Source organism: Doryrhamphus excisus, chromosome 21 (genome assembly GCF_030265055.1).
Source record: "Doryrhamphus excisus isolate RoL2022-K1 chromosome 21, RoL_Dexc_1.0, whole genome shotgun sequence".
Taxonomy (NCBI): domain Eukaryota; kingdom Metazoa; phylum Chordata; class Actinopteri; order Syngnathiformes; family Syngnathidae; genus Doryrhamphus; species Doryrhamphus excisus.
In genome coordinates, this window is record NC_080486.1 from 1,364,942 (window position 1) to 1,496,301 (window position 131,360).

At 42.5% G+C, this 131,360-nt stretch overlaps 2 protein-coding genes and 2 long non-coding RNA genes across 13 annotated transcripts; all 4 read left to right on the plus strand.

The window, feature by feature from the left end:
* The first annotated feature begins 29,323 nt into the window (after window positions 1–29,323).
* prmt6 (protein arginine methyltransferase 6) lies at window positions 29,324–31,374 on the plus strand. Its single transcript, XM_058060851.1, has one exon. It carries the CDS (start codon window positions 29,437–29,439, stop codon window positions 30,493–30,495), a length of 1,059 nt encoding a protein of 352 aa, XP_057916834.1. The 5' UTR covers window positions 29,324–29,436; the 3' UTR covers window positions 30,496–31,374.
* A 2,099-nt stretch (window positions 31,375–33,473) lies between these two features.
* ntng1a (netrin g1a) lies at window positions 33,474–108,349 on the plus strand. 8 transcript variants are annotated; one of them, XM_058059926.1, is made up of 10 exons: window positions 33,474–33,515; window positions 33,595–33,681; window positions 34,706–34,810; window positions 41,713–42,328; window positions 67,300–67,943; window positions 82,628–82,800; window positions 92,782–92,808; window positions 99,780–99,947; window positions 102,741–102,875; window positions 106,795–108,349. In XM_058059926.1, the coding sequence occupies exons 4-10, from the start codon at window positions 42,080–42,082 to the stop codon at window positions 107,028–107,030; spliced, it is 1,632 nt and encodes a 543-aa protein (XP_057915909.1). In that variant the 5' UTR covers window positions 33,474–33,515; window positions 33,595–33,681; window positions 34,706–34,810; window positions 41,713–42,079; the 3' UTR covers window positions 107,031–108,349. The 8 variants fall into 8 exon arrangements, with proteins under 8 accessions (XP_057915909.1, XP_057915911.1, XP_057915908.1 ...); XM_058059928.1 differs by lacking the exons at window positions 33,474–33,515; window positions 33,595–33,681; window positions 34,706–34,810; window positions 99,780–99,947; window positions 102,741–102,875 and adding exons at window positions 35,392–35,938; window positions 96,345–96,389; window positions 98,061–98,108; XM_058059925.1 differs by lacking the exons at window positions 33,474–33,515; window positions 33,595–33,681; window positions 34,706–34,810 and adding an exon at window positions 35,392–35,938.
* A 2,022-nt stretch (window positions 108,350–110,371) lies between these two features.
* Window positions 110,372–113,985, plus strand: LOC131108917 (uncharacterized). Of its 2 annotated transcripts, XR_009120565.1 has the most exons (4): window positions 110,372–110,712; window positions 110,926–111,226; window positions 112,280–112,378; window positions 113,922–113,985. It is a non-coding gene; the product is annotated as an uncharacterized LOC131108917 (long non-coding RNA). The 2 variants fall into 2 exon arrangements; XR_009120564.1 differs by lacking the exon at window positions 113,922–113,985 and having other exon boundaries at window positions 112,280–112,404.
* Window positions 113,986–119,062: 5,077 nt separating this feature from the next.
* LOC131108974 (uncharacterized) lies at window positions 119,063–120,109 on the plus strand. Of its 2 annotated transcripts, XR_009120609.1 has the most exons (3): window positions 119,063–119,129; window positions 119,225–119,396; window positions 119,958–120,109. It is a non-coding gene; the product is annotated as an uncharacterized LOC131108974 (long non-coding RNA). The 2 variants fall into 2 exon arrangements; XR_009120608.1 differs by lacking the exon at window positions 119,063–119,129 and having other exon boundaries at window positions 119,140–119,396.
* The last annotated feature ends 11,251 nt before the right edge of the window (window positions 120,110–131,360 follow it).

The following is a 131,360-nucleotide window of genomic DNA, read 5'->3' on the forward strand; positions in this document are numbered from 1 at the left end:
AACTACTGTACAAGCTCAAGTCAAGTTAACATCTGCTCAAATTCTCCAATTTCATTCCTACTTTTTGGGGGTCCCAAGACCATCAGTCAACAATAGTGGCTCACAAGCTACCTGTTGGAGACCCCCGATGTACGACAACACACTCTTGGACTCTTTCAGAACTTCCAGAACTTCACAGGGATTTGATTCCCCATAAACAGCGCACGGTGGCTGATGTTCCGTTACCTCCGGGGTCCACTGACATCCAACCAAGCGCTTCCTTTGAGGGGATGAAGAAGCTGTTTTTAATGGTCCCCGGAGACCAGCAGTATATTTACCATAATCCCGAGCCTGAGGGAGCATCAACTTCTAATCACCTCCATCTTCCCTCCCTAATGCAGATAGAGATCTGCGGCCATTATAAAGCTCATAAAGAACCGAGCTTTAAGATGATTGGGGCTCTGGATGGGAACCTGCTTTGTGTGTGTGGAGGTGCCGTTTATTCTTGGATTGATCATTCAATCGTGGGGACCCAAGCGGCATTTTTAGGTGTCCAAAGTACTGCCCGAGGGCCAAACGGGCAGCCAAAAAGGGAAATATTGCAGTATTTTTTTTGCATTTTACTCGCACTCGTGGCGTATTTCATTCATCAGACCGTCGTTATGTCATTTTCTTCTGCTCGGCCGTGACTAAATCCACACTTTTTATGATGAACCGCTTGGTTACACTTTCGCTGTTTCGCTGCCACGCTCAATTAGTGTGGCCTGGCGTATCTCCATCAGCGCATATCTCCATCAGGACGTGTCATTAGGTTGGCTGGCATAATTAATAAAGCACATCATCATCTCCAATATGTTTTGGAAAAGTCTTGACTCTGTTCCACACAGGGCGGGTCACTTACCAAATGAAGTATCCTGCATGAATAATAATAATAATAATAATTGGGTTATGCTCAGGTTGTACAAGAGCGAGAACATAGTGGTGTCACTTCCTGGGGGCGGGGGGTTTGTTGGTCCACCATATTGGCAGATTAAGCAAATTAATCCCTTCTTTATGTTTAATCCCTTTCCTTATCATAAGATTATGAAAATCCACCCCCCCCACCCCCCTCCCAGAAATGCAATTGCACCCGGAATATAACTCCTGGCTTGAAGAGGAAAAGAGGACAAAAAAGTAGAGACGGCCTTCAGTGGTTGAAGTCGTCTTTGTTTTTGGAATTCTGGTAGGAATTCCTGGATGCGGTGATCCTGGATCCATGTGCCGTTCTTGATGGGGGGGGGGGGGGGGGTAAGGGTGTATATCTGATCAGACATCACTGCTGCTCACATAACACTTGGTTTGCATGGAACTAAATTGGAATCCGCAATTTCTTTGGCGCCCCCAGCTGGTGGAAAATGGAATTTAAAAAAATAATATTATGCCTTTATTCCCATAACATTTTGACTCCTCCCCATCTTATTCTAACTTTTCCCCCAACCCGATGTTACCAAAATGACATTTTAATAGTTGTAATATTACGGTTTTTAAAAATTAAGTCATATTTTAACTCTGCTTAAGTGACATATTTGCTTATTATATTACGAGTTTATTTTTATTTTTAGAATATGACTTTTTCTTAATATTTTCACTTTATTTTGGTAAAATGACAGTTTTCTAAACATCTTGTAAATTTTACTCTTGTAATATAATTTTTTCCATGACAATTTTCCCCCCAAAATAATTTATTTTTATTTTTTATTTTTTATTTTTTATTTTTTATTTTTTATTTTTTATTTTTTATTTTTTATTTTTTATTTTTTTTAACTTTATTTAGTTTTTCCGTAATATTAGCACTTGAAAAATGTTTTTTTTCAATATTATTATAGAAAGTATAGTAGAGTTATACAATAGTTATTTTTGTCATTATTAAGACGTTATCTAAATTACATTTTTCCCATGAAATTACAACTTTGACTATTTTGATTTTATTCTTGTGAAATTACTGCTGATCTTTTTTTCATTTTGCTGCTGTTTTTTTTTTGTGTGTAATGAGCCAATAAAAAAAAAGCAACCACATGTTGTGGCAATTGGCCCCCCGACCGCACTTTGAAGACCCCTGCTGCAGCAGCATTGACTTGACCAAAGCGTAACGGATGTCAACTCCTCGGCTAGCGTTTTGTCTCGGGTTGAACCCGACACTAATGAAGCATTAGTCGTGCGTTACGGAGGCCAAGCTAGCTGCTATTGGTAGCGTGGGGCGGCGGCATGGAAATCCGGCATCATTAGCACATTAGTGGACATTTCAAATGTCACTTAGCCACAAAGGAGACAATGAGCCCAGGGAAACAGCCTTTATGCAAAAGACAGCCTTTATTTAGCTTCCGACGCACCACGGGTCATTATTAACCTTCTTCAGATGTGCACGCTCACTTTTATCTTTACATTACCAATATATGCACGGGAGGGGGAGTGGGGGGGGGGGGGGGTCTCCAGTTTTCTTGTGCTCCTTTGGAGCAGGGGACGGATTGTGTTAGACGCCGTCTTGTCAATATCTCTCCACAAACAGCTGATCAAATACCTGCTTGTCCCCGTGCATGCTGGGGGATTAGGCCACATCATACGTGACCCCCCCCACCGACAGTCGGAAGGGTTCCCCTCGCATCCTGACGGTAGCTGTGCACGTGTCTTTTAAGATTTCATCCGGACAAACTGAAATCCGGAATATCTGAAAATACCTTGTAGGTATTCCGATGCCATGACCCCAATCATCCTTTATTCCCGTTTGGATGCGTCCCGACTTTAAGATCGGGTCCCGATTTGTGGATGCAACCTTTTCAGGATCCCGTCCTTACAACCAAACGATCAAATTTGGCGAGCGATACCCTCCAGCTTGAGGGTATTGTTCTAGAAGACCTCTTTGTCAGGGCAGATCAAATATCAGTGTCAAATAGGCGGGATTAATGTGGATTTGATGTAAAGGACTGGGTTTGATACCGGTTTGATACCGGTTTGATACCTTTAAGCCGCTCCGTCAAAAACATTCACTGGCTATCAATCACCGGTTGAGTCTCAAGTCGCCAAACTGGGAGCTTTTGTGTCTTAGTACATGGATTTTCACTTGCATAGCACTTAGCAGGAGGGCAGAGGATCGAACCAGCAACCTTCAGCTTGGGAGACAACCACTCAAACATCAGAGCCTCGCCACCCCCAACAGTGTCCCCGGAAAAAACCCACGCATGCACGCATGCGCAAAAAACACACATGAACATGCAAACTCCACACAGGGATGGCCGAGGGTGGGATTGAACTCGGGTTTTCTAGCTGTGAGCCCTGCACGAGCCCTGCTCATTTTCTACCGCTTTTCCTCACGAGGGTCGCCGGGGGTGCCGGAGCCTATCCTAACTGTCTTTGGGCGAGAGGCGGGGTACACCCTGGACTGGTGGCCAGCCAATCACAGGGCACATATAGACAAACAACCATTCACACTCACATTCATACCTATGGACAATTTGGAGTGGCTAATTAACCTAGCATGTTTTTGGAATGTGGGAGGAACCCGGAAAAAACCCACGCATGCAAACTCAGAACATGCAAACTCCACACAGGGATGGCCGAGGGTGGGATTGAACTCGGGTTTTCTAGCTGTGAGCCCTGCACGCTAACCACTCGACCACTGTGCAGCCCCTAATTATGACATTCATTCATTCATTTTCTACCGCTTTTCCTCACGAGGGTCGCGGGGGGTGCTGGAGCCTATCCCAGCTGTCTTCGGGCGAGAGGCGGGGTACACCCTGGACTGGTGGCCATCCAATCACAGGGCACATATAGACAAACAACCATTCACACTCACATTCATACCTATGGACAATTTGGAGTCGCTAATTAACCTAGCATGTTTTTGGAATGTGGGAGGAAACCGGAGTACCCGGAAAAAACCCACGCATGCAAACTCCACACAGGTTTGGCCGAGGGTGGGATTGAACTCGGGTTTTCTAGCTGTGAGCTCTGCACGCTAACCACTCGTCCACCGTGCAGCCCCTAATTATGACATCATATTGCTAAATCCAATAACATTGAAACTAGCTCTGCTAACCCATAATTGGAAAAAATAAACCTTCCAATTTTTTACTGTACTGTGCAGGAGAGCAAATCAAGTGCTCCTTTCTTGACGTTCTTCTTCAACCTTTCAACATTTTAATTTCAACTAATTTAGTCAGGTGAGGTGTGTACAAATATCAGACTGCTTTAGATCCTTGTCAGCGTCCATGTTGTTGTCCTTTTCCTCATTCCTAACGGCTGTGGACTTTGGACACTCATGTTGGAACCGTGTGTTCGATGCCGATGCAAGTGAGCAAGCTATATTTCTGGTCCATTTTGTGCCGTGTTTCTAAACCTTTTGCTCAATGCGTATTTGCTTCCTCCACGCTGCCGCATATTGTCTGCCAATCCCTCTCCGCTCTGAATCCACATGCTTCATTTCTGGTGACCTTCAGGGGATTCTTGGCATACGTAATGCCGACATGCGCCCGTGTTTACCAGGGATGGCGGTGCATGCTGAGATGTTTGCATTACATTCTTGCTATCTATAAGAGAACCGAGCGACGCTCTTGTCGTCACGGCGTAGCAGCGAGCCGTGGCCGAAGGGACTCCGAGTGGACGCCGCCCATGCGTTATGTCACGCTTACAGCAGTCATTTAGCGTAATGATGCGTTGGTTTCACAGTCAAGACGCCGCAACTCTTGGAGTCTGAGTGGGTTTTGCAAAATGCGGTTGCATAAAACTGTCATCAGGTTCTTTCATGTCCCACCCGAGAGGGGAGTCGTATGAAAATGAAATTCTCACAATGAGACACCTCGCCATAAATAACGCTCAAACAGGGCTTTTAAACACAGAGTGTTATTTCCTCTTGACAATGCGGACTGCGAAACAATCAGTTCACTAAATATACTTTCCACGGAAGCCTCTTTGCATTAAAACAGCAGGCTCGCATGAATACCAATCAACCCGGAATGATCTTGGAGTGCAGGAATGAAAACTCCACAGGGAGATGAAATATCAGCCGGCAAGCTGTAATAACTGCAGAATCCTGAGGATGAAAGATTATTAGGCATAAAGATGACTCCACCCTGAGACACGGACGTGCACAGCGTGAGCTACACGAAGGCGTCAAGCGTGTTTGTCGCTACAAGATGAAACACGGAAAACGAATCCGGTCCCGGCGTGTTTACTACTGTATATTTAGTAACGATTGTAATCATAGAGCTGCCAATACAACAAATATTTGGACTCTAGTGTAGCCTTGACCAGCGAGGTCCAAACATTACAACTTTTTACAGCAGTAAAAATAGAAGAAAATTAAGCAAAAGTCCAAATAAAATAATAAAAATATTAAATTTTTCAATATTTTTCAAGTTGGCAGGGGCACTACTCATAAAATAGCTCCAAGGTTGTCAGGTCTGTCATCAGCACTTAAATTGATGACGCCGTCACGGGCCTTTTTAATGTAAGAAGTACAACCTTTCCAAGGCAGTAATGAGCAGTCATTTCCCAACGTTATAAAAGGAGCGGAAAGATGATTCCCGTGGGGGGGGCCAGCTTTAGTGCTTTGGAATGACCCATCCTAGGTGTTCCATGATGGTGGTGGTTAACGTCTTTCAGGAGTTTACCTCACAGTCACATGAAATGTGCAAAAAGTTTTCCGACGGTCAATTAATAATACGTGAAAACTTTGTGGATCTGCTTCTGACTTGGCGGGAACTGTTTGAGGGAGGCCATTTTTCCAGATTGATGAAGACGAGGTGGGATGAGTTTTATTGGGAGGAACTCAAGCACCTTTTGGAATTAATTAGCGTGTAGAGCTCCGCCCACTTTGACAACATCTGAACTATGAATTAGATTCGAAGAAAAGGGACCCTGAAATATAAAATAAAATAAAACATAATATGAAAACCAGGAAAGTGATGTTGAAAAGGGTAAAAGTAAAATAAAGTAAAGTAAAAAAAAATAAATAAAAACACTAAAAAGATGGAATCTGTAAAGTGGCATTGAAAAACACATAATGCGGTAACATAAAATATTCAAATAAGCTGGTATTTATTTATATTTTACGTGTTATTTGTAATTTATTTTAATTATTTTTAATGTATTTGTATTTTATTTGATTTGTCTATTGGTTTTGTGTCAATCACGGCTTTTGTAAAATATGTTTAATGACTTACCGCCCTTTTATGGTTGAATACCACCTGAAAGATGACACAATCGCCACCACAGGAAGTACTATACGAAACAGGAAGTTAAACAACAACAAAAGGAACGTTCCCAATGCTAACGTGTAAGTTTGTATTGCTCTATAATGTCTACTCTATTGGGTAATGGGAGTGTAAAGGTGACTATAGGGATGCTATTTCATGTCCAGAGGGCTCTAGTAATGTTAAGCTGTGGTAAAAAAAAAAATTAACGCTCAAACTATGAAGTCCATTTATAAATAAGAAATCCTACTTTGTGGAATTTTGTTCATCAAGCGTGATAAACGAGGGATGGGCGTATATTTTTTCAGGGTTCTGGTTCCGGCCCGGTGCTTAGAAAACATCAGTAAACAGAGCGTGGAGAAGGAAGATATGCATCCTTACACACACGCACGCACGAGCACAAACAATTGTGTTGGCTCTCCACACTTCCACAGAGGGGAAACATTTCCTCATCAAAGTCACACCTCTTTCCACTTCTGTCAAGCAAACCCAGTGGGATGCTGCAGGAGAACACGGTTGGCTCTCAAGTCAAAGCCCAAGCCGCCTTTCCTGGCTTTCACAATAAAATAAAAAGTATTCACAATGTCCGGGCAGCGGCGTTCCCAGTTTTGTGAGGTCTAAACAAAGACGATATGGAAATGAGAGTTCGAAAGTCAAGCTGGCTGTACCGCCGGGAGTGTCGTTTTAATACGGAATGCCATTTTAGCCCTTTTTACTTTGCTCCCCGATGAGCCCATTAGCGTGTTTTGTGATGGCGTTGGATGGACGAGCATAAAGCACCTTTTTGTCCACACCTTTTAAATCCCGACCGCGCCCTCCCTATTGAAGTTCAACAAGCACGCCGGGGAACGGGAACCTTTTTTTTCAATATCATAAACCCAAGGGGTTGATATGAGAATGTTTCCTCAATCTACTTACTGATCTGTTCTTACCCGGGCCGGCAAATTCAATCAGAATGCTCCCCTTAAGCCCTCTGATTGTGCCGACAAAAGTTGACGCTCTCCCAGCTTGTAAGCTGCCTATCAGATAATAAGCGGCACCGGGACGCCGGCCAGAGTGCAACAATGGAGGCGTTCTGGTGTTGTCACCTGACGTCCAGCATGTCTTGGCCTGCCCTGTCTTAGTGCTCTCTCCTGGGAAATCTCCCAGGAGCAGCTGTCCTTATCAATGTGCCAGCTCGCCGCTCGCCGCCTACCTGGCTCGCATTCTCCGTGACAGCGACACAGAGGCGGCGCTAATCTGTCAAGACTTTAACGAAATTAAATCGCCAACCTGGCCATCGGGAGGGAGGCAATGGGGAAAGATTTGTAGCTCCGTGTGACGTGGTCGCCGAGGTATTAATATGCTTTGCATCCACAGAACCGGCAAACTTGGTTCTCTTGAAGGGTCGGTATTAGAGATGCGCTTTTTTTTTATAATCGATACAGATAACTTTTTGGGAGAAAATTAGGGTTTGACCAAGTGGACCTGTTCATTTTTCCTCATCGAATATCATGATGTTACTTCACAATCTGGAACACATTACTACTACCATGCTACTACTGTCAGGGGAACCAGAGTATAGAACACATTACTACTACCATGCTACTACATTCAGGGGAACCAGAGTATGCAACACAATACTACTGTCAGGGGAACCAGAGTATAGAACACATTACTACTACCATGCTACTACTGCCAGGAGAACCAGAGTATAGAACATATTACTACTACCATGCTACTACTCTCAGGGGAACCAGAGTATGCAACACAATACTACTACCATGCTACTACTGTCAGGGGAACCAGAGTATGCAACACAATACTACTGTCAGGGGAACCAGAGTATAGAACACATTACTACTACCATGCTACTACTGTCAGGGGAACCAGAGTATAGAACATATTACTAGTACCATGCTACTACTCTAAGGAGAACCAGAATATGCAACACAATACTACTACCATGCTACTACTCTCAGGAGAACCAGAATATGCAACACAATACTACTGCCATGCTACTACTGTCAGGGGAACCAGAGTATAGAACACATTACTACTACCATGCTACTACTGTCAGGAGAACCAGAATATGCAACACAATACTACTGTCAGGGGAACCAGAGTATAGAACACATTACTACTACCATGCTACTACTGTCAGGAGAACCAGAGTATAGAACACATTACTACTACCATGCTACTACTGTCAGGGGAACCAGAGTATAGAACACATTACTACTACCATGCTACTACTGTCAGGAGAACCAGAGTATGGAACACATTAGTACTACCATGCTACTACATTCATGGAAACCTGAGTATAGAACACATTACTACTACCATGATACTACATTCAGGGGAACCAGAGTACAGAACACATTACTACAACCATGCTACTACTCTCAGGAGAACCAAAGTATGCAACACAATACTACAACCATGCTACTACTGTCAGGGGAACCAGAGTATGCAACACAAGACTACTGTCAGGGGAACCAGAGAATAGAACACATTACTACTACCATGCTACTACTCTCAGGAGAACCAGAATATGCAACACAATAGTACTACCATGCTACTACTGTCAGGGGAACCAGAGTATAGAACACATTACTACTACCATGCTACTACTGTCAGGAGAACCAGAATATGCAACACAATACTACTACCATGCTACTACTGTCAGGGGAACCAGAGTATGCAACACAATGCTACTGCCATGCTACTACTGTCAGGGGAACCAGAGTATGCAACACAATACTACTGTCAGGGGAACCAGAGAATAGAACACATTACTACTACCATGCTACTACTCTCAGGAGAACCAGAATATGCAACACAATAGTACTACCATGCTACTACTGTCAGGAGAACCAGAGTATGGAACACATTAGTACTACCATGCTACTACATTCATGGAAACCTGAGTATAGAACACATTACTACTACCATGATACTACATTCAGGGGAACCAGAGTACAGAACACATTACTACAACCATGCTACTACTCTCAGGAGAACCAAAGTATGCAACACAATACTACAACCATGCTACTACTGTCAGGGGAACCAGAGTATGCAACACAAGACTACTGTCAGGGGAACCAGAGAATAGAACACATTACTACTACCATGCTACTACTCTCAGGAGAACCAGAATATGCAACACAATAGTACTACCATGCTACTACTGTCAGGGGAACCAGAGTATAGAACACATTACTACTACCATGCTACTACTGTCAGGAGAACCAGAATATGCAACACAATACTACTACCATGCTACTACTGTCAGGGGAACCAGAGTATGCAACACAATACTACTGCCATGCTACTACTGTCAGGGGAACCAGAGTATGCAACACAATGCTACTGCCATGCTACTACTGTCAGGGGAACCAGAGTATGCAACACAATACTACTGTCAGGGGAACCAGAGAATAGAACACATTACTACTACCATGCTACTACTCTCAGGAGAACCAGAATATGCAACACAATAGTACTACCATGCTACTACTGTCAGGGGAACCAGAGTATAGAGCACATTACTACTACTATACTACTACTGTCAGGAGAACCAGAGTATGGAACACATTACTACTACCATGCTACTACATTCAGGGGAACCAGAGTATAGAAGACATTACTACTACCATGCTACTACTGTCAGGAGAACTGGAAGACAGAACAAGGTGTACTGTATTCAAGCACACGCTCCGAGCAGCCGGTGTGCCACTTTTCTGTTTTATCCTTATTTTTAAATCTGTATCATGTGTATCATTAGTTTTTTAGAAGGCACTAATAACTTATTATTCATATTATTTCAAGTACTATGATGCTGATGTGTTTTTTTTGTGTACTCGATGTTTCTTCCCTCTCGTTTGGCACAGCGTCCTTCCTCTTCATGTTTGTTTACAAGCCAGCTGAGGGAACGTTAACATCACAGCAGCGTTTCTTATGGCCGAGCAGTTAGCACGACATCGGCTCAACAAAGCCGACTCCCAAGCAGCTCTGAGATGAACCACCAGAAGTGCTTCTGCCGAATGACACCGTGTTCCGACACGCTAACGCTTCTCCATCGCTGAGGCGCTCGTGCCTGCTTCGGAATCCTTTAGTTCCGCTCCTGGGCTGTTGTTAAACCTCCTACGGTGTCGTCAACAGCATGAGTGCTTCATGGTCAAATTCCGTTATTACATATAAATCCAAAGGCCCTTTGGAGAGCTGGAGGGGGGGGGGGGGGGATGGGTGTCTGGCACACTCTGACGGATAAATAAGCAAGGCAGTGAAATCTGAGACGGGGTGGTTTGAATTTGAAATTATTTAGTATATCTTTATTCTTAAATTACAAACGGGTCCGTAACATTGGTCTGTATGACTGTGTGTTTTTTTATGGTACAATTTGAATATCATTCAAATATTCATCCAAAACCATTCAGGACTTGAATGGAAGTTATTCTGAAGACAAATAAAACGCTTGCAAAACGTAAACTTTACGTTAGACTTTAACACTTTATGCTAACAACAAAGTTGTAATTCAACCAGAATAAATTAGTAATATTATTAGTGAAAAAAGCATAGATATGAATCCTATTTATGTTTGGACATGTTTTCCACCAGTCCATATGAAGTGCACACGGGCCGAGAGGCTAAGTACATACTTAAGTACATACGGTACATACTACAGTACATACTACGGTGTATTAATAGTAGCCATTCTAGTAATACACCCATCTAGGTACTTATTCAGACATACAACACCTCCATATTTCTTCATCAAACTACACCATGTATTTGTGTGGTTGATGTCCCCCCCCCTGCCCCCCCCCTCCCCACCAGGAAAATATTCTGTATACTTTGGTTCCATGGGGCCACTGGACCCTTCAGGTCCGGAGCCTCTTAGTCTGGACACACAGACAGAAGGCCAAAGTGCTCCTCTTTAACACACACACTTTCTTTTCCATAATGTCAGTCCCAGCCCCCCCCAAACCCCGGCCCCCCCCCCCGGAGGATCACAACAAGCAACACACACAACCAGAACAACCTGATACGGCCTCACAGTAGCATTCAAAAACTATTGATTTTCAACTTTTCATAAGAGCTAAGCACATTAAAGTAATACGAAGCCTGCTCATCTCTGCACTGTGATGAATGGCTGGGGGGGTGGAGTGGTGTGGGGGGGGGGGGGGACTCCTTAATCACTTGTATTCTTTATTCTTCGCTGGGCTTGAAAGGCAACCATCTGAAGATGTGTTTCTTTAATGCGCCACATGTAGCCGTTTAATGCCGATGAATAAACACTTATTCATAAACACCATCTGTTTTTTTTTTTTTTTGTTTGTTTTTTTGTCCCCCCCCCAGAAGAGGACGGCCTGACTTGGAGACTCCTTTCTCTTGGTAAAGATTTGTGATCAAATAGTCTTATTTTCAGTATTCCTAAGGATGTCCTCCGTTTAATTGGGGTGTTTACTGTTTAACGTCTTTAAGCTAAGCACTTAGAGTTTTTATATACAGCTTAGCAGCTCCCTGTTATTTTAGGGGTGTCCAAACTTTGTCACAGACGGCCGCGCAGTCAAAAATAAAAATAAAGGCGAGTGGTATCCCGCACGATTGCGGCGGCATCGCAGCGGGACGTGAAATAAAGCAGCGTGGCTTGTTCTATGGCTTGCATCAGATGACTTAATCAGGCCATAAAGAAGGCCTCACTTACAGAGGCTGCGTTGCCCCCCCGCCCCCCAACCCCCCCCCCCCAACCCCCATGCTCCGCATTTCATCAGCCCTAGGGAAGGGTGAAATATGCTCCTTCCGAAGGTAATGTGCCCTATCTCTGTCTAAGAAGTGACAAATTTATGGCCCCCCCATCGACTATTTACAATCCGTCCGTGGCGTGATGATGTGGCCTGGTGTTCTTTAAGCTGCTGCGGTGGTACGGCCCAGTTGGTGACGCCCCAACCCCGGGGCACGAATACAAAGGGATTAGTTTCCCTTTGTAACACACAATTGTACAAGAAAAAAAAATTATGAAAAATAATAACACTGGACTCCATCATCGGTGAGGAACCCAGGAAGTACCCAGTATCTATATAGCGGTTGCCACGCCCCTCTAGAAGGTGAAAGTTACGTTTGTGTAGAAGTCAAAAGTTAAGTTTGTGTGAGTGAGTGCACCTCTTTGCCCTCTACTTTTCCAGCAGTTATCTGTGACTGTTGTGCAACTCTAGTTGTGCTATGTGAGTGTGTGTGCTGAAGCAATCTAAAAGTATAATAATATGGTAATGGTAATGGTAATGGTAATGGTTTTATTTCATTTGAACATACATCAGATTACATCCCATAATCAGTTCCCAGTTCCACATGTCCAAAAGGAGTAGGAATTTAAATCCTACCCCTCCATGTGGTACTTTTACAATCAGTAACTGTTACATTTGTTCACTTCCTGCTTTCCATAATACAGTTTAAGGGTGTTTTTTTTATTTTTTTAAATTTTTAAATTTTGTAATTTTTTGTCCCGTACCGAAGTACTCGGTGATATGACCATACAATGACATAATGGGTACCATAGTAACTGTCCATACAGTGATATATATAGCACATCATGACTGGTTCAAGTATTACGTCATCTTCCAAGGACTCGGAAGCAGTGAACACACAAACACACGATCATTCCGATTGTTAACAAACTTTAACATTGACTGAAGTTTGCGCCGTCCAATTAGTTTTTGGAGTTTTGTATTCCGGCTTCTAATTTTGCAGCAACTTCAGCTCAAGCAGACGAAGGGTAATTTCTGGTTTACAAATAGAATGACATTCAACCAATCAGCCGCTGAGCATTTAATGACCCTCATTAGGGTTGCATTCTTAACTACTACTTTGGAATTGTAGTAAAATATTCATTTGCTAATCTGTCTGAGGCAGATACAACTATAATCAATAAAATCTCATTTGTACTTGATAAATAATAAATTACCTCCGTGGACCGCAGAGAAAAGCCAACATTTCATCACCTAATGATCACGTCACATGAGACAAACTTACTAGATAATTTTAAGAGAAGCAATTATAATATTTAGAGACTAATTTGACGTGATTGAAAGAGGATACTTGAAATGGTTTTATCAAACCTCGCCCATCGGGCAGTACGAATACCCCAATGTTTGGATTCCCTTTAGTAACTCAAGCCATCGTTTGTGTAGAGACGTTAGTAGTGGCGGAAAAATCGAGTCACTGACTCTCGTGAATCGGGTACTCGAGTCACATGAGTGCACGAGTAGAAACGCATGCATCTCAAGACGTTGCACCACTGAAGTTTGCTGAGTACTCGTGAGTTAGTCAGTGGTACTCGGGTCTTTGTCCAGTACCTGTGAGTCAGTGAAATTTCAGTCCTCACTAAGCACTCCTGAGTCAGTGAGACTCGAGTCTTCGTCGAGTACCTGAGAGTCAATGAAACTCAAGTCTTTATCCGTCACCCGTGAGTCAGTGAAACTTAAATCTTCATCAACCCTTGAGCAAGTCTTTAATGTTCCAATCGTCTTTCATTTCTGCCCATCAGATTTTCTTGTCACATGTCAAATACTTTCTACAAATCTGCCATTCAGGCACCTCCATGCTCCATAGAAAATGTCTCCTCTGATCCCCCCTCGTCGACTTCAGTGCTGGTTTTGATTGCCGAGATGGGCTTTATTGAAACGTCATGGCGAGAACTGACTTGTTGAAGGCTCTTCAAGGTTCTGTCCTTTTCCTTTCGGTTTCCTTTTCTTGTCCTTGATGACTTGAAGAAACTGAGATCAACCAACAGAAGAACCAACAAAGATAGTCAAATATTGGTAACTTGGTATTTACGTGCTAAAGTGGTCAAATTCCACTTTTCCAACTATATGTCACCTTTTAATATTGAGTTTTTTGTTTTGAATTTGGTATCAGGTTATTGTCGACTGTCTGAATCAAACGTTTGTGAGTTGTGTATTTGCGTTCTTTGTAATGGAGAAAAATATTTGTACATTTCCTGGATGTTTTTGAAAACAAGTATTCCGCATGAGAACACTTAATTTCTTAGTTGATTAATCTGTAGCTTGTTGTTTAATTAATTGAGTAATCTGTCGATGGACAAGACTGCATAAACACTGCGTGTTTCAGAGGCTGAAATTGGGATTTACATCTGTTAAATAAAAAAAAAGATAATCGTATACCAAAATGGTTGTCGATTAATTATTGCAACTCTAACATAAATTCCTACAAATGTTAAAAATGTTTTGTTAAGAATAAGAATAAATATTCAGGGGACGACTAAAGGGTGCAGCCCAACCTCTTATTGATGAATTTATTGATGAAGCCGTGTGTCTCAATACTTTCTCCAAGTTGTTCTCAGTTCATTTACTGCAAAGTACTCCTCAGTGAAGACGGGTTCTAGTGTTGCCAGATAAGAGTGGGGGTGAAAGACGATCCCGTTGTCGCCTAGCCTCACTTCATTCAGACGGAGGACTTGATCAATCCTTTGGCTCTGTATGGACTGGGACTGGTGTTTGGAGGCGTCACTGCATTCGTTTGTGTCGACTACCCTTCAGCCGCCCCCTGCTCCGATCACACCACCGAGACCTTTCAAGGAAGAGTTACGGTAGATGGAAGAGTTGGGTTTTCCCGATGCGGCCGCTTCATTGCTCTCTTTGGATATTTGTGGAATGGCTCCTCTTTTATTTCACACGCTTCCGTTGTGCTAGTTTACTTTTTGTCACATTCGGCGTAGCTGAGATATGCCGCCGCCGGATCTCCAGCCTCAGTTTGTCGATCGTTGAGTGAACAAGCATGAAGATGACATCATTATACGCTGAAATATGAGCCCAGCTTGGCATCTATCGCTTCTCTGGTCTTCATGGCTGGAGTTTGCATATTCATCAGTGGTGTAATCTCCTCGACGTGGACCCGAGTGAGTCGAGGGGATAACCTGAAGAGTTCATCTGCTCCTGTGTTTATCCGGGCCACGGCGTGGGGAGGTGGGAGTTAGGGTGCAGGACGGGCGAGCGAGAGCTGAACTGGGTGTGTGCATACATGATTTATGTGGTTTACACTCCGGGGGGTGGGGGGGTGACCTTATGGAGATTCGAAGCTCTCACCCTAAAAGTGAAGTTGTTTGATTCCTGTAGGAAAGATGACACAATGCACAAAACGATCATCATAATAATGACTCACTTTCATTTTATTTTTGACAAGGACAGTACAATAGTTCATAAAAGGTGAAATGTTTGACAAGTCAATCCTAAATCAATATGGCGCACTTGACCCTTTTGGCATCTTAATGCCTGTAATTACACGTATCCAACGACACAAAACATGGGCTGACCTCTCAACCTGCTGGTTTGCTATCGATCTGACAAGTAGTCCCCGGTGTATTCAGGTACCCGTGTTATTTAGGCAACCTCAGTTCGTAGCATTTAACGTCCTGCACGGGCTGTCCTGGTTTTTAGTGACTAAATTTGCATTGTGTTTCATCAAGCCATTAGTAACCTTACTTCGGTGCTTACTTGGGATGTAATATCATTTTAAAATCCCCTGAAATGCGCCGAATAGGGCCCCTTTAAAGGAATTATGGAAATAATATTGTGTTTTTGTTGTTGATTTTGTTTAAGATGGCTGAAGTGATTACAGTTACAATCAATACAACCTGAACAAGACAGCTTCTGGAGAAATTGTTGACTATTCATGCTAAAATGTTGAATAGAGACAATGAAGGGCAGACTCACATGCCCAGACACCCAAGACCATTTGAATCAGGTGATAAGTATGTGGAGGACCGGTTTCTCAGACCAGAAGCCACCAGCTGCAAGCACATAATCAAAGCAAGTCGGTATGACTAATGTGTAATAATAATTACCATATTTTCCGGAGTATAAGTCACACTTTTTTTCATAGGTTGGCTGTTCCTGCGACTTATGTATGTTTTTTTCTACCTAATTATGCATTTTTGGCATTATGCAACTTATACTCCGGAGCGATTTATAGTCCAGAAAATACATTAGTCAATATAATATACAATATACCAAGCCATGTTACATTACTTCAACAGAAAACAATATCCACAGTACCTAATATTCAGTCTTAGTTACGCCTTTGTGTGTTTTATGGCACTTTTACGCCCATGGCTCCGTCTAACTTGTGATGACTACATCCGATGACATGGAGGGAATCTAATTTGATGTCAAATCATGCGTCTGAGACCTTTTCACTTTTCTAAATGGTCTCTCATGCCTAATTTATAAGGCAGCCTCCCGCTGGCAGCACCTGCTCTGATCCTCTCACGGCGTCGACATAAGGAGACGCGCACATAATCAGCCTTGCTATTATTCTGCAGCATGACACCGATGGCATGTAAACATGTGCACGGTATATATTCACAGTCACATCGACATCCACCGCTTTTAAGCACGTTATTGTCACACTGAATGGTGATGCAGACTTGTTGCTGTGTCAATGGGGGGGGGGGGGGTCATGGTTTTGTGTGTTTTCTTTCCACTAATACAATAGGACTTCATAACTTTAGTAGTACTTTCCGGACTGAACATCGAGGTCGTATTCCAATTTATTCTGAAGGTCTACTCTACATAGTCGTTTTATTTCAATACTTATCAACAGACATACAGAAACAGCCAGTTATTTTTTATGCATCCACCAAAGAGTCCGCAGTTCCATGCAAACCGCACACGGAGATGCAACAGTTTGCTTGTAGCAGCCGGTTCTGGTGGACAAACGTGTCTTGTTTAACGGCTTGCTGCTTGTCATGAACTCCACTGAAGAAATAGCATTGTTTTTTTACATTGTCATTTTCTATTATTGTATATATCTGTAATATTTGATAGCACATGCTAACTGGATTTAATACAGTACATGAACTATGTGTCCTAATGAAAATTACGTTGTTATTTTGACTGATATATTAAGGAATTATGTATAATTATATTTATTGCCATGTTGAATATAATTATATCAACGACTTTGATTACCGAGGTCGATCATTTTGACTTAGTTGATCTTGATAATCTTTTCAATCGTCTTCTCTTAAGCAAACGTTCCAATGAAACGACTGTACAGTAATTATTTCGTACTTTTGATCATCCTGTATTCCGTCCCTTCGCCTCTTCAGCCATGGGACAAGGAGTCATTTCATTGGCTAGGGTTTGCCAGATCGGCTAACACCATCTTCAGGTAACTTTGATACAGAATTCAAATTATTAAGGAAACTTTCCAGCGTTCGTTTTTGTACATGCCAAATATCAAATGTCTTGTGCACTCCGATTCATGAGAATCCGGCCTCGTTAAAGCATGACGTGGAGGCACTCGGCTGTCTGAAATATTTGCTAACATGAGAAGAGCGAGAAGAAGCGAAAACACAAAGACTTTGAGAGTAAATATACTCAAATATATCAGCTTTCAAACCAAACAGTTCCATCTATCTTTGGCTAGCAAAGATTAGCCAAATATGTGGGAGAAATGCGCTGACAAAGACGACAGGGTCGACAGTTCAGTTTGTCAGCAGCATCATCCATAAAGCACGATGTCCGTCCTCTCATACCTCAAAGAAGACATGCATTCATTCCTTACTTGCTAAATGATTATGTCACACGAACAGCGAGGCTACCGGGAGGCAGAGCCTCGGTATGAAATTTTATCAATTTCCAAATACTTTCTTGAAGACATATCAAAGCGCCCGGCATTCGGCAGCCAGGAGGTTAAAGGCCCACCGTGGGCTACGAGCAAATCATAATGGTCTACGCTCCCTGGCTGAGACCTGCAGCCTGGGAGTACTTTAATAAGCTGCTGGCTGACAGACAGAGGCGGCGAGGAAGTGAGGCGCTCTCTTTGGCAACGACACCTTGCTCTCCCTGACGTACGAGTGTGTGTGTGTGTGAGCCCAAGTTATAAAAAGAGGTTCAAAAACATCTTGGCTGAGGTGATATCATAAGATTTAAAATGAGATTGCCAAGGTGCACGCCTGCAACGGGTGAGACTGGGGGGAGTACGCGTTGCTCTGCACTATATTATACTACGATCTACAAAAATATGAATGCAATATGTTTTTTTTGGCTCAAAATTTTCTATTTCACTTAAATATTGCTCACAAATCCTGTATGTCCAAATCTGTATTAGTGAGCGCATCTCCTTGTCCATATCATTATTGCACAAGTGTGTCTTGGCTTGGCTGGCCACAATAAAAGGGCACTCAATATGCAGTTTTATTGCCTAGCGCAGGGGTGGGCAAACTACGGCCCGGGGGCCACATCCGGCCCGCCAAGTGTTTCACTATGGCCCGCCTGTTTTTTCCAAAGTATTTCATTTAAACTCAACACATAACCTGGCATCGTGGCTTGTGCCAACTTTTTGATGGTAGCTGCTTTATCAATTTCGTTATTTGATGTGGTCTGTTGTTTACAAAATACTCCTGGAAAAAGGAGCACAAGCACAATAATAGTAATAATAATAATAATAATAATAATAATAATAATAATAATAATAATAATAATAATAATAATAATAATAATAATAATAATAATAATAATAATAATAATGTTGTCAATAATGATAATAATACTACTATTATATTAATATTGTTGTTAATAATATTATTATTATTAACAAAATAATAATAATAATATAATAACATTACTATAACTAATAATAATAATAATTCTAATAAAAATAACAATAATAATAATAATAATAATACATTTATAACACACTTTACATCAAATAAATGATTTCAAAGTGCACATATAGCAGACTGCATGACACTTTTACATGTAAAATATGTGTAAAAATATAGGTGTAAAAATGGACTGTTACGTGTAAAATACTACATAATCCCCCCCCCCCCGTCAATTTTGTTAAATTAATGCGGCCCGCGAGTCAAAACGTTTGCCCACCCCTGGCCTAGCGCAATGTAGAGGGAGCGTACGCCAGGCGTGCCGCCTGCCGGAACGTCTACTAGAGCTTGGCCTCCTGGACTGAAGCTTATTGGAAGCGTCGACCACAGACAAAGTTGAGCCCTTATTTGTCAGTGTTTCCGTAACTATGTTTCTTTCTGCAAGATGGGGTAGTTAACCCCACGCCTAACCCCCCCAATCCGGCCTCCTCTGCCTGCTGAGGGTATAAAGCCCTCGCCAATAAAGCCTTCAGAGTCATGGAGGCACACAAACAACAAGGTAGCGACACAGGAGAGCTGCCAGCTTTTCACCAAAGCTGTTGCCTGTGAATTGAATGTTCTCGACCCTAAGCCGTTTTTCATGGAATGTGGCGTACATTCGACCACGACATCGTGCAGGACAACTGCTGCAACAGTCAGTTTGCATCACCAAATTAACTCCAGGAAGCTGGTACCGATGGTTCAACTTGTACCGATGGCAATTGGAACCAATTAACCGCAATGAACGAGGGATGACTGTTATATGTAGAGAAACTTAGCCATTGAAGACCGAGAACCTGATCAACTAGACGCCAAGGAGGCATATCGTGGTCAGACCGGATAATGTCTAACTGGTTTTCTGACCTCCCGGACCCCCTCCAATACATTAAAACTGCACATTTTGGAGTGGCCTTTTGTTGTGTCCAGCCACTGCCACACCTTTGCAATAATCGCTGAGTCTAATCAACATCCTGTGAGCTGGACGGATCACTAACAGAGAATTAGGCAGATTTGTCAACAACATTTCCGAGCGAAACAGGTCTCGAAGTTTGGCATCTGAGTTCAACTCATGAAAGTGAATTTTTGTTGCTCGTATTTGATGTGGAATACAATCTGATTACTTTTCGAATTGGAAATATCAATTAAAATGAAACGGTCACGCCGTGTGTTCAATATTTAATAACTAGTGCATTTGAAGTTGCGGCACCTTGCTGGTTTGCCTCGGGCTAAACCAGTCCCATCACGGGGGTGAATGAAATGCTAACTCTACATTCAAGTCACACGGGGAAAGTCATTAGAGTCCGAGCCATAAGAATGAAGGAAAAGTACTAAATGTGCCTCCACTGACATTTAGAGAAAGGAGATAAATACATTTGCGGGTATATCTACAGTAATATTCTCTTCAGCGATCCCAATGAATATCAACAACTGCTTTTATTTATAAATGTCTGCACTGAAATGCGTTTGGCGCTTCTTATTACAGTGTCAGTGTCTTGCTAAAGGCCATCATCTTCAAAGGGAATTGCATTTATTGCTTTTTTTAAACTTTCATGGTAAGCCTACTAATATTTTGGCGGTGTCCTGAGACTTCCTGTCATTCCGCCGTGACCTAATACTCTGCAAAGCATCAGCATGAATAATTCTAAAGCCGAGGTCCTACGACCATGCTAAAAATGGATCCCCCGTCCCCGATGAGAGGATCAACTGTTGCCACGGCGGCCGGTGGAGGAAGGTATAAACACCCCCCCGTTAAAAGATTATTCTTATCAGTCATCTGTGCATTGACTGAGCCAGCCCTCCGCCATGTAAAAGAACGCCAGCACCTGTCCGGAGATTAGAGCTCTATCGCGGCGCATTTCCATTGCGGTGCAATAAAAAGTAATACACCCGGCTTTCAGTCACAGGTTAATACACTGGCTGAGAGAATAAGGAATTGGCAGTTAAAAAGCAGGCGAGATATGCCAGCTGTATTCATGCGGGGGTGTCCTCTTTGGTGGGAGAAGGCGGGGAATGTTGGCTAAACCGCATGGAACATTTGTGAAATGATCCGACAGGATCCTGAGACTGGGATTTAGATTGAAGCGATTCTTCGAGACAAATAGCTTAAGGTCAAAAACATCTTTAGCTTAGTCTGACGTAGTCATACCCCCGTCTGGACGTGATCACGTTGCTTCGTAGGTGGTCCTCACCCAATTTTAGGGTGCCTTCCATGCTTCCAAACCTCCATCTCTGAACCATAAGAGTTGCGCTGGACCTCGAGTTGACATTGTTTACTTTTAGCTTAACGCTTAGGCTTGCACTCTTGCACTTTTGGTCACGACGCAAAGCTCATGACTATCGATTCCAAGATATTTGGTACCCCACGTTCCATAAATACCTGTAACGGATTGAGGTTAGCCACGGGAAAGTTGGGAAAACGCAATGTCAACAAACACAAAAAACATGGAGAGTGCTGTCCAGCGTGAGTGGAGGACAATGGGACAATGGCCTTTATCTGGACCTCCAACTTTGGAAGACCAGTTTCTGTTCCAGGGTCCAGATACATAAGACCTTGTTAGCACAGCCTTTTTGCTTCCTCTTCTGGAAAGCTCTGCTACGTGTCCTTCTAGATGTTCTAAGTGAGGCTCAGTGGCGCAGTTCCAATTCCCTGGATCTGCATTTCAGGAGCAGCCACTCCATTCTAGATCTTCTTGTGGAGTTCGCTTGCTACAAAGCCATCCCCGTGCTGACGCGGCTTTACATCAAATCGACGCTCAAAGGCAAACCCAACGTTTCCATTTCCATCTAGCTTGGTCTTCGCTCTCCCGTGAAGTCGGCTTGACTTTTGATGAAGCGACTCGGCGGATACTGATAGCGATGTAATAATTTAGAGCGATAACAAGCAGCGGTTCAAGTCAGACAGCACTTTTTATGAGTGTGTTCTTATTAAACTGCTCCACATACTCACTGACGACTGATGCTTACCCCTTCTGATGGCGGAGAGATAGTCGTCACCCTGCTTTTTATGGCTCCACTTGTTGCATATGAAAAATCTTTGCTATTTCAGATGACCTCCAAAAGCCATCAACAACAAGCCTTTTCCAGCTGCAATACATTTTTCTGCCATCCTATTGGGATTCATCCGTTTGTGCATACAGTAGTAAACCTGCGTGACATATGGGAATCTCTTTACAGCTCACTTCGCATTTCATCTCAGGGTTGCAAAGATAAACCAGAAGCCTCCGCTTGCTCTGTCGGCTCCGACTGCTGAGGCAAAGGGACAGGAAATCATTAACATCAAAACAATCTTGATGAAGGTCGGTCAAATCAGGGGAATTCAATTAGTCACCTTGAGGAAAAGCAGACGCGGAATAACCAGCGTATGGACGGTCAACATGGCGTAGCTCGGTCCTTTGCCTAATTTGATCTGTCACATTTTCCAATTAGGATACAAAAAGGGATCATTTTGCACTGATAAAACGCCTTTTTTTTCCTAACGCATATCTTTAACAGAGAAAGAGGCAGAGAAAACGTTTTGGTTTGAGGGTTGGGATTGTTTCCACTTAATTTACATGCAATCTCATCTAGCAGGAATGTGTTCCCATTGTTGGCGCCGCAGAGGAGCTATCGGGTCTTTTCAGCGAAAGCGTTGGTGGATATGACACACAAAGACCGTATTCATAGAGTCGTCAAACCAAGTGAAGCCCCGCAGGAGGTAGCATTATTTTTTTTTATATCGATTTCTGGTAAAATAACCTTCTAGTGTATTTACACAAAGATGTCGCTGATATAAAAGCCCATTTCACACAATTGGACACAATGTTGTCAGAAATGTACTCTATTGTCCTTTTAACTGTGGGTGTCGCCACCCCCACAGAAAGGCGTGTCCTCTCATCCCTCGCCATGTCACGCTTTGAATTTTGCAAGTTGACTTTATCACAGTTTTTTTAAATCTATCAATTAATATATCAGTGCTGTTTTGACTGTGACCTGTTATTCTTTTTAAAAAATGCATATTTAAGAAGGTTTTCTGTATTTTTTTTTAAACAATTCCAATCCTAAAAATATCTAAAAATAACTAAAATACAAATTAAGGCGTTCAGAAGACGCATTCAAAGAAGCAATATTCTACACTGGTCACTCGGTGTCATTAATGTTACTCTGAGATGTGAGACACACAAGCACCAGACTTTTGTGTCAGGTCGGAATCATCTCACAACAGGCACAATAATTCCTAACAACCGTTTAAACCCAGACGTCACTTCCTGTGTGCTGTCTGTAATTTACGTTTGTGTCAGGACACAAGTCGCCCTCCAGGGGACGCAATACCCTTACTGGTAAAGCTCAACTCAACTGCCTGTGTTCTTACTAAGCTTGGTCTAAAACAGAAGAAAAAGAAGTGATTTGGATCTACAGCGTTGGTCGGATAAGGGACCCTACTTCCCTGTACGCCATGTTGGCGGGCATCACGTGGCGGCACACTGTCCGGTCTGCCCTCGCACTTTCATCCAGGCAATCTAGCAAACTCCTAACTGACTCTCCGGGGACCAAGAATGAGCCGGTCTAACTAAATATCCAGTACAGCGGCCCAAAGTAGCCATTTAAGACCGCCGTGTAATGTCCCTTCTGGCACTTCCTGCCCGTCCAATTAGAGGTCCGAGCCGAGGTACTCAAGCTGAGCGCCGCTTTGGATAGATGATGTCATTGTTTGGGGATGAAGATAAAGCTGGCCGGCTCCGCATGGATCCCCAAGTGAAACTTTTAGAAAGCGGGGCGTAAAGGAGAGAAAGTACTAGCGTGTCATTTTCTTCCAAAATAACGACGCAGGGCTCCGTGTTTATGCGCCACAAATTATGTACCATCGCTTTCTTTATATGTAAAAAAAACGGTCAACTGTGACGTTTATGCTGCCTGTGGACATTGTTTGCCCGTGGGCTGGCGTTGTTCCGCTTGCAGGTTCGCACGAGGACAGCACCCAAGGCGAGGATGTATGTTTTACTGGAAGCCATTTTTGTCTAACAATAGAAACGTCTTCTCACTTTTCTGGACGCACACTTCCTGTTAGGACTGCAGCAGATACTGTACGTGTCTCCGCCTCTAAGACGTTACGTATGTATTTAAAAAAGAAACGCACCTCAGTCATGTAGGCCTATTTTACCTCCATTTTGCTGTTTTTTCTAAATTAGTTTTGATTAAATTAGCTTAAATAATAATGTATTTTGCTTAAAAAACAAACAAAGGTGTATCCGGTGGTAATTAAGTGAAGTTCCTCGGTGTAATCCACGGCGCTGCGGAGTGCCAAGCCAGATCGTCGGCAAGCCAGAACGTAATGAGGGAAGAGTTGAAAAGAAAAGCGCCATGGCGGCTGTCATGGCTCACAGGCTACGGCAGCATTCCATTAAGCTGTTAAGCAGCTCATTAGCTTGTTTTTATTCCCTTTATATTCTCCCTCACATTCCAATAAATCACATTAGGATATTAAGCTGTCAGGAATCGCATGTTAGGACACCGCTTTGAAGCTTGTTAAAAATAACATATACGCCGTGGCTCCCCTGCGCCATGATGTGAAATATTCAAGTGCCACGTTATCCGCGCCGAGGCAGCTCGCCGATACTGGAACAAAACAAGCACTTTTGCCTCATAAAACCTGGCTCTCTTGTTTCTATTTCGGGTTCCTCACATCAGATAATGTGGCATAAAATCCTTCGTCTGCGCACTCGAGCACTTTCATTTCATATTTTCATTCCAACTGGTTGAGGTTGTGGACAGATCGATGCGTGCAATTAGACACGCGAGGCCCGCCGATTGAGCTAATGTGCTTGGATGGATTTTCTCGTTTATGTATTTGGAGGTAACCAATACTGTACTGCGTAATCTGGAGATCGACTTTGGGGTCACCATCTTCCCGATAAGAAGAGCGAGACGGCTAGACACGACCGCAACATCCTTCCCTCCACGCGTCCGTCTATGCGTTGTCTGTCCCGCATATCCTCTGTTGGGTCACTGCCCCACCATGATCATGCCAGATGCCATAGTATGCTGCTAACGTTTTAAAGCCCATCAATAGACTTTATTCTAATTTTCCAAAAATTCCGATTTTCTCAAAATTTTGACTTAAAGAAAGTAACCTTTCCAAAAATGACAACTTTATTGTTCATGTTATTTTGCTCATATTTTATTTTTCTCCAAAAATTATGTCTTGTCGTTAGATTCCGTTTCCGACCGCTCGTTATTCAAGTTAAAGCAATCCGTCAGTGCTGCCGACGTGTCTGTTAATATCCATACGAGTGTTTCCGTGTGAACGTGTCCGGGCCTGCCCGCTCTGATAAATGTCGCCCGGCCACACACTAACGACCAGCACAGGTTCTCTCTTCGCCTGTCTTCTACCTTCAGGGTGAGATGCACAGCACCTTAACACAAACTGAATGCTGCCTTCTGTCCCTTTGAGACGGCATCGATTTTTTTTTTTTACTTAACAGCATCCAAGGTCAGCGGCAAGAACGAGCCGGGAGCGTCTTATCGCCTCAAAAATACCACACCTGCCTGTCATGTCTGCGTGTTGAAAGGGAAATAAACACTAATCATTTTGACTCATTGGGCGCTTGCATAATGCCCCACAACGGTCAAAAATTGTGCTGAAATTCCAGATTTCTATTGCCTCATAACCTTGTAAATGTGCTACCTAGCAAAGAACTTAAGAGTACAAATGATGGCAACATAGACGGGCGATGGAGTTGTTTCCATGTGTTAGCTACGTAGCTACTAGGATGCTAACAAGGACGACAAGATGCATCCTATATTGTACGCTCACCGGGAAATGGACACAAACCAAGGTGAAATTTTGGAATAAATTTTGGACATAACGGAAAAAACATACTAACTAGGGCGCTAACTGAGTTTACACTCTGCTTATGTTTTCCTAATTTTAACTACTTTTATTTTTACATGCAAAAAAAAACTAATCTAATTTGAGCGTATTTTATCTTACTATCTTGACATTGCATGAAATTAAAAACTGCAATATATGCTAACCGGGAAATATACGCAAACTGATACAAAGTTTCGGTGTATTTTTTCCGCTAACCAAAAACCATGCTAACGGAGGCTAGCCACAATTCCACTGGGTTTGGTTAACTACTTTTAGCTAACTGCTACAAGCATTTCGTTTAGCGCATTCTGTCTTCCCATGACGTTGTAAAAAAAACCTGGCTTGGGTAATGTGATCTAATTGCGATGTCATGTAACAGATACCGGGGGTGGATGAGGGAAGTGAGTCTACAGGGAAGGGGGGGGTGTGGGGGGTGTAATTAATGAATTGATTTCCCAGGATGTGGATTGACAGGCCAAGGTCCTGCTACGGGATTGGCCGGTGCGACAGACGGGTGGAAAGGCTGAGCGTGCGGAGCGCTGGTGACCGTGCAAATAAGACGGAATGAAAAAGCCCCCCGGCAAGAAATTTAGTTGCAGGCTTTTGTTATAAGTTTTCTGCTGATAAGCACTGGCACACACGGCGAGTCCGTGCAGGGAGATGCCAAAGAAATAATATAACTGGAGTCCAGACGGATCCAAGTGTGGGTCAATGAGACGGTCAATGTGTGTTAGGACGTAGCGGATATCAACAAAAACACTAAAAAATCAGCAAAAATTTGAAAAAAAGCAGTAATTTTACACCAATAAATATAAGTATTCAAAGAAAAAACACATCTAACAAGATTAACATAGTAAATGAAGAATATTAATGTAATTTTAGTAGCATGGAGTTGAAAAATGAGGGTTTTATTATGAGTTGTATTTTTAAAATATATGTACATCTTATACATCTTTTCTTTTTTCGCTCTGTGGCCCTAAAGTTTGGGCACCCGTGGCCTGTCCGATTCCTTGATTGATGAAACAAGGCTGAGATTCAGGTGTGATCATGTGATCCACTGTGTGCGCTTCCAGGATGATGCTGTGCTGGTATTGGGTGTTTGTTGCAGTATCTGACAGGCCGGTGCTGCTAATGCTGCACGGGCGGCTCCCGTGGGGGCTTGCAAGCTGACCAAGAGAAAGAACAGCTGCTGATGGCTTCGTGCAAAGCCACACAGTGCTTCTTTGGTGCTCAAAGCCCCCCCTTTTTCTCTTTCCGTGCAGTATTTCACTTATTGCATTTTAGCCACATTACCCCTGGATCTGGAGCACAATTAGGACGCTTGTATGCAGATATGATGACCTTACCTCAATTAAAGGTAGATGAACTCTACCTGGAGATTCTTCCCGACCTCACATGGAGTCCGAGTAACTAAAAGACAGGATTTGGATGGTCAGTATCTGCAGGGGAAAGCCTGAGAATGAGGCCACTCCAAATTGTCCATAGGTATGGATGTGAGTGGGAATGTTTTTTTTATATAAGTGCCCTGTGATTGGCTGGCCACCAGTCCAGGGTGTCCTTGTCTCTTGCCCGAAGTCAGCTGGGATAGGCTCCGGGGACCCCTAAGGAAGTTTCAGGAAGTTAAGTCCCATAGTTTTAGTTTTAAATAAGGAATCCTACTCTGAGCTAACTCACTCACCACAGTCAGGACTAGAACTGGTTAACCGTGATAAGTGAGGGATTTCTGTCGGATGTATTCTCCACATTGTAAAATATTTGATGTGGGGAGAAATACACACACTGTAACCTTGGTTTCTAATATCTGGCGTATAGGAGACGGATCATTGTTGTGCCTGCGTGCACAAACACACACACTTTGTGTAAAGATAAAGGTAAACAAGGCCGGCCAGCCCAGCGGGATCTGGATGCTCGGCCGTGTTTGCTTTTTTGGCAGCCATTCCACTTGACGCTCGAGAGGAGGTGAGGACAACATGGCCGACGGCTTCTAGTGTCTGTGCGCGTCGTGTCCAGCAGCGATGCCTCCGAGCTTCCTGCCAAGTACATACCATCACAATGTGTCCGCGTTTGCCACTCCAGTCATCCATCCATCCCTGCTTTGCACATTGTCCAATTCCGCTCCTGGCGATACATCAGTGAGGGATTTATCTCATTCCGTCTTCAGATGATGATGGCGGGATGTGTCACGTTTGAGTCGACATGAATAGAAGGCTAAATTGAAGCTTAGATTACAAAGAGTGTTTGTTTGGAGATAATGCTCACTCTCTCGTCATGGCGGCTATTGGCGTTCATGCAAAGTATTCTACCTGCTATTATTTCTATTTTTGAACAGACTGGTAATGTCAGTTGTATGTGTGGGCTGTAAAAAAAAAAAAGCAAAACAAGCACCCTACAACAATTTGCCTTGTTTTGCTCCTCAGACCACTGCTTCTTCTTTCATGTGTTTCCATCATTATAACATGGGATACAGCTCCTGCTTGTTTGTCCAGTTTATCCACTCTTGGCAAACATGTCTGAAGCACAGCCGAGTGAAGTCCCACAGGGCCGTCAGGGGGAAGAGTTCTGCCTGCCAAAACTTTGGGGAAATCTCAGAAGTACTGTGTAGTGTAGCTTGTTAAAAGATATGGACGGCATGGATGTCTAAATGCCGCACGGTGGCTTCATTGTTAGGCTAATTGGAGGATATTCATTTGCGGAAAAAACACGCATTTGCACACAAGGTAGTACCAAGAAGAATAAGAAAAAGTAAATAAAGGTAAATACAATCATCCCTTGTCAAGTGGCTCTGGGCCTGACCATGACATGTGAATTTCCACAAAATAGTATTCCTATTATATATTAGGATCATATAATCCTATTAAAATTAAATATTATATTATTATTTATATATGTAATATAATATATTTATATTATTAATATATAAAATAAAATCCTATGTCATAGAATTCCTCTTTATTCATTATGAGAGCCCTGGAGGCAAGAATTAACACCCCTATAGTCACATTTACACTCCTATTACTCAAAATTGTAGACATAATAACAGAAAATAAGACTTTTCTAGACAGGACTTTCTGGTGTCTCATCAATGGAACCGTGGCTTTTTAGAATACATCTCATATCTTTATATGCGTCTTTTAAATGCTGTATATTTGTATTGGTCATTTAGCCATTTTTATGATTAAAAATGCTTAATTTATGCAAAGAATACATCAAATCTGCTTCAAATCAAATGAGTGCCTTTTGACTAATACTCGGCTGTAGCCAACCACTTCATAATTCACTGATTTATTTTGAAAAAACGTGAATTCGAACCGCAATGTTGTGGGGGACGACACTACGTTATGTATGAATAATATGTGTGTGTCAATATACAATGCTGTTTTTATTATAATATTATTTAAAAAATATTTAACATATATTTCTATTTTTAACATTAATAATTGTGTTTTAAATAAATATCCGTATATACTTACTTTGATTGTAAGTTTGTTGGTAAATGGTTGTTGAGTGATCCTGATCCACTCGGTCCAAAACTTTGACTCTACGTTGTTTTGGTACGCTCAAAAATCACGTTGCGCACTACTTATTTTGGGCTGTGAACACAACACGTGACTGCAACGTCATATCTGCATGTTCATGGGAGTTGTAGACTCACTGCGCTTAGCCTCGTGCGCTGTTAACAGAAGAAAACTACAAATCCCACAGATTGCCAATGCGGAAGTAACTCAGACGGTAAAAAGATGTCTCAAACGGTGAAGAAACGAAAATGCGATAAAACCCGACAGGACGACCTTTATTTTGACAGCTATTCAGATGTGACAATTCACGAAGAAATGATAGCGGACCACGTCCGGACCAACACGTACAGACTGGCCATTCTGCAGAACAGCGAGTCCATTCGAGGTAAGGTTGTACTGGACGTGGGTGCAGGAACCGGCGTTCTGAGCATGTTCTGCGTTCAAGCCGGCGCCAACAAAGTGTACGCCGTCGAAGCGTGTTCCATTGCCGAACAAGCTGTGAAAATTATCAAACACAACGACATGGACGACAAAATCCAAGTCGTCCGAGGCACTGTCGAGACTGTTGAGTTACCGGAAATGGTGGATGTGATTGTGAGCGAGTGGATGGGCTATGCTCTCCTGCATGAGTCCATGCTCAACTCGGTCCTGTACGCCCGCGACAAGTGGTTGAAAAAGCCCGGCGGGGTGATCCTGCCCAACAAAGCCGACCTCTACATCACGCCCATCAGCGAGCCAATGGTGGAGGACCGCCTGTACTTCTGGTACACTCTCAAAGACAAGTATGGCGTCGACATGTCCTGTATGAGCGACTTTGCCAGAAAATGCATCAAGAACTCGGACATCTCTGTCAGCCCGGTGACCGCCGAGGACGTGCTCTCCCACCCAGCCCGCTTCGCCGAGCTGGACCTGTACACGACCACGGTGGAGCAGATGCGGTCCGTCAAGGGTCACTTCCGGTGCGAGTCTTTCGGCTCTGCGGCAGTGAACGCTTTCTGCGTTTTCTTCACCGTCTCCTTCCCCTGCCCGGACAAAGCGCAAGCGCTCGTTCTGTCCACGTCCCCCTTCAAGCCGGAAACCCACTGGAAGCAAGCGGTTCTGTACCTGGACCAGCCCGTGGACGTGATGCAAGACACCGTGGTCAGCGGTGAGGTGGACATGTACCCCTCGGAGGAAAGCGACAGACATATATGCATTCGTCTGGACTACACCATCGGAAAACAGAAAACACAGACCAAGACTTTTTCTATACCAGACTGGACCGCTGAGACACTGTCGTAGTTTGCTGTCCTTGAACTGTCCTTGATTGCACTTCCCGATGTTTCAAAGGTCATTCACAGATGGCAGTACATTTTATTTGGTGACCTCACGCACAAATCTGGTAAAAACGTTACTTACGTAATAGAAATAGGATGGGAATAAAGTGTTTGACTGATTTGTTTACTCCTTATTTGCATAACGAGACAAGTTGGTCAACATAACCCAAAGTGGCTGCTAAGAGTGAACTTCCTTTTGCTCAACATCACCATCCCGACCAAAACAATGCGTCTTTTATTTTCCAAATGACTCAACTTTCTTGCCAAATCAATATGAAGCAATCACAAATTAGTCCTCCTGTCATTTATTTTACTATAACCCAAAAAAAGTTACCATATGTGTTTCTGTCATTGCAAACTACTGCAAACTACTTCAACTTTTCCAGGCTCCCAAAGGATGGAGTCTTACTTGCTCATTTTTGTTGCTCAGGAAAAAGATACAAAACTTCTTGAAAAGTCTTCATTTCCATAGAATGTTGTTATTTCAGTAAAGACGCAAGCTAAGGTCAGGAATTTCAGTGTTGACGGCTCGGAAGTGGTTTTGTCCTTGAGTTGTCAGCCTGCTGTGCGGCACGTTTGTGTTTACTATACCGTCTGAGACATGCAGATTGTTTTCAAGGTTTCTCGTTGATGAAACGGCAACGTGTCCAACAACAATTATGCCGTTGATCAAAGTCCTGCATCTCCACTTTAGGCCAATTTGGACTTTTAAAATATTCCTGTAAGGGTTTATTACATTAACTTTGCATTTTTGGATGTCATTTATTACTCAATTACATTGCTGGAATTTATCTCGGCAAAGTCAATATTATGATATTGATGAGTGATATTTGATAGTCCAGTCGTTGTTAAAAGTCCAATTTTCAGTGTCTTCATTTATTGTTCCAAAAGTTTGATTTAGTTGGGTGTCATAACAAATGATAACAATAACAACCAACAAAAACCTTAACAATAATGAAAATTTGTCATAAATATAATTTTATAATACTAATTGTATTTGTTTATTCTAGTATTTGTTGAATTGTGTCAACAAATGCTAGAATGGAACGGATGTCACTTTTCCAATGAATGGATTCCGACTTCCGCCATTTGTGGAAAAACGGCTAACAAATGATTGAACATGTTTTTTCCAGCAGCTTGTTTCTCGATCCCCCGCTGAAACCTGCCTGGCGGTGCGGTGTCTAATCACGGCCACTCATTCATCCTGGTATGCTAATGACAGCACGCACAGAAGCCAATGGGATTCAATTCCCGCCGTCGGTTACAGTAAGCGATATTTCTGTCAGCACATCCTGAGCTCACAAATGAAGACGGCGATATTGACAAAAGCTAATTTGGCACAGCAGCCTCCGAAGTGGTGGGCTTCATTTCTCCGGGGGGCGGGGGAGACAATTTGTCATCATTACCATTAGCCGCCGGAACTGAGCGTGCCACCGCATGGGCCTTTGTTTTTTTTTTTGTTTTATTTTGACTGGCCATCTCAGCCAACATAGGTGATGTCTTTTACGAGGCACCTGCTTTTAAAGCGCCCAGACATGCCACGGACGGATGCACTCTGTGCACCACGGACCCCCACGGAATCCACAATCAGTTCTCCTACAATCTACCAAACACTGTGAGCCCCCTCCTCCCGGTCTGCCCTCTAATCCTTTTTCAATCATGCACTTTTTGGATTATGCCTCCATGTAATTCTTTTCAGGTATTGTTTTAGAAGTTAATATGATATTTCAATTTAGGGGAGCTGGTGCATGGGCTTAGAAACACCGGGCGGGATTGGATAAGCAGCGGAGGTCTGCTCGCAGCAGATTGGAGCCGAGGTTGATAAGCGTAGAGACTGGCCCCGTTTGCTACTTTGGCTCCTCCGTGGAAGGGCGAGGGACTTTCACCAAGGGCCCGGTGGGGTTACCAGTTTGGCGTCACCTACAGCAGCGCCCCCCCACCTGGGCATCCATTTTCTATACTGCTTATCCTCATTAGGGTCAAAGGGGTATTCTTACGTCTACATCTAGCTAGGGCATTTATTGGAATGTGTTGGCTTTAATTTTGTCATTAAGGGGTGATGGCGGATTCCGCGGCCAAACCAGTTAAAAACCACCGACTGACACCAACAAGATTGGTTCCATAGACATGCATGTCTTGATCCACGTTGATATTGGCAGCTTTAATGAATTCAAATGTAAAGAACACCCTTGAACGGTCCGTGGAATACCCACAACCGCAGTTTGCATATCAGACTGCTTTTTTAGGCTGTACTTAAATGGCTCTTTGTTAGTTTGCCACCATGCTCCTCTCTCTTGTCACACAGTGAATTAGAAAAAAGAGGTTCATCATGACAGGCGAGCTGCCCTTGGGCTAAGAGACGACGAGCGAGCGGGCGAGAGAGAGAGAGAGAGCGCTGCATGGAGAGCTGTCTCCACAGTTCCACCCTTGACGAGTCCAACAATGATGAACTAACCGCCATCATGCTTGTGTGCTTTACAGCTGCCATCCATGGCGGGGATTAATTGCCGTCACGTTTTGCAGACTATTCTCCTCTGGATGTTCCGTATTTTACACACTGGAACCGCTCACAAAGGTGCAAAAGTCAACATCTGGCATCAGTTTACCTCCGAGGCCTTTTGATGGCACCTTTCTTCTGTGCTTTGCTTGCTCAGACTCCCATTGTTTCTGCTGATTTGTATGACACTTCATTTCAACTTTTTAATTGCGTTTAAATGCTGGTGATGGCGGCGGCAAACTGCAGTGTTGCAAATTATTGTTTTGCCTATGTTCAGCGTTTTATTGCATAAAAATGGCTAACGCTCTCGCCCCAAAACAGCTGGGATAGGCTCCAGCACCCCCACGACCCTCATGAGGATAAGCAGTAGAAAATGAATATATATGTATATTGGGTAGTATGAGTGTAAAGGCGGCTATAGGGGTGCTATTTCATGTCTAGATGGCTCTAATGAAGACAGTGATTCGACCCAAGGCCGTTTGAATCAGGTGATAAGCATGTGGAGGATTTGTTTTACAGACAAGGTGCCTCTAATCTCGACTAATAAAGTGTATTTTTTTTTTTTAGGTTTTCGACCACCCACAGACTGGTACCGGGTTTGGCACAATGATTGGGGGCACCTGCTACGGAGGACCTCTGGGCAGTGTTTTTGCGGTAAGTCTTTCCAAACCGCATTTGGAACAAGAGTTCTCATATGGTTTCAACTTGGGACCCCCGTTTTTCTTATGGTCATTAAGTTGCGACCCTCTTAAATGTTTAATGACACTGTAATGTCGGGCGAGACACACAAGCACCAGACTTTTAATGCAGGTTTTGAGGATCACACAAGCACCATAATCCCTAAGACGTCTACTGTTATGATGCTGAATTCGAATATTAAATATAAAGTTCACAAACCAATAAGTCAAGGACAAAAAGCCAAAGAATATGAATCACGTTCAAGTGATTGTATTTATACGACGGCATATGTTGTTGTATTAAATTTAGTGACATTGTTTACCAATAAATTTGATGATACAAATCATCAAAAAAGTGGGAAAATGTCCAAAAAAAAGTATGTGTATGGGTGATACCGACTGTATTTCCTGGGTATGGGCTCGACACAAACATTTGTAGGCGTTGTATATTCAGGGTCGTCTTATATTTACACCCTACTTTCCTTGACTTTTCTACATAAAACAGGTGTCTGTTTTTTTACCTCTTATTTTTCCACATTATTTTCCCACATTTGACAGACTTTTTGTGCCTTCTTCAAACTTCCCCACACACCCGGGCTCCTTAAGATGCTGTATTTGATTTGGCTTTGCATATGGTACAGGCTGATATTGCAGGGAGGGGGGGAAAGTGTCACATATTCCTTGTTTTATCCAAACGTGTGACACGCCGATGCTGAGACATCTTTGATGAATAAAACAAGTGCAGTTCAAGGTGGTGGCTCCCAGCAGCTGCTGTCTGCAAAGAAATAAACTTGAGCTGTCAGAGGCTCACAATGTCTGTGCAGCCACTCTGCTCTCTCTCTCCCCCCCTCCCCAACCACCCAACCCCCCCCTCCTCACACACTTGGACTCTTTGCATCTATCAGGCTCTGCGTTTTTGCAAACTTTTCAACAATTGCACAGCGTGTGGGACCCTGAAATATCTTTTATTTGCGTCCCGTGTGGCCGCCGCTTCTCCGTAGGTGACACCCACCGGCGGCACCGGGCTGAGATGTCCCGTCTTAGAGCGGATGGAGGAGGCTGCAACAGGCGACATGGCCGGCTCTCTCCGGGGCTCTGAGACCAAGGTGAGAGGCTTCGAGCTCATTTCCCCCCCACCCAGTTATTCATCCGTTGGGTGGGTGCTGATCAACTTTCTGTATAGGGGTGGAACAAAACAAAGAAAATACAAAAAATGTGCATATAAAAACACATTATGGTGATATTTTTTGAAAATTTTCTTGCATTATTTGCAAGTTTCGGCACCTTTAAGACCACTGGCATTGCACATGTAATGATAAATTAAATTAAAAATATATTTAAATCAGATTTGAGCAATATTTTCTGGTGAAACTTTTTCAGTTTTGCATTATAATGCAGGTTTTATTGATTTATCATCAAAGTACGTTTAAAATGAACCCCACGAAACTCCTTTCCAGCCACGTAGAGCCGAGTAAATGAAGATATTTTGGTATTTAAACGGTGAATTTCGCATCTTAAGTGTTAAATGGATTCATTCTTGGAGGTGATCATGTGACTTGGGCTTCTTCTTTTATTGCACGCCGGGTCCCAAAAGAGGATGCTGTGCGTGCGTGTGGGTGGATGCACGCCTGGGTGGGGAGGGACGGATGGCGAGGTGAAGAAGGGGGTGGCAGCAGAGTGAGGAGACCACCCATAGATAGGTGCGCAAAGCTGCGCGTCTCTGCGATCGCATCCTCCCAATCGGAGCTGCGCCTCTCACATGGGGACGCGCACACGACGGACGTAGTCTGCGAGTGGAGGGACTCCGGACGGATTCCAGTCTTTCTAGCGCGTTGTCCGAGTCCAGGAGGGAAGAGGGCGTCTTTGGGAATATCGGAAGTTTCTCCAGTGCCGCCCGAACGTGTTCCACCCCGACACTTGGACGAGGACTATGATGGACACTTTGGCGCCGGGGCTCCTGTCCAGAAAGGCTCCGGTGTGCGTGACGCACGGCGCTGCACCGGTCATGAGTTTTCCTGTGGCAGGACAATCCTCTTGATCCTCCAGGCAGAGCAATGGTGCGCGCTGCGAGTCCTCTGAGACTGACGTGCGCACTCATCACATTCCGGCTCTTGCAAGAGCGCGTCTTAAAACGCTTCATTCCCCATTCATGATCATTCTGCTGCTGCTCGGAACTTGTTGAGCGAGGGACTTGGACCTTGGAGCACATGTGCGTTAGTTGGACCTCCACATTTGTAAGTGCTTGAACTTTTTGCCTGCGTGCGTGTGTTTTTCTTTTCTTCATGCGTACTTTTCTTAATCTTCCTCATCCTGCTTCAGTTTTCTTATTCTTTTTCTTTCTGTGTCCAAGTGCTCGCTTCACTTTATTTAAAGGCGCCCCCTTGTGGAAGTCGAGGTGGTTTTTGTCATCTATCAAGCCTAATTGCGTTTGTCTCCTGCTGCAGGCCAATTGCTTTGACATTAATTTGTCATTAAATGAGCTGCCTATTACAGTTAGACCTCCCCTGGTGCACTTTTTAGCACATGCCTTGAAGTTCCCTTAAATGAGCCACAATGGGGTGGAAGACGTGTGAGCCTGATGGTATTACCGAAGTCAAACATGGCTTTGTGTTCTTGGATGCTACAGTCATCTTTCAGGTGGATGGATGGACCTCGGCTTTTGGTCAGGGGCATCGAAACCTTTCCCAGCGAGGGCTACGTTGGTAAAAATGAAGGAATGCAACTTGGCCATGTTGATACTTTGTAAAGCAACACATGTTCAGTCGATGTGTGAAGAACTTATATTCATTTCAAGATAATCTTAGCGTTGTGATATCGGTGAAAAAGCTTTGTGCAGCTTTGGTCTTTTTCCCAGTTTTGCTGTTTTCCCCCAAAAATATATTTCAACATTTTAAATAATTCTCATAATATTTTTACTTTGTTATAACTTGTTCATAAACCTAATTTTCCACAATTGACAACTTTATTTTGTTTTCTTTAGAAGATTGATATATAAAAAAAACAATATATATTTTTTTAATATTTCATTTCTATTTTCTAATTGTGAATTTATTTCCATAATAATTTGAATTTATTCTCATAACATTGTCACTTTTTCCACCACCTAAATTTCCAACAAAAGTTATTTTTGTTTTCTCATAAAATAGTCCTTTTTTATATTATGTCATGTTATGTCGCTAAAAAATATATTTTTTTTATAATATTCTATTGTAAAATTGCTGCTTTAGGTTGGATTACCAATACTACTTTTTCCTCTTAATATTTTGACTTTCTTACAAAATTGCTGCTATTTCTATTTTTACTGTTTTTTTGGTTAAATTATATTATTAGAATGTCCAGCGGGCCAATAAAAACAGCTGCGAGCCGTAAATGGCCCCTGAGCCGCACCTTGGGCACCGTCATAAGCCATCACACCCCAGTGGCCAAAAGCTGACTATACTAAGTCTGGAGGTCATAACGGGATGCAGGACTATGGTGTCAGTGTGAAACAATGTATTCATATTCATATTCATACAATGCATGTCTGCCTCCTCATTTGTGCCTTTTCCATGCAGTATTTCCTGCACAAGCGACCTCAGCGAGCATCTTCTTTGCAGCTAAAGTGGACATATTTGAGTATCCAGGCATGTCACTGCGGTTAGAGTAATGTGCATGCGGCCTTTTAGGAAAAAAAAGTGCCTTTAATAATGCATTAGGTGTTCCAGTGTCGCAAAGAGAGCCATGCTTGGTGGCGAGGCGAGGCGAGGAGGGAGGGCGGCTGAGGCGTGATCTTGTTTCGCCCTTTTCATTGGGTGCCTCCACGCCGAAGTAACTGACGCCCGAGGGCTCTCGACTCAAAGTCGGGGGGGCCGCACGGCCGCACTCGGCCTGTCAAAAGTGCTGCTCCTGCACAAACAGGGTGCATGTGTCAGAGTTGCACGCTCAGGGGGGTCGGGGGGGTTTGGGATGAAAAAACACTGATAGAGTATTGTGGCAGATTGAGCGGGTGGGGGCAAGCGAAGCGCATCCTTAGAAGTCACGCATTGATTGCCTTCAAAGGCCGGCTCAGACCTGCCCCGCTAGCTGAGTCGCATCCTGGTTCTGGACCTTGAAACCCAACACAGCACCGACTGACTTCAGTCAGAAGAGTTGTGGCTTTTAATTATTGGCTAATAAGCATCATAAAAATGTCAGGAAATTGTTAAAAAAAAACTAAGATGTGAATTAAAGCCAATGAGGCAATATAACTCATGTTTTTTTTTACATTAGAGCCTTCCAGACATGAAATAACACCCCTATAGTCATCTTTACACCGCTTTTACCCAATATGGTGGACATAATATATATTAGAACTAATAATAGGTCGTATTCAAGCACAAATCTTAGGTGAAAAATGGATTTTGGGTTTTTGTACTTTTCAGTTCTTCAGTTAAGGGGACTGGCTGGAGGAGCTGCCCCCCGCCTCCCCCCGTCTACCGGGTGGACTTCTCCGGCACTTAAACAGCCGTCAGCAGTCCGCCCATTCGCCATCGGCCGACACGATTAAAAGTTGATAAGCCGGCCGGTCGTAGGCGCCGACATTTTCAGAAGCGGAAAGGTGGGATGCATTCCCGCCCAAGGCTGTCATGTTTGCAGGGCCCCACTTTGCATTTCTGAGGACGGCGCCCTTATTGGCAGCTTATTTACAGGCAGGATGAGTTATGTCGTCAGCATACAAAAGGGAAGCTTCCATCCTGATCTATCTTTTATCTACCTCCGACTGTCTGCCCTCGCTCTCTCCGCCCTTCCCTCTCCTGTCTTCTTGTTTCCCTCCTTTTTAACAAAGCACTGGTGGGGAATATGAAACAGGAAGAGGCAGGGAAGATGAAAGTAAAAGAGGCAGGACGGAAGCCGTGTCAGAAATCGCCCTTGAAAGTGCATAAAATGCGTGAAATTAAAAATAAAAAGGTGGGGATACATCCCTGCTATCTGCGCTTACCTTCATCATTCCAGCTTAGTTTGTGCTGAGCTCGTCCTTATTGATTGCTTTGAAATTCTTGGGTGTGACTAATTGGTTTAATTGGAACTATTAGCACGTCCGCCACATCCCCGCTCGCTACCTTTTGGACCTTGGACCACAACTCACCTGACCAATGGAGAGCGTATTCTTCTTAAGTCCCGCCCCCAGGGACTCCTGGCATGACGGGCACCAGCGGATGCTTGCACAGATAAATACTGTACGCATGATCAGCTTCCTCTTGGGCATTCAATTACATTTAGTTCCTCAGTAACTACTCTAAATGTTTGTGCATTAGTCATCAGGTCTTCCTTGGTTCCTCAGTAACCACTCTAAATGTCTGTGCCTTAGTCATCAGTTCTTGGTTCCTCAGTAACTACTCTAAATGTCTGTGCCTTAGTCATGAGTTCTTGGTTCCTCAGTAACTACTCTAAATGTCTGTGCCTTAGTCATCACGTCTTCCTTGGTTCCTCAGTAACTACTCTACATGCATGTGCCTTAGTCACAAGGTCTTCCTTGGTTCCTCAGTAACTACTCTAAATGTCTTTGCCTTAGTCATGAGGTCTTCATTGGTTCCTCAGTAACTACTCTAAATGTATGTGCCATAGTCATGAGGTCTTCCTTGGTTCCTCAGTAAGTACTCTAAATGTCTTTGCCTTAGTCATGAGGTCTCCCTTAGTTCCTGAGTAACTACTCTAAATGCATGGGCCTTTGCCACGAGGTCTTCCTTAGTAACTACTCTAAATGCATGTGCCTTTGCCATGATGTCTTCCTTAGTTCTTCAGTAACTACTCTAAATACGTGTGCCATAGTCATGAGTTCTTCCTTGGTTCATCAGAAACGACTCTAAATGTATGCGCCTTTAGTCATGAGTTCTCCCTTAGTTCCTCAGTAACTACTCTAAATGTCTATGCCTTAGTCATGAGGTCTCCCTTGGTTCCTCAGTAACTACTGTATTTTTGTGTACCTTGCTGTAAAGTGAGCCCATACTGTATGTACTCATCTACAATTGATTCAGGCGTACAGAATGCCATGAGGTCTCCCTTAGTTCCTCAGTAACTACTCTCAATGCATGTCCAGAAATGCCCATTCCCACATATGGATCCCCATGAAAACAAAGGTAGCAGGAGCGACATACAGATCTCCAACTGTGCTTATTCATCCAAGCTCCTCTCCAGCGAGTGTTGCTACATGACTGTAACCTTTCTTCATCCAGAGGTGTCATACACACATTGTCACCCGTGGAGTCCCCTTCCCAGGCAGCTCTTTAGTGTGGGCCTGAACACGGAAACACTGTGCTGCATCTCCTAATGGGAACATGGAGCTCCGTGCCAACAGTTCCCGTCATAATTGGCTGCTTTCTAACCTGCTGACTTCTCGCCCGTGCACGTTTTCTTACGTTTTACATTTAAGGGGTCTCTTACTCGCTTCCCTCCGCCTCTAAAGCATCTTGACAACTTGACTCTTTTTTCCTTTCCAATGATTAGCCTCTTTCACTTAGAAATACAGCAAGCTAGCCTCGTCAGCGCTAACGGTAGATATGGCATATTGCTGCTAACTGTACGGTTCTTTTGGATGGATGGATGGATGGATGGATGCGTTGTTAGTCAAGCTGACTGCGACCAGACCACGAGGATTCCGATTGATCGCTGCGCCAGCTGACTGGTGTGAACGATTAAACCAGGCTACGCCGTCTGACACTCAAGCTGTTAGCTCGCATCTCCATCAATCACCAGCAGTCAGGCTGCTGTTTGGAGGCGGGGAAAAAAACCTCCCCGTGGTCGTACAGTACCGTGGTTCCCATCCCTTAAAGCCTATATATTATGTACTTATGGGTCAGATTTATAAATTACATTTTCAAAAGGTGAATCCACCCTTGACATTTCTTCAAACATGTCATCTTTTTTCTCTTCATATTTTGATTTTATTCTTGTAACATTACTGCTCATTTTACTGCTCAGTAACTACTCTAAATGCATGTGCCTTAGTCATGAGGTCTTCCTTAGTTCCTCAGTAACTACTCTAAATGTGTGTGCCTTAGTCATTAGGTCTTTAGTTCCTCAGTAACTACTCTAAATGCATGTGCCTTAGTCATGAGGTCTTCCTTAGTTCCTCAGTAACTACTCTAAATGTGTGTGCCTTAGTCATTAGGTCTTTAGTTCCTCAGTAACTACTCTAAATGCATGTGCCTTAGTCATGAGGTCTTCCTTAGTTCCTCAGTAACTACTCTAAATGCATGTGCCTTAGTCATGAGGTCTTCCTTAGTAACTACTCTAAATGCATGTGCCTTAGTCATGAGGTCTTCCTTAGTTCCTCAGTAACTACTCTAAATGCATGTGCCTTAGTCATGAGGTCTTCCTTAGTAACTACTCTAAATGCATGTGCCTTAGTCATGAGGTCATCCTTAGTTCCCCAGTAACTACTCTAAATGCACGTGCCTTAGTCATGAGGTCTTCCTTAGTTCCTCAGTAACTACTCTAAATGTCTGTGCCTTAGTCACAAGGTCTTTTAAATTCCTCAGTAACTACTCTAAATGCATGTGCCTTAGTCACAAGGTCTTCCTTAGTTCCTCAGTAACTACTCTAAATGCCTGTGCCTTAGTCATGAGGTCTTCCTTAGTTCCTCAGTAACTACTCTTAATGTCTGTACGTTAGTCATGAGGTCTTCCTTAGTTCCTCAGTAACTACTCTTAATGTCTGTACGTTAGTCATGAGGTCTTCCTTAGTTCCTCAGTAACTACTCTTAATGTCTGTACGTTAGTCATGAGGTCTTCCTTAGTTCCTCAGTAACTACTCTAAATGCATGTGCCATAGTCACGAGGTCTTCCTTAGTTCCTCAGTAACTACTCTAAATGCCTAAATTTGCCCACTTTTGCTGTTGTATTTATACTCTTCTTGTTAAAGTACGTATATATAATGTGCCCTGGGCTTTAAAAAAAACAGCCATGGGCCACAAATGACCCCGGGGGTGCACTTTGGACACCCCCGTCCTGGCGCCGTATTCATCCGCCCTTCTGTGTTTATTTGTCCACAGATTGCCTCACAGGACGAGCACAATGACTGACAGCCAGACAAGCTGAGGAAACCTGTCACACCTTGTCTTATCAACACGTCAAAGGGCTATCTCCCGTTTGCCCCGCTCCCCCCCTTTTTTCCACCATCCTCCCTCCATCTTGTCCTCTCCTCAATGGGCTGCTAACCTTAGAGAGACAGCGCTAGTAGAAAAAGACACCTTTAAAGCAGCTTTCACATCACCTGGAAGGCATGTCTCCCTGCTTCCGTTGAATAAGTTGCTGTCAGTGGAAGAAGAGACGGTTGTTGTTCGCAAGTCTTGATAAGGAGATCCAGATCCCAGGGAGGAGATCCAGATCCCGGGAAGGAGCTGAGATAAAGGAGCAGTCATGCATCTGTATTTGGCGTTGACGCTGCAGGCGTTGTGGACGGGGGTTTGCCAAGCGGCCATGCAGCACTACCCTGCGGCGTGGGGCCACTACGACGTGTGCAAGTCCCAGGTCTACTCGGATGAAGGCCTCACCTGGGACTACATGGCCTGCCAACCGGAGGCGGCTGACATGACCCAGTACCTGAAGGTGACGCTGGATCCGCCCAATATCACCTGCGGAGATCCGCCCGAGACGTACTGCGCCCTGGTGAGTACGCCCGTGCAGTGCAACCATTTTAGTAGCATATTCTAAAAATAGCATTTAAAAAAATAAACTAAACAACAACGTAGAGTGGAAAGATCAGCAGTTTGCAAGAATGTCAAATTTAACCAAAAACTCACATGAGAAAAAATAATAAGTAACATAGAGTAATTGAAATATTAAAGAAAATATTTATTCTAATTTTATGAGAAACTAAATTAAGTTAAATTGGGAAAAATGTATAATTATGGGAATAACATCAAATATTATGGGAATAATGTGATATTACCAAAGAAAACTGATGAATATTCTTAAAGAAGAAAGTTTAAATGATTGGGAAAAAACCCAAAAAACAACATAAATAAAAAATAAAAAAAGAGCAAAGAGTGAAGTTGATGGTAATAAACGTTTTCACCGATACGACAAAGCCAATTTTATCTTTCTTGAAATATATATACAACTACTTAACACATCGAAGTGGCTGAATCGCTTCCCTCCATCTTTCACTATGTGGCCCTCGCTGGAAAAGGTTTGAACCCCCCCTGATGTACGTGTCGCACATGGTATCGATTTGTTCTGTCCTTCGTGAGAAGCGACAGACAATCCCAAAGCCTGTGTTGCATTAATGCGGCTGACGACGACGAGGAGGCCTGTGCCGATTGACGTCATGTTCTGCTGTCGGGAGAGCTGCTCCTCGCCGTGTTGTTGACACTGATTGCTCACACAAAACATAGCATAATGTGACTTTGCCAGGGAAAACAAACACCGCAGCCTCACAGACGATGCAAATGCCCAATTAAAGAAGATACAAACAAACCAAAAAGGGAAATAAAGCAGTGACAGTCAACAGTCACCATTTTTTTACCACGTTCTCTGGGCTGTAATATATTATTAGTAGGCATATTTTTTTAAATAAAGCGTTTTCAAGCATAAAAATGGCTCGATAAAGGGAATACAAATAGAAGCCATCCAAAAGACACATTCAGAATTTGTGATGTGTAGTATTCTACATTGGTCACTAGGTGTCAGTAATTTCAGTCAAATATTGGGTAAGACACGCAAGCATCAGACTTGATTAGTGAAGGTTTGAATGATCTCACAACAACACTAACCCAACGCGGGCTACCGTTGTGGCCCGTCCTATTCGTTCCCGACCTAGCATCGGAACACATTAACAGCAACACACAAGCACACGTCTTATTTTCACTTATTATGTGTATTATATTAAGTAATTGGAGTGTAAAGATTACTATAGGGGTGTTATTTCATGTCAAGAGAGCTCTAATCATTTTGAAAACCACATTGACAGCAACACACCCAAGCATGAATCTGAGTCTCTAAGGGTGAAAAGGGTGTCTGTATAATGTCAAAAGCTATATTTAGGTGGTATTTATAAATATATGTATATTCCATATATTTCTGGAGCGAATTAATAGTCATAATAATAATAATAATGCAAAAGTAAGTTATCTGCAGCAGTAGTTCTCCCGCATACTTGACAAGGCAGTTCGCACTAAGTGTCCAATGAAAGCAACAATTGGTTGATTGGCTTTGAAGGCCTCAGTGGTGCTTCTGCAAATTATCCGGCAATCATGAAAATCACAAACTCCTCTGGAGCTGAAAATAAAAGGATCATATTAGGTCAAGCATTTAATTAGCAAAGCAGCCTGCTCCTTTTTTTGGGGGGGGGGGGGGTGGTCTTGGCTTTGAAGCTCACAGCTGGTCACCCCAGATTGCTAAACGATGAATCGGTTTTCCATCTGTAGTGGAAGTCATCAAACATCTCCAAGAACAGACACTTGCTACAAGAGCGCTTTTAGATGAATAGCGACACCTTCCAGGAAGAAAAGTGGTAACGTGAGAAGTATAAATAGACAGCAGGCATCGGCTGCAAGTCATCTGAGAGGGGAGACCAAGAGGATTAACATTACGGCGACGACGAAAGCAGCCTGAGAATGATGAGGAGAGATTGGAGGAGGAGTGGGCGTCGGGGAGCAAAAGGCTAAGCGTACGGCGACTGAGGAGCTGAGATCTTCTCTTGGACCACATCGGGGACTTGGATCAGTGAATAATGGAACATCGAGCTCGTGTCTTCTATTCATGCTACAAATTATTCAACTGGGCAGCTTAGCTTTTGTCCACACTGAAGTTTTATTGCTCTTTCCAAAGCAACAAAAACAACCTTGAAAAAACAATCCGTCTAAATAAAAACACAAACGCTCGTCTCAAGCAAGGCGGCACTGCAGCACAGTAGTACCTTGTTTATCACAGTTATTTCTTTGGTCGGGGAATATTTCTCTTTATGCCATTTTTAACATTATTAGAGCCCTCTGGACACAAAATAACACCCCTATAGTCTCATCCTTGTGGAAATGAGTTGAAGTAGAATTTATAATGTGCTTTAAAAATGCTACAAATGTGGCTACATAATGATGCATGCTTTGGATGGCGGAAAAATAGGAATAACAAACAAAATGGCAGTGAAATATTAGCGTACATTATTGCATTATTTCATGGAAAACTAAATGTGGGATAATCCCTTGATTATTGTGATTATTTGGTTGTCGGTTAGAGGATAAAAAAGCTGTTTATTGTTCTTTATATGCTTTTTAATGCTATTAGAGCCCTCTAGACCCAAATAGCACCCCTATAGTCACCTTTACACACTCCTATTGCCCAATATAGTGGATGTATTGTGAGAAAGTGTGCTTGTGTGTGTAAATATGTTACGTTGGCATTGACAGGAAGTGACATCGGAAAAGTCGCTTGGGACGATTGTGCCTGTTGTGAGATCCTTGGGGATCACTCGGGATCCTCCGGGAGGAGTTAGGGCGAAGTTGCTTCAGAGAAGGAAGTCTGGGCTTCCCTGCTTAGGTGGCTCCCCCCGCTAGCCAACCTTGGAAGAAGACGGATGGATTATGGGAATCGATACCAGTGTTGGTAATCTTGGTATTGATATTTTGGTATTGATCCTCTCGTGGTGTCCACATTCCAAAAATGATAGATCCAGATGTTGATGTGGACTTGGATCACGGTCAGTTACTTAATGGCAGACTTTTATACATAAAAACTGTGACATTTTCCAGGAAAAGGGCTTTCCAAAATACTTAGTGTGTACTTGGAGCCTCCATCACATTCCCAAAGTATTGCCCGATGCCATCCGTTTACTCCAAGGCTGCCCGAGTGCAGGGAGTTCAGGAGATGGGTGTCATATGGAGGAGTCCATTGTCAACACGGTTTGACCTTCCATCCTCCAAGCGCTCAGCCTCGTCACCTCTGATTGATCCGCGGTGAAACCTTGAGCGTGTCTCCTATTTGCTTGGCTGCAAGCGTGTGATGGGTAAACGAATCGCGGCTGAGCGCCAGTCATGCGCGACCAAAGGCTTCACGGGGGCGCTTCTATTTGTGGATACATAAATGAAACCCAGATTATTATGATTATGATTATTATTATTATCGGCAGGCTGTCAGCTGTCAGATGAACGTTTGTTTACGGGAGTTGACGCCATGCTGTTGATAGGAGCGTCTCAATTAAAAAGGAAGTGGGCGGTTACCACATGTCCTCCAGAAATGACACAAGCGGCGGTCCAACTGTTACGACACAGTCCAATTCCCCTCAATCGGCTGTTCCAGTTACCCCAGGCAGACTCCAAATCAGCACCCGGACAATTACCTGCGATATTCCTTTGCATGGTGGGAGGGATCCTTGCACATTCAGGCCAATTATCATTATGCTGTGTTATCAGAGAATTTCATCTCTGTGGTAATTGATTTTACACGCCAATCAGACGCAGCTGAGAGGATGGCGGGTCTGCGAGACGGCTAGTGAGAGGAGAGGGAGGCGGATGGAGCAGCTGGAGGGCGTGGCGCTTATACGAGTGTGTCTGGTAGAGGCCTTCATCCCTGGGTCATGGATAGATAACACACACACACACACACGGTGACCTTTCAATAGCAATAAGATGCCAATCATTGAACTCTGCCACACAAGTCTGCCATTATGACATCCTGCCCCCCCCACCCCCCACCCCCACTCCCGTGAGACGGCTGGCCTTTAATGGCGCTGACAGGTTGCACAAACCCAAACATTGTGTTGATTCAAACAGCGGAGCGTTCGGTCGAGGAGCCTTGAGCTTAGCCTCGTTATGTCGGAGCTGAAACATTTGCCAAAAGAATATCTTTGTATGGAAACTCGGAGTGTGACAGCGTTTACTATAAAAGTATTCCACCTTTTATTTGGAGTTTTTTTTTTTTGTTTGTTGGATCTGCGCGATCTTCCATCAAGTACTGTCTTCATGCTTCTGATTGGCTGTGAAGCCATCATGTTAGAGTTGTTTTGGCGAGTGCAGAAAGTGTACGTGGTACAAACCGTGTACTACATAGTAGTACGCTTCTATGTGATGCGTTCCTTTAGAGCGGGGTCGGAAGGACTGACGTTTTTGAAAGGGGTCGTTTGTAGTCGGGTTCCTGTGAGGCAGCTGACTTGCTGGAATGGGAAGTCTGCTGATGGGATCGTTTTGCCGGGTATTAGAGAGAGAGACGGTAATACAGTAAACCTCGGATATATCGGACTCGGATATATCGGAAATTCGCTCACAACGGACAGATAAAAAAGAACCAATTTTTCTGTAATGCATTTCCAATAAAAATTCATTGCATATATCGGATTTTTTATAACGGATTTGGCCTATTTCGGACAAAATCTCCAGTCCCGTTCCAATGCATTTCCATGAAATTTCCCTCGCATATATCGGATGGCCGCATCGTGGCGCTCCGATTCGCCGAATCGTGACAGGCCGCTATACGACGTCATTTGCAGCGTTTGCAGCGTTGCCTGCGCGTCCAGGTACATTGGAAACATAGTCAAGGAAGTGCCTTTTTATAACGGATAAAATCCCATTTACGCATATACCGGATATAAATCCCATATATGCGTAAAACGGACATTTTCCGGTATACGCATATAACGGATTTCGCTTATATCGGACAAAACCAGTGGGAACAATTGAATCCGATATATCCGAGGTTTACTGTACTACAAAGTTCATGTACTTTGAGACCATTGAAACCGGACCTTACCAAAGATGGTATCTGCTTTGTATACAAACTGTAAGAAGATTGACAGGTCCAGAATGTAGTCCATCTTTCGACCTACGGGGATCAACGACGGATCAGCGCACCAAAGCTGATGTTCGTTTTCAAACATGGCGGACTTCATCCTGCTCCTTGGTTGCACCGCTTCCTTTTTCTCCGCTTTCCTCGTCACCAAGTGCAAGTGAGACATGCCCTTGTCATCCACGTACTCGCATGGGGTGAAGCAAACTCGACCTTTTCCAACGCTGATCCTGATTAAGGATTTGGGCTGTTTTAACTCCCCCACACCTCACCCCCCCTCACCCTCGCTAATGCAGTGCTCCGCACCGGGCTGACATTTCCTGGAGAAATAAGACTACTGCCTTATGGCGCAATATGTCTCTTTTCATATCCTGAAACCCGTACTTGCTTTCCGAGGACGACGAGTGGGTGAGACGATCTTCACAGGGCGGCCGTGTTTTCATATGTGACATTACGCCTCACGAATCTGTTTATGGTGGCTTTTCTTCATTGGCAACATTGGTAACTACTCAGCCCCCCCCCCCCCCCCGACCGGCTGACGGACATCAAAAGGTTAGATTCCAGAACGGCGGCAGCAATTAAGCAGCCTGGATAAACTAATTACACATCCAATAGAAGTGTTACGCATCAGAGGAGGATGGCGGCTCGGTCCGTTTTATTTGCCTTCTTTCATCTTGGCCCGGCTAAATCAAATGAAACTGTTATTGTGACAGAAAGGGCGGCTTTGCATCACAAGCGAATGAAAAATGTAAATGCGTAGGCCCGGTGTGTACCAAATGTGGTTTGGGGGCCATTTGCGGCACGGGACCCGCGGCACAATCGGAAACTGTAATTTAGAAAACAAGAAAACAAAAAAAATTATAATTAAAAAAAACAGCAGTAATTTTTTTCAAGTGTTAAAATATTTGTAAAATTTTTTAAAAAGGTCAAAAATAAGAATAAAGCTGAGATGCGTTTTTTCTTGATGTACTGTATATATAACATAGCGCCTCAGCTTTAATATCTACATGTGTTGCTTTACAAAATATCAAAGTGGAAAAGGTGCGTCCCTCGCTGGAAAAAGTTTGGACACCCCTAGCATAGGCGCTATTTCTGTCCACTTCAATCACCATGTGACAGACGATCACTAGGATGATAACTTGGTATGTTAATATATGTATATAATATTTATAAGGGAATGATTTCATTAGGCTCATCAACCCTGGTCATGTTTATGACCGTATTTTTCCCTGGATTTATTTTTCCAGGTGGCTCATAATGCAGTTTCTGCATTCCACTAAACAAACTGCAAAAGCAGTATATTTATTTGTATTTTGGAAATGTCCAAAAGTTTTCAGGAGAAAAGTACGGCAAAGTTGTTGCAAAGTTAGCTGACAACATCAGGTGTTGTTTTGTGTTGCTGCGGGTTTGTGTGCGTGTCACTTGTCTGTCTGGGCGCCATCAATGCGCTCCATGTTGCTTCAACCCTTTTACATCGCCACGACGCCATAACAGGGGGCCTCCTTGACTCCAGCTTCCCACAGCCTGCGTCGACTTCTTTTTCAAAAGTTGGGAGGGGAAAAAAAAAAAAAAGCGTCTCATATTTTGACAAAAACAACGGCGAGGCGTGCTGAAGAATGGGGGGAAAAACTTTGTACGTGTTTAGATATGACAATATATTTTTCACTGTCAGCAGGCGACAAGGAATTCTGTGCAAGAAAGGCCAGCGTTTGGATTATCTCCCTTTGCTCAGATGTAGCCTCTGACTCTTTATACTGCTACCATATTTCCATATACTCCATGTACACGTATATATATATATATGTACTGTATGCTCCATTGTCCTCCTTACATGTGGTCCATGAATCTATCTTACAGTTCTACACGTTTCACAGTTAATCCGCTTTCTGTTCTTCCTTTCCCGTATGAAGCTGAGGGAATTGATGGAAATACTGCAATCTTACTTGTAAATCCTTGTAATTTGGGGATGTATTTCTGCCCCCTCTTTGAGTTGGAACGCTGATTTTTGCAATATCGTCCAGGATAAGAAATGCAAATCAGATTTTGGGGCACATGGAGGGGCAAATGGGATTTCTTAGTGTTTGTTTCGGGCTGGTAAAATAATTTGTGGTGATACAGGAGTCGTTATTGGCGACTGTCTTTATTGTCGAGATGTCATTTCCAGTATTTGTCCGGCGCCTTGATGTCTTTGACAAAATACTTTGGCTCCTCCATGAATGTGTTTAACATATTCATGAAACGTCTTATATGCAAATACACCACTAGACACATTAGGTGAATTTTTGTGTGTATGGTTTCGGTATCGCCAACAGCCTGAAAACGTTCCCAGTACCGAAATCAGCGCCGTTGCACATGACTACCACAAAGTCAAGGATAAGAAGCAAAATCAAAGAAAGGCAGCCGGTTCTTGCGGAAATAGTTTTTGAGTTGTGGTAACACAGATGAGTCTCCGTCGACCTCCGAATTGGTATGAGCGTGCGCCTTTTCGGAAGTCTCCAAAATAGAAGTGCGGCAGATGAGAGGCTCCAGATAGAAGCGTCTAAAAAGCAGCGAGTCTGCACTTCTTTCAAAGCGATGCAGCCGTGTGCTGGAACGTTTTCATTTTCCTGTGCGCTCGGCTCGATCTGACAGTGAGACGTAATCTGACATTGGCCGCTCCGTGTGATTTTGACTTGAAAACTCATTGACAGCTGCGGAAAAGCGCTCGTTCAAACACACGGCTAAGCAGGACAAATGAATCCGAAGCCATCACGGAAGTGTGCGTTTTCTAATTTCACAGAAAAGCACCAGGCTCGTCGTGCTTGCTTTTTAGCCACTGAAGCCTTTTGGGAACGGTCTTACATTGCTCCTCTCCGCACTGTCCGCATGGCTCAGTGGCTTCAGGAGCGAGCGAACGAGCGAGCGAGCGAGCGAGCATACACCCTGCAAGGGAAACACGCTGAAGCCTGGAAAATGTGCTTGCTTAATTAAAGGAGGGGAATAGCCGCTGCAGCTATTTACACCTAATTCTGACATAAATCTGTAGTTATCGCACTAGCGAGACTGCGCTCCCCCCCAATTTAGGAGGTACCCCAGAGCCTTTCCTTAATAAGCAATCTTCCTGATTGAGCCGAGGTGAGACTCATAGGCGAAAGGAGGAGGGAAGCTGAATCTAACCAGAAGGGAAGTAGTTAGCAAAGTGCTGCCACGGCTATTCACATTGTTAGCATTCTATTAACCCCGTTTAGGACAGAGGGAGCAGTTGGTAAATTGTGGCCAGACGTGCGGTGTGGGCAGGAATGTGGCTTGAGGGTAAAGGATGCACGCTTGGCATTTCAACCTCTCGATACGCCGAGCCTGGACTCCTTCTCAGTCCATTTCTCCTAATTAGGAAGTGGTTTTATTTCTTAGGGCTATGGAACTAAACCGAGTTCCCCTTTTTGCACCTTATTTTGCAGAATAGAAGCATCGCACTCGACCTTTGAATTGTTTTCGGAGTGGACTCTTGGTTAAGGTCTGACTTAAACTGAAAGGTGCTCTAAATTGAAACCGTTTTTTAAACAGTTAATCACAGTTAATCCAATCAGTCTGTTTCAAAAAGCCAAAAATGTTAATGATCCAGTCCGCTGATGATGCTAATCAAGGTTCCACTTTGCTTGGCGTCGATGCTCAGATGGCGGCTGCCCATGTCCACGCCACTGGGGAATCACTGAGTGGAAAGCGCCACCTACTGTTTTGCATGTGGAAATATCTCCACTTTCCCAACTTTAAGATGGCTTGAATTTTGTTCTTGGGATTTATTTTTTACAGTTACACAGTTACCGCGTACAACCATTTACATTTATCGACAACAATTAACCAGACTATTCGTGAGTGTGAAAGCAGCTCTGACAAGGTGGCATGCTTTGACAGGTGGGGGGGGGTGGGGGTGCCAACCGATAATCTTTTCATTATGTTTTGCGAGGCCGCTGAGCACGTGAGAGCCTTGGCGTGGAAAACGCATTCTTACATCCCGTCTGTCTGCACATCAGTCGCTCTAAATGGAATGATTTGGCCGCAAGTGCCAGGTATTAGCTGTTTGTTTGGTGCAGCGGGACTGCCATTGTTGTCACTCCAAACAGGACTTCTTCAATGCTTATTCAGCGTCGCTTCAGTCAGTCTGTTCACCCCCCCCGAACCCCCCCACCCCACCCCCAGCGTAAACACAAGGGCCGTGCAGCGACAGCGGCAGACATTGTGGCAGGGAGCGTTGGCGTTTCAGATGAGTCGCTCCTCGCCTGGATTCCCTTGGATCCCATCAAGGGCTTCCGTGCTCTCGTGTTATTAGCTGGCTTGCTGCCTCGCATTAGCTTAGCTGGTGTAAAAAAAAAAAAAAAAAAAAAAAGAAACACTAAACAGCAGATGATTATAGATCAGTAGTCAATTAAATGAACATCTGAGCTTCATTGTGATGATACATGTCTTACTGTTACTTACCCAGCATGCATCTCACGTGCAGAACTTGCAGTATGGATGTCTGGAAGCCGGCTCCTCTTCACCCTGCAATTAACCAGCAATTTGTTTTAGTCTCAGCTAAATAAATGACTAACCCTAATTAGCTCCTCTCCCTCCCCTAAATAGTCCCTCTGGTATGCAATTTAGACGGGAACCCATTCGTGTCTGGCAGCTCGTGTTAAGACCTGAAATCATCGATCATTCATTCATTCATTTTCTACCGCTTATTCTCATGAGGGTCGCAGGGGGGGTGCTGGAGCATCCCAGCTGTCCAGGTACACCCTTGACTGGTGGCCAGCCAATCACAGGGCACATATAGACAAACAACCATTCACACTCACATTCATACCTATGGACAATTTGGAGTGGCTAATTAACCTAGCATGTTTTTGGAATGTGGGAGGAAAGCGGAGTACCCGGAAAAAACCCATGTACGCACGGGGAGAACATGCAAACGCCACACAGAGAGATGGCCGAGGCCTGCACGCTAACCACTCGACCACCGTGCAGCCCTATGTCCTGATAATAATAAATCTATAATCCTTTCCCCGGTGTGTGGATGCCCCGGTTTCCATATGAGTCAGTTTTTCACATTTTTGGCCAAAGCCAATTTTTTCGCCCAAATTTTCCCCAATGAAATGAAAGCCTCCCGGGCCTGCATTGGTGTTTTTGCATCCCTATCCGTACTACCAACAAAACAGCTCCATACAACGTTCCATCTCCAACATGATGTCATTCTGCTAATACGCTCCTACAGAAGTGTTATGGTACTAAAGTTGGAATTATCCGGAATTATATTGGAAATACTCCAAAATGGGGGCGGCACGGCGGTCGAGTGGTTAGCGCGCAGACCTCACAGCTAGGAGACCAGGGTTCAATTCCACCTTCGGGCATCTCTGTGCGGAGTTTGCATGTTCTCCCCGTGCATGCGTGAGTTTTCTCCGGGTACTCCGGTTTCCTCCCACATTCCAAAAACATGCTAGGTTAATTGGCGACTCCAAATTGTCCATAGGTAGGAATGTGAGTGTGAATGGTTGTTTGTCTATATGTGCCCTGTGATTGGTTGGCGACCCGTCCAGGGTGTACCCCGCCTCTCGCCCCAAGACAGCTGGGATAGGCTCCAGCACCCCCGCGACCCTCGTGAGGAAAAGCGGTAGAAAATGAATGAATGAATACTCCAAAATGCGCTGAATATCCACCATGTTGTCTTATTTACCTGGATGCTACAGCAAGGTAATGGTGGGAATGATTGGGAAAACTGGATATTCCAAATTGGTTGAGACATCACATCGGTGGAAAATCGGCCCCGACCGTACGGGTTGTACCTGCAGAGCTATTTTTGGTATTTGGACCAACCAAACGGTCAGACGTGTTTTTTGTGAAGCGGCGGCGGTGAACAATGACTCATGAAGCCAGCGTGTGACTGCGCCTCATTATGTATCTGGGTGCCATGTGGCAGCGAGCGCCTCGCCGTTGGTTGCTCTGCCAAGCGATAAGAACACAGAGTAAGCCACTCGCCGTTCCAGCATACTGGATTTCCACTCGGAATCATCTTTGCTGGGAGCTGCTCTATTTCTAAAGTAACAATTCCCGCCGAGCGCCGTGTTGACTTTAAATTCTTGACATGCTCAGTGCGGGTAGCTTTTTTTTAAACAGATTATCAACGGCAAAGCTCTCGACTGCGAAGCGGAAAAGTGAAATCCCAAAAGGGCGAGATGTTTGTAAGGCTGTTAAGGCATTGTTAATGAAGGACACTTTTGAGCGACGATTAAAGCTAATAGCTTGTAACGGGGTGCTCTAATTGTTGTTGATTATGTAAGGACTTTCATCTTCGAGCCCTTTATGTCGTAACGTAGCTTCGATTTAACGAGAGAAGCCTTCTAATTGAGCGTGTTATTGCGGATTAGCGTGATGCGAGCCGGGACCAGCTCCTAAAAAGGAAAGGTGGGAGCCCGTTGTGCTGACTGGATGAACACCTTTTTAGCAGAGCGGTGCCAGCTTAATATCGGCTGAAGTCAGCACGCGGGTTTGCGACGAGAGGGCACTGCCAACTGGGAAGTGTGGGCGGAGGCTGGCACGCTCGCCGGGCTCCCGCTTCATTGCTTCGCCGCTTGCTAGGCTGCGTTTTGAGCTGGAAGTTCATGAGAGAGGATGTTGTGTGTTGTATTACTGGACAAAGGGGTCAGCAACCTCGCGGTGTCATCGGCTTGGCAGCTTCTCCGCCTTTGGATGCCTCGTTTGGCTCAACCCGAGGCACGGCGACGCCAGATTGTCACAATACAGTCAACTCTGATGTGGCCGCTTTTGTCTCATGGCGGGGTGTGACGGCTACGGAAATAGAGCACTGTCACCTGCTAATGACTTCAACGAAAACAAGGGATGTAACACCGTAAACATTGGCGGACTAAACATCGACAGACCTTATCCCCCACAGGAAGTACTCAGAGTCTTTAATATGTTCCTCATTTTCTCTTGCGTCTACTATATTGGGCAATAGGAGTGTAAAGGTTGACTATAGGGGTGCTATGTCATGCCCAGAGAGCTCTGATAATGTACAACTGTATTTAGACGGTCGTAAACAGGTTCTCTACACCAACTCCACTGGTCAGTAATGTTTGGAGAGTTTGGCGGCCCGAAACCCACGCAAAACGAAACTCAAATCTGAACCCCCGATGACACTTCCTGTCCTCCACGCACTCAGTTGTTTTGGGTTTTTTTTAGCATCGAAACACATTTACAGTCTTATATATGTCTTAATTGGCTTATTTTCTCTTAAAGATGACTATGACTGTGACTATAGGGGTGTTATTCTGTGATGTTAAGTCTCTAATGTTAAACTGTATTTAGAAGCATTAGATGAAAATATTCCATTTATAAATAAGGAATCCTACTTTTCAAAAATTCACGTATCACTGTCCAATCTAGAATTCCCATGACTTTATTAGCATTATTCCGGAATGTCAACATTGCCGCAGCTTGAAGGAACATAAGAAGAAAGTCTAAACTTCCCCAATAAGTGTTATATCATTTTTTCCTTTTCTGCTTTTTGCGGCGTCATTGCAAGTCACACGGCATGAATATTCAACACAGACCTGGAGGAAATACAATATATGCTTGAGTGACAGTACCTGAAACCCTCCCCAGCTTCTTCACAAACCTTGTCTCTCCAAATCCCTCCTGGACACCGCCTGGTTGCCTCCAGCATAACAATTGAAATCCCACCTGATAATAGCTCCTGTCGCACTGACAGCTGTCATCAAGTCAGCCGTGTGCTCTCCTTTAGTTTGCTTCTCAAATTAGCAAGTGGATTTTCTCGCCGTGCTCTTTGTTCCTTTGTCTAAAAAAAAGGCCAAACGGACCCTCTGGGAAGGCAAACGGGCGCCGAGCAACTTTTGGTTCTTGTTGTTGGGAATGTAAGTTTGATTGAATTGAAACGACGACGAGTAGAACGCTGGAATTTTTAAGTATGGGTTCCCGTGAAAGACATTGGTGGGAATAAATCATGCATGTGTTGGATGTGCATGATTGCCGCTTCACTGAACTGTACCGTTTTCTTGCTTTTGACACAAAATCAAAGCTTTTGTCACATTTAGTCAGCTAAAAAAATATATATATCAGAGGGAAAAAAAGATCGAATGAGAAAACGTGGAAATTTCATCATAAAGTCATCATATATATATTTTTTTTTATTTTATTTGGGCAAATATATGAAACATAACAGTGTATTTCTTACATCAATCAAAATTTCCATTATTGACATTTGTATTCAACTATCTTATCACAAGCCCAAAAGGAGTAGGCTGAAGCAAAAGCTTATAAAGATATTAAGATATTATATGTTACAAATATAAATAAGATATTATATATGTTATAAAGATACAATCATGTTCATGCCACAGTCTTGTTTTCCCCTGTTATTATTATCATTGTAATATTATTATTGTTATTATCATTATCATTATTGTTATAATCTTTATCATTATTACCATTATTATTGTTATTATTATCACCATTATTATAGTCATCATTAATACCATTTTCATCATTATAGTTGTGACAATTTTTTGATTTTTTTTTCAATTATTTAATTTTACAGACTTCATTGCTTCATATTGCAAGCAGTAATAACATTTAAATTTGCTAAATATTACAGAAAATGTATTTATTTTGCTAAACAAAACAACACATTAAATAGGAAAAGTTGTGAGTTGGACGTTTATGAGAGATATATGCAGACCATAAGTTCCAAGACCAGTGATCAGTGATGGAGGAAAACTGATGATCGTGTAGCTTGTATGCTTGCAATCTACAACATATAGCATTATTAATATCCTGTATGACATATTTAACTTATTCTGTAGTTGTGTCCCTACCAGCCGGTAAATGCATATCGCATAACAAGCAGAAATGCACAAACAATCCCACTCCTGCATTCCAGTAAAACCAACACCTGAGCTACCTGGCTTCAGTCATACCTGGAAGTCCTCATGAGGAAAACTTGCAACCTTTTGCGGTTTGTCTCGTTGACCCCTTTCCAGGGAAAGCGAACGGATGAGAAATGAAACGAAGGTGTTGCGGCTGTGAAATGTTTGCACACAATATCACACCACCGGAATCGAGGCTGAGATTCTTACAGCGTGGTTTTCTAAAGGAAGCCGGCCTCTGTCGTTGATTGACAAAACACGATAAATCTTGTTCATCTTCAATTATTCCTGCTATTGAAGTCCACTCCAATACTTTTATTCTAGGATTTAGGATTGCAGACAGGCAGTTGGCAGAAGGGTCACTCGTTAGAGTTTGGAAAAACATTCCATTCCTAACGCAATGCATGTCAACAGTCGCCTGTTAATGATGTCATCAGCGTTTGACTGCATAGTTGACTACATTTTCTTTAAGGGGAAAAAAATGCATTACAGAATGTTTTGGTTAAAGTCGGACCTTCTGGAACAAATTAACGACGCTAACCAAGGTTCCGCTGTACATTTCTGTTTCTGTCGTTGATTGACAAAACACGATAATCTTGTTCATCTTCAATTATTCCCATTATTGAAGAATCTGGCAGATCGGCTGCACTGGTCCCAGTAAGAAACGGGGTGAAGGTTTGGCGAGGCCGTTCCATCTCGCTGCCAACAGACACTCTCCAAGGGTTTGTGCAGGCAGATGCCCGCACCGAGCAGACAGCCAGCGAAAACAAGACTGCTTACGCCGCACGTGTTGGGGAGCCTCCAGGGGTCAGCCATTATTTGGTGGATTAGCATAATACTACAAGCCAGCATTTTCAATGGATTATCAATGACCGTCCACATAGATGGATGAAATCACTAATTAAGTGGTTCGGTCCACATTTGCTGCTCTCAACAACTGGGGAGCAGTTTGTTGCGGGTTTATGGTAGCTGATGGAAGATTAAAATTTGGATACAGATGCTCCAGTTTTTCCAGGGATATAAAGTGTTGTTATTCCTTGTTTATTGATTTCGGACCTTCATATCGTCAATTAAGTTGAATTTGTCATTCATAAATGGAATATTTACCATCTAAATCAGGGGTGGGCAAACTACGGCCCGGGGGCCACATCCGGCCCGCCAAGTGCTTGAATACGGCCCGCCTGTTCTTTGCAAAGTATTTCATTTAAACTCAGCATACAACCTGGCATCATGGCTTGAGCCAACCTTTTGATGGTTGAAGTAGCTGGTTTATCAATTTCGTTATTTGATGTGGTCTGTTGTTTACAAAATGCTCCTAAAAAAGGGACACAAGCACATAATAATAATAATAAATATAAAAAATATATATTTTCCAATAATATTAAATAAATAATAATTATATTAATAATACAATCAATAAAATATTATTAATTATTACCATTAATATTAATTAATAATAATATTAAATTAAAAATAATTATTAATATTAATGATATTAATTAATAATAGTACTAAATAAAAATAATTATTAAATAACAATAATAATAATAATTATTATTATTATTATACATTTAATTTCTAACACACTTTATATCAAATAAATAATTTCAAAGTGCACATATAGCAGATTGCATGACACTTTTACATGTAAAACGTGTGTGAAATATACGTGTAAAAATTGACCGTTACGTGTAAAATATTATAGTCTGGCCCCCCCGTCAATGTTGTTAAATCAATGCGGCCCACAAGTCAAAAAGTTTGCCCACCCCTGATCTAAATCATTATTGGAGATCTGTAGACAGGAAATAACACCCCTACAGTCTCCTTTACATGCAAATGACTCAATATGGTGGACCACTGCATGAATTTGCTTTTATTGTCGCTGAATTTAATGGAAAACAGTCACTTGCACGTCATACCCGAGAGCGTGAACGTAGCATGTCGCGTTGGCCGCATACATTGCTGTTGTGCTGGCGCCAATAAAAGGCTGATTTGTGCACAGCGATCCCGCCATAACGTCATTCCGCCAGCATTACGACATTTTATATGCGTATCCGCCTGAGCTGCTGCGGTAATTTTGTTGCTTGACTCGACTGAAATACCAATGAAGCGTTTGTGTTTGTCCAGAGAGGTTTGGCTGTATTTCACATTAAAAGTGCGCCGCTGACTGCAGAAGTCCTCCCACTCACATTTTCCCAACTCCAAGCTCTGATCATTTCCAATAATGCGGCATTGATTACGTCTATATGAACGAGTAAATTACATCCAGCTCTGGTCTCCGTCCGAGAGGAGAAGGCGCTCCCCAGTGATAAGCGGTAATAAAGACCTCATCTTCGGCAGACTGTTTACTTTATGAATGCATCACTTGAACCCGCCGCGCTTCCCGTTTGGCATCCATTTCCTGTTCGGTGTCACCACCTCCACGCCACTGAAAGTAGGAAGAACAGTCGGCGTAATGTTTATCGTTAGCATAACGAGACAGTATTTTTGCTAATCAGACAATATCATACACAGTATATGAGTACGCCGCAGTACTCGCCTCATCCTGAAGGAGCGTGCATGAGCTGAAAGGTCCATTAAGTTAGCGTTTTTGTTTTGGCTTTATTGGCAGCATCCGGAGAGCAGCAAGTCAAATGCATGAAATATGTATATTTTTATATATTATTATATTATTTATTTTTTATTTATTTTATTATATAAATAAATATAAATATATATATATATTTTAATAATATATTATATTATTTATTTTTTATTTATTTTATTATATAAATAAATATAAATATATATATATTTTAATAATATATTATATTATTTATTTATTATTTATTTATTATTTATTTATTTTATTTTATATATTATAATTATTTTACATATATATTATATTAATAGGGGGATTATATTATATATTCAAATTCATCAGGAGATAACTGTTGCCAATTTGCAGAACAATAGGTTGCATGTACTTAATTAAAAAAATACATAGGATTGAAATATTTGTTATATATGTCCTCTTAATGAACATAAAGGATCAAAAAAAAAACAAAAAAACAAAAAAAACAACCAGTGCCTCGGTAGCCATGCAGGCCACTGGAGCTTTTGGGAGTCGTGTAGCTGTAATGGCACTCAACTATGTGTGCTAAACATCTAAATATAGAACTACGATGTGGTGAATAAATAACCGGGTGCGAATATGTGTACTTTAAAATGAGAAGAGCACGTCCTTCCTTACCGTCATTTGAGATACACAGCTCTTCCAAAATCCAACAGCATTTGCCGATGGACTATCTTTATTTCTGCTATTTTAAGCCCACCCTGACTACTTAATGAGCACGAGTGTGTGTGTGTGTGTGTGTGTGTGTGTGTGTGTGTGTGTGCAGCGATCACAAGATCAACCGCTGCATCTAATCCCTCATTAAAGTGGATGGCAGCCTAAAACCGGTGTGCTTCTGCTGTGTTTGGCACCAGAGATGTACACAGGAAATTCTACAAACGGGCAACTCTTCATCACGCACATAAACACACACTCCGTGTGGGCTCCTTCATTTGGATCTCTTAGTTCAAGTCATCGCTAACAAAGTGCTAAATGTATTTCATTTTTTAGCCCAGTGGAGCTGATTGCCGCACGCTCTCCTCACGGCGTGGGAAAACGTACTTTTAACGGCTTCTTCCCGTCCTCTCGACTGTCGTATCTTTGCAATCATTCGTCACAATCAAGTGGCGCAGAACACTTGACTCCCTCGGGGGAATTGGGCTTACGGTAGCAGTGGGAATCTAAGGAGCCGCTTGTGTTTCATCAGTGAAGGCTGCACACAACGATAGCTTATCTGTACGACACCTCGGTTAGCATACGCCCCGGTTTGCATGTTTTTTGGTTATATTTTCCATTTAGTGGACATTACTACAAAACATTCTTGTGCTCGGACGGGCCCGTTTTTAGCAGGGCCCAAGTCCACTCCAATATTTTTATTCTAGGATTTAGGATTGCAGGGCATGACAGGCAGTTGGCAGAAGGGTCACTCGTTAGAGTTTGGGAAAACATTCCATTCCTAACGTAATGCATGTCAACAGTCGCCTGTTAATGATGTCATCAGCGTTTGACTGCATAGTTGACTACATTTTCTTTAAGGGGAAAAAAATGCATTACAGTACGTTTTGGTTAAAGTCGGACCTTCTGGAACAAATTAACAACGCTAACCAAGGTTCCGCTGTACATTTCTGTTTCAGGTTTGATTACTACTATGCATTTATCGCAGTGGGGCCCGGAACCAATAAACCAGGGATTATTGTGCTAAACTCTCAATGCCACAGGAATTGGGTAAAGTCTTTCTCCAGTGCTGAAACGTGCCTTTTTTTTAAAGACGGGTTTGTGCACGAGGACACTTTGCCTGTCAGTGTGTCCGAGTATCATGATCTTCCAAGCTGAGAAAGCGAGAGAAAGAGAGAGAGAGAGAAAAAAGGCCCAAGCTCCCTTTTCCCGGGAGTCATCTGTCAATCATCTCGGATTCCGAGGTAGGCAGGGAAAGCGACACATTGAGGGAAATAAGAACAAAAAAAGAAGAAGAAAGTCTCCCTGTAGAATGACTAAATAGACCTTCAGTGATCTGACATAGGAGCCTGGAGCTGAATCACAACGACGCTCTGCACAGTAAAATACCCACAGTGGGAATGCTGAGCCTAAGCACACTATTGATTTTAATCATCTCTTAAAAGCAAAGACTTAAATAAATAAAACAGGACCTGAAGGGCAGGGGGGGGAAATTGGAAAACGTGCGAATGTGGAAGATGACGACTGAATGGATTTTTTTTTTTTTTTTTTTGACACCTCACATCTTCATCCGCACCCTTGGTTGGTCCGACTGACCCTGCAGACCTTGTCGATTGAGACGGCGAGAAGGTGCGACATTCACACTCTGCCCTGGACGCTGATGACATGCTTCTCTGTACCATCGCTAATGAGAGCTGCAGCTTGATGGCCTGATGGGAAGGGAGCGTCACATGACTGAAACGTGATCATGTGCTTTGAACGTATTCCAGGACTGCTTATTATTCCCTTTAAGGGAGTAGCTAAGTGACTTTTAACACACTTAAAAGTAGTAGTCCTTTTTTTGTTCTGCATATCTACAGTACTTTTGTGTTTAGCGAAGATGCCAACATCCGCCTTGGCTCCGGACCCGGGACCCCGGGCGCCCCGCGATGGTCGCATTGGAAGCTCATTGGGGTCGGACACGACATAGCATAACAAACGGACCAATGGACTGGAAGAACTCCCTCCAACAGAGGGTTATGGATCATGTCTAGGAACGCCTCAATGTCACCTTTGGTGCAACTGGAAGTCGGCGTCTGTTCCTCTAAACTCAACCACCCAAGCTATGACCGTTTCATGTTGGAGGCTGACAAATCACTCCCGACGGTGGCTTTTACACAAATACCATGTTTCAGGTAGCGGCCATCATCCTGTCCTTCAAAGCACGCCACATAAAAGATAATGGAATGTAAAATGATGTTTTATATCCGGGAAACGTGGGGAGGAGGTGCTGAAGGGCCCACTCCACTATGATTTTAAGCTCGGTGAATCTCCCAAATTGACAGCTACTAAAAGGCGAGGGATGCATCATGGGAGCACATGTTCCTGCTTCATAAGCTCCCCTCTGTTTATGTGGCAGCCGCACACTGGTGCTTATGGTGGTTAACCAGAACAGCCCAGACTGGATTGGATTTCTCCCACTGGGGCCACAAAAGAGCCTCTCAACTGTTGTATGACACCAATACTCGGCGTGCCTGTGAAGGGTCTGGAAACAATTACCGCCATTTTAAAAAGACAAAATCAACCTGGGACGCATAAAGGCTACCGGAGCATCGCTACCGGACAGCAAGTCCAACTAGATACGCGTGGTCCGCCATCACCTTGTTGACCACGGTCCAGCCTGGTCGACCTCCGGCCGACCCTGAGCCATTTGAAAATACGATTGTAATCCTTGTGAGGATTTGGCCCGGGTGTCTATTACCGCTGTAATCTGTCACACTGGCATCCAATATTCATTCCACGTCCAGGTTAAGCCCCTCTTTCTGTCTGCGCCACCTATCACCATGGAAGACGGAGCGAGGAAGACACGGTCGGGGGGGGTGGGCGGGCGGGCGGGCGCTGGCCCGTGGAGGGCAATCCAGTCAAAGCATGGAAAAGGGTTAGTTTTGAAATTGAGACATCACAGCTTCAATGAAGCCCCCCTCGGGGTCATCGGCCATGGGTATGTTCTATTACTCGGTTACGTCACGTTGAGATCTGCAATAAGGGAGATCATATTTACTCATGAAATTGTTCATTCTGTCCGGTACTCTCCTCTAATTTGACCTTGGCCAGAAAAGGATGAATAAATGAAGGGATGGTTTGGACTTGAGTATCGGTATCCGAGGATCGGTATTGGAATCAGCAGGCATCTTTGACGGATCCGTCTACGGTCGTCGTTCTTCCCCAGCTAACACGCAACAATTCTCAAAAATTAGCATTTTATCGTTTTACATGGATAAACTATAGAATTCTGCATGCATGCAAACATGTGACATCACATGACTATAAGAGGTTTGGTCATTCTGTAACCATCCCCATATAGTGGCTTACTGGTTTGTATTAACTTTATTATTATTATTATTATTATGTTGACTTTGTATTCCCAACTTAGAACTTAAAATGTATTATGTTCTTATGGTTAATATATTGGTCAATTTATTACACTCCTTACTGTCCATAACTCTCATAAATCAATCCAAGGCCTTAATAACCAAAGCAAATATTTGAAAAAATATTTAAAAAATTTGGCAAATACTGCCCATGTTGTGTCAGATGTACCGACAAGGCTAAAATGAGGGAAAAGTGTGTTTTAAAGAGGCATCAAGGATGAAGAGCAACAACGCAAAGAAAGAGTGGAGGTATGCGGTTCCAGGCTGGGTTTGAATTTGCTGTCTGGGCTCCGCGTCCGACACATCTGTCACATCTGTCACACGTGCAGATTGATTTGATTGGCGGGAGCTCATCCATCTTGATGTCTTATCAGCAGGCAGTAAATTTATATTCCCTCGAGTCCCGTCCTCCATCAACGGCTGCGTTGTCGACAGGCCGAGGTTGTCGGCGCCGCGTTCACATCTTCGTTTAAAAAGGTGTCCGTCCATATGGATCTTAATTGTATTGTAGGGGGGGGGGGGGGGGTTCTCAAGTCATTTCAGTAGCCTAGATCTTCCTTATGATTTTCTGTTAAGTGATCATAATGAACAAAGCAATTCTTCTAATTAGCATCCCACACTCTTCTTCCCTGGAGTTCAACTCCAGCTGTGCTTTTTCTTTGGCTTTTTGGCAACACCAGGACATGGGAAAACAGGATGTTTGGTCACCCAGCTATACAGAGCCGTAATTCAGAATCACAGTAGCATTAGCATACATAGCCAAATGTAAACAACTACTTGATGGCTCCTGACAAATCCCCCAGGGATGACGAGCTTCACGAAGATAAATTTTGACGTCTTCGCGTGTTTATTGTTTCTTCGCCACTTCAACTCGCCAAAAAGCGCCGGCTCTGCGAAGCGCGGCGGAATGGAGTCTTCAGTCACATTCATGAGCTTCTGTGTTTACGACATTGTTGATTTTTATTCGTCTCATTGGCCGTTAAATTAGGTTAACAGTTTGACAGTAATGGGGACAATGCGAAAGGAATTTAGAGTAGATTCCTGCCAACAGCCACCGACGGAAACCTGCACGCAATCTCTCTCACACACACACACACACACACACACACCATTTCTATGTTAATCTGATTAAAATGTTTTTTTTTGTGGGCTGATGACATTAGCCGCAATTAAGCACTCCAGCAACTTCTGCTCTGGCTTTGTTTTCTGCGGCGCTTAAACCCGCCCCCTCTTGACCCTCCTCCTCCCCCATCTTGACCACTCATCACCCCGCTGGGATTTATAGCAACATCTTTAGTAATTACAGCAATGCTGCGTTCAGGGTGCGGTCAATTATGCGCACATGTGCCAAAGCATTAATTGCTTAACAGGGCCCTCACAGGTTCCCCTCCAGTAAAACGCAGATGTCTGCCATCGATTTTCACGAGGCCGTATACACTCAGCATTTTATCTCTTTGCTCTTGTCGGGCTGGAGGTTATTGATCTACATAAAGGCTATATTTTGAAGTGTGGGAGACAAGTAGCGGAGGATGCATTGATAAAAGATATTTAACCTGCGGGTTCAGGGGAGTGCTGGATGGCGGACCAAGGATGGCAGGTGCTACACGCAGCACATTTTCAGGCCCCGGAGACAACGTCTGCATTGGGGATGTCTGATAATCGGCCATATTGGCATCCGTTCATATCCGTACTAAGGTCTTCTTTATTGTGGCTTTTGTTCCCAGTGAATTTCCGTGAAGTAGGATTCCTAGCTGGAGCGTAGAGAACGTGTTTACAACCTAAGTCCGGGTTTTTTATTATTGGTGAGAATAAATAACCCCCGTATAGTCATCTTTACCCCCCTATTACCCAAAATAGTAGACATAGTACAATAAAATTGGGCACAAATAAGACTCATGTTTGTTGCTGTAAAGATGTTCCAGTGCTTGGGGAGCTGATTAGGGTGCTGAAGTCTGGTGCTTGTATGTCATTTACAACATTTACAATAATATTGCTGACATCTGGTGACCGACTCAGAGCATAGAAAGCCTGTTTCCGACCCTCTACATAAAGATTTTTATATTATTAGAGCTCTCTAGACATAAAATAACACCCCTAAAGTCACCTTTACACTCATATTACCCAATATAGTAGACAATAAGTGAAAATAAGACATTGTAGACATGTTTACTTTCAGTTTCTGAAGAGTACTTCCTATGGGGCTGTTGTATCATCAGTATATCATTACTGACACCTAGTGACTAGTGTGGAATACTACATATCACAATGTCTTTGAATGCATCTTTTGAATGCCTTATTTTTTATGCTTGAATATACTTACTTTAGGAAAATACCTAAAATTTAAATATGATTACCTTAAATATGATTTTTTTTTAAATAATAGGTAAACCACAAAACTGTGATTTCAAGTCCCGGGTATCTCGTATCGTGCGGTCATTTTCAAACGACCAATAGACCAAAACGCCATCGCCGTTCCGGCATGGCACGGGTGTTTTTCCACCCTCTGAAGAGTGATTACGCATACGGGGCACCAGATGCTGCGGTTAATGTCACACCTAACCTGCCACCGTGAGACGGTGTTGTGAAACCACGGTGGAATTTTCCACTGCCAATCTGGTCGTCTTCCTCGCAGCCTTGACTTAGCGGAGCAGGAAGTTGCCTGTAGGGGATGGTCCGGGCAGGATATTAATGGAGCCCTCCAACAGTTAGAATGCCTGAGAGATTGCTGTTTCATTGTCACCTTGCTTTGGAGGACGAGTGACTAATAAGCGCTGCAAGTTTTTGCAAAGCTTGTTAGCGGAAAGGAGCCATTTCGCACTTGAGCTTTGTGTTGTTCAGGAAGTCAGAAAGCCGGAACGTGCATACGTGCGGTTAAAAGGTCAGGGGTCGTTCAACCTTTCTCTAATGGAGGCCACATCCTGATCAATAAAAGGATGCAACTTGATTTGATATTTGGTAACTTAATATATAATATTATATTATATATTATATTATATTATATTATATTATATTATATTATATTATATTATATTATATTATATTATATTATATTATATTATATTATATTATATTATATTATATTATATTATTTATTTGATTTTTTCCTTTAATATTTCAAAATTATGCCACTAAAATGTATGTATATAAGTATATTTTACTTATATACTTAAGTTTTAAGTATATAACCATATATATATAATATAATATATAATATTATATATAATAATATAATCTGTAATATAATATATGATAACTTATTTGATATTTTTTCCTTTAATATTTCAAAATTATGCCACTAAAATGACTAGTTTTCATTTTACATTTGTTTTAAGTATGTTTTACTTATATACTTAAGTTTTAAGTATATATAATATATATATAATATATATTATAATATATAATAATATAATAAATGATACCTTATTTGATATTTTTACCTTTAATATTTCAAAATGATGCCACTAAAATGACTAGTTTTCATTTTACATTTGTTTTAAGTATGTTTTACTTATATACTTAAGTTTTAAGTATATATAATATATATTATAATATATAATAATATAATAAATGATAACTTATTTGATATTTTTACCTTTAATATTTCAAAATGATGCCACTAAAATGACTAGTTTTCATTTTACATTTGTTTTAAGTATGTCATATAAGATTATAAATGTAAATGTGGATAAATGGATAGTTCGTAGTGATAAAAGGTTTTTCACCGATTTGACAACATTGAGATGCATTTTTCCTTGAAATGTACGTAACGTCTTCGCATATCTACATGTGTCGTCAAAGTGGCAAAGTCGCATCCTTTCATCCTTCACGATGCGGCCCCCGCCGGAGAAGTGGTCTCGGCATTTGCCTCATTAGACGGTCTTCCACGCGAGGCCGGCTCCTCTCCTCCTCTTTCCGCCACATCAGAGTCATTTCCACACATGCGCCGGGTGCCATCTTCAACCTAATCAAGTAGTGGATTATCTTTTCCTGATAAATTGGAGCTTGTAGCACTTGAAAGGTCCTCTTAGCGGAGAGCCTCTGGCAGGCTGATATCGCTCCCAGGGAGCTTGGTAATCACGTGTGGTAAATGGGACAAATGTTTTTGAAAGACCTCTTCAGCAGGAGGCTCGGGGAGTTCATGCTTGTACTTGAAGCCCGCTGGTAAAATCCAAATATTCCCCAGAAGATTTCTTGGATTTTTAAAAAGTGGCTTCACGCATGAAAGCAGAGAGACGGCCTGACATGAGCGTAGATGACTTAACAAATCATTTTTTGTCCTTTTTGTAGGAAAACCCCTACATGTGTAATAACGAATGCGACGCCAGCACAGACGAGCTCGCCCACCCTCCGGAACTCATGTTTGACATCGAGGGCCGCAACCCGACCACGTTCTGGCAGTCCACGTCCTGGAAAAGGTACCCCAAGGCTCTCCTGGTCAACATCACGCTCTCGTGGAACAAGACCATCGAGCTGACCGACGACATCGTGCTCACCTTCGAGTCAGGCCGGCCGGAACAGATGGTTCTGGAAAAGTCACTGGACTACGGGCGGACCTGGCAGCCGTACCAGTTCTACGCCACCGACTGCCTGGATGCCTTCACCATGGAGCCCAAGACGGTGCAGGACTTGACCCAGCACACATTGCTGGACATCATCTGCACCGAGGAGTACTCGCGAGGTTACGTGTGGAAGTACGATAAAACGGTTCGCTTTGAGATCAAGGACCGCTTTGCGCTGTTCGCCGGCCCGCGGCTCCACAACATGGCGTCGCTTTACGGCCAGCTGGACACCACCAAGAACCTGAGGGACTTTTTCACCATCACGGACTTGAGGATCCGACTGCTGCGGCCTGCCACCGGAGCTACCATGGTGGACGAGAACAACCTCTCCAGATACTTCTATGCCATTTCTGATATCAAGGTCCAGGGCAGGTAAGACCTCCGCATGGTTCCTTGTTGGCCAGGTACGTCCACGTCGTGGACAGCGTCACCAGTCGGAATGAATCAAACCGCAGCATTCCTCGTTAGCGTTCATTTAACTGCCTGTACGTTTAATGGCCGCATCATCAGCTGTACACTTTCAGCTCACAGCGGGTCGTAATCAGCGCCTGATTTACGGCTTCGGCGGTGGGTCACATGACGGGAAAACAAGATGCCATTATCCAATTAACGGAACGCTCAACACATGCGTGCCTGCTTCTGGTACCCAGCTCCACGTGCCGCCGGGGCACCATCCTAACTGGGATGTCCTTCACTTCGCCGGAATGAAGATTTAATCGCTGCGGTTTGGCTTTTTGCACACGAGAGAGGCTGGCAGCCCCCGACGCAGCGCAACGTCACAATAATCCGAGGGCACGGTAAGAAGTGTCAGAGTGGTGGTGCCAGACTGCGGTTCACAACTTTGGTTGTGTCACAGTACGGCTCAATATAGACTTGGGAGGAGGAGGAGGAGGAGGAGGAGGACAGCAAAGGGAAGGAAAACCGACAACGGAACAAGAACAGGATCTTTGAAAAACATTCATTTGGCCTCAATCTGATGAAAGTCATATACAGTAAACCTCGGATATATCGGATTCAATTGTTCCCACTGGTTTTGTCCGATATAAGCGAAATCCGTTATATGCATATACCGGAAAATGTCCGTTTTACGCATATATCGGATTTATATCCACTTCCTTGACTATGTTTCCAATGTACCTGGACTGGGCAATGAAAAGAGACGTAAGGTAATGAGAATTGAACTTTATTGGACTCTGAGCATAACAAATTGTTAATTAAGCTAGGCCCCGTTACGCCCGTCAGGCCTACGTTATTTCCAATTGTGAGGTTAAGATCTCATTCACTGCTGTGCTAGTATTATTGACGTCACTCACTTTTATATTTGTCCTAAATCTGGAGCCAGGAGAAAGACACGATGCGGCCATCCGATATATGCGAGGGAAATTGGAACGGGAGTGGAGATTTTGTCCGAAATAGGTGAAATCCGTTATAAAAAATCTGATATATGTAATTTTTATTGGAAATGCATTACAGAAAAATCGGTTCTTTTTTATCTGTCCGTTGGGAGCGAATTTCCGATATATCCGAGTCCGATATATCCGAGGTTTACTGTAGATTAAAATACATGAAAAACGAGTCAATAGCTACGTATACATGGACCCAAATATTCCAATTCCATTCGGGTTATTTGCTCAATCGGAAAGAATGTAACCTTTGTATACACCTCATTCCCAAAGAAAAGTGCCAATCCCAATGAATATATAATCGGATTCACAGGGATGGAATATTCCTTTCCCCAATCCGATTGAGTTATCTTGTATCAGTCGGAATGTTGTCAGACTGCGTTCTTCTTCGTGATGTTTTTCTTCTTCTGTTGTTTATTGGCGGTTGGCAAGCAGCTTTGGTGTGCATTAGCGCCATCTGTGGAACAGAATCTAAACCCTTCTATACGCCATTCACAAGTCCACTTTTATTAAAAAAGAAAATACATATCTATATAAAACATGTGCCGAGCTTAATTATAAAATATTAGCAAGATTGAACTTTATCTTTTCCTGTTCCCGGGTGCGTTCTTTCAGCGAATGCTGAGATATGACGTAACACGCAGCTCCAGACGTTCTTCGATTTAAAAAAAAAAAATGGAGGCGAGCAATCGGCACTTGATTCAAACTCAATTTCAAAACTGGATGAAGGAAAAACTGGCAATACGGAGTTATTCCAAGAAGTGAAAGAAAAACTTGAGGAAGTGGTATCACGTGATGTTGGTGTTTACGTTTTACTGGGCATGCCCTATTGACTATTCAGGTTGATTATAGCGGCGCATGTAAACACGCCATTGGAATATTCCTTTCCATGTATACCATTACTTTCGGGAAGGTCATTCGGAAAGAGAAAAACTCCTCATGTAAACGTGTCTAATGAGTTGCTCATCAACCAGGTTCTGAATGTGTTGAAGATGCAGGTTGGTGTTCCTCAGTCTTCTTTTCTCATTCAGCAAAAAAACGTTTTTCGCCAGAGATTTGAATGAGGTCCCCATTCATCGGCCGTAGAAATAAAATGTGGCTGACTAATCAAAACCAAAGCTAACCATCGCCGTGGGGCTGTATTATGTGAGCAATGGCCGACCACCGCCGCCATCAGGCCCCGGTCATTTACCCGCCAACTGCTGCGAGAGGGATGGCTGCCGCAGAAACATGCACGGCTGTTTACCCAAGGTAGCGCACAGTTCAGCCATAACGAGATCCACTTTTTACCACTCTCCTTTTTCCCCCTCCCACGGCAAATCAGCGCTCAGCTCTTTTCTTCATGCGTCTTATACGAGACATAAGCTCCTTAACCCCTTGGAATTCCGCTCTGTGAGACTCGGCGGGAGCGGTTTTGTAGGGCCAGAGGTTGAATCTGGCACATTTCACTGTCTTGGAATCAGCTGCCATCCGCCCCGGATCAGGAGCGGGAGGAAGAATCCCGTCGGAGAGCTCCTAGATTTTCCGGCCTTGCCACAAGAGTGTGGAAAAACAAAGACGGGATGGTAAGCTCTTTCCCCAAGTAGGTCAACCTAGTGGAAGATAGCGAGTGAAGGAACAAAAGTGCAACTTCGCTGAAGACAGGGAGAAGTAATAGAAAGGTGTCATGCATGATGGGCATTCTAGCGCCTTTTAATACTTGACGGGCCCTTACCGGGGGGGCCCTTGGATTGAAAGAAATCAATGCGGAGAATTTGAAATCCATCCGAGCATGTAACCGTATGATGGATGTGCACAATGCAAGCCAGCCGTGATTTAAACGAATTTGCCGCCCGTGTAATTTTATTGTATCGGCACCGCTAAACGGGGGTGCGGAGAGAAAAAGCGTGACGGCTCGGAGGATTTTCTAATTATCTAGCGTGTGACTTTAACATAATTGCAAAGCTTCTCTTTGCCTGACGTCTTTACAGTAACGGCGGCCTGCCATTCCGCTAACTGACCCCCTCCTTCCTCCGCCCCCCCCCCCCCCCCCCCGTCTCTGATCGATACGGTGTAATTAAAGCAGAGGAGCCGCCATGTCACTCCCACCCCTCCGCATGTTTCGCTCTATTTCTTCTCTGCAGAGGACGCAGCTCTTAGGGGACCGTCGGTCCTGGTCTTGAATTGGATCTTGGATGTTTGAGGACCATCAGTCACCATAGTCTGGCTTGTGCTGTCCCTTCAAAACATGTCTCCCTTATAGCGAGGCATGTGTCATGTTGGTTTCTCTGACCCCCACCCGGATGCCTTTGGAGGTTTTGATTCAATTTCCAAAACATTTGAGGGAAACCTTCTTAGATTCAGTTCAGTCCATTGAACTTTTGTTTGGACCTTCATGGTTAGAACTTGAAGTCAAGTCAAAGTAATTTGATTAGGACCATAAAATACTTGTACCCTTTTGACCTCGAGTCATGCATCAGGATACTCGAGTGGAGATCGTCCATTCATTGACATTGTACCCTTAATTCTGATAAAAGAGCTCAATGAAGAGTTCTCATTGTGTTTATTCTGTGCTCACTCCATTCCGTTGGTTTTAATTGTGGTTCAGTGCATGTGAGTCCTGGTGGAAGTACACGTCAGCGGTTTTGGTGAGTGATGGCCCTCCCTTAAGGGAGGAACATACAAGAAGTCAATCTGCCTTCCCCCCCCCCCCCCTCCCTCACTCGCTCCCTCCACGGTGCCTGCCTTGCTCTTAGGCGTGCCTCTAGTCGACAGATAATCTATTTGTGCTAATTTCATGTTTCTTCCTGTCCAGTTCCTGCTTGAATAAGTCATTCCACTTGTCTTCTCTGCTTAGTCCATCTCCTTCCCCACACGCTCAATCCCCCCCCCCCCCCACGCTCCTTGCCGCCATGAGCATCCATTGATGCTGTGCTACCCTTTGCGTTTTAGACTATTGGCAATCAGCAGTCCGCGCTGGACCTCGTGTTTGGCGAAACGTCCACCTAACTGGTTCAGCGAATGTGGACCATCTCCTTGCATCCAGACCATGAGCTAATTTCAGACGTGCAGCTGCAGTCTCGTGACCCATATCCCCTTTTTTTTTGTTTGGCAGTTTTACAGTCAGGACGGTGTGAGCTAATTTCCCACATCGTAATGACAAGACAAGCTACAACCTACCTTTCGACCCGGTAGTTGGCGACCGTGCTTCTCACCCGATCTCTAAGGGGGCGCCAAATTCAGTTTGGACGCTTGTACCAAAAGCTATCCAAAGCTTCTACCCGACGCTCATGACCACAGGTGAAGGAAGGAACGTAGACCAACCAGGAAATGAGAACTTTGCCTTGTGGCTTAGCTCCTTCTTCATCACGACGAACCCATGTTGATCTCACGTTTGGGATGATTGGCTATGGTACTTTTTTCTCCATAAAGTCTTTGTAGTAAACGGTGACGTATTGTCTGTAATAATAACAACATCGTACATCCATTGGTTCCTACTCTGAGATACTGAGATAGCGGAAAACACAAGTCCAAACTTGACATCATTGCTCGCTGGGGGGGTTATACTGTTATATTGTATCTGTCCACACATTTGTCTTCAGACTTTGATGGAACCAAGTGAGTCATTCACCCGTCGCCTTGGATTGGATTTGCATCCGTCTCACTTCTCCATCAGCATCTGCAAAACCTTTTCCACCTCCCTGCTTGTTTGCTTTCCAGAGCTCGGCTTTTGTTCTCAGCCATACCACGGACGTGGAGGTCACCGTGTTCTTACAGTATCTGCAGCTCACGTCTGGCTCTGCTGTTAAAAGTACCTGAATGTATTGTAGATCCCCACTGTGGGCAAGGAGTTTCTTTCCGAGACTGTACAAGAAGAGCAAATATGAGTTCTTGAAAAAAAATTCCTTGAACTTGCGGGTCCAGGAACGCTGAATCACAAATGTGAGGAGATCCGCCATATTGTTCTGTCAATCAAACCGTTGAGTGTTTCAATCTCATCTTCCACCGATGTAGGTGTCTCCAGACAAAATGGAGCTAGTTCAGCACAAGTGAAGCAACGTATAGGAACATTGACTTCATTGTCCAAGGACACGCGTCAAGTGCCGTCTTTTGTCCTCATCTTGAGTTGGCTAAAGTGCTAAAGTGGACGTTTGTCACATGGTCTCCACATCTTCTCTCCATTTCTCTCCAAAGATTCATTTTCTTTCCTTCTTTAAAGCTTCCTATTCGTCTATCCGCCGCTACCCTGCTTAGCATTTTCACATAGAAAATGGCAGGATGAACAACGGATGGATTTGACTGCTTAGTCTCTGTTTGCTGACTTGCTCGTTTCCGCGCACAATCCAGCTTAGCGCTATTGTACTGCGCCCTATCACTTAAAAAAATGAAAATATTCAAAACACAGACAGAAGATGTTTGCTGCCTGCTTGAAGGCTGACATGAAATCGGTATTGGAAAAGTCCATCAGTATTTAGTTTTGGGGTTCGGTGCTGCCATTGTTTTTATCAGGATGAAATCAAACTACTTATTCAAATGGTCAAAAAGCAGACCTTTTTAATAGTATATTACAGGGGTCGGGAACCTTTTTGGCTAAGAGAGCCATGAAGACCAGATATTTTTAAAATGTGTATCTGTAAGAGCCATATACATTTTTTTAAACATTGAATGCAATAAAATGTGTGCATTTTTATGTAAGACCAACAGTTTTAGATATAATGGGCTCTAATTACGTAGACCAGGCACACTACCCCACGACAATGGGGTGTGGCCAGCACACTTTCGTGAGCAGCGCAGTGTCCAATAATAAATCAAATACTTGCTGCCATTAATGCAACTTCTGCTGCTGCATGGTTTTGCACCGTACTCAGTATATTTCATTCTTTTGGCCATCTTCACCAGAAGGCTTGGTTCTGCAGCTTTAGCTAGGTGACTATTTGACTAAAGGAGGAAAGTTTACATTTACATCTTAATGACCGAGGTACACTACCGCATTACCCAGTAATAATCAAGTTTTGGTGTTTGACCTGGAAAATATCATCAGGAAAGATAGATATGGTCGGCCGTATTGCAGTAGAAAATAGATGAACAAATTAAAATGCATAAGAAAGTTGTTGATTTTTAATATTTTTAACAGTGATTTCTGTGATGTTTACTTTAAAATGTTAGCAAACATACATTTTTATTGTGGTAAATGCTTGAGAGCCAGATACAGTCATCAAAAGAGCCCTACCTGGCCACCGAGCCATAGGTTCCCTACCTCTGGTATATTATGTAATATTATATATTAAGTGTATAATATACTTTTTAAAAAGTATAATATGGAGAAGGGCTATTACCTGGAATTTAAATGTATGTCATTTTGAAAAAAAATGTCCATAATGCAGAGCTGTGACTACTTTTGGATCATTTTCAATTAGGAACAGCAGAACGGTTACAGAGCGGTTGGGAATATTTTATATGATCTCACATAACCTGCTTCTGACCAAGGTAGCCCCACTGTGTAAGTTACCATGGCGACGTATGCTGCTAAGAAGTTATCTGGAGTTAATCTTCTAACTTATCCTGGATAAGAACAATTCTCCTGTTCTATCCACGAAGAAAACAAATCAAAACGTGTTTTATGTTTGTACAAGTCACGCATGTTAACATTTGTGTCGTTCACTCCTCCCTCGCTGATGTTTTTCATCAGAAACCAGTGAAAAATGTTCCACGCTTATCTCCGGAGCAAAGCCCACATCCTGTGAAAATAGCATCGAGCCGGTACACCCCGAGATCAAATCAAGTTCACTGAAAGGTTTATGTACAAATAAATTCATGCGATAAGCCTCCGTGTGGCTGACATTGAACCCGTAAAAAAAAGCCGTGCTCGCCATGCAGTCCCTCGCTATTCATCACAGACCGGCGGCGTCGAGACGGTTTACAGATATGCCGAGCGACGCTTCAAGTGACATGAAGATTTTATCAGCAAAAGTACATGACAGGACGCACTGCAACTCAACAAATCCCTTTTCTCTGCTCTCAGGCGGGAGATGAAGGAGATGGAATTTAGACTTTAATCTCATTCTGTGGATGAAGCTATTGTCACTCACTTCTCCTGGTACCGTGTGTACTCAAAGTATACTCAGTAGTACTTTGTTTGTTACGGTTAATTGGTTCCAGACCAGACCGTGACAAGTGAATTTCCGTGAAATTAATTTAAATATCTTCGTAGTTGGAGCACAGAAAATGTCTGACCGTTTAACATGATTAGAGCCCTGTAGACATGAAATAACACCCCTATAGTCGCCGTGTTCAGCACCACCAAAACATCCAATTTGTCTCCAGTCCTGTTGAGTACCATGCTGGGGACCTGATACTATAATTATTGCGTCATATCTGTAATTCTGAAGAATCTGTGCCTCCAGTGCCAGAAAAAAAGTGGGAGTGGCAAAAGTGACTCGTCTGAGAGGCTTTCCCATTCCTCACTGCTGACAGACCACATTCAACATTCATGTGCTGACCCATTTCATTAATGGAGAGGCCTTTTTTCGGCGTGTCTTGTACCCGTCTTTGTCGGCTGCAGCCGTCCTCATAATGGTCCCCCGCTGTCAGGGTTTCATGACTAATCCCCTCATTGACCTCACCTTCACTTGCAGCATCCGTCCCCACCCCTCCCGCCGCCCTTTTCTCCACCACACCATCACACCGCCACGCCGATGATTCAGTAACCAGCGGAGGTAGATGGCAACGCCGCTGTTGTAAATTTCATGAGGAGCCGTACACAAGTACTCTCAGATGTAATATATCCTATCGAGTACTGCCTTATATCTTCATCTTAATATTGTTGAACTGTGTTAAACAGACCACCACCATCCGTGCAATCGAACATGACTAAAAGCGTCAAAACGCCTTAATGAACTTTCTAAATTTTGATTGACGGTGACAGATAATATGGAAATGCGCCCCTCTCATGTTGGCTCAATAAGGTAACCAAAATAGTAGCTCTCATTGTGATGCAAGAGTAGTTTGACTACAAACACAATCAGGCTATTGTTAAATCAGCACCTGCTTTTTTTATTCTTGTTGTTATTCTAGCTTATGTTGTTCCTGGTTGGAGTTAATCGATGAATTAGTCAAGGAAATGTTTAAAAAAGAGATCTTTAATGAGATTTGGTTAAGTAACCACCGCGCTTGTTGACTAGCTGTTTAGGTCCCTGCGTAGTGGCGGTGAACAACGCCTGTTTAAGCGGCATCCAGATGGTTGTTGTCGATATCAGAGCACAGGAACTCATCACCTTTGCTATCGTCATTCATGTAAACAACGTTTGGTCATCGCTGCCATATTGGACTGTGTGAAATGCAAAACATGGCTGCATCCTCACCTTTATACCGAGCACACCTGGAGAGATAAAAAGCATAAAGAGTACGAGCCGGCGTTATGAATGAGAAAACATCCATTTCTAACCAGAGAGTGTCCGTTGCGTTATCATGCTGTTTGTGTTTGCATAATTCATACAAACGTGTGCACACAAACACCCTCGCGCACAAGGCAACGTCCCCGACTTCACCAAGCGAGATATTTGATTCGGATCGAGAGACGACACAGACGGATGCATTTTTTTTTTTTTTTTAAAGTGCTCAATAATGGGAGCGTCGAGTCATGAAAAGCGATCGGGAGTTATCTTTTTCGGCAAACGCAGACGCTCATTATGTACGGCCATCCGAGGGTGCATTAGCCTTCAAGCACAGCAGGCGCAAACAAAAGGCGCAACCGACAAAAGAGGAAACGGGATGACAATCGAACAAAGCAAAAATTTGACTGACGGATGTAAGTTATTGGAGCACGATGGCTTGGAGGGGGGGTGGGGGGGGTCTTAGTGTTTGTTTAACTCAAGACTAGCCCTCGGACGCACGTGCAGTGTTGCTGTTTGTTGCAGAAAGTGAAGCTTTGCTGGAAAACTGTACTGAGTTGTCTCCGGAATCCTTTCTCCGGTGTCGTCCTTTCCATTCCATCTCCATGCCGCGAGCCGCCATGCTATTATTTAAGCGAGCAGAGCTGTTACCGGCCGCTCTATCAGGACGGAAACAAGCTCCCAATGACCCTGGCGCTGGGATTAAGAGAGAAAAGAGATGTTAAGAGAGCCAAGAGTTCACCCCGCTGCTATCTGGGAAACTGCCAACATTTCCTGCAATTACTAACTGCTCTTTGGGTCCTGCGGCGGGCTCCGGTTATGGCCCCCAGTGGCGGTTGCCATGGGAGAAGTCTGGTCCAGACATCAGTATTAAGCAACCTGGGAGAGGCTTGCCAGAGGATAATGGCTTCACTGGAGCACAGTGGCTACGTGATTCCTTTTTGGTTATGCTAGGCAATAACGTTTGACCACCACCAAGAAGATCATATTGTCAAATCGATGAAACTTTTTTTTAACATAATGACATTTGCAATATTTTTTCCCGATTTTTCTGAAAGGAGTCGTCTTATATTCAGGTCAATACCCTTGTGTTTAAACCTAAGAGCAACAAAACACCTTAACATCCTGGCGTTTTGTTTCGTCTTCTCTTGACATCCCTGGAAAAGTCGTACCGCTGACTTTCTTAGTCCGTGCGCAGGGGATTCGCTCGTCACTGGATCCACATCCGATAGTCTTTTAGTGGAAAGCTGTATCAGCGTATGGATTGGATTGATCTTCTTTCGCGCGTCGCAGGCAGTCCACACCTCCTGATTGACTCCTGCTCGGTTAGCATGTCCAAGTCTTTACATTTAGGCGAGGCTGCAGGTTTGATTGATGAGTGGCTCGCATCGATTGACGCATGCGAGCAGCACATTGACAGAAACGCAGGAAAGCGAGGATTAACTGGATTAGCTTGATGGTAGATACGGATAAACGTAGTTTTGTTTTGGTTGGGAATGTTTACTCGTGCGTTTCGTCATGGTTCTTCAAATTGAAATGGAAATACGATATAAGTGGAGGATAACACCTCCATTTTGTCCAATTGTGTACTTGAGAAAAGGCTGGGCGAAGAAGGATATCATTACGGCAGCTTTGGGGGCTGAGGTCCATCCCAGGGAAGCTGGAGCTGGGATGACTTCCCACACCGTTGCCTGCTCGTCAGCGGTAGAGAAGGCAATTACCAGGTAACATGTGGAGCAGGACACAGAAAGCAGCTGGAAGCGACGCGTCACGGGGGGACCGGTCTTGTGGTGTGTATCCAAGAAGATCCAAGTGTGTGTGTGCGTGCGTGTGTGTGTTTGAGGAGATCAGCCGAGACAGAAATAGTGTGTTGTACATTTCCTTTGGTGCGGCGCAATTATCTCTTCGACTGTTGACAAATCACGTACGCACACACCTCAAGGTCATTCTGCCAGACGTTATCCTCCTCGTCCTACGCCACGGTCCACCTTGTGTGTTGCACACGCTCAGAAAATACCATGTGGTTGTACCATTAAAGTAAAAAACGGGTGGTACTCTCCAAGGTACTATTTCTGTACCCTTGACACTTTACTCTTGCAGCTTGGAAACATTGGGACCATTCTGATTCTGGAAAAGGTACATTGGGACTCCAATAATTGCTCCCTTGGGTCAAATGGTGTAGCTCGATATTTTTTGGTATTTTGATGGACATAAATTGAATCCTACTGTACCAAGATTAATTGGGTGTCTGGGCATGTGAGTCTGCCCTTTGTTGTCTCTTTGCATACGTGGTTGCTTTTATTAACTAGCATTTTAGCATGAATAGTCAGACATTGTTATGCATAAGGGCGGCACGGTGGTGTAGGGGTTAGCGCGCAGACCTCACAGCTAGGAGACCAGGGTTCAATCCCAGGGCATCTCTGTGTGGAGTTTGCATGTTCTCCCCGTGCATGCGTGGGTTTTCTCCGGGTACTCCGGTTTCCTCCCACATTCCAAAAACATGCTCGGTTAATTGGCGACTCCAAGTTGTCCGTGGGTATGAATGTGGTTGTCTGTGTTTGCCCTGTGATTGGCTGGCGACCAGTCTAGGGTGTACCCCGCCTTACGCCCGAAGACAGCTGGGATAGGCTCCAGCACCCCCCGCGACCCTCGTGAGGAGAAGCGGTAGAAAATGAATGAATGAATGTTATGCATAAACCAATAATGCGGTGTGTTCAAGTACCTACCGTATGTAGAGAAAAATCACAATCTCAGTTGTATTGCCAAGATTTGAATAAATGTTCTATGTGTACTAGAAAATAACATCATAACATCACTGTGGTAAAAGCGACCAAAAGTACGTGTTATTACCTGAAGCCACGGGTCCGTGGCGGTGGCGACAGCTCTCTTGGTGCTTCAGTATATTCAGAGTGGACTTTTGATTGGCAGCGTGCCACGTAGGAGAACCCTGTGGGCTGCGCTGGCGGTCTCCATCATTATGCCGATGGCGCTATCATTTCTGAGCGCTGATTAAAATGTTGATGTCGAAAGGAGCTGAAGGTTTAAACCACCGAGGACCACACGGGAAGTCGTTTTCACGCCACACAGGGCAATCATGATAAACATCGACTCCGTGTTTGATATCTACCACAAATACGCCGTGTTGCCAAAATCCCAGACCGTCTTCAAATTAATTAATAGAAGGAAATAATAAATAGCATGTTTGTTGTCCGTGCTGCTGTGATGCGTCATCTCCAACGACATCTCAACCATCAAAATCGTGTTGACGAGGGTCGCAAAGATGGAGGTAACCGAGCCCTGGGTCCACCCTGGACTGGCCCCCGGGCCGCACTTTGGACACCCCTGCTGATTGGACTGTACAACTGACCTGGGTTGGACTCTCCAATGGAATATCTGTGTTGAATGTTCACATTCTCCCAGTGCTTCCTTTCACTATATCAGGGGTGTCCAAAATGCGGCCCGGGGGCCGTTTGTGGCCTGGTGGCCAGTCCAGTGTGGACCCAGAGCTCCCACACGTCCTGGAAAATAATCAAGCAATTTTCCAGTCGGAAAATGAGAAACAAGGTCAATGTTTATCCTCTGAATGCATGCCTGTACCTAATCTTCTGGCCAACATGAAGGCACAGCACCCCACATGACGCTCCCAGCCAATCAATACATCCGCTACTTCCGTCTGACTTTGTTGCGAACTGACTTTTCCGACCCTGTTAAGGACTTCTCACCTAAATGTGTCGCTAGCATTGATCCGTGTGATGCAACTTAACACGTTTCTGTAGCGGGTGAAAATGTCCTGGAAAGTATTTTAAAAGAAAGAGTAGAAACCCGGTGTGGGGAAATCCAAGTGGGCTGGACTCCAGCTTGTCCATGACCCTACAAGAAGTTCGGAACGTCCCAAACTTTGGGCCAGATTGAGGCGAAACAAGCATCTGGACACAGTCGTGTTCAACTCCAGTGTCATGGACGTATTGTGATGCTTCCATGGTTTTATTAGCGACACTGACCTAGCACGGGCTAATCTCAGTCAGCACACATCCTGGTAATTGAGGACATGCATGGAATAGCAACGGCGTGAAGAAGTGAGAGGTTTAAGACCGGGCTTTTCCTCCAACTGTCGTGTGTATTCTGGCTCGAGGCTAAGCTTTGGTAAATAAGGGTGAGCTTGCTGTCGCTGGAGTGTCTCAGCAAGGCGTCCGCATCCACTGTGTCATCTGGTCCTTCATCACCTTCACCATCTGGCAGCCTCAGGAGCCAATGAAGAGATACGGTGGATGCCATCCATCGCCGTAGCTACTAAACGAAAGGCCGCTTTCAAAATTGAATGTTGCCGCTCAGTCAGCCGGGGGATTTTTGTGGTAGAATCAACAAAAAGAGGCGGAGTACGGATGTGGAGTGAGTCATGCCGAATGGGTTAGGATGCACTTAGTAGCGATCCTTACATAAGAAGCCTCCTTCTGCCCAAGTTTTGCACCTTACTTATCATTTCAGATGTGATGTCCGGATAGAAAACGCGCTGATGTTGAAATACAGATAAGTCACGTCAGGCAAAAGATGTAAACGAAAAAAACACGTACTACCAGGCAAGTTGAAGTTTTCGATACATCAGAGCAAGGTCATGGCGCAACACATGACACAGCAGATTTTTACACTAAGTGCCGCCTGTGGACCATTTTTGGCCTGCGGCATAAAAGAAAAAGAGAAACAAATAAAAAGAATAAAGTTGCAATGTTTGGTGTAGGGCTGCACGGTGGTTGAGTGGTTAGCGCACAGGCCTCACAGCAAAAAGACCCAAATTCAATTCCACTCTCTGCAATCTCTGTGTGGAGTTTGCACGTTCTCCCGGGTTTTCTCCGGGTATTCCGGTTTCCTCCCCACATTCCAAAAACATGCTAGGTTAATTAGCGACTCCAAATTGTCCATAGGTATGAATGTGAGTGTGAATGGTTGTTTGTCTATATGTGCCCTGTGATTGGCTGGCCACCAGTCCAGGGTGTACCCCGCCTCTCGAAGACAGCTGGGATAGGTTCCAGCACCCCCCCACGACCCTCGTGAGGATAAGCGGTAGAAAATGAATGAATGATTTCCAAAAACATGCTAGGTTAATTAGCGACTCCAAATTGTCCATAGGTATGAATGAGAGTGTGAATGGTTGTTTGTCTATATGTGACCTGTGACGACAGCTGGGATAGGCTCCAGCACCCCCCCGCGACCCTCGTGAGGATAAGCGGTAGAAAATGAATGAATGAATTCCAAAAACATGCTAGGTTAATTAGCGACTCCAAATTGTCCATAGGTATGAATGAGAGTGTGAATGGTTGTTTGTCTATATGTGACCTGTGAGGACAGCTGGGATAGGCTCCAGCACCCCCGTGAATCTCGCGAGGATAAGCGGTAAAAAATGAATGAATGAATTAATTTTATTTTCCCTTCTTTGTGTTTTTTCGTCTGCCCGGTATTTTTATTTCTGACACTTTTGTTGGTTCCATCCTCCCGTAGCACGTAACACTAATGGAAAATATTTGTCCTACATATCGTGTACGTTCTTCCAAAAAGTCGTTCCATTGAACTCAAGCAGTATATATTTTCCAGGGGACTTCACAAGGCGAACGATGCGGATCATTAATTAATAAAATCAATGACACCCCCTCAATTCCATTCTCGGGACAGCCGAAAATGAATTTGCCAAGTTTCTAGTTAAATGAATATAGTGCGAGAGGATTTAGTGCACCTTAAGGGAGTCCCTCCTTCCATCCTGGAAATATGCTTGTGAGATCTCATCTCATATTAATCCTTCACAGAGAGCGTAGATGGCTCCGTGCTGCCCGCTGGCTAACTTTCAGCTATTCATTACCTTTTTAGAGTTACGAGCTCTTATGCCTTTCTTCTCTCCATGTCTGCTCCGTTGTTTCAGTTTCAGCCGGCTTGTTTTCCTCAGCCTTTTGTCCCCGTCTCGCTCCAAATCCCTCCGCCATCGACTGCGACCTTATAACCGCCACGCATTCTCCTGTGGGACAATTAAACCTGAGCGTGAGTGGCAAGAAAAGGGATATAAAAAAAAGGCAGGTGTGTCCTTTTTCGACTCGGCTCCCCCCTTGAAGTTGTGACGGTTTTCATCTGCTTGATCTCGCCTTCAGTGCAGGACGTGCCGTCCTTCACCTATATTGTCCAACTCCATCAAATCCTGAGTGGGAAAAATTCATCCATATTGACGCTTGTCCTTTTCAACCCTCTACCCAACCCCCCCCCCCACTCACCCCGTTCCCGCCCTCGACACCCTCTTTGACAGGTGCAAGTGCAACCTTCACGCCAACAGCTGCGTGTTCGACAAAGAGAAGCTGAGCTGCGAGTGTGAACACAACACCACCGGGCCCGACTGCGGCCGCTGCAAGCGGAACTACCAGGGCCGAGCCTGGAGCGCCGGCTCCTACCTGCCTATCCCCAAAGGCACCGCAAATATATGTAAGTCCGCACACACACACACACTACACACACACATGTTGCGTAAGAGTTGCCGGCATCGGTTTGGCAGGCACGGGAAACGTCATGAAAGTCAGAATACTTGAGTGCGAGAAAGAGTTGCTAACCAATTAGCAGCATCCTGCAGCATCGTCTTTGACTTCTGATGATAACAGTTTGAAAAGCGATACAGTGGCTTGTCAGGCTGCTGCTTCAAGGCAACGGAAGCAATTAACAGGATTTCAAACACAGAGTCAAAGCAAAAGATCTTTTTCTCAAAGTTGTAATATTGCGATACAAAAGTCACATTATCAAGATAAAGTGAGAATATTGGGAGAATAACAATATTTTTCTTTGTCAAACTGGACTTGTAACGCTGAGGAAGACGTGCAATTCCGACAATATTTAACAGTGGGTGCCTTTCCCGTACGTATGGACGTATGCTGGCAGATAGTCCGTTCATATCAGATTCAGAAGAGCCCTGATTTCCCGTGTCACTTAAATCATGCGGTGAAATTCCACCCTACGGCGGCGCTTGTGGGAGATGTTCTGGTTTTATTTGCTTTCCAGCTTTCACGCCTTTCACGGAATGTATTGCATTTGATGCTGAAGATATTTCCGTTAATGTTTAGAATGAAATCTTTACTCCTACTCCTCAGGAAAGGAAAACTAGGCCACCGCCTTCTCGCCTGATGTCTTTATTGCGGCGATCTGTGCGGAGCCATGAGCCCGGGGTAGATCTTGTCCATGACGACAAGGAGGAATGTAAAATTATCTATAATTCTGTGTAATAAGTTACTTTATAGTTAGTAGTAGATCTGTAACCGCCACTTGGCTAACGGGCTAATGACCAGTTCAGGACCACATGTACACAAGGCCTATACCTACTGCAACTTAACTTAAAAAAAAATTAAATAACGTAAAAATAAAATGTAAATTAAGGTAAAAAAATTAATTAAGGTTGAAATATTAAAGGAAAAAAATTAAAGTCGTAATATTACAAGAAACAAAATTGTGAAAATTAGGTTGTTGAAAAGGTTATGTCACAATAATAAAGTCCAAATATTCAAGAAATAAAGTTATTATAGTCTAAGAAGAAAAAAAGTCACAATTTCATGAGAATAAATTAATAAAATAAATTTGTTATAGGAAAAAAATAAAATAAAACAGCACAAATAGAAAACTCAGCTGTAATTTTACAAGAATAAAGTCAAAATATTACAAAAAAAAGTTAGTCTAAGCTATGATTGACATTTCCATGCCTGAGTGGGCTGATGGAGGTTTTTTCCGATTCTTTACCTTATTTCGTCCTCCATTTCTGTGATTTCTGCATTTGTTGCTTGCGCTCCAAGGCTCTTGGCCACGGGTTAATGACTTCTTCTCCCTCCCAAGGGATCCTTGTTACGAGACTCGGGGGTGGGTGAGCGACAGGGCCGTTTCCTGAGTAAGATTGACAGCACATTATAAAGAAAAAAGGTGTAACACATTGGCGCACCCACATATTCCTAACCACACTTTCAATTTTTGAATATATTTATTTTCCTCTTGTGGCTGCCGTAAAGTATCTAGAAAATGAAATATTGTGTGATGAAACATTTTCCGTCCAATATCTCCGACACTCACGTAGCACAATCAGAGCTGTGCAATTTGATTGATGGACAAAACCACTACCGCTATATCGACTCGCGTGTCCGGCGCTGTCATATTGCTCTTATTATTAATACCGTTTGAAAATCTTTGAAATTGTACTTTAAATCGCACGATCATTGCCCGCTAGAGAAAACGAGCGAAGAACAAGAAAGCTCTGTCATCGTTATCTCGTCGTCCTGGTGGATGGCACACACAAGCGCGTGTCCACAGCATTTACCCCGCCAACTTAACACTCGGCATCCCTCGGCCTCGCACCGTCCTGCCTGCCTGCCTCCCTCCACTGCGGGGAAAGAGGGAGAAGGATCAGTTTGACAATCAACCATGGCAGTTCATTTCACTGTCTGACTGCTGCAGAAGATGGAGGCCACTATCGGAGGAATGCGGATGCGAGACATACGTACTTGGAACCATTTCAAAGTAGGGATGGCGTGGGTATTTGAAGGTTCAAATAGGAGGAAAAAACACACTAAATTGGAATTGGAGACTTAAAACTGCCGTGCAAATCCATCCTTAGTGGTCTTGGGTCGGTGTTGAGGAAAAGGAAAAGCAAAAGGTAACAATCAAACTAACAAGCATTATGCTAAACTTCATGCGGTCCTCGTTTGTTTTGTTTGGTTTAATTTGGAGAAAATGTACGGCTTTGTGATGAACTTTGACCTGTGCATTAATGGGTCATTCCGAAATGAAAGAAATGATTGCGACTTTGTGCAGAATAGTATTTTTCAGACAAGAAACTAGACATGCGTTCAATAATAATAAGAAAATTAGCACGTTATCTAAGGAATGACGTCAATTTTGTTATTTTTTCCTTGGTCTCCCAAACCTGACGGTCATGTGACAGCAAAATTAGACATTTTAAACCACTCACAAAATGACGAAATGCCAACCGACATCGGCCACATGCTTGGTATCCTTGAACATGTTCAAGGATCAACTCCCACGAAATATATTTGCACTAATAATTGCCGTTACTAATTGTCGTTAAAATGTGATCAAACACGGCCTGCATGCATGCGGCGTGCCGTACCGTGTCGCGCCCCACAAACATCAACACCCCGAGTTTGAATGTTATGACGAATCTCCCCGGCACGGCCTTTTTCTATACATGTTTTGGCTGCATGAGCAAATCCCGCGGGGCCTTCCAACGCCAGCGCAGAATAAATCTCATTGTCAGTGAGCACAAACAACCATTATGCAAATATTCCTCCGCGATCAGCTGTTCGTGTTTTGACTTACATTTGCATTTGACTGCAACATTTTTCGGATTTCCGCAAAAATATGGTAAACTCTTCATAAAGCTTTTACGTGTCACTGGTAATATCATCGTGTATACGACTTCCTGGAGTAATGCAGCCACAAAATAGACACACGTGATTATCCGACATGTTTAAAATATGCATATTTTGGTCTAAGAGGGCGTATTCAACCACTAAACATTGAGTATGTATCATAAATATATCCATGATATGATCCAGCATTACAACACATACAACAGGTCTAGCAGGTCCCTTGCATTTAAATTGTCCCCCCTCCGCAATCCGTCACCCGCCTCCCCACCCTCACCCCCCCCCAGGCTGAGCTTGTTTACTCTGTCCCGCCTCTCCCATCTCGGCTCTGTGCAGCTGTGACGGTAATCTTCCTTTCTTCCAAATATTTGTTGTCGTTTTTTTTTTTTTTTTTTCATCTCTCGAGATTGTATTTCCGTTTTATTTTCCTTTCCCCCGATTTTTGCCACCGCCAACATCTTTTAACGATGCCTCCTCCAAGTCGGGCTCTCGGAGAGCGGGGGGGGGCGAAAAAAATAAGATGAAACTCGAGTTCAGACGGACACATTTAGATCAAAACGAGCGAGACGGCCGCCTCCGTCGGGCAATGTGTAATTTTGCTGTCGAGAAATTCAATGGCGTTTGGTGCCGCGTACTCGTGTCAGCCTGTCTGCCGCTCGCCTGTTAGCGAGGCCCGTCCGTCCTCATCGCTGCACACCGCCTGCCAACAAGTCACAGATGACGGCGGACGGTGGAGACAAAAACTGATAGGGACCCGGGAAAAGTAATTACCAACTTTGCCTGCGGTGGAAATTCAGCAGATACGTAAGTCTCCTCCCGAGAAAAGACAATAAGGCACGCAGGTGTCAGGCGCTGAAGGTCAACCCTGGAAGCTTAGTGACAGAAACAATAGCAATCACGTATGCAAACACCGTAACGCCGCGACAGGCTGGCAGCCTCGTGCCAATCGAAAGCTTGGAGAAAGTCATTTCTGGAGGGAAATTTCACTCTTTCATTTTCAGCAGATATTTCGTCAAGGTCATACAAGTACATAAAGGACATGTACTCATCAAAGCACAGAAAAAATACCAACATTAGTTATTATCTGCTATGTATTTCTGCAAAACAAGTCCTCCACATGCTTATCACCTGATTCAAATATCCTGAGTGTCTCGGCATGCGAGTCCGCCTAATATTACTTATAATATACATACTAACATACATGTAGTACCTGCGCGTATTCCTGCTAAGATACACATAAATGTCACACTGACTTGCTATGATTATCTGCTCCAGACTAGACGCCGCTTGTCTCCAAAACAAGTCCTCCACATGCTAATCACCTGATACAAATTGACTTAAGTGTCTGGGCATGTGAGTCTGCCTAATATTACTTATAATATACATACTAACATACATACAGTACCTGCGCGTATTCCTGCTAAGATACACAGGAATGTCACACTGACTTGCTATGATTATCTGCTCCAGACTAGACGCCTCTAGTGTCCAAAACAAGTCCTCCACATGCTTATCCCCCGATTCAAATATCCTGAGTGTCTCGGCATGCGAGTCCGCCTAATATTACTTATAATCATACATACAGTTTCCTGTTAAGATACACATAAATGTCACACTGACTTGCTGTGATTATCTGCTCCAGACTAGACGTCCAAAACAAGTCCTCCACATGCTTATCACCTGATACAAATAAACTTGGGTGTCTGGGCATGTGAGTCTGCCCTGCACAATATGAATACTTTCAACAAGCACAGTCAGACGTTTTCTCCAGAAGACATCTGTTTTAACTTTCGCCTCCTGGTGGGCCGACAACATCAATAACAGCAACATCGTACCATCTCAAGCAAAAGAAAAAACAAAAGGTCTGACAATACGATAAGACGACGCTTTAAGATAAAATACGGCACAAAGCCAAGCCTCGGCACTTAGGATGAAATATTGGACATGAGCACTGACACTGACTTTTTACGAGGCACTGAAGGGGTCTTATGACAGATTTAATTTTTTAGTGCGTATGGCAAAGATGAGTCGCCCAAAGGTTTGTCAAAGAACATGTTTATTATGCGCTTCTTATCATTTATTATTAAGGTCACGGCGATGATCTCAGATGGATGACTGCATAAATGTGCACTTTGTGAGGAATTAATGACGATAAGCACACATCTCCGGGAAGGCGGGATTTATTGCAGATTGGCTTGACGTCCCCACTCGTGACTCAGCCCGCCCGCTATGCGCCCGTGTGTGCGTCGGGGGGCTACGGCACGCGCTGCTGACCCCGCGCGGTCATAGATCATTTTCAGTGAATCGCACGCCCTTCACAGATCATGTTCAGCGACTTGCAACCGTGATCCCTACACGGCTCGTAAAAATCAATGAAGCGCAGCATCAACACGAGCCCGCTAATGCTCTTCCTGTGTGATCGGATAAAATTAGATTGCCGCCATGCCCCCCCCTTTCATCCCTCACCCCATAATAACAGGGGCCGGCCCCACGTGGACGGGATAGGAAATGACAGTGATTGAAAAATAATGGAATGAGTCCGACACGAGACTCTGGAAAAGTGTTTGAACCTCACAACTTGTTCATAAGAGCCGGATAATTGTGTCGACGCTCCATTGATACTGAAATAATTCCAGTTTATCATATTATTAATATTAATATTATTATTATTAGAGCACATTTAACTATTCAATGTCTATTTTTAACACACGACTGGCTCCTCCCCCTCCAAAACCTTGCTAGCTTGACGTTGACTCCTCCCATTTTGGATCAACTTTGGCAATCATGCAATTGCATTTTTACAATGATTTTTATATCAAATAAAAAAATAATAATTACATTAAAAATTCCACATTGTTGTCGTTTTTTGCGTGCAAAATTAATGAATTAATTTGGTTCGATCCCGAATCCTGCCGTCATCATTCAGCCAGGATGTGGGTATAAGTTTTCTATTACAGCTTTGATCAAAAAGCCCACATTTTTCATAATTGAATATTTTGGCTGCCATTTTTCCCATTGGAAATGAATGGACTGTTTCAATGTCGCCCTCTATTGGTGGAAATGTATTTCACATTTAACATTTACATGTAACATTCTGCTTAATCTGCGCACGGTGGCATCGCCCGGGTTGGGGAAATGCTTCACCCAACCCGATGGTAGCTGGTTCGATTCTCGGTTGAATGCATTTCAACACATTTTTAGGATATTTATATTAATATTTATATTAATATTCAACATTTTGTTCTACAAACAGATAAATTATATGTTCAGGCAATTATTTAACAATGACTAATCCAAGCGGACTCCTTCTCGATTCATGGTGTTGTCCACGATTTGATGGAATGCGGCACTTGAGTGTGTATCACAAAGTCCATCCAAGCATTCTAATCAACAGTAGGCCAAGTGTTATAGAGCTTCGTCATATTTCTTTCCTGAAGGCACGGAGCGTCATATAGTGTTGGCAGAGGATATTTTATCAGTAGAAACCCAGTGATTTCTCCCCCCCCCCCACCCACACGCCCCCCCTCCCTCCCTGCTCAAGATGTGAACTTACAGCTTTGTGACACCCACTAACAACATCAAATCTCCGCTGCTTCCTCTGCTTTTATTTTTATATCCATCTCGGAGTACACGGAGATTGTAGTGTGTGATGCAGGGCAGTGTGCGGCGGAAGATGACGAAGCATATTTAGAACGATTGTGCTCTTACTAGTATTGTCTGGCTTAAATAGAGCACAAAAAATGTTCCAGATTACCTCATTTTGCAACACTTATATACATAAAAAATAAAGTAAAAATACACATTAAATAAAAAATGTACATTCATTCATCGAGGGGTGCTGGAGCCTTTCCCAGCTGTCTTCGGGGTGAGAGGCGGGGTACACCCTGGACTGGTCTCCAGCCAATCACAGGGCACATATAGACAAACAACCATTCACACTCACATTCATACCTATGGACAATTTGGAGTGGCTAATTAACCTAGCATGTTTTTGGAATGTGGGAGGAAACCGGAGTACCCGGAGTGCCACCGTCGCCAAGATGACGAAGCATATTTTGAGCTTGTGCTCTTACTAGTATTGTCTTTCTTAAATAGAACACAGAAATGTTCCAGATTACCTCATTTTGCAACACTTATATACATAAAAATAAAGTAAAACTACAAAAGTACACATTAAATAAAAATTTGCACATTCATTCATTCATTCATTTTCTACCGCTTTTCCTCACGAGGGTCGTAGGGGGTGCTGGAGCCTATCCCAGCTGTCTTCGGACTGGTCTCCAGCCAATCACAGGGCACATATAGACAAACAACCATTCACACTCACATTCATACCTATGGACAATTTGGAGTCACCAATTAACTTAGCATGTTTTTGGAATGTGGGAGGAAACCGGAATACCCGGAGTGCCACCGTCTCCAAGATTGTCTTTGTTAAATAGATTACCTAATTTTACAACACTTACGTATATACATAAAAAATAAAGTAAAAATACATAAATACACATTAAATAAAAATTGCACATGAATAATAAATATATATATTTTTTAAAGTACACCCTTTTTTCTCTGCCATCACTGGCAAACGTCTACGGTGGCGTAAAAAAAAGCAAAGTAAAACCAAAATAGAACAGAAATGTCATCAGTTTCACAGTTTTTGGTGCATTTGGAACAGAACTGTTATGACCCGGTGGTGTTGAGCACTGGGTGAGAAAAGTGACGCCCCCGGTTTGGGAGAGGTTGCTGGTTCCATCCTGTACACCATGCCAAGATTACTCCCGCTGCCGCGACTACAAACAATGGCTACATTTAAAGGCACAGATATTGTCTTTGACTATTTTATTGTGATAGTCCAATCGCCTCCGCTGCCAAATGAAACGTCCTCTTAAAAGTGATTACGATTCAGATCATCCTTGCCGTTGTCCTTCCCGTCTCCTCGGTCGCATCTGCCCACCCCCTGGAGGTGTGACATCCATTATGCTCTGCCCACATGTGTCAGCACGGCCTCCTGCCGTCCGTCGCTATCACACACACACACACACACACACACACACACGGCTCCTAATTTACGTCTGTCTGGCCGAGATCAGAGACAGTGATTGAGTGACAGCAGTTCCAGCGTCCCAATCTGCACGTGTGCGAACTAGCCGTGCACGTGCACGTGCATATGCTCACGAGCCCCTCCTGCGTCCCCCGAGCATCTGGAGATATTTGGGAATGGCTTCACCAAATTCCTTCCTGCCTTCCTGAGCTTTCACAGCCTGAGGTGGCCGACGTGCGAGATGAGAGCGATGTGAACGATGTGAGCGAGACGCCTTGAAAGCAGCCTTTTTTTTTTTCATTTCATCTTCTCTGGTTTACATTTCTCCTGTAAAAATGATTGCTCTTCCTATGCTGAGAGGTTTGTTTGATTTTTCAGGCCATGGACGGAGAGATTGTGTGGGTGGGAATCCGTTTAAACAGTTTTATCAGAAAATGGGGATGCTGCGTTCAATGTCCTGAAATAACAGCTTCCACTTTTCTGGAAAAAAAACTTTCTAAAAGAGTTCTATAAGTACGATATGTCTGGAGAATCTGAGGTTCAAGGTATCTAGTTCTTCCTGGACATAAGACCATTTTTCATATTCGATTAGTAGTTTGTTAAAATCACAGTAAGCCCTCGTTTATCACGGTTAATTGGTTCTAGACCCGACTGAATTTCTGCCAGGCAGGATTCCTTATGAATATTTTCATACTTTGACCATTTAAAACATCTAAAAGCACTTTTTAACACTATTAGAGACTTCTAGATGTGAAATAGCACCCCTATGGTCATCTTTAAACTCATTCCCCAAATATAATAGACATAAAAGAAAATAAGACATACTGTAAATAAGACACAATATTGACTAACATGTTTTTTCTGCAGCAATGTGTCATGTTGGACGTCTTTAGACATTAAGCCCGCTAGCGCCTCTCCTGGTTGGAGTCAGGCAGTGCACTCCATGTTGCATGAATCGCTTCAAAATGTGATTACGATCAATTCCACACAAATTATTTAGTATTATTCCGAGGACAGTAAAACTTCGGCTTTTCACAGAGCGTTCCGAGACAAGTAGTTGATACCCACTAAAAACCCTCCTGCTAACTTTAGCTTCATGTTCTTCAATTTTGGATCAGCATTTGCAGTAAAACTTGAAAAACGTTTCAAAGTTTCAGCTTCTTTCAGCCTTCTCACTTCAACTGCCATTGTTGACGAGCAGTGGAAGCTAACAGGCTAAATTCAGGCTAAATTCAGGCTAAATTCAGGCTAAATTCAGGCTAAATTCAGGCCAAAATCAGGCTGAATTCAGGCTAAATTTAGGCTACATTCAGGCTAAATATGCCTCCACACTTCTTAAAGACATTTAAATAATAAAATGTTCAGGTCCTCATGCGCCACTGATGAACGGTAATTAATGAAGATGATTAATGAGCAGATGGAATCGGAGTAATGATGTCACCCCACGTCTTGTATTATGTATTTATAAATGATCACTGACTTGGGTCGGATGAGATGTGTCGTCCATGGTCACCATGGCGAACTCCAAAGAACCATAAATAAATATTTAAAAAAGCCGCTCCAATATCTGCGTAGTTGCCGTCGGCAGGATGAGACGCGTCCTCGTTGGCTTCACAGGCCGACTTCTCTATTTGATACGTTGGCTGGGTGGTGACGTGCATGAGGATTCTATCTCGTCTTCCTCTGACGGAGAGTATTTTTAAAGGGTGGGCGGCTGGGAGGCGTCTTCAAACGTCTGTTTTAACTCCCCAAAATAAAGGCTTGTATTGTCTGTGACCCTATTGTGTCCGCCGGGATTAGTTTTTCAACGATTTGGTTGATGCATCTCACTGGCGGAGAGGATGGAGGTGAGAGTTGCGGCGTGTCGAGGGGAATCACGATAACTCAATCACCGCACGGAGAGTGGATGGTATCAATAATCATCCCGGGATGCTGCATGTGCACTTTTTTTTTTTTTTTCTCCTGCATTGATTGACACTCTTGTTCTCTTCTCTTCCTCTCTTGCAGGTATCCCTAATAACATTGGTCCAGTTAGTAAGTCTATCTATCTATCTATTACTACGACTACTACTTCACCGATACTTGGATACTTCACCACTCATCCCTGAGCTTTGTGCCACGTGTTCATTTCTGATGATGTTGTCAAATTAGGGTCAGATTTTAATTAACCCCAATCAACATATTCAGAGTATTTACAGTATTCAATGTACGCTGAATGCGTTTTCTGACTATTTTGATACTAATAACAGATGCAATTTAACAAAAGTATCAATGAAACAATGACTAAACTAATCCAAATCTATTAGAAATATGAATCAAATCGATATTATCCTCTGCAAAGCCGCGTATCGCCCGTCTGAGCTGGGTTTCGCCAGCTCTCGCGTGTCTGGTTATCATGCGGCGGCATTGGGCCCGTTTCCCAAGGCGTGTTGTGTGAGCCGCGGCGAGTAAACAGATTGTCCTCAGGTGGTTTTTAATCAGGCTTTAGGGAGGAAGTGATCAACATGTCAAGTCAGAAATGGACACGTGGCAAATAACCCCCCCCCCCCCCCCCCTTCCTCATCACCTTCACTCCTCATCTTGCTAGCCTGCTGCTTCATGCTTGGCCCGACTCCAGCGAAATGTGGGGGGGGGGGGGGGGGGGGCGTGTGGGAGGTTGCCGGATGCATGCTCTTCTCACAAACACATCGGATGCAGCACATGAATCCTCTATGTCATGCACACAACTTCCACACCATGCATGAAGCCCGTCCTCTAACGCTAACGCTAACAGGGAGCGTGCATGCATGCATGCATGCATGCGTGTGTGTGTGTGTGTGTGTGTGGTTTTCAAGCTCTAAAAAAAGACACTTCAACTGTTCCTATTCAGAACGATAACTAAATCCGTAGATTAGCTGTTCCGTGGCATAGCAGCCTCCCAACGAAGCGACACAAACGACAAACTTGTTTAAACAAGGAAGAGGATGAAGCTGCGCAAACACCAGTTTGGGTGGAAAAGGAGGGTGATGCATTTTTCTTACGTTTTTTTTTTTTTTTAAGATGATTTTCTTCTTCAAACCAGGCCAAACCACAAAACACGATGATAGTGAAGTTTTGTGGTACGGCTGGGATTAATCTCCTGCACCCCTGAACACATCATATTTGTAAAAATAAATAATCCAATACATTTTAATACAAAAATATCTAAAGCTAAATACATTTATTGCTGTTAGAATGTTGATACGTGTACATGGAGCCGTTTTATTACCACCAAATGTGACCTCTATCATGTCCCGGGGTGGAGGGAGGGGGGTTACCGTGTATATGTCAATAGTACACTACAATAGATTACAACGATTAATCCATTATCCGATTTATTGACCAATATTTTGGTGTTCAATTAATCGTGTTTACTTCACAATGTAAGTATCCACATATTTCAGCTTCTTGTATTTTTTTCCTCCATTCTGACTGTTTTTTTTTGGTCGAATTTTATTTCTACACTGTGCCGCATGCCAGTAAAAAACAACCGCAGGCCACAAATGGCCGCGGGCACGCTTCGGACACCCTGGTCTAGGGCCTAAACGGCTGCAGTCGTCCCTCATTTATCGCATTTAATTGGTTCCAGAGAAGTAGGATTCAATATTAATAAATGGAATATTTTCATAGTTGGAGGCTATAAAAGCTCCCTTTCTAAATACGGGTTTTAACACGATTAGAGCCCTGGACTTCAGGGACATGACAGACGGCCATCACTAGCGCTAGCATAGCAAGCTCACTAGTGAGCCGCTCCCACTGACTTATTCTCAACTTAAAGTGTTGAAAATGGAGTGGGGAAGAAGGGAAAAGATGGCAAAATGTACCACTTCCACACTGAATGAGAGGAGAGTCTTTATTTCCACTCCATCTCAGCCATCACATGGGTTCAGCTAGCTCATAGCCATTGTCCATGCATTGTGAAAGGTAACATAATCCAACATTATTGATGCCTAATGACCACAATACTACTTCCTGTATAACTTCTCTTTCAATACGTTTTTATTGACAGTAATCACTTATGATTTGAAAAACAGCCATATAGCGAGGGAGCGATATTCCAACGACTGGACTTGATCCAGTCTAACAAGCTCAAGTCAATCATTTAGTCGCAGCCCTCGGTATTAACTTAAAATATTGAACATAATTAATTGGTCGATGAATTTTACATGAATTCTGCGTCAAATGTGTATTTTGCATGCTGAGATTAGGATAGCGTTTGACATGAGCTCTGATAAATAGATAGTAGTATCCAAAGTACAAAATGACCAAAATAACCAACCATAAAGTCGTTTTTTGAGGGATCCCCGCTCATAGTGACTGATTGGAAGAGATAGGAACAAGCCACTTCATCCACGCTTGTAATTGTGAGTGTTGGGCGCTAATATTACCCCCATTGGTGTCGCCTTGGGGGTACGCGTACCGCATTTTGGGAAACTAGGCTCGAAATGAAGGTGAATTCCAGCATCGAGGGAAGATATTAATGGTGACACACTTCCTTCCGGTCCGGTCCAGGACCTCTGAACCTTCAAAATTGTCCAAAAATATAAACCAACCTTGGTTGGTGATGTGTCCTCCTCTTCCTTTTATTTTCATCTGATGAATATATAAATATACATAAATACTACTACAGTACTGCGCCTGGCGGCAGGTAGACAGTAAAGGATGAGATGGGATGATAGTCTTTGTTTCTCTTAAATCAATAAATGCAAAGCTCGGGGTATCAAAGTGCTCGTCACGGTGTGCCAACCCCACAGCTGATGTATTATTCAGTTCGGGAGGGGGGCAACAAAGTTTAAACGCAGCGATGCACATATGACAATTGATTCATGGGCTTTGTGCTAATTACCTGAACGTGCATGATTGATGCAGTCAAAGGACAAGGAATGATGAAGTCGACAGGGGGGGGGGGCATGACGAGGGAACGCGTCGCTCCAGAACTCTCCATTCTCAAGCCCATCCCAGTATTTCCACACGGAAATACCGACGCGTACTTCCCGCAGAAGTCCGTCATTCCAAGTCCTAACACCTGCCATTATTTATTCATTGTTATTCCTCCACCAGAAATACACTGTAATTAGATATTGATCACATAGTCAATGTGATGAATTAAACAAAATGCCCCCCAACGTCTTGGTTTGCCATGAATAGTTTAGACGCTCCTGCATAAACCATGACTCAAACGCTAGATTTTTTTTTTTTTTTAAAGAGGGGTTTCTTTTATTTTGGTGTCATTTTTTTTTCCCCTCAGTTTGTCACCCATCATCGCCATCGCCATGAACGCAGCACAGAGTCACGCTAACGACTTACAAGGTCTCTTTAATCGGATACATTGCGTTGCTCGTCCATGTCAAGCTGTGCCACCTTGCATTTGCTCTCCCCCGATTTTCACTGGTTTGACGCCCGATTTGTGCGTGTCTCCGGTTGTGTGTGTGTGTTCACTAAAACCCCCGCCCACCACCCACACGCCCACCACCCACCCCGCCCGGACTATCTGTTAAGTGCATCACACAAGTGCACATGAATAACTGATGGTTTCTCTCAATTGCACGCAGTTCGGCCGAATGTGTCGTCCCTAGGTGTCGCTAACCGAAAAGAAGGTAGGCAACACAGATCATGAAATCATGTTTTTTTTTTTTTTCACTATGTATTTTCATCCATTTGTCTACACAGCGTTTGTGTAGCCGGGTGCACTTAGCTTAGGGGTGTCCGAACTGTGGCCCGGGGGCCGTGTGCGGTCGGTGGCTGTTTTCTTTTTTAATTGGTCCACGGCACATTGAAAAATGAAATTAACAAGAGCGCAACAAAAATGGAAAAAAAATACCCAAGAATAATGTCACAATGTCATAATCAAGACATAGAGAATAATGTCATAATATTACAAAAAAGTAATAATATTCTGAGGATTTTTTTTTTGTCGCATGAAATTGAAACATTAAAGAAGAAAATGTATTTTTTAAGCTGTAATATTATGCGGAAAAAACGAAACCAAGAATAATATGGAAAATTGGGTTGGGAATAAAAATGATTATATTATAAGAATAAAGTCATATGAGAAATAAGGTGGGAGGAATAACATTTTTAAAGCATCAATTATTATTATTTCTCTAAAGTTGAAATATTATGACAAATGTAAAAAAAAATGAACCAGCAGATTTAGGAAATTATTATAACCTTTATTATTATAAAGGTTATGAGAATAAAGCAGTAATAGTTGAAGGTCAAAAGAATGTTCTTTTCTAAAGTTGTAGCAATACTGCTATATCATTATGATAATTAAGTCAAAATATTATGGGAATAAAGTAATAACATAACACAGAGAAAAATTAAATGCTGAAATAAAAAAAATAAAAAATGGGGAGGAAAAAATTAATTTAATGAGAAAAAGTTGCATGCATTAAAATGCATTAAAAAAATAATAAAAAATAAATTTAAAAAAAGATTTTTTCCCTTATATCACAAAGCTGAGATTATTTTTTTTAGTTTTTTAAGTGTCCCGCCCAGCCTTTGATTTGTCAGTGTGCGGCCCTCAAAGGAAAAAGTTTGGACACCCCTGACTTTGCCGACCCCCCCTTCTGGTGGAGTTCGTGATAACACATTCCGACTCCTCACTGAAGATTTGTTTATTGATTTGTTGTCTTGGGCATTCCGTGGATTGGTGTCCCGGGTGAGCAGGAAGAAGCAGAAGAGTTTTTTCACGGTGGTTTCGTGCTGATTGACGTTAGGCTCAATTCGGTTTAATCCATGCAGATGTGATGCGCCGCCACCTCACGGCTAGCGTACGTGTCAGGGACTCGCGCCGGCCGGTGCGCCTCTTATTTCCTTTGTTTTCTTCCATGACTCAAACACAGTCGGGTGATTGATGCTTTTGCTGCCAGTCGGTTTCCTTAGCCACGCTTCTGCACACGTTCCGGAGTGGAACATTCTTGGCTGGCCTCATGTGAGGTGGGGAGTAGTTTGTCAGACGCTTGTTTCCGTCTGGGGAAACGCACACACACACACACATGCACGCACATACACACCAAACAGGGATTGCACAAACACTTGTTAATGAAACCAAGCATAAAGGAATAATATTTGAATTGTTGTGCATCTAGGGCATTTGTAACAGATGCTCCACTTGGCAGCGTCACTCCTTGTTTCCCATCATTCATCCTCTCCCCGCCTGATTTTGCTTTCACGATCAATGCTCGGTAATTCTCTGACATTACATGTTTGTTTGATTGCAAATATCATGTTCTTTTTCTTTTATGTTTCTTTGATTGATCTAGTAGCGCCACAAGTTGCCACTTCGGTCCACGTTGCAAACCGCAAGCGAGGTAGGCATGGCTCCCCGATGACACCTGTCTTCTTATATAATGCTTTTGTCTAACCCTGCAGCGCTAACCCGGCGTTGGACGCGCGGCCTCGTCCCAAAGGCTACAACTATTTTTAAGACTTCTTTTTAGTCCCAGGGTGTTTTTTTTATTTACAACCTCAGCCCCGTTTCTGGAAAGGAGAGATTTGTCTTGTGAGGAAATACTGTATGTGCAAGGATGTACATTACGGAGGATTATGCAACGGGCTGCCGTGGCGTTCCTTTATTCGCAGCTCACGTCAGGTTGTTAGGACGCGGACGCGGACACTTGACCTCAATACCCGTCCTTAATAACCACAATCCCTCGGACAAAAGCCGCAGTCTCGCACTTTGGGCGAGTGAGGCTTAGGAGGTCACATCTGTCTCCGCCAGTCACTCAGGGCGCCCGAACCCCTCCATCCCACCCCGCCCCCAGGGCAGGCGTGATAGTACGCATGGAGAACCGAGGCAGGAGGTCTTACAGTCCATATAACTCTTGTAATGCTAGTAATTCCATGTGACGTCGCACCTTAGCAGCCGCTAATCTTTACTCTTGGCTTTGGATCGAAGCTTTTAACGGACACGGTGGGCTTTGTTCAGCTCTTTTTCTTACGTTGGTCCTTAACGGTGGCTGTCAGCTTTACCGGGGGGGGCTACAGGTCTGGTTCCACCAATGGTCCTAAATATCGAAATCCTTACTGTCCATGGTTAGCATATTTTAAAGCTTCCCATTGGAGGACATGTTGAAGTAGGGCCAGGTGTCCAAACGTCCCGTTAACCGAAAATATCGCCTTCAGAATGCTTATATTAAAAATATAAGCATTTGTGGTGTGTGGTGAAGCTAGTCGCTAATGGAGCTAATGGCTAATGGAGCATCGTTGGTGCTTTTTGGAGCATTTTTCAGAAGCCTGAATGAGTGTGTCCCATTACGTGGGGTAATTAGCTGCTTCTTTTTTTATCTGTTTTTATATCTTTATAATGCACAGAAGAAAGACGTACTGTATATGTTCATGGCTCAGATGGCGGGCAAAATTCCAAACAAAAGTGCATTTTTCCTTTCAAAGCAACAAACTTTTAACCTAATTATTGGATAGGGGACTTAAACTTGGGGGTAAAACATGCATTGCAAGCGACTACCAAAAAAACATAAAAGATTAAATCAAGGTAACGGTTTCTTCTTGACCGAAATTGTACAAAACTACCAAAAAAGTGTCATCTCATCCTCTTTCCTGTCAATTAAAATCAGAATAACCGCTTAGACAGAAAGTCCACCGATGCGTTCTTTGGGTTAATCTCAGATGGACCAGCCTGGCGCCGTGTGGTGTTCTTGTTGCGGCCGCATCTGTGTGCCATCATCACCTTCGCCTCGTCTTGTGGTGTGCTGCGATGTGATCCGACTAACGCTGTGCTTTTGCAATGTTGTTTCTTAACCCCGACTTTGCTCACGCCAAACTAATCATGAACGACCCCCCCCCCCCCCCCCATGACCTCGCAGACCTCCCCTTCCTTCTCAGTGCGGTCTCTCCCATTCTTAACCTGGCATGCCATGGTCGCCACATCCGTGCTCACCCGACCGCCGTAGCGCTTGAAGCAACAAATTGCAACGCTCTTTCTCTCTCTCTCTTCTCTGCGCACATTCTCTCTCTTTTGCAAGACTGCGAATGCTTCGGCCACTCCAACCGATGCAGCTACATCGAGCTGCTAAACACCGTCATTTGCGTGAGCTGTAAGCACAACACTAGGGGGCAGCACTGCCAGCTATGCAAGCTGGGCTACTATCGCAATGCTTCGGCCGGACTGGACGATGAAAATGTGTGCATAGGTCAGTTTCCCGCTCGCCCTCGCTGCCGCTCTCCTAAAAACTGTCCTCTGACTTGTCCATCTTCATCCTCATGTTGGTGCCTCATCGTCATCGTTTGCTCTTTCGACATGACAGCAATCATCAGCATCTCCATCTTTAAAGCGAGTCTCGTCACACACGAGGGAATCTACTTGTTTACTCAACGTGACCGGAAATTCTAACTAGATGGACATCCTTCCATCTACGGGGGTGTGGCTTTTTTTCTTATGTATGGGGGGTGCGCTTCACACCTTCAGGAATTAAAAAAAAATATGTAATGAAAGAACGAAACAACCTCAGATCAAATTTCTTCATAAAAGATTGATTCTGGAATATAAAACCCCCCTATTGGGGGGGTCCCTAAACCCCCAAATTAATGAAACTTGACAGGTGAATCAAGTTCACCATCTGAGTTCATTAGGATCATGATGTATGTTTATTTCGGAGGAAATGGGCATAGGAAGGGCAGCCTGGGACAAACAAGCAAACACAAACCAGGAAACAACCAACGTGGAACTACGAGTTATGGATAATAAAAAAAATGTGAGCCATCTTTCAACTCATATTATCACAGACCAGGGGATTATTGTGTCTCTATAAAAACAGCGTTGGCCATCTTTAGTCCCTTAAAACATTAAAACATACACAAAAAAATCAAATAAAATAAACCAAAAATAATAACAAAGTGTATTTGTTAAAGAAAGGATACATTTCTATCCTATGAATTATTAGAACGCAGTGCAAATCTAAGCTATTAATCATTTATCACGCCAGTTTGAGTCCAGTAAACTCAGTCGAATAAAGTTATGAGAGTGCAGGCTGCTCTTGCCCCGCCCTGTCCTAAAAATAGAGCAGGATGTGAACACCATCTATCTCTTTATGTGATATCACTTTTCATCTATTTTTCTGCCGCCAAGTAAACAAGCTGGCTCAGTGTGTTTCTTAAAATAGCTGAGTCCTTTATGAACAAAGCTAATTATTCCCAGTCACACAAATGCAGCTTTTATAAACGTCACGTTCGCTGCGGTCAAGCGCCCACCGAGCGGAATGAAATGTGTGAAAAATCCCTCCCCATGGCAGAATCTTCCCGGCGTTCCCCGTTGAAGTCTTTGAAGGTCCGCGGTGCCAGATGCCTTCGTGAGTCCTATGGGGGGGGCTTGTGACAGGCGCGACAGTTCTGAGGGAAGGAGTACGCCGCGACGCCAGTCGTACGTGTCACATGAGTGCATGTCAAAAATATGAAAAGGCCTCGGCATCGGCAGCTGAAAAGCATCACAAGGTGTTGAGCCGCTGATGATTTACCTGGTGCAGGCTTTCTGTCTGTTTAGACACCCACCCGCCATATTTTGGCACTTCGTGTCACCCGTTTCCTGTCTGGACGATGGCCGACACGGCCGCAAAGGGTGCAAGCTGATTGGGACTGTCAAAAATACCGGAGGTGTCACTTAACTGCAGCAACGCCATTGCCCGTTTCAGTGTGCTCATCGCCGTCCTTCCACTCCTTCCACTCATTCGTCTTCATTTCATGACACTTTCCGTGTGACGTGTCCTTTTAATTGTCACTTCCATCCTCCTCTACCAACTTCTGCATTCTTCTGCCCGTGTGAATGAATGTGATCTGGTGCCAGCATGTGCAATTCAGCCCACTCAGTCCATTTGAAGTCAATGCTAATCATACCTGTCAATGTTTGCATTTGGAATTTTTGGTCTTATGGTAAATGATTCAAACAGGAGGGCATTTGACTGGTTGACAGGTATGGCTAAGCTAACGATAACACTTTTGTTTTGCTGCATGCTGTACAACACAAAGGAGTCATCGGGCCACCATAAAGAGAAATTAATATGACAAAAAGTTGCAAAAACAAGTCACCTCCGTCACCCGTGGATGATGTTATCAGCAGTTGACTGTAGTTCTTTGCTAACTAACACAGTTACACTACAGGTCTCCAAAATATAACATATTTAACAGCTATATAACATATCCATAACAGCTTATATAAGCTTATAACTGCTATATATAACAGCTTTATGAACAACCAACAATGACAACATGAAAGAGTGTGGTTTTATTTCTATTTTTTATAATTTTGGTTTAAAAAAAATGTTTTTGCATATCTTATGTGAATATATTTTTTTTTGCTTTTTTGTCTTTAGTGGTTAAAATACACAAATCTATTTTAAAAATATAAATATATAATATATAAAAAAAATTTAACACCTTTTAATGACAACATTTTAAAAATAATGATAATTTTGGTTTAAAAAAATTGGCAAATATTTTTATTTCAAGTGCATTGCAAATCAAAAAGACCCCAAAATTATTTTTATTTTTAATATTGAAAAACATATTCTAAAATCAACACCCCATAATGACAAAGTAAAAAAAAAGTTATTTTTCTAAATTTAGCAAAAATAAAGAACTAACAAAATGCATGTATATAAATATTTACAACCTTTTGCAATAAATAATACATTTTATAACACTTACTTTTCTGTGATTGTAGTAATTTTTGCAGTCAAGTTCGGCCCTGATGCTCCTTTGTAGTACATGAAAGAGTGAAAACAAAGAGTGAAATAAAACGGTCCCCCGTACACAATCAACACCACACTGTCGTCATAGTACGTTGCTGTTGGCATGGGAGCATCTATTCCTAACGACTTGAACCTGAACGAGTTCAAGGCTTTCGGATGATGCCGTGAACATGCCAGACATGTGCCGGGATGTGAAAGCACATGCATCTTTGTCTCCAGCTTGTGTGTCTTTTGTTCTTCCAGAGTGTAATTGTAATCCCGTCGGCTCAGTCAGTGATCGCTGTAATGGGACGGGATATTGTATATGTAAGGAGGGCACCACAGGGCCTAAGTGTCGCCAGTGTCTGCCCGGCTATTTGTGGGACGATGGCTGCAAATGTAAGTAAAACTGCAAAAGCTGACACAAACTGACCCGTTTTCACCCAAAAGGTGTCGCCCGGCCATGCAGCACACCAGCAACACCACATAAGAGTCAATATTGATGGCTGACAGGCTGCCTGGCTTTTGTTTATCCGTCACCTTTTTTTTTTTTTTTTTCATCTGTCCACAACACACAAAGACAATGTCATCCAAAACTAACATTTTTGAAGGAGAAAGCAGGTCATTTTCCACTCCAGCACATTTATTGTGATTTTAGAGACACAAAATGATATTTGCGGGTCAATAAAAAAACAGCCACGGGCCACAATTGGCCCCCGGGTTGTGCTTTGGAGAGCCTGGATTTAGTTGCTATTTTTTGAAAGGATTGATGTCGCACTTTTGTTTTTGTTTTTTTGCTATTAGCGCAGGCTTTGGATCATAATCCCAGCAAATAGTGAGGGATCTACTGTATTTTTAATACATTGCTCTTTGAGAGGATTGCACATGGAAAATATACTTCTATTCTGTCTTTTTATATGAAACATGCAATTCTCTCTCGGCGCCTCAGACATAAACAGCAGAAAAGTTTTCAGCTTTGACCTTCCGTTGCCTCCTCAGCTTCCAGCCGAGCTGCGTGCATGGTCAAGTCTGCATTTGTATGCAGACAGAAGAATGCAATTAAATCGGAAATCTCTCGCCAAACACATTTCGGCTCCTGACAGACACGCCTACATCATCAGTCCCCTCTCCAAATATTATCCCTCATATCAAAAGCAAATGCCCCAGATCTTCATCATTTACTACCTGTGCTGGCTGTTGTTTGCACGCAGACCTGTGCTTTGGGGAAGAGATTGATGGGAGATGAAGTCGTAAATTGAGTCTAAAACAAAGGATTTCGGTAAAACCCGCTGGTGATTAAAGCTGGGCATTGTGGATTAGTCCTCAATTATGAATCACGACCTCGTTAATACTGATATTTGATTAAAAAAAATATGCATCAAATCGTACGAGGGCCATTTTCACCACTTGTTTTAATGCCATGTGTCTTTAGCATCATAATCAATGAACTGATTATAATGCTATGGTAAATATGGTTTATTGCACTTGTAAAATATAATATAATTATGTAGGAACATACATATGCGTTGCCGCTAAGATACACATTATCATGACACTGACTAGCTATGATTATCTGCTCAAGGCTTGAGGCCTCTTGACTCCAAAACAAGTCCACCACATGCTTATCACCTCATTCAAATAACCTTGGGTGTCCGGGCATGTGAGTTTGCCCTCCCGTTGCGTATTTGGTTTGCAATATTTATCATATTTATTCAATATCAGACATTTCTCTAGAAGCTGAGATGCATTTTTAATGTAAATATGTAGACGTTCTCAGCATATCTGACCTTGCATTCTTTGGCTTTTCACTATGTGGCTCTTGGTGGCCCCTGGCCTGCAGTGTGGACTTTATTGTGTGGATTGTTATGATCACGTCAGCATGTTTGCGTACCTGTCTAGTCACAGACAGTACTACACAGTACTATATACCGTATAATGGAATGTGGCTTGTTTTAGAAGGGATAAAATAGGCCATTTGACAGGGAGATCACTATTCCTTTTACAAACAGGAGAATCTTTCTATGAAAACAATGCATAGACTCCTTTAGAACTGCACATGAAAGGCAGCGAATCAGTTTTCCCCGCAGTTGATGTTGATCCATCAGGTCAGTTTTCTGACGCACGCAGCAGGAACAGACGCCGCTGTGAAATTCTCTGAAGAAGGAGACTTTGGCTGGAGGCAGCGGGGACAAGAATAAAGGTCAGGGTGTAATTAAAGAAGTCTCTCCTGTGTCCTGATCGTATCGCAGCCCGTTTCTAAGAAACGCCGTTCTTTAATTAATATACACCTCACCTCCACGCCTTTTTCTTCATGTTTTGTTGTCTTGGTTCCCAGCTAGTTTGTGATGTTTCTCCATCGACCGATTATTTTACTCCATGACACTTTGCTTCATTACAGGTTTTGAGAGTGGCATTACGAGGTGAACGCAGGTAAACGGGAGTCAGGTTGTTGGGTTTGGCGAACCAACCAGGAAACTAAGAACTAAACCAAGACAAATAGATGTTGACGTTTCTTTGCACGCATCCCATCAAAGCCCAATTTGACTCCTCCGGGGAGACCATGCATCCAACTGAGGAGTTTTTGTTATTGTGATTTTCATGTCCTCATCGAGCTCAGATTGCTTACCGTGTAGTTTTCCACTTGCAGGGAAAAGGAAGTGGAAGCGTCTCCCATGTTTATGCTTGTTTATTTGTCTCTGTTGGTTTACTAGCATGTGCAGCGTTTGCTTTGTTTGCCTCCAGCTTGCTTGACAGCTTGCCTCCAGCGGGAATAGAGTGGCCTCGGTGTCCCAGCTCCAAATATACACCAATTTTCACCTGATGTTCATTTCGTGGAAAGTCACTGCCGTGTGGAGGGTGGGGTGGGGTGCGGGACGATCGGATGGGGGCGGGGGGTCCTCGCAGGCTTTGAGGAAACTGTGGATTCACCTTAGTGACTCTGGAAATGAACTTAATATGCACAAATACAAAGTGTTCTGGTTGCCAGGTATTTCTAATAATTGATTTTCTTCTTATTATTACATTTTCATATTTTCACTTTGATGCGGCAACGCTTGTTTACTGTTGAGCCATGAGCTGCGTTCCTCCACTCCGTTATTGTTTTATGTTGAAATTCAATCTGAAGTTTTTAGTCACGTATGTTTTGTGAAATAACGCGGTCATGGTAGTTATCGTTATGGTGTTGTATTTTACTCATAAACACGGTGAAGCCAGTTATGCATGATTGACATCTCTATGATGATATTGTAATACCAATTCTGACATTTACACTACTCCCAAAACGTGAGGGATATTTGGAGTATTGGGAAACATGATTCTGTTTACTCACTCGAGTTTGCATGATTCATTCATTTAAGTGAATCCAGTACTCGATTTACTTGAGTCGTTCGTTGCAAAAAAAACATCCAACATTCATTCAGCACCTGAGAGGCAGTGAAACTGGAGTATTTGTTTTGCAGTAAAGCTCAAGTTTCGGCCGTGTACCCGTGAGTCAGTGAAAGTGAGTCTTTGTCGAGTGCCTGTTAGTTTGTGAAACTCGAGTCTTTTTTAAGAATCAATCACTCGTGACTCAGTGAAACTCCAGTCTTTAAGTACCCATGGGTGGGTAGAACTTCAGTTTTTGGTTAGCAGCTGTGAAACTCGAGTCTTCATCAAGTACCCATGAGTCAGGAAAACTGGAGTATTTGTTTCGCAGTAAAGCTCAAGTATTGGCCATGTACCCGTGACTCAGTGAAGTGAGTCTTTGTCGAGTGCCCGTAAGTTTGTCAAACTGGAGTCTTTTTTAAGAATCAATCACTTGTGACTCAGTGAAACTCGAGTCTTTAAGTACCCATGGGTGGGTAAAACTGCAGTTTTTGGTTAGCAGCTGTGAAACTCAAGTCTTCATCAAGTACCCATGAGTCGGGAAAAGTGGAGTCTTGAAGCACCCGTGAAACTTAATCGAGTTAATCAATGGAACCTTCGGGCTAAGTGAGTGAAACGTGTCGAGTTGTGATGCCGCTGAAATTTTATGGCCAACTTTTGAGTATATATGTATATTTTTACCCATGTAGTGTTTGAAGTATTACATAAGTATCTCTAGAAATAAGCGAATGCGAGTCAGAATTCTCTTCCTCATCATTTAAGTTTCATGCGCTCCCGACAGGCAGCTAGCTGAGTGGATGATTCAATTATATGAAATCGATGTAATTTAACGTCTTTGCTATAATACGCTCTTTATTCATCACACTGCCCCTCAAGTCATGTGTCATCAAAAAAGATTTTTAAAAAAAAAAACTCAAACTCTGGTCTCACTGTCTTCACGTTGCATCCTCCACAGCCCGGGTGTGCGACAACGAGCTCATGCGCTGCCAAAACGGAGGTGTGTGCGTCAACAACGTGCGCTGCAGCTGCCCCTCGGCCTACGCGGGTCTGCTGTGCGAGAAGCGGCGCTGCGAGACGGAGCTGGGGGGCTGCCGGGGCGACAATTCGGGCCAGGGCGCCTTGAGGCCTCCGTTCTCCATCGGGCTGCTGCTGCTGCTGCTGCTTTGTCTTTGGGGCTCAGCGCTGCTCTAGAGACCCCCCCCCCTTGACCCCCTAGTCACACACACACACACACACACACAGGCATCCCACCCCTCTTTTAAATAATCAAGCATTCACCCGAAACAATCATGAGCTTCGTGGACGATAGCAGCTTCTGAGCAGCCTCGATGAACACTGATGTGAAAAGGAATGTGCCACACAAATGAGTGCAAAACCTTTTTAATTTAATATCAAAGAATATATATATATATATAAATATATATAAAATACCACATATAGATATTAAAAATGAAGAAAAGTGCAAAGGACAATGACGCCCCCCCCCAATCACCCCCCACCCCGCCTTCGTCCTCCTGCTCCTTAAGCCATACAGGTGCTTGAGCTCCTTCCACTCGGAGGGTACCACGGAAGACGACTTCCTCTCATCGCCACGGCAACAACAACTGCAGCCAATGGGCTCTCACGCAACCAGGCCTCCTTTGGGACGCCACTGTGAGTTTAATGTTGGCTGGACTGTTGAGGAAGACAAATCAAAGACATATTTCCCTGGGCTTCTCCGATATTATGTACATGGGAGACCACACGCACACACACACACGCACACACATAAACACACACACACACACGCACACACATAAACACACACACACGGGACAAGTTCTTTGCTGTCAGTGCATTGTGGATCGAAGGAAATGTGTGCGGACTTTGTGACACACAAACTTTTCCTCTCCAAGCTCTCCGCCTTGAAGGTCACTCTCTATCTCCACCCCCAGCCCCCGCCGACCCCCCCCCCCCCCCTCGCCATGCTGCCACTGACCTGTGATTTTGTGAATGTTACTCTGTAAAAAAAAAAAACAACAACAACAAAATAAAAACCCTTGTTGGTCGAATGATTGATTTTTTTGTCCAATGTTGGTGATGCACATGTGTACGAACCTTCCTCCCCGCCTCTCCCCCTCCATTATTTTCTATTCAGAGCCACGCCCACCCCCATCCTGGTGGCGGGATACTTTTCACAGGACGGGTGGCTAGACAAGCATCAGTGTATTTACGACAACGCAAAACAAAACAAGTCATGTAGTGCTTTTGTATCTTTGCTGAACTGTCATGGAGGAAAAAAAAGGCAACTTTAAAATATCTGTACTTCATCCCAAATGGAAATTTTTTAATCATCTTTTCAGTTGTTGGGTCATTTTCCTTTGTATTGGCAACGTGCTGGCATCAAAGAATATGAGTTGACATCCAGTAATGAATAAACGTGTATTTCAATCCCACCAAAGGACATTATAAATGTTATGTTCTTGCTTTGACACTTGAAGATTTAAGTGAATAAAAAGCTGAAAAACAAACTGTTTTGCCGACTTTCATAATACATCACGTTGTGGAGCAATGTTGATCAAAGACCCAAACGGAGAAGAAAACTCCTAATGAATAGCAAATGTCACGTTTCATCGTCTGAATAAGACTCGGCTGGTTCCAACCTCTTCACCGCAACACCAGCAGACCAGACGAGCGAGGAAATGTCCTTCGTTAGCATTCAGAGATGAACGTGTACACGGGTCTCCATGTTGAAGCAGTCTGAGTACTTAAAGCACAAAAAACACAACACGAGTAGCGCCGATGAGTACACCGTTTTCACATGTTGCATCCTATAATAATAACACTAAACCTTGCTTATGTATCTACAGGACATTATGCTTATTTGTAATGAAAGAATTATGTTAAAATACCATAGATCAGGTGTGCCCAAAGTGTAGCCTGGGGGCCATTTGCGGTCTCCGGGTGTTTTTTATTGGCCCATTGCACATGATAGTAATACAATTTGAAAAGTAAACTAATAAAACCCGCTGTGATTGGTTGGGCACCAGTCCAAGGTGGACCCCGCTTCTCGCCTGAAGACAGCTGGGATAGGCTCCAGCACCCCTGCCACCCTTGTGAGGATAAGCGGTAGAAAATGAATGAATGTTAAAATACCAGTAGCATTTATCAAATAGATCAGGTGTGCCCAAAGTGTAGCCTGGGTCCATTTGTGGCCTGTTGCACATGATAGTAATACAATTAGAAAAGAAAACTAATAAAAACCGCTGTGATTGGCTGGCCACCAGTCCAGGGTCCCCGCCTCTCGCCCGAAGACAGCTGGGATAGGCTCCAGCACCCCCATGAACCTTGTGAGGAGAAGCATTAGAAAATGAATGAATGTTAAAATACCAGTAGCATTTATCAATTACATCAGGTGTGCCCAAAGTGTAGCCTGGGGGCCATTTGTGGTGTTTTTTTACTGGCCTGTTGTATAAATAAAACTAATAAAAACCCCTGTGATTGGCTGGCCACCAGTCCAATGACCAGTTCTCTTGCCTGAAGACAGCTGGGATAGGCTCCAGCACCCCTGCAAATCTCATGTTCGAATGAATGAATGAACTGATAAATACACTTCCTGTATATAACAGTACATATGATGTACTGACAAAGTAATCTGCGCCACAATAAGGTCAGTAAAGGTATTCTTTGGGGAATATTCCACGCCATTTAGCTTGAATTCTATCTGCTAACGATTTGTTTCAGCGGCATGCGCGCCTTGTCAGAGGCACCGAATTAAATATTTACAAGTATCGACGCGTCTCACACAGTCTGTGCTCAAAGTTTATATAGTGGCTCTTGTCATACACTTGACACTTTGTCCATAAGCTGAAATACTGAAGTCTTACTCACACTTCTTCACTCGCAAAATTCCAACTCCGCGGGGAGGACGACGCTTCAAGATGACAAATGATGTTCTGCTGATACGCCGGGAAACTCTCAGTCGCTATTCAGAGATTGGTCGTGTGTTGCTTATATGCGGTATTTATTTATCTATACGGAGGACACCATGCTGATTCACATTGCCCGGGTTCAATTCCTTTTTTTTATTCCCCTTTCAATTCAACTACAACAACAAAATCAACTTTATTTCCGTGGAAATACTTGAGTGTGTGACAAATGTCCGCCAAAGTCACTTGGTGGTGAAAGTCGTGGTTGGAAGCATGTGTTGAACCCAGGTGTCAATGCACCATGCGGCGCCCGCTATTTAATAATAGACTTGAGGACGTTTGGGGAGAAGACTCATCCTATCTCACCTCCAGCAGCTGTTGGCCAACCCGACCATGAAGCCACCCAAATACCTCCAAGCGATACGGCCGCAGATACGGCATCATCTCGTATCGTATCGCCATGTGTAACATCATAGTGGAATTTGTTGATAACGCAAGAGAAAGCATTTTTAATGAACGCCTGATACTGTACCATGTAGTATTTATTGGGGGGTACACAATATGAGTTCATGGTGTGATATCCGGTCCTTGGGGCCTCCTCCGCTCTATCCACTGATTCCCCTGATGGCGGTAATGTGCTACTTATGATATTGTCATGCACCGCAGGACAGGAATTATCACTTCCTGTCTTATTTTGGAATGCTGCACTTCCTGCTGGGAGCTTCCAGCTGTATGCAATTCCAATTAGTTGGGCTCATTGGCTCTGTTATCCTCGACCGGGAACGTTGTTTCAACTTGTTGCTGTACTTTTCCACGACTAAGTGTTGTGTTTTGTTGTATTTTCCTGTACAACTGTGAGTACTTGTACTTCATTGTTATTAGGAAGACTTTTATTTGAACGCTGCTTCCTGTCTCTGCATACTGGCGTCAAGGATTTGGAAGGTGTAGTTGGAAGAAATCAACAGGTACAGTTGGTCAAGATGTAAAATGTAAAAGTATCTCAGTACTCTATGGGTATTATTGTATCGTTAAAAAGTATATATGGTGCAATTGGTAAAAATACTGGTTGAATACGCCCAAGTCAGACTGAAACATTGCTGCACATTAAAGTGTGACACAAAGCAGGTTTCTGTGGCAGACTCCTCATTATCCTGTCATTCACGTACGTTATCTTCAAGCTCCATCACGGCGGCGGCGCGGGAGGCAACACGCGGGACATGAAGTGATTGAGAAGTGAAACTACCAGCTGACATCTCCGCTCCAAAGAAGAAAATAAAAAACTCCTCCAGAGTGGCGCAATGAAGCCGTGGGGACTCCCACTTTGTCGTACTCGACTCCCCGCCACTTTCACATCCTTGGCATCGCCATTGTTGGGGTGTGCGGGGACATCGTGGAGATGTGGAAAGACAATCCCGCCGTGGCTCCTCCTCGGCTGATGGATGTCAAGTGGTTCCAGGGAGAGGGAAACAAGAGGAAGAGGTAAGTGGGGATGTTTGTCAAGTTAACTTGCGTTTCATATTTAGCCTCGCTTGCAGTACATAACGTGTTTTTATGGTGGCGGTGAGTTCAAGGCCTAACCACATCGTTCTTATATTAACTGCGTTAATGACAGATTGGTCGGTATACAAACGCCATCGGGACGCCTCAACCCCGACCCCCCCCCCCTCTCTCCACCCAGCATGGCGCTGCTTTCACTGTACCAAAGTCAAAAACAAGTCAAATAATGCAACGTTGGACTGTTTGCTCTCTGCCAAGCTGAGTCCACGCTGGCGGATTTCCACCCGTGTGGAAGCGTGTGCGGAAGCGTGTGCGGAAGCACAGTGTCAACATGGGGACACGGCTAATAGACTGACCAAATGTTGGGTCAAATAAAATGTCACAAGGCCGAATGAGGGAGGGGGAATATAGGGGGTGGCGGGGGTAGACAGGACCTCACAAAGGTGGCGATACCCTTCACATTACTGCATTTATTATAATATATTTTTATATCTTTTCATAAATTTCATTGAAGAAATGAAAGCAATGAATGAAATCATTCAATAACAATTTTTCAAAAATATTTTAAAGTACTGCATTGTGCATATTTAAGCAAATTTATGTATTTTTTTGCATTATTTGAAGCACTTCCAAGCATAATTGCTAAAAGAAGTTAAATATAAAAATGTCTGTACAGCATTCAGAGGAAGATGACTTGTAGTACTCAACACCGGTCACTAGGTGTCAGTAAATTACATAAATGAGACTAGCCAACACAAGAAGTACTAAACTGGACTCATATCCTGACTATATTACATAATGGCTTAGTACAGGTCACTATAGGGGTGCTATTACATGTCTACAAGGCTCTGTTAAACACTTTATTTAGGTCATAAACCAATTTTAACCAAATTAAACATATTTCTGGACTAAATTAAGCATTTTAAACATAAAAATTACTCAGTAAGAACTCTCCAAATGTAACAGAGGTGTGATTTCCTGACGAGAGAACTCGATGCTAATGCTAAACAGGTTTTCTATGAATTTATTCATCAGGGTCCTAAAATGAGTGCTATGCCAAATCTGAGGATGTGATCTAGAGCTTGGACTTGCTGGACCTTCTCTCAAGACTCCTGGGTTGACTTTGACTTTCTGGTAGGTTTTTGGTTCAACTTTTTTGCCTCCGGATGCCGCGGCTTCACGCCGGCGACTCGCCGTTTCCGTACCAACTGTTTTTTTCTGCCACTGTTTTTCCTGGCTTTTGGTTTGACATTCTTTTTGCCTTCTAATATTTTCTATTTTTGTTCGACTTTGTTCCTAGCCCCGGTGCTACGCTTTTAGTTGTACTTTGTATTTTTTGTTTTGAGCCTTGCCTTGCATATTTTTTTTCTGTTCTGGGACTTGAATAAAGACTTTGTTCCTGCTGCACACACATCTTAGGTTCCCGCCAAACGTGGCACACATTTGCAGAATATTTCAGCTCATTATTAGAATACTGTGTCCACCATGTTTGCTGACTTATGTTGACCTTTATATAAGCATGTAAGTATGTAAAGGTCCCTGCACACATTTTAGATGCAATCTTTCAGCAGACTTAAAGAGTAAAAAGACATCCCAGTTAGCGTCACTCAAGGTGGATCGCGTTGACAGGTAATGTGCGAGCGTAACAGGTAATCATTCACCACATCGTCTCGTCTTAAACGAGTCACATGACCCAGCTTGTCGCCTGCCTCTCACTAATAAGACCTGCGGCAGCTGTCTGGCTCGATATAGACGTGACGTGACGCTGCGCCCGCAGGGAAACACCTGATGTGTTTTTTAAAAAGAATGTTTTCCACGTAGGAGACAGGCACCGGCTTCCTGTGAACTCCAGCGGCATCAAGGCCTTTTGTGGGGTGGGGTTGCCTCTGGTGCCACCTACTGGTAGAGTAAATGATATCACTCCTGAGTGTGTAGTTTGGGTTCAGCTTCCTGCTGATGCAAAGACAATTTTAAAGTATTGAAGTACCAGAAAACCTGAAATGTCACTCACGCTGCGTTCGTATGTTAGTCTGAAAGTCTGTCAAGGCCAAGACGTTCATAACGAGTTCACATTTAAATGCGTTGAAAGGATATGACGCCCGGAAAGATGTTTGGCCTCTCACACGCTGAAGGTCAGGAGTGAAAGTGCTGTAAAATATATTACATAAAATATAAAACACGTCTGGATGTGCAGCTTTTTTATTGATTTGGAGCTCTTTATACCGTATATTGCTGTTATGGTTTCATAAATTCTCCCAGCGACCTTGAACAATATTTTATATTCTTGTTATTGTCTTTATATTTTTTTTGTTGATGTATGCGACCTGCGGAGTTGGTCACATGACACTCCAAAGCGCATCGTTTTCATTCGACCTGCTTTGGTGCATCGGACAGCATCATTTTAAAACAACTTGCTTTCAGTTCGCCGTTGACCTCTGCCAAGGTCAAATAGCATTACATTTGCGTTATGAGTTTAAGTTGAAGGAGAACTGAACCAGCAACCATTTTTGGAATGTGGGAAGAAACCGGAATACCCGGAAAAAACTGCCATTGAAGTCAGGTCTTCCTGATCTCCTGAGTGTGTGGCCCCCCAAGCAGAAGATGTTACATGTAATGTTAATGTAAAGTGAACATCCACCAGTGGGGGGCGCCATTTCTTCTGTCTATTTGTTTTCAGCAGACTAAAAATGCTGGAATTTGAAATGCTGTTTCCAAGTGAGCTCCGGGAACTTCACAGCCAGGAGAAAAAAGGCTTGCTTGCCTGAACAGTGCAGGTAACCTTCCGTTGCATGGAGCTACTTTTAATGTAATATGATTTATTGGTATATGTCATAATTTGATATAATAATTATGGTGCAGTCCTGATATAAATGTAAATATCTTTCTTCTGTCAATCATGTTTCCTCTTTGATATTTCAGTCATTTTTCCCCCCATCTCACCCAAGTTCATCTCACCTCCTAATGAATTCCTCTACAAAGTGAAAAATGACATTTTGGGTCAGAGACTTCAAGGATGGTCAAGTTAATGAATGGCCACCAGATGGCCCTTATTAGGCTAATGTGTTCTCCCTCTTTGCAGCCCCCAGCTCTCGCCTGGGGATTTGGCTCGCTGGCAGCAAGTGTGTGTGTGTGTATGTGTGTGTGGGGGGGGGGGGTCTAAACCAGGTGATGCTGATAGAAGAGACGTCCGCCACAGACCCGCGTTGACTCAACTGCTCTGTGTTTTGATGGGGTCAAACGTCCACAGCGGAGACCACCGCCGTCCCGGTCACTGCAACACCCATTTGACCCAGGAGCGTCAGCCACCCCCCCACCCTCACCCCCCCTCCTGTCAGTCTGACTGTGGTTGCCAGGTCTACACTCAAGGCTGAAGTTTGTTAGGTGCAAAAAAATATCAGGCTGAGACTTTTTCCCCTCCATTGTGACGGCGTGTTAATTGCCTCATTTATAATCTCCTGCTCATCAGGATGAGTAATTGTCGCTGTGCACACCCCTCCCCCCCCCCCCCCACCACCACAAAGACCTTTTTTCAGCTCCACAACAATGCTAAACATTGTCATTAATTGGCTTTCATTTATTAGAGCCGTGTTGGTGTACGGGGGTGCCACAGGGCCTTTGTGTTTGCATTGTCGGCATTGAACCCACGGGGATGAGAGCATGGGCTGTCAGCTTGGAAAGAGGACCGCTGCTTGTTCAACAAGTCAACTTGGAGGCCTTCGCTCTTGTGCTGTCCTGAAGGTTTGGTTGTTCAGCACAGGAACATTTGAGAATGTGTCATCAATATGCGGAGTGGAATAATGTGCACCAGCGATGGTACGTTCACGTGTGTGTTGGCCTTGTGCTCATGTACCTAATGAAGTGACCGGTGCAATTGTGACCTCAGGTACGACCACTGGAACTCCTCCCTGCACCGGTGCTGAGCGACCAGAAGGTGCTGCTGACGCCACCGCAGTTGTGGGAGTAACGAATGGCAGCTGTGGGAAGGAGTGCTGTGATGTTGATGTTTTGGAGGTCAGATGGAGAGAAGGACTGGAACCCCGAACAGAAGCAGCACTTTGTTGACATTCCAGTGGGGACTGTACACTGTGGGTGGAGGCGAGAAATAAGCTCCCATGTGCTTTTGGTGGCCGTGTGCAAGACAAGTCTAATCAGAGGTGGCTGCAGCTGTGGAACCCAAGTCCACCTTTAAAGGAACACATGTAGATATGCTAGGAGGTTACATTTCAAGAAAAAAAGTTCATTTCAGCTTTGTCATATAAGGGGGAAAAGGCTCTTAATATTAACTCTTTGGTCTTCCACATTTTTGCTATTATTTTTTTCATACATTTTGTGCTCATAATCTTCTGACTTTATTCCCAAAATATAACCTTTTGGGCTGAGCTGATTTTCCAAAAATTACACATTTTTATTTCTTATATTTTTACATTTTACAACTTAAAAAAATAGTTTTCTCATTGTATTGTATTGTATTGTATTATATTATATTATATTATATTATATTATATTATATTATATTATATTATATTATATTATATTATATTATATTATATTATATTATATTATATTACATTACATTACATTACATTACATTACATTACATTGCTTGAAATCCTAGCTTGACATCTTACTTGAAAAAGAAAACAACCTTCTTGCTTTTTCTGCAGGTACAGCATTGGAAAAAAAATAGCATTTTATTTGAATTGTATGTATAGATGACGCAATGTCAGCACACATTGCATGGGATTTCTGAAAAGCGAAGAGGAGAAGAAGAAGAGGAATAAATATATAAAAATGGCCAACGACAATAATAATTATATATATATATATATATATATATAAATATATATATATATATATATATATATATATATATACACATTAATAAAAATGGCATGTGTTCATTCATCTATAGTATGGTGTGTCACATGGTTTCATCGTGCGTGTCCACAGCGCCACATGTAGGTGGAGCCATGTACAATATGCATATTTTCACTCTCATCCATTTCTGTCTAGATGAGATCAAGCATGGACACCAGCGGCTTGGCTCCTGTGGTGACACCACTGCTTCTTCATGCAGGAGAACTCGAGTTCGAAGCCAACTGCTCTTCCACATCTTCTAAAAAAAAATAAATATACAAATAAAAATCTTCTTTGGTATTTTTTGATGTCCCTCCATCTATTTTCATCATCATCACCACCACGTTTTTGACATCACATTCATTGTAGACTTTAACATTGTTTTGTGTGCACAAACAAATATATTTCTTATCTACAGTAATCTATAGTCATCATTACACCATTACAATGTGGTGCGTGCTCGCCAGATGGGTAGCTCAGTTGGTAGCAACAGTGGGTCGTGGGCAGAGGATCAGGGTTTAATGCCCAGTCAGGGTATCAGGGTTCAATGCACGGTGTTGGTCATTTTGCTATTTTGCATTTTGCTCCAGCATGTATCGTGATCATCACCTCCTTTATGAAATTTCGCTTGTTTGTTGGCTGGCTAGCTCAGTTGGTAGCACGTGTGTGTCATGGTGCTGCGGTGCAGGGTTCAATACCTGGGCAGTGAAAGAATCCTTTTTGCTTTTTCTCCAAGTCTAGAATGTATAATGATGATCACCTCTGTAATAACATCATTTTATTTTAATAATACTTTAGTTTAATTCCCTGTTGATTGTTTATTTAACTTTTTCTCCATGTCCAGCATAGATGCCAGTAATCACCTCCTTTATAAAATTGCGCTTTTTAAGCCACTGGCTAGCTCAGTTAATAGCTACCCTGAGTTGTGGTTGCGGGGGTGCAGGGTTCAGTACCTGGGCAGACAAAGTGAGGTGGTCTTTTTTGCTATTCGGCAAGTCCACCATGAATTGTGATCATCAACTCTGTTATAAAAGCACACTTGCTTGGCATCAGGCTAGCTCAGTTCGTAGCAACCCTGTGTCATGTTTAGGGGCATAGGGTTCAATACCCGAGCAGAGAAAGTGGGGTGATTGTTTTGCTATTTTTCCAGAATGCATCATGATAATGACCCCTGTTATGACATCATTCATTTACAGCAGCTGCCTGGCGCAATTGGTAGCACCAGTGGGTCATGGTGCAGAGGATTCGGGTTCAATACCCCGACAGAGAAAGTTTTGTCTTCATTTTGCTAATTCGTGGCAACCGTATATCGTGGTCATCACACCCCCATGCAGATGAAAAGTGGCTCAGCTGATAGGGCCCGTTGGTTTGTGGCGCATGGTAGCAGGGTTCAATACCCAGTCAGGCAAACAGCTGATTGTGATTTTTCAATTTCTACATGTCCAGCATGTATCTTCATCATCACCTCCATTATAGCAGCAGTCATGCTTGCCGGCTGGTTAGCTCAACTGGTAGCACCAAAGATTCATGGTGCAGGGGTTTAGGGTTCAATACCCAGTCTGGCAAACAGCTGATTGTTATTTTTCAATTTCTACATGTCCAGCATGTATCTTCATCATCACCTCCATTTTAGCAGCAGGCATGCTTGCCGGCTGGTTAGCTCAACTGGTAGCACCAAAGATTCATGGTGCAGGGGTTTAGGGTTCAATACCCAGTCAGGCAGACACCTGATTGTTATTTTTCAATTTCTACATGTACAGCATGTATCTTCATCATCACCTCCATTATAGCAGCAGTCATGCTTGCTGACTGGTTAGCTCAACTGGTAACACTACAGATTCATGGTGCAGGGGAGCAAGGTTCAATACCTGGTGAGGCCATATGTTGTTGATCATTTTGACATTTCCCAATGGTCCAGTATGTATTGTGATCATCACCTTCATAATAACACCATGTGTGCTTGCTGGCTGGGTGGATCAGGTGATAGCACCACTGATTCATGGTGCAGAGGCCTAGGGTTCAAATCCAGGTTAGGACAAATATCAGCGTTGGTCGTTGTGTTATTTTTCGAGGTCCATCATGCATCGTAGTCATGACCTCCGTTATAACATCCAAAAGGCTTGCGGGCTGGGTAGCTTGGCTGGTAGCACCACAGATTCATGGTGCATAGGCGCAGGGTTCGAATCCTGGTTCGTACATTTATTGCTGGTGTAGTTTTTCCAGGTCCATTATCCATTGTACTCTTGACCTCCGTTATAACATAGACATGTTTGTCAGTTGGTTAGCTCAGCTGGTAGCACCACAGATTCATGTTGCAGGGGGTTGTGGTTCAATACCCGGTCAGGCACAGTGGTTGTTTTGCCATTTCTCCTGGTCCAGCATGTATCGTGATCAACACCTCCTTTATAGCAGCAATCATGCGTGCCGACTGGCTGGCTCAGTTGGTAGCACCAAAGATTCATGGTGCTAAAGGTTCGGGGTTCAAATCCCGGTTAAACTTACAAAATAGGACGTTGCCTTCCCAGTTGGCGATCAATGAGGCACAGTTGTTGTTAAGGACAGTTGTTAGGCCTGGAGGAGTTGGGACGCCTGGACCTCAACTTATGCCACCGAGGAGATGACGACGAAGAAGAGGAGGAGCCGATGATGAGAGACTCCGCCTCTACGATGAAAGACTCCGCCTCCACAGTGTTAGGGAAAGAGTGATGTGCCTCAGAGATCTGTCCCGCTATATTTGGCCAAAACCAGGATTCAAACCCTGAGCCTCTGCACCATGAATCTGTGGTGCTACCAGCCGAGCTACCCAGCCGGCCAGCTTTGATGATGTTATAACGGAGGTCATGAGCACGTACTTCTTTGACTTCCTGTTTTGCCTTGTCTTCCTTGGTTGTGCTAATCCCCCACACCTGTCCCTAATTACTCCTGTCTATTTAGTTCAGGTGTGTGCTTATCCCCATGTGGGTTCATTGTCATTTGTCCGTCTACATTCCTGAGATGCTGTAACCTGCTGCTGCTGTCATTGCACACAGTAAGTATTTTTACCTGCATTTGATCCTGTTCTCTACATCCTGAAGTTGAACCGTAAAGGTCTCAAGCCCGACCGTGACAGAATGATGCCACCAGACAATGACCTCGTGGAGATGGACTTCTGGACCCTGCATGTCTTCAAGGCAATGGAGGAGGAGTGTGCACAATTCACTCCAGAGGAGCTGGAGGATCTGGACGGGGAACCCTCACTCCCATAAACAGCCAAAAATGCCAGTTTTTTGAGGGTGCTGAAAAGAAAACGTAAGGGGTTAGTATGGCGTTTTTTTCAGTTTTTTCAACTTGCTTCTAATGCACTTTTCTGGTCAAAAAAACAGGGGAAACCTCACACATACTCACCAGAGGGCCCATAAGAGCCCAAAAATTGCATAAAATGCCAATGTTTGAGGGCGGTCATTTTTGAAAAAGAACGTAAGGGGTTAGTATGTCGTTTTTTCAACTTGCTTCTAATGCGCTTTTCTGGTCAAAAAAAAAGCGGAAACCTCACACACACTCAACGGGGGCCCAGTAGAGCCCCCAAAATGGCATAAAATGCCAATGTTTGAGGTCAGTCATTTTTGAAAAAAAAACGTAAGGGGTTAGTATGTCGTTTTTTTCAATTTTTTCAACTTGCTTCTAATGCACTTTTCTGGTACAAAAAAAAAAAAAAACAGGGGAAACCTCACACATACTCAACAGGGGGCCCAGAAGAGGCCAAAAATGCAAATGTTTGAGGGCGGTCATTTTTGAAAAAAAACGTAAGGGGTTAGTATGTCGTTTTTTTCAGTTTTTTCAACTTGCTTCTATTGCACTTCTCTGGACAAAAAAACAGGGGAAACCTCACACATTCAATAGGAGGAAAGCAGAGGAGGCTGAGAGGAGGAGACTGGACGCCATAACCAAGAGGCATCTCACTGTCGGGAACAGGAAGTAAACGAATGCACATGAAACACAAAATAGCAAAATAAAAGCTAATACGTTGGACTCAGGGTGGGTTTATTCCCAGTAGCATCTTAAAGATGGCCGCCACCTACCCAGGGCTCTTGATACTTGAAGCTAACTTATTTCTCATATTTATTGCAGCCCAGAAGGACAAAGCCATATTTTGTTTTACGTCGATTTAGCCATAAATATATCCAAAATATTTTAAATTAAAAGTTTTGAGGGCATGTTTTTTTATAACATGAATATTTTTCACTAATGCTAATTTTTCTACAAATGATCAATAATGTGACATAACGACTGTCTTTATACTTGGAAAAAAAATGAATGCATGTATAATGTATATTTTTTTATTAAATTTTATTAAAAAAAAAATTTTAATACTAGAAATCAAAATACTTTCTCATAACGGACATATTTGTGGAGTACTATTGTGACGTAAATCACAATAATTTAATAATAATAATAAATGATAAAATGTATTGGAAAAAATGTTTACATAAAACACAGTACATGCTTGCTGCTTCCTGATTGGCTGTCGTGGGGGGATGGAGTTGGAATAAACATTTTGACATCTCTGTGGGTTCTTTCAGTTTTTCTTCATGTTTGGTGAGAACCTGTGTATACGTGTGTATGTATGTGTATATGTATACACATATATATATATGTACAAAACTATATGTACACAGTATGTATCTTTGTGGGTGTTTTTATGTATGTTTGTATATATGTGTATGTGTCTCATTGGCCCCTGAAGGCACCACGACGTGACATGCACACCTGGGTTTGATGATGTAATCACAAAGTGATATATATAAGTTGCAGGGACTGGACTCTCCTCAGTTGCGTGGGAAGAGAAGCTAGGGACGTCAACTGCAGGTCAGTGTCTTAAACGTTTATTTTTTTTATATATTTCAAGAATTTTCTTTTCATGAATTAGACCATTATCATTTTGCCGGGGACCCGTTTACATTGTGTTTATGATTAATCTGATTGTTTTGGTCCCTGCAGGTCAAGCGCCCTTCCTGTGGGATGGAGCGAGGAAGCGAGGCCAGGAGCCTTCCAACATCACTCAGAGCGGGTTTGGACGCTACCGCCTCAATCCATAAATCCCACACTCCACCGTGCGCCCAGGGTTCAGGTTCAATACCTGGGGACAGGTGTAGTTGCTTATTTTAACATTCCCCCCACGGCCAACACGTATCTTAGTCATCACCTCAGTTATAACATCATGGTGCTGGCCTGACAATTAGCTCAACTGGTAGCACTGCAGATTGGTGGTGCAGAGGTTTTAGGTTCAATACCTAAAGACTGACAGTAATTTTTGCTCATTTCAACATTTCTCCAAATCCAGCACCGATCATAGTCATCACCTCCATTATAACACCTTGCATGTGTACCTGGTGGCATACTTATTTGCTATTTTTCCTGGTCTTTACTGTATGTATGCGTATCCAGATCATCACCTCTGTTATAACAGCATTCAAGTTTGCCGGCAGGGTGGCTCAGTTGGTAGCTGCAGTGGTTCACAGAGTGTGGGGACCAGAGTTCAAAACCCGGTCAGGGCGTGTTATGTTTGTTCAATTTTACAATTTATCCAGGTTCAACATGCATCGTAATCATCACTTTTCATAACATCCTGCAAGATTGCCAGCTGGGTGGCTCAGGTGCTAGCAGTGGTGTGTCATGGTTCTTTAGGACCAGAGTTCAATACCCACTCAGGTGTATTTAAGATTAGGTGTTTTTCTTTACCCCACATTCAGCATGTATTGTGATCATCACCTCCATTATAACACCATGTGTGCTCGCTGGCTGGTGGCTCAGGTGATAGCACCACCGATTCATGGTGCAGAGGCTCAGGGTTTGAATCCTGGTTCGGACAAATATGGCTGGTGAATTTTTTTCCAGGTCCATTATCCATCGTACTCATGACCTCCGTTATAGCATAGACATGTTTGTCAGCTGGTTAGCTCAACTGGTAGCACCCACGATTCATGGTGCAGGAGGTCGGGGTTCAATACCCGGTCAGGCACAGTGATTATTTTGCCATTTCTCCTCGTCCAGCATGTATCGTGATCAACACCTCCATTATAGCAGCAGTCACGCTTGTCGGCTGGCTAGCTCAACTGGTAGCACCAATGATTCATGGTGCAAAGGGTCGGGGTTCAATACCCGTTCCGGCACAGTGGTTGTTTTGCCATTTCTCCTGGTCCAGCATGTATCGTGATCAACACCTCCATTATAGCAGCAATTATGCGTGCCGGCTGGCTGGCTCAGTTGGTAGCACCAAAGATTCATGGTGCTAAAGGTTCGGGGTTCAAATCCCGGTTAAACTTACAAAATAGCACGTTGCCTTCCCAGTTGGCGATCAATGGGGCACAGTTGTTGTTAAGGACAGTTGTTAGGCCTGGAGGAGTTGGGACGCCTGGACCTCAACTTATGCCACCGAGGAGATGACGACGAAGAAGAGGAGGAGCCGACGACGAGAGACTCCGCCTCTACGACGAAAGACTCCGCCTCCACAGTGTTAGGGAAAGAGTGACGTGCCTCAGAGATCTGTCCCGCTGCATAAGGTCAACATAAAAGTAGAATAATGTAGGAGGTGGCCGATAGGGGTGATGGCGGGGGGGCGGAGTAATGGGGGTGTATTAGAGGACGGAGATAGCTGGCCGGCGTTTTTTACAAAAAAAAGGTTAATAAAATTTTGTATTTATTTTTTTTCTTGTGAGCACAACCAGGATTTGAACCCCGTTCCCAGTGCACCATGAATCGTTGGTGCTACCAGCTGAGCTAACCAGCTGACAAACATGTCAATGTTATAAGGGAGGTCATGAGTACGATGGCTAATGGACGTGGAAAAATTACACCAGCCAAATTTGTCCAAACCTGGATTCGAACCCTGAGCCTCTGCACCATTAATCTGTGGTGCTACCAGCCGAGCTACCCAGCCGGCAAGACCTGAGGATGTTATAACGGAGGTCATGAGTACGATGCATGATGGACCTGGAAAAATAACACTAGCCAGGATTTGAACCATGAACCCCTGCACCATTAATCAGTGGTGCTATCACCTGAGCCACCCAGCTTTGTTATATCATGTTTGCCGATGGATAGCTCAACTGTTTGACTTCCTGTTTTGCCTTGTCTTCCTTGGTTGTGCTAATCACCCACACCTGTCCCTAATTACTCCTGTCTATTTCGTTTCCCCATGTGGGTTCATTATCATTTTTCCGTCTACCTTCCTGAGTTGCTTTATCCTGCTGTTGCTATCATTGCACACAATAAGTATTTTTACCTGCATTTGATCATGTTCTCTACATCCTGGAGTTGAACCGTAAAGCTCTCAAGCCCGACCGTGACAGAATGATCCCACCAGACAACGACCTCACGGAGATGGACTTCTGGACCCTGCATGTCTTCAAGGCAATGGAGGAGGAGTGTGCACACCCATAAACGGCAAAAATGCCAGTTTTGAGGGTGCTGAAAAAAACGTAAAGGGTTAGTATGTCGTTTTTTTGAGTTTTTTTCTGCTTCATTCTAATGCACTTTTCTGGTTAAAAAAACAGGGGAAACCTCACACATACTCAACAGGGGGGCCCAAAAGAGCCCCAAAATGGCATAAAATGCCAATGTTTGCCAATTAATACATTTACAACTTTATTCTCATAAATTTAGGACTTTATGACAAAAATGTAAATTCGCGAGAAAAAAGTACATTTACTAAAGTACATTTGTAATTTTACAATTTACTATTACAACTATTCGCGTAATATTCTGACTTTTTTCCTCGTAAATTACATTTAGAATTATTTTTCAGAGTTTATAAATTCATTTACAATTTTAGTTTCGGAAACGTACTACTTTATTTTTGTAATATTACAACATTTTTTTCGTAATATTACGACTTTTTATCTTGAAAATGAAGAACTTTTTTCTCGTGAATTAATTTACTTTTTTTTCGGAAATGTACAAAGTTATTCTCATAATATTACAACTTTTTTCGGAATTTCCCAAAAGTCCACATCAGCTGCCTCACCTGTGGATGTCAGGGGTTCAATTTCACTCTTTCGCTCTTTTTTTGTATAAAAAGTGACATCTGAGCAAACGCTGCACACACTCTAAGTGTACTTCCTGTCAGTTACACTTATTAGACCCTATTATGGGGCAGAAAAAAATACACATTTAATTCATTCATTGAAATAAAAATGAAAATTTCAATCATGTTTTTATTTATTAAAATTATTATTTTTTAATTTAGTTCATAAATATTTTTTATTTTAAAATGTATTTAATATTGATGAATACATATTAATAAATAATTTACATATAAATAAGAAAAAACAAATAAATCAAATAATAAAACAAATAAAAATTTTAAAAAACTTTATTTTTAAGGTAAAATTAGTACATTTTATATAATTAATAATATATTTGAAAAATATAATAAAAATATAAAATAATTTAAATAGTGACTTGTACTACAGCGAAACTAAAAACCAAATATATTTTCCTTAAAGATTCTTATTTATACATATTTAAAATAATAAGAATTAAAAGCAATAGGAATTTTAATAAAAATAATTATCATAAAACAAATAAGTAATGTGATTCTATTTTAATTTGTTTTGTGATAATATGGTTTTATAATAAATTGAATATATTAAAAATGTATTTGTTTTTTATTTTTTGACAATGTATATAGGTCAAAATGTATATATGCGTATATATATGTGTATATACGTGTATATATATGTATATATGTGTATATATATATGTATGTAAATATATATGTATATATATATATATATGTATGTATGTATGTATGTGTGTATATATATGCATGTATATATGTGTATATATATGTCTATATATATGTATGTATATATGTATATATACGTATATATATGTATATGTGTATATATATATGTATATGTGTATATATGTATATATGTATATATGTGTATATATATATGTATGTAAATATATATATGTATATATGTGTGTATATATATATGTATGTATGTATGTATGTATATATATGCATGTATATACGTATGTATATATATGTCTATATATATGTATGTATATGTATATGTATATATGTATATGTATATGTATATATGTATATGTATATATATGTATATGCATATATATGTATATATATATGTATATATGTGTGTGTGTATATATATATGTATGTATGTATGTATGTATGTATGTATGTATGTATGTATGTATGTATGTGTGTATATATATGCATGTATATATGTATATATATGTCTATATATATGCATATATATATGTTTATATATATGTATGTATATATGTATATATATATGCATATATATGTATATGTATATATGTGTATATATATGTATATGCATATATATGTATATGTATATATGTGTATATATATGTGTATATATATGTATATATATGTATATGTGTATATATATGCATATATATGTATGTATATGTGTATATATATATGCATATATATGTATGTATATATATATGTGTGTATGTATATGTATATATGTGTATATATGTGTATATATATGTATATATGTGTATATATGTGTGTATATATATGTATATGTGTATATATATGCATCTATATGTATGTATATATGTATATGTATATATATGTATATGTGTATATATATATATGCATATATATGTATGTATATATATATGTGTGTGTGTGTATATATATGTGTGTGTGTGTATATATATGTATATATATATGTATATGTATATATATGTATATGCATATATATGTATATGTATATATGTGTATATATATGTATATGTGTATATATATATGTATATATTTGTGTGTGTGTGTATATATATATATTCCTTGCAGGAAAAGTGCTCTACAAATAGTTGATTTGATTTTGACATACATGTCAAGTAACATGCAAGAGTGACATGCTTGTCTGGTAAGATCACATTCTACATTGAATGTGTTGGATGCAATCATATCACCGAGGGAAGTCCAGTCACCTCCACTTCAAGCCAGCACTTGTTGAACAAAGATCTGAGACATGGATGGACCAGCCCTCAGTGGAGCCCTGCTCTTGCAGACAGAGGAGGGCTGAGGAGACAGAGCCCTGGAGGAGGCACCATCATACCCCTTGTATACCCCTTACAGACAGGCAGTTCATGAAATTGGCTGTCATCGTCACTTTTTGGAAATTTAGAGGTTATCTACGCCATTTCCACCAAATTCTGCAGAGGACTCGTAGCCTAGTGGATAGAGTGCTGGGCTACAGAGTGAGAGGTTCTGGGATCGATCCCTGGAGAATTTTTGTTTAGTTTGACTTAAGTCAGACGACGTCATGAGTTGCTCAGCCTGGGTTGAGGCTGGAATAAATTTTTATTTTTTTTATTTATTGATAATATTCTACTGCACACCTTAATGTACAGTAGGCTCGAGTCATTAACAAGGGAAAGGGTATATGTACACAGAACACTAGCTAAAGTCATGGTGTTACAAAAAAATAAAAATGACTATATATATAAGTTAAAAAAATCGCTGTTAATGGACATATGGCCTAGTTGATATAGTGAAGCGTTGGTAAGTAGAAGGTTCTGGGATCGATTACCGCTTGTACTTTTTCTTAGAGAATTGTACACGTACACGAACGAACGTACACGAACGAACATACACTTTATTGCAAACAACGCATGATTACTTCACAAGGTCGCAGTACAGTATCGTACGCGATTATGAAGTACCCCCGCCTTTGAGCAAGGTCTGATGGGGAAGGTTCCAACACCTTCAGTGTACCCACCATAGTACACCAAAGAGCTGACGCCAAATCACACATTTTTAATGAACAACTGAGCAGAGACGGACTATATTTGCAAAAACACTACCTATAGTCATGGTGTCAAATAAACCGACGCAATAATAATAACAAAAATAAAAATATGGCAGCCCTCCTCTGTCTGCAAGAGCAGAACGTACACGAACGAACGTACACGAACGTAGACACGTTCGAAGACACGAACGAAGACACCAAACATGTCCCCAATATATTTCATAATAATTATAATCATAATAATCATAACTGCTGAAAGCATATGGTATCATAAGTGTATTGGTAGATGCCATATTTTTATTTTTGTTATTATTATTGCGTCGGTTTATTTGACACCATGACTATAGGTAGTGTTTTTGCAAATATAGTCCGTCTCTGCTCAGTTGTTCATTAAAAATGTGTGATGTGGCGTCAGCTCTTTGGTGTACTATGGTGGGTACACTGAAGGTGTTGGAACCTTCCCCATCAGACCTTGCTCAAAGGCGGGGGTACTTCATAATCGCGTACGATACTGTACTGCGACCTTATGAAGTAATCATGCGTTGTTTGCAATGAAGTGTACGTTCGTTCGTGTACGTTCGTGTACGTTCGTTCGTGTACGTTCGTTCGTGTACGTTCGTTCGTGTACGTTCGTTCGTGTACGTTCGTTCGTGTACGTTCGTTCGTGTACGTTCGTTCGTGTACGTTCGTTCGTGTACGTTCGTTCGTGTACGTTCGTTCGTGTACGTTCGTTCGTGTACGTTCGTTCGTGTACGTTCGTTCGTGTTCGTTCGTGTACGTTCGTTCGTGTACGTTCGTTCGTGTACGTTCGTTCGTGTACGTTCGTTCGTGTACGTTCGTTCGTGTACGTTCGTTCGTGTACGTTCGTTCGTGTACGTTCTGCCAAGTTTTCCAACTAGGTGGCGCTGTTGGGTACTGGTGTGCAATTCTCTAAGAAAAAGTACAAGCGGTAATCGATCCCAGAACCTTCTACTTACCAACGCTTCACTATATCAACTAGGCCATATGTCCATTGACAGCGATATTTTTAACTTGTATATATAGTCATTTTTATTTTTTTGTAACACCATGACTTTAGCTAGTGTTCTGTGTACATATACCCTTTCCCTTGTTAATGACTCGAGCCTACTGTACATTAAGGTGTGCAGTAGAATATTATCAATAAATAAAAAAAATAAAAATTTATTCCAGCCTCAACCCAGGCTGAGCAACTCATGACGTCGTCTGACTTAAGTCAAACTAAACAAAAATTCTCCAGGGATCGATCCCAGAACCTCTCACTCTGTAGCCCAGCACTCTATCCACTAGGCTACGAGTCCTCTGCAGAAATTGGCGGAAATGGCGTAGATAACCTCTAAATTTCCAAAAAGTGACGATGACAGCCAATTTCATGAACTGCCTGTCTGTAAGGGGTATACAAGGGGTATGATGGTGCCTCCTCCAGGGCTCTGTCTCCTCAGCCCTCCTCTGTCTGCAAGAGCAGGGCTCCACTGAGGGCTGGTCCATCCATGTCTCAGATCTTTGTTCAACAAGTGCTGGCTTGAAGTGGAGGTGACTGGACTTCCCTCGGTGATATGATTGCATCCAACACATTCAATGTAGAATGTGATCTTACCAGACAAGCATGTCACTCTTGCATGTTACTTGACATGTATGTCAAAATCAAATCAACTATTTGTAGAGCACTTTTCCTGCAAGGAATATATATATATATATACACACACACACAAATATATACATATATATATACATATATACATATATATATATACACATATACATATATATACACATATATACATATATATACATATATATACACATATACATATATATGCATATACATATATATACATATACATATATATATACATATATATACACACACACACATATATATACACACACACACATATATATATACATACATATATATGCATATATATATATACACATATACATATATACATATACATATATACATACATATAGATGCATATATATACACATATACACACATATACACACATATATACACATATATACATATATATACACATATATACACATATATACATATACATATATATGCATATACATATATATACATATATATACACACATATATACATATACATATATATGCATATACATATATATACATATATACATACATATATATATAGACATATATATACATATATACATGCATATATATACACACATACATACATACATACATACATACATACATATATATGCATATATATATACACATATACATATATACACATATATACATATATATATATACACATATATGCATATACATATATATACATATATATATATATACATATATATACACACACACACATATATATACACACACACACATATATATATACATACATATATATGCATATATATACACATATACATATATATACATATATATACACATATATATACACATATATACATATACATATATATGCATATACATATATATACACATATATACATATACATATATATGCATATACATATATATACACATATATACATATACATATATATGCATATATATATACATATATACATACATATATATAGACATATATATATGCATATATATAGACATATATATACATATATACATGCATATATATACACACACATACATACATACATACATACATACATACATACATACATACATACATACATATATATACACACACACATATATACATATATATATTTACATACATATATATATACACATATATACATATATATATATATATATATATATATATATATACATATATATATGCATATACATATATATACATATACATATATATATGCATATACATATATATACATATACATATATATACACATATATACATATACATATACATACATATATACATACATATATATAGACATATATATACATACGTATATACATGCATATATATATATACATACATACATACATACATATATATATACACACATATATACATATATATTTACATACATATATATAGACATATATATACACATATATACATGCATATATATACACACATACATACATACATACATACATATACATATATATTTACATACATATATATATATACACATATATACATATATATACATATATACACATATACACATATATATACATATATATATACACGTATATACACATATATATACGCATATATACATTTTGACCTATATACATTGTCAAAAAATAAAAAACAAATACATTTTTAATATATTCAATTTATTATAAAACCATATTATCACAAAACAAATTAAAATAGAATCACATTACTTATTTGTTTTATGATAATTATTTTTATTAAAATTCCTATTGCTTTTAATTCTTATTATTTTAAATATGTATAAATAAGAATCTTTAAGGAAAATATATTTGGTTTTTAGTTTCGCTGTAGTACAAGTCACTATTTAAATTATTTTATATTTTTATTATATTTTTCAAATATATTATTAATTATATAAAATGTACTAATTTTACCTTAAAAATAAAGTTTTTTTAAAATTTTTATTTGTTTTATTATTTGATTTATTTGTTTTTTCTTATTTATATGTAAATTATTTATTAATATGTATTCATCAATATTAAATACATTTTAAAATAAAAAATATTTATGAACTAAATTAAAAAATAATAATTTTAATAAATAAAAACATGATTGAAATTTTCATTTTTATTTCAATGAATGAATTAAATGTGTATTTTTTTCTGCCCCATAATAGGGTCTAATAAGTGTAACTGACAGGAAGTACACTTAGAGTGTGTGCAGCGTTTGCTCAGATGTCACTTTTTATACAAAAAAAGAGCGAAAGAGTGAAATTGAACCCCTGACATCCACAGGTGAGGCAGCTGATGTGGACTTTTGGGAAATTCCGAAAAAAGTTGTAATATTATGAGAATAACTTTGTACATTTCCGAAAAAAAAGTAAATTAATTCACGAGAAAAAAGTTCTTCATTTTCAAGATAAAAAGTCGTAATATTACGAAAAAAATGTTGTAATATTACAAAAATAAAGTAGTACGTTTCCGAAACTAAAATTGTAAATGAATTTATAAACTCTGAAAAATAATTCTAAATGTAATTTACGAGGAAAAAAGTCAGAATATTACGCGAATAGTTGTAATAGTAAATTGTAAAATTACAAATGTACTTTAGTAAATGTACTTTTTTCTCGCGAATTTACATTTTTGTCATAAAGTCCTAAATTTATGAGAATAAAGTTGTAAATGTATTAATTGGCAAACATTGGCATTTTATGCCATTTTGGGGCTCTTTTGGGCCCCCCTGTTGAGTATGTGTGAGGTTTCCCCTGTTTTTTTAACCAGAAAAGTGCATTAGAATGAAGCAGAAAAAAACTCAAAAAAACGACATACTAAC

Bases quoted from the DNA above. Each gene is read 5' to 3' on its own strand.
- prmt6 (XM_058060851.1), top strand. From the start codon at position 29,437: ATGTCTCAAACGGTGAAGAAACGAAAATGCGATAAAACCCGACAGGAC.
- ntng1a (XM_058059926.1), top strand. From the start codon at position 42,080: ATGCATCTGTATTTGGCGTTGACGCTGCAGGCGTTGTGGACGGGGGTT. The intron at 67,944-82,627 runs GTAAGACCTCCG...CCTCTTTGACAG, and splicing joins GATATCAAGGTCCAGGGCAG to GTGCAAGTGCAACCTTCACG. The intron at 102,876-106,794 runs GTAAGTAAAACT...CATCCTCCACAG, and splicing joins GTGGGACGATGGCTGCAAAT to CCCGGGTGTGCGACAACGAG.